At 55.7% G+C, this 118,238-nt stretch overlaps 3 protein-coding genes and 1 long non-coding RNA gene across 13 annotated transcripts; 1 reads left to right on the top strand and 3 right to left on the bottom strand.

Annotated features, from left to right (window-relative positions):
* Nucleotides 1-16,144: 16,144 nt before the first annotated feature.
* Nucleotides 16,145-36,721, top strand: LOC119151965. 2 transcript variants are annotated; one of them, XR_005105633.1, is made up of 4 exons: nucleotides 16,145-21,316; nucleotides 22,458-22,608; nucleotides 28,723-30,023; nucleotides 36,610-36,721. It is a non-coding gene; the product is annotated as an uncharacterized LOC119151965 (long non-coding RNA). The 2 variants fall into 2 exon arrangements; XR_005105632.1 differs by having other exon boundaries at nucleotides 16,146-21,316; nucleotides 22,458-22,545.
* On the bottom strand, nucleotides 34,927-114,553 carry LOC119151961 (protocadherin gamma-A4-like). Of its 9 annotated transcripts, none has more exons than XM_037396370.1 (5): nucleotides 113,734-114,553; nucleotides 87,410-89,167; nucleotides 57,038-57,096; nucleotides 42,258-42,346; nucleotides 34,927-37,405 (listed from the first exon to the last, which is right to left on the bottom strand). In XM_037396370.1, the coding sequence occupies exons 1-5, from the start codon at nucleotides 114,427-114,429 to the stop codon at nucleotides 37,179-37,181; spliced, it is 2,829 nt and encodes a 942-aa protein (XP_037252267.1). In that variant the 5' UTR covers nucleotides 114,430-114,553; the 3' UTR covers nucleotides 34,927-37,178. The 9 variants fall into 9 exon arrangements, with proteins under 9 accessions (XP_037252267.1, XP_037252273.1, XP_037252271.1 ...); XM_037396376.1 differs by lacking the exons at nucleotides 87,410-89,167; nucleotides 113,734-114,553 and adding exons at nucleotides 78,498-79,460; nucleotides 102,209-102,405; XM_037396374.1 differs by lacking the exons at nucleotides 87,410-89,167; nucleotides 113,734-114,553 and adding an exon at nucleotides 84,244-86,415.
* LOC119152000 (protocadherin gamma-B2-like) lies at nucleotides 99,467-102,210 on the bottom strand. The gene has a single exon (XM_037396491.1). The coding sequence runs from the start codon at nucleotides 102,107-102,109 to the stop codon at nucleotides 99,467-99,469; it is 2,643 nt and encodes an 880-aa protein (XP_037252388.1). The 5' UTR covers nucleotides 102,110-102,210.
* Nucleotides 107,623-111,620, bottom strand: LOC119152307 (protocadherin gamma-A10-like). The gene is given in 3 exon segments (XM_037397423.1): nucleotides 107,623-110,311; nucleotides 110,313-110,392; nucleotides 110,394-111,620. Coding segments are annotated over 3 exon segments (3,033 nt in total). The 5' UTR covers nucleotides 110,658-111,620.
* Nucleotides 114,554-118,238: the final 3,685 nt, after the last annotated feature.

A 118,238-nucleotide genomic window follows, 5' to 3' on the forward strand; every position in this document is an offset into this window, starting at 1 on the left:
TGGGGATTTGAGGTAGACCTGATCATTTGGTATGTGCTTCAGGGTGGTACATTGTTTGGGCAACTGAGCATGAGCTGAACACTGGCATGTTCTTGTTTCTGCTTCAGATAGAGAGGCTGAATGAAGATCTTGAAGACACCAAGAGAGAAATGGCTTCAGACTCTTCTTCCCTGCCTGCAGCTTTGCTTCCAGGCACTGCAGGGAGCATCCAGCCACCACCACCCATCCACTACCAGAGACTGTTTCTGGAGACTTCCCACCAGTTCCTCTGCTCTTAAGTTGTTCTGGCATACCACCACCTCCATCTCCATGAGGAATGGGTATTCCCCCTCCTGCTCTTGGCTTCAGACTCAGGGGAGCCTATGCACCTCTGCTGCTTCCATGGGGATCATCTCCAAAGAAGATTCTCAGCCAGCCATACAATGGTGAAGGCCACACTGGACTAAGGTAGGACCTACATTTTTAAAGACCACCTTCCACCTTGTTCTTTCACCCCAGAAAATTTGTCCTTTCCCTTGCGTCTCATCTCACATCACCCTGAGTTTCATGCCTGAGGAGTTTCATGGCCCTGCTTTCTGTACTTTATAGAAAAGCCAGTTTTCTGTGGAAGGGAGGTGATTTCTTCTTTGCCTCTGCATGCAGAGAGGGCAGGGCAGAACACACAGGGCCCTGAAATCCTCCGGAAACAGTGCAGGAGTCCAGCTTGCAGCATGCTGGCACATGTTTTCCTCTGCCACCTTTAACAGCTCTGGTTGGATGGTCTTCATCACTGACCTAAGGTGTCTCTCCTATGTAAGCTGGCAGTCCTTAGTAAGATCTCCTGAAGACCTGGAGGCCCTTCTGGATGGTGAGGGGAGGGAGGGATCTCCTGGCTAAGCCACAGCTGCATGATGCCTGCATCTCGGTGTGACTCAGGAGCAGCCTGAGAGGCAGAGCCAGGTCAGCTGTAGGCAGCGTTTGTGGTCGTAGCAAGATACTGCACGGTGTGGTGTGACACTCGCTGTTCTACTGTCTCCGCCTTACATCCTCTTGAGTATGGATACTGTGCTTTGCGCTTGCTTTCTGTACCATCCCTCTCATTTCTGCTTGATTACCTGTCCCAACAGTTGTGTTAAGGGTAGGCTGCCTGGCGAAGATGCCTGCTGGGCACCACGTACAGCCAGTTACTGCTTTTCTCGCTGGTATTCCTTCCTCCCACTTGCTCCTTCATTACCAGGTAGATGTTGGGGCTCTTGCCCCTCGTCTCTGAGTGCTCTCTGTAACATCTCTCTCCCTCTTAAACACTTACGGAAATATTTCCTCACCTTTTCAGTCGAGGCAGGAGAGCAGCAGGACCCAGGTGCTGTGTGTGTGCATCTCCTGAGGAAAGGGAGTGCTTCTGCCCCCACAGTCTCTGCCCTTTGCTCTGCCCAAAGCTCCAGGCCCTGCCCTTTGGAGAGGATTTGCCCTTGCCCTGAGGGCAGGGTTTGGGACTGTGTTATGTGCCAGCCCTTAGGGCAAGCCCTGCGCCTGTGCAACACAGGGGATGTATGAATTGGAAGGCTTGAAAGGCAATGTACACAGGCATCCCCAACCTTATATGCCTTAAAAAAGTGAAAGGGGAGAAATGTCTCATAGCTTTGAGTTTTTCTTCTTGGTCGGGGAAGAAAACTGCGTGGTTGTCAGAAGGAATCCATTGTCCCCAAAGTGTGTGGCTCTTGCCTGGTGTTTTGCCCCAGGGCCACCCCAACTCTTCTGGCTGCCAAAGGGCACGGCCCAGGACCTGCCTCAGTGGTGACATCAACTGCTGGGACAGCAAGATTTCCCTTGAAGGCCATTTTATGCTGCTTTTTTATCAGCAGCTCCTTGCTTTGCTGCTGGTACTGTAAGCATCTGCATTGTGTGCCCCTTCTTCTGATTTTGAAGTTGAAGGCTGTTTTTCTGAGCGTCCTGATTTATTTTGTAACTAAGTTTCATAGTTCAAGCTGCCTGTAGGACTTAGAGCCAGGCAGTCAGAATTAACCTGTGTGAAGGAAAACATACAAGTGTTTCCTGGAGGTCGGTGTTGCTGTGCTCTAACCTGCAGGTGTGTAGGATAGGAAAGGTGGCACTCAGTGTTTCTGCAGCAGAGTAGGGAGATGCTTGTCCCGATAGTGGTGATATTTATATTTTAGACAGGTTATAACCCTCCATCTCTCAGCTATTCGGGTCGCGGTGCAGACCTGCTTTTGGACACCAGGTGGCACATGGATCTCTTGGTTTTGAATGGAGGCTTTGTGTCCCTGCTGCAGCCTGTTTACAGCCCTGTTTCAGAGACTGTCAAGAGTGAACTTCAGCCCCGGGTGTGGATTTTGGGGGGAGCAGAGCCCGTGGCTGTGCTCTCAGATGGGTCTGGGTGTGCCAGTGCAATGCAGAGCCCGTCAGAGCCAGGTTTCTGGCACAACTGTCGCCAGCAGCAGAGGAGCAAAGTTTGCTCCCTGCTGCACATCCGTGCCTATCCTGCGTGAGCTTCCATGCTGGCCCAGCAACTCCCCTGGCACCAAGAGTGTGGCCAGCTTGCTACCCAGAGCTGTGGCCAGGGTGGCACTGACCTTTCTCTGCATTGACTCCAGCAGCAGAACAGCCCTCTCACCCAGAGACCCCCGCCTTGGGAGCAATTCTCTTTCTTTCTGGTTTTATGTGACTCTGCATGCTGCAGTCCCGCAGAGCTGAGCTGTGCCTGGGGCAATGCTTGCCCTGGCATTGTTGGTAAGACAGTGCAGCCTGGGTGCTTCAGCCTCAGGTATGCTGCTCCATGTAACTTGTTCAAGAGTGTGCATTCATTTTCTGTATTGGGTTGTTCTCCATGTTGAACAGCCTGCGGGTAAAGTTCCTTCCGTATCTACCTGTTTTATTTCCTGGTAGGTGTAATCCAGAGAGGCAGGAGGTGGTAATATTGAGAGACCTTCAAAGATCTCCCACTCAAAACACCCAGTCATGGACAGGGACACTTTGCACTAGACCAGGCTACTCAAAGCCCTGTCCAAAGTGGCCCTGAGCCCTTCCAGGGACGGGGCATCCACAGCTTCTCTGGGCAGCTTGTTTCAGTGTCCCACCACCCTCATCATAACACATTTCTTCTTTGTGTTCAATCTAAAACCACCCTCTTTGAGTTTAAAACCCTTGCCTCCTGTCCTGTCATGACAGGCCCTGGTAAAAAGTCTCTCTCCATCTTTCTTATAAGCTCTCTTTATATATTGAAAGGTTGCACTAAGGTCTTCTCAGAGCCTTCTCTTCTTCAGGCTGAACACCTCCAACTCCCTCAGCCTCTTTTCACAGAAGAGCTGTTCCAGCCCTTTGGACATTTCCGTGGCCTCCCCTGGACCCACTCTAACAGGTCTGTGTCCATCTAGTGCCGAGGATGCCAGAACTGGAGGCAGTGCTCCAGGGGCGAGTCTCATGAGTGTGGAGCAGAGGGGGAGAATCCCCTCCCTCGACCTGCTAGCCATGCTGCTGGTGATGCAGCCCAAGACACACTTGGCTTTCAGAGCTGTGAGTGCACATTGCTGGCTCATGTCCCATTTGTCACCTACCAGTATCCCCAAGTCCTCCACAGGGCTGCTCTAGTCCATTCATCCCCCAGTCTATTGATACTGGGGATTGTACTGACCCAGGAGCAGGACCTTGCACTTACTCTTGTTGAACTCATGAGGTTTGCACAGCCTGCTCCTCCAGCCTGTGCAGGCCCCTCTGGATGGCATCGTTTCCCTCAAGCGAGTCAGCTGCAGCACTCAGCAAGCCTGTAGATGAGACCAATCTGCAGGTGCGCTCAATCCCACTGTCTTATGTTTCTGATGTAGATATTAAATAGTATAGATCTCAGTATGGACTCCTGAGGGACACCACACATTACTGATTTCCATATGGACATTGAGCTATTTAATGTGACTCCTTGGGTGCAGCCATCCAGCCAATTCCTTATCCATCTAATAAGATCCAGAGCTTTGCTGGAAATGTATGACTCCTTAGCTCCAGAAGGCCAGATCCAGAAGCTATTTAGCTCCTAACACATGGAAACATAAGATAGCATTAACAGACAGTGGGACTTCATACGCCCAGCTGGGGGTCAGGGCCATGAACACGTTGTGTGGACCCAAATCAAAGTTTTGCTTGAGAATGAAACTTTGAGGTTTTCTGAAAATGTTGCCCAGCACTGTGGACTAGCTTGAAAAATGTCTGTTGCTGGTTTTCTGGGCCCTCCAGGTGCTCACAAATGCATTTAAAGCGTCCCCTCATGCTCCTCACGTGTCCTCAGATTTCCAGGATGCTGGGAGGTATCGTTTCCTCTTTTTCACAGATGTTTTGCTGCGGGGAGCCTCGGCACAAGTGTCTCCTCTAGGTAATACATCCTTCCTTCCTTTTCCAGCCCAGTGTCCCCATCTCCATCACCTCTCTCTGGTGAGGCAGAGGCAACTGTAGCCTCCGTCTTCCTGGAGCATTCATGCCTGTTGTGCCAATGTTGGCTGAGAAGTGGCAGTGAACAGGGACAGAAACTTCTCTCTTCCTCTGTTGCTCAGGAATATTCTCAGACAAAATGGAGGCATCTGTCCACAGACCTGAGAGCTGTTAAATCCTGATTCAGAAGTGTCTGCTGAGGAGAACGAGGTTGGAGAGCTCACCAGGTATCCTTCCAGAGTCACAGTACGGTTCAGATTCAAAGGGTCCTCTGGAGGTCTTGACTCCATCAGTCCTGCTCTGCGTAAGGCCAACCTGAAAGTTAGATTGCTCAGGGTCTTTTGCAGTCAAGTTTGAGTCTTTTCAAGGACAGAAATTGCCCAGCTCTAGATGTAACTGCACTCCCTTCTCTGGTGTTTAACCACCCTTGTGAAAATAGTGTCCTTATATCAAGTCAGAATTTCCCTTGCTGGAGCTGGTGGCTGTTATCTCTTAACCTTCTCCCTGCTTTTGCTTTCTTGTTTCTCCTGGAGTGGTGTTGGGGAACACACACTAACAGCATCAGTGTACTTTGATGGGGCTCTGAGAGCAGTGCTGGTGGGAAACTGAACATTCGTTTCCTTTTTAAAGGAGGCAGAACCTGTTTGGGGAGCTTTCTCCCTAGATCTTCTAAGTGTTTCATCTCTGAAGAATATGTGAGGTACCTGCTACCTGTACCATGCCCTAGGAGAGGGGTCTGAGCCTGTTCCTCGAGTTTCTAGAAACTGAAGTTGCTTCTCATCACATGTGCAATCTGTAAGTGCAGGTATGGTGTTGGCTGGTCTAGGAGGTGTTTGTGCCTTCCTAGCATTTCCCACCATGTGTAGCAGAGCCTAGAGAGAAGAACGACTGCAACAAGCTCACATACTTTCTGTAGCAGAGCTGTGTGTTTTAGCAGTTGATGTTTTCATCTCCAGCAGGTGATTGTGTTGCCTATATGTCTTGGACTGACCTTTCATTACACTTTAGGGCAAACAGTGCTTTTCCTGCCATTGCAGTGCCATTCCCAGGGCACCTGGCCTGGTTCAGCTGCAGCAGGTGTCCTGGTGTGGATGTTTTGCCAGGTGAAGGTGGTGTTTCTAACATAGGATGTCTAGAAAAGTAAGTAGGAGTGAGACTGGGCTGTGACCCTGGGCTGCCTCCTTGGGAGTGAGGAGCTGCTGCTGTCCCCATCATTGCTGGCATTGCTGGTGCCTTTGCCTGGCCACAGTCAGCTGCCAGCGCTTGCTTCTCAGGGTGCTATGGGTGACGGGTGCACCCAGCTCTGGTGTGCAGCTTCTGCTGGTCCCAGGTTCCTGCTACCGTGAGAAGCACAAGGGATGTTACCAGTGGGCTGCGTGCAAGTGTGTGCGTGCTTACTGGGAGATACTGGGAGCTGGACTGTGCCTGTAGTGCCCGCTATGCTCATCCATCATGTTTGCACTGGGACATCAGCGCTGGGCAGTGATTTTATTTGCAATTTGAGCTTCAAGAGGCCCCTGAGTGAACCCCAGGTTAGGGCTAGGGGTGCTCTAGGTGTTTTTTGGCCTCATGTGTGTGTTGGAGTTTTCTGGCTTTGAAAACTGGGGGGTTTCTCTGTGTTCCCCTTGCTGTGTGTTGGCGTTTCCAGTTCCCTTGCAGTGTTGTTTCCATCCGCCAGATGTGCGCAGTTGAGCCATGTTGGCTCCGTTCCTGGGGATGAGGTCAGGGGCTCGGGATTGGGTGAAGGGATCAGCTGATTTCCTGACGAGGGTTGACGCAGCCCTGCATCCTCCCCTGCATCCCCCCCTCCCCGTCCCCCCGCTCCCCCCCCCCCCCCTCCCCTTGACCTGCTTTTGCAGACAAAGAGGGGAAGTGCCGCCTGCGTGCGCATCCTGCCCAGCACCACTGCCAGCCCCAGCCCCCCCCTCCCTCCGTCCCTGCTCCGAACCTGGAAAAAACAGCTCAGCTCCCATTTCAAGGAGCTTTTGTCCTGTCAGACAGCCTTCTTTGGGAGATTTGTCTTTCTTTTTTTCTCTGTGACAAGACCATAATTGGGAGGGGGTTTCCATCTGCTGCTGGGGGGAATGGAGGGGTTGCAGGGAGAAATCACCTGCCCTGGCACATAAAGGCAGCACTTGCCCCCTGGCTGGCATAACCAGCCTTTTGGGTGCTTAGTTATTAGGCAGTTTGAGGGCAGGAGCAGGGATTAGCAGTGTTCTGTGCCATTAAATTAAATGGGGATCTCTGGAGCACCATGCAAGCCCCCTGTCTACATCCCTCTGTTGTGGGGCTCCCCACATCTCTCCAGTGCACCCCATTCCTGCTCTCAGCCCATTGCTTTTGTGCTGGTGTAGTGCTTTTCTGTTCCTGTTCCTACCGCCCAAACCCCCATCCATCCCAGCTGACAGTGCAGGCTCAGGTGGCTGCCCAGCAGTGCCAGTGCACCCCAGGCCTCACCGAGCCCATCTCCATTGCTCCTGCCCCATGGCACTGACTTACGAGGCTGGTGTCCACCCTGATGTCTCACTTGTGCTTTCCCAGCACTCCCAAACTGAGTCACCCAGGGTGTGCTGGGGATACATCCATGTTCATAGCCCCAAAGCTGTGTTGTGCAATTTTTTCAGTCCTTATTGCTACAGGATGAAGTGTTGGGGCACATCATCTTTTGATGCCCCTTTTATGCAGCAACACTGCAAAAACACCCACTCATCAGTGCACCATGATGCTGATCCCCCTGTCCTGCTGGCCAGCTCTGACCTGCCAAGCTCCTACTATGCCAGAGCCAGCCTCACTTGTCTCCTGCCATGCGGGGGGACATGCCTATAGTTTTTGCAGCTGCAGAACTGACAGTAATAAAAGCATCCCAGGTGTCGCGTGCTCTGTCTGTACCCAGGTGTGCTGCTGCAGCAGGAGCATCACCACAGAGCTTTGACTCTGGGTCAGCCTCACCCTGATCGCATGAAAAGGACTGCTTTCTCCCAGAAAAGTCCCTAAAAGGAATTTCTGTAGGTAGCTGTGCAGCCACTGGGTTTTCCTGTGTGCAGCTTTGGGGCATGTAAGTGCTAGTACCCCAAAACCAGCACTTGTAAAGCTCTGTCCTTACAGGCTGGGTGTGTACAATTACAGTGCTGAAATGTGTGTTGGGCACCCTGCTCCTGGCTGAATTTAATCCTTCGGTGTTAGGTTTTTACCTGTGGTCACTTGTATAAGTGCTTTCTCTCTGTCTGTCTTTTCCTTTCATTTTTTTAAAACTCCTTGCTTTTCTTCCTCATCCTCCTCTGCGTTTAAATCACCACAAAGGACTTGGGATCCTGGATCTATTTGTGGTTTTTATCTCACACCTGAGTGATGCCTTTTGGGTCTTTTTGAATTGATCTTGGGAAAACTTTCTGCAAGATTTGCTTGAGAATTTAAGCCTCGGATTCAGATGGATTTGGCCCTATGCTGACATACTCCTGGCTTGGAAGTTGCATGCTCAGGGAGTAGCTTGCAAGGTATCCTTGTGCTGGTTTTGCATGTACCCTTTCATCCCTAAACCTTTCCTAGGGACAAAATCCAGTCACCCCATTTCAAGTGGGTGTTGGTTCTCCCCTTATGTCCATCCTCAGCCCTGTCTCCCATCCCTGGGTCTTGGCATTCCCACGAGAGGTAATGCCAAGCTTCGGGCACTCACCCTGGTGTGGAACTTAATACAGATGAAATCTGTTGGCTTTTCTCAAACCTGGAAAAATATGTGAATGTGCAGAGCAGTGGCATTAGTTGCTGGGAGTTGTACGTGTGAAACACACTGGTTTTAATACAAAATACTATCCTTTTCCTAAGGATTGCAAGTATAACAAAGTGAAGAAAAGCAGAACAAAAAAGGGGTGGTGGGAAGAGGTGACAAGGCTGCTGAAGTTTTTTAAGCCAATATTTTGGCTATAATGACAATTTAAATGACTCAGTAAGGACTGTTTGGAGTCTTTTTCTGCCTGGAGCCTTTGGGGCTAGAGAGCTGCTCCCCCCCACCCCCCACCCCCGCCATCCCTGAGCAGCTCACACAGCAGCAGAGGGTGCTCATGCACTGCTGTGCAAATCCTTCTTCTCCCTCAGCCATCTTAGGCAAAGTGTTTTCCTTTTCCACAGTCTCCATTTTATGTTTCTGACGCAGAAAATAAAGAAGTCAACAAAGAGGGGGAGGATGGGGGGGAGCAGGATGTGCTGAGGTAAAGCTTGGAAGTGGCTTTTTCTGTGTCAGGGCAGGATGTGGGGCTGGGGCTGGGGGTGGCAGCAAGCCTTGAATTTTACCCAGGGGGATGCAGAGCAAGGGGCTCTTAGGGGAGATGCCAGATTTGGGGGTGGGGGGGTGGGGTGGGGGGGTGTCGAGAGAGATGGCATTCCAGATTAAATTCTGCTTGGAGTCCCCCCCACCTACCCCTGCCAGCTTCCAAGGCTAGTTCGTGCCTTCTCTCCTTCTGTCCCTCACTGTCACAGGATGCTCTGGCAGCAATATTGCTTTTTTTTAACACACATCTCCATAGGATTCTGAGCAGACCCCACAGACTGCCTGGAAGGGGGATGGAGCAAAGCTGCTCTTGTCCAGGCTCCCTAGATGAGAGGGACTTTCCTGTTTTCATTGTTCAGGACACTGAGATCTATTCTTACTCTTTTTTTTCCTTCCTGCCTTTGCACTTTGGGGTTGGGTTGTTGCCCCAGGTTCATTACCAACAAATACTGGCAGCGGCACCTTTCCCAGCTGTGTGGAGAGTCCCAGGAGAGCTGCCAGCATGTGATATTGAGTAACTGTTGTCAGCATCTCTATTTGTAGTAACCATTTTTATGTTATTCATCACTGCATCCTTCATGTGGTGCAGTGGAGCGCTTAGGGGTGAGCAGGCATTTCTCAATCCAGGATATGAAGCAAGTTGGCAGTCGAAACTGCAGGAGGTTTGTCCAACAGCAGACTTCACCAAACCAAACAAAGATGCTGCAGGGTCAGAGATACTCTCACACATCTGTAGTCCACTCCTGGTCACTGCCTCTTTGCAGGCTCTTGCTCTGCAGTGAGCATAGCACATCTCTGCCTTCCATGAGAGGTGGTTGGCAGGAGATAGCTTTGTGAACCGTCTGTAGGGCTCCTGGGTTTGTCTGTGGGTTATTTTCAGACTAAGGAGTGCAGTTTAAGGGTTTTCTTTTGTGGCATCTGTCATTCCAGTACCTGAGAACCAAACTGCTAGGTCCTCACCCTTACAGGTATGTGCACAGAGACAGTATCTGGTGTAAGTGCGTCCATTAACTTCAAACCAGCTGAAGATGCCAGCTTCAGAACCTGCCGGAGGTGCGGATTAAATACTTTGCAATTTGGTCCAAGTCAATCAGCAAACTTGAACATAAATCCCTGGGAAAGCTGACTTGTTTAAAATCTGTTTAGATGAGTCTGCACAAGCAGCTCACCCGTCAGTGACAGTGTGGTGGGGGATATCCCTGCAGTCCTGCTCAGTCACTCCTTGTTACAGAGATCTGTTCTTTCCACACAGGTGAGTCCTGGTTGCTCTTGTGCTAATCAAGTCCTAGGCCCAGTTTATTCTCAAACTCTTACATCCTCTTTTGTCGCTTTCCTAGAATTGTGGTTTTGCAGCTTACTGGCACTTGTGGTTTGCTTTTACCCAACTGCTCCCTGCTTTTTTTCTTTTCTTCCCACAGCCATGCACAAGGATGCTTCTCAGAAAGATAATAAACGTCATAAGAGCCACTGTGGTTTCTAGGGATAGTTAGATGAGTATCTTTTCCTTTAAATATCCTAAGCTAAAGCGCCCTTTGTTTGTGATCTTGTGCGTGCCTGCATATACAAAAATAGGTCAGTGATTCTGTGCCGACAGCAGCCGTGCTGTCTGCTCGCTGGCCCAGGGCGCCAGTGCGTCTGCAGGAGGCATGGAGGAGCAACACAGCCATAGGTCAGCTCTGAGGGAGGGATGCTCATCCTCCCCTGCCTTGTTACTGGGCAGCATGCTGCTTCAGGGACTGGCGAGCAGGGTGGGAGACAGTGCTGGGGGCGCTACAGGCTCCTGCAGCCCCCTTGCCCAAGGTGTCACAGGGGGAGCACCCGGGAGAGATGGTCAGGGTTGGGTTTCTGTGCTGCTTCCCCCCCACCCCCCTCATGGTTGGGGTACAGCAGGAAGGGGTGTCTTGGCTCTTGCAGTCGCCCTGGGAGAGGCACAGACCCCCCTGCTTGTTCCAGCCAGCAGTGAAGCAATGAATTTTTAGACGTCTAATCAGTGGGATGCCTCAGTCATCCCTAGTGTGGTGTGGGGCTGGCAGAGGTAGCTGGAGTCACAGAACAGGGTGCAAACCCTTTCTGTGATCCTCTGTGTGAGTCCCAGGAGTGTTGGTGAGACTGTTCATACTCCCAGAGAAGGGGGTGTCTATGACAGCCTGGCTCCAGTGCAGTGCAGGGGAGGGGGCCATTAACAAAGGGTAAAAAAGTCTAGGGACTCTGATGTTGGACATCTTTCAGTCACTCTTCCAGCACCAAACCTGCATCTGAAGCTTCTGATCTCCAATGCTTCTCCTCATGCTGCTCCATAAATCCTTTGGTGTTCAGTGTCTTGCATTGAGCTTTGATGTGCAGGTGGATACTGTGGGTATTGTCAGGCCCGAAATCTCTGCATTAATTTAAGGCAATAGATGTCTTTAGCGAGGTTATTTCACTCTTTGTGGGCGACTTGCCTGTGTCCGTATCTGTCAACATCAGGGAGAGCAGAGCTCTGATCTTTCCATACCCCTTTGTAATGACATTTGTTGCATGGAGCAGCCAGAGCTTTGGTCCTTATTAGGAGGGCAGTGCTGGTCAGCTATTGCGTGAAGACAAGCTGGTGGTTACCCAAGGGATAGCTCCTTCAATAGCTCACAGCTTACCTGGATTTGCTGTACTCAGAAAAGAAAGACCAGGAGGGTGAGAGAAGAAAACCTCCAAAGAAAAAAGGGGAAGGAGCTGCATTTGTGGAGGTTGGACAGTCCTCTGTCAGTAGGACTAAGTCAGAAACCACTACTTTTTAGGAACAGTCCCCTGATGAGCACCAAAGCTTGACCTGTGCTGCTTCCCGGGCCCTGGCAGATGTTTCCTTGGAGTATCTCTGCTCGCCTTATGAAAAGATCAAGACCACAGTCCTGGAGCTGGACAAGACTGCTGAGTGCTAGCATGGTGCAGGTGAGATTCTGCCCTGCACTTTTGTTGTAAGGATGGGAGAGGCATATAGCTGGGGAGCTATTTGTACTGTGCATCCCTTGAACTTCACCCTGGTGCACGTCTAGGCAGCTCTGACTGCTGGTTTGTGCACTTCTTTTGCAGAACTTGTTCAACTGGTGAAGCTCAGAAAAATGCAGGTCTGGCAGAGTATGAGCAGTTTGGGTTTCTTGGAAGCGACTGTTCCTCTAGTCAGATAAAGAGAGATCATATTAGCATCTTCCCCTAACACAAAAATTGCATTTTTCACCTTTTTTTTTCTTATGTGATGCCCCACTCCACCTCCCACTTCATGCTCCTTGCAGTGTCTCTGTGTTCCCCCTGTCTGGTGTTGCACAAAAAGTGACAAGATGGGCTAAGGTGCTAGTGGTAAACATCAGCTACAACAGTAAAAGTTCCTTTTTGGGGTGTGGGGAGGGCGAATAACTGGGAGAAAAGAGAGAAAAGGGAAAGGGAAAACTCCCCAGTGGCCACGTGGGATGAGAAACAGCAGGAGTTTCCCTGAATAAGCACTTTCTCCAGTGCATCAAGGAGTCCCCTAAATACTTGGACTCCAGCTCTTGCTCAGTCACTGTAGATCCTTAGGCTGAGAGTGTTGATTGGATTAGGTGCTTTGATTAGGTGCAGAAGTTGCAGTGCTAATTGCCCATTCAGCTTAGTGCTGCCCATCCTTGTGTGATGTTTAGTGGTTGCTTTAATGACCCCTGTCTCTTATTGTTGTCTGCTGAGGGCCCTAGTGTGAGGTTACAGCTCACGGCACAAAGCAAGGGCGGGAAAAGGAAGATCAGCTCTCCCATCAGTGGTAATTATTCTAATTGCTTCCCAGTGCAACACAGTGCTACAGACCCGGGCTGCAGAGCTGATTTAGGGAGAATAAGGGAGAGGCTTCATTGTTACACAGGTTACAGCACTGTGTGGGCTCAGGGTTAGTTTTAGGGCTGGTTTTGTAAGGAAAATAACACTGCAAAGTCTCTTCTGCACGGTCTGTCTGCAACACACCCTGTCTTACAGTAGGGACTTTATTTCTGTAGTCTCATTTTCTTCCTCATCCTGCTTCCTGATGTTTTTTAGCATCCTTATAACCAACCAGTGATTAATTTAAATTCTGTGCTTAATTTGTCCAAAAAAAAACCCAACCAAAAAAACCCCAAAAACTACCAGTATCTTTAACCTGCTTGGACAGCAGTAATTCTCTTTGGGCTGCTTAATCAGTACCAGCTTTATTACCTAAGTTTCCAAATAGACTGACTCTCCCTGTAGAGAAGGCAGCTTTATCATCTCACTTTGATGTGGGTGGAGTCTAGATAAGTAAATTTTGGACTTTGAAGGATTTTTATGATCCAAAAAATATCTGTCCTTACGTATATGTTCTAGAAAATACATGCTCCCTGTCTTTGTTCCCTGTGTACAAGCTTTCAAGTGTGTGGTTGCCTGGATCTACACCCCCACCCCACTTTTTTTAAAGGCCGGGGGGTGGGGTGGGTTTTCAATAGAAGCATTAAGAGCTTGCTATTTGTCTTCCCAAAATATCTTGAGAGGGTCTCAGCTGTCCTGTGTTTTTTTAAGACACAGAACTCTGGGTTGTCTACATAAAAGAAATTTGATGTTTGAAATGCAAAAGCATCTGGTAAAACTCCAAAAGAATAAGTCATTTTCCTCTGCCACGTTTCATTCCAAAAAAATTAAAATTTGGCCATGCAATGCCAGTAGGAAACTCCCATCACAATTTTTTTTTTTCCCTTTCTTCAGAGCAAGAAGCCTTCAAATTGCCAGATTTCAAAAGCCTCCTTTAGCAAACCATTACGTTTTCACAGTCCCATTTAGCCTTGCTGTGGGGTAACTGGCAAGAGAGCAAGGTGGGGAATGGGAAAAGCAGGACTCGATATCCGATGAGTCCTGCACTGAGGAAGACAGGCTCTCTAAGAGTTAAGATTGTGACCTCAAATGAGAGTACTGTCACTTGTCAGAAGTGGGAGAGTGGAAAATAAATCTGATCTTGCTCCTAACGCTGGAACCTTTATAAAGTTTGAGAAGTACAGGAAGAATTAAATACCTTCAGAAATGCCTGTTCCTGTAATTTTTTGACTTCTATTGATCAGAGTACCATTTTTACAGTTAAGATGCACTCAGGAGTTAGAAGGACCCTCTGCAGGAAGGATGGTGATTCTGCTATCGCTCAGCCCTTGCTGATGCTCTTTATGGAACAATCTCCTCCTGTGCCCAGCTGTGTGTAAACTGTCCAGTGCCTACAGCCTGAACTTAATCTTCTTCCTCCTCCTCAGCTCCTGGATAACTTTATAAGCCCATTCCTGGCCATGATAACATACACTCAGCCTGAGGTCTTCTAAAGAAGGTAGATTTAAATTAGATATTAGGAATAAATTCTTTCCTGGGAGGGCGGTGAGCCACTGACACAGGTTGTCCAGAGAACCTGCAGATGCCCCATCCCTGGCAGTGCTCAAGGCCAGGCTGGATGGGGCTTGGAGCAGCCTGGGCTGGTGGAAGGTGCCCCTTGCCCATGGCAGTGGGATTGGAACTAGATGGTCTTTAAGGTCCCTTCCAACACAAACCATTCTATGATTCTCCTTCCTGATAGCTTGCCCAAGGACAGGATGTGAATGCAAAACTGTTCCAGAGACAGAACCCACCTGTTCAGAAAATAATTCTGGTTGCTGTAACAAGTTGGGAAGCACCACAAGTAACAGACAGTTGTTTTTCAGTAACTGCCTTGTATTCAGTCATGTTGGAGTCCAAAAAACAGAAGGTCTCGCCTAACGAGCTGCTTCAGAGACATGCCTGTGCTCTTGCAGGACCCAGTGGCACAAATGTGCTCGGTGACAGTTCCTTGAGACTCAGTTGGTCAGTGCTCATCTCAGAAGCATCTATCTCTGTTTAAATACATATTTCTGCCTTATTCTCCTGCTTGTTGCTGTGCTGGACCATGACTCAGGTCAGCAGGAAACAAGGGCTTGATAGGTCTGAAATCTGCAGGACTGCAGGCATCGCTGTAATGCTTTCTGTATTTGATCTTACAGGTGAGAGCTGACAATGGCAAAGAAAAAGATTGCTGCCTGCCAGTCCTAGTGCCTGAACACATCCTGCACCTACTCACTTACCTGCTGCCTCTGGCACTAAGAATTTTTTTTTTTTTTTTTTTTGCATGATAGAGTGGGCCTGAGCATGATAGGCTGTGTAAGCTCAATGTCTTCAGCTAAAAGCAGGACCTAGTGTGCAGGTCTCTGGGATAGCTTGGGGACTCTGGAGGAGGTCTGTATAGAACTAGAGAAAGTAGCTTTCTGCAAGGTGAGTGCTTTTCTGTGGGTAGCTCAGGGAATTGGTGGGTACCCTCTGGGTTTATTTCTCAGCTACCTGTATGTGGGTGGCTGGGAAATACACCCAGAGGATTTTCAGCACCTGGAAATACCTGCTGGCCAGGCTTTCAATGCCTTCTGTATGGTTCCGTTTTCCTGAGCAGTTTTTCTCATGACCAGCTCCAAGACACAAAGTCCTGGGATCAGTAGTGATCTCAGCAAAGGCAAGATATTTGCTGTGGCTGAGGAACAGGGGTTTGGATCTCAGCTGCTCTGAGCAAAGACAGTTTTGGCTTGTTGCTGTGTCTGTGGCTGCAGAGCCTGAGGCTGCATCCCAAAGATGCCGTATTTGTGTTGTTATGGTGGAAGCCTTCTTCCTATTAGAGGTGTGGCTGTGCTGTACTGTGGAGGGTGACAAAGGAAAGAAATATCGATGAAGCAAGTGGATGTGATGCCTGGAAGGAAGGATACCTATTGTTTTGTCCTATGATAAAAGACTGGTGGTGCTGAGTCAGTGCCCAGGGAGGAAGGAAAGCAAGAGGCAGCGGCAGGATGTGGACTGCAGATGTATCCGTCCCTCAGAGGATGAAAGCTCTCTGCTGAACACCTGACTGCTGCCTCCTCACACCCCCAGTGCTCTGCTCTTTGCCTTACCTGGCCTAATATTTACATTCAGCTAATAAGCCTCCTAACATACAGTAACATCTCCAGTATAACTCAGTCCCATCCTTGTCCCAGGCTGCTGAGCCAACCCCACTGTGCTGCACTAGAGCTGGGCTGGCTGCTTCACCCTGTCTTTGCACCCTTCTCTGGGGCTGTTGGTCTTTAAAGAGCTTTAAACAATAGGTCCAAAGAAATCGTTAAAGCATGCAGATGTTTCCTGTTGTGTGTGTGTCCCATACCAAAATACTGTAAAAAACGGGGGAGAACCGTGGTGCTGGCTTGGTTTGTATTTATGCTGCTCAGCCCTCTCAGCTGCCTGTGTAACGCACATGAGTGTATGCATGAGTGAGCTTTGCCCTTGGTCTGAGCACACACACCATCCAGGAGCAGAAAGGACCATATTTCCTGGGAGATCCGCTGCTGAGGGAGCACTGAGATGTTGCCTGAAGCAGTTAATTACCAGTGTGCAGGGGAGATTTGCCTGGGTCTAAACAGGGGGGAGAGCCACGCTTCTGGCAGTGAGGTAAGAAGGATTGTCAAGGGGGTATGTCTGGAGTCCTGATGACAGTTGCAGGGTAGAAACTATGCTTCTGCTTAAAGCAAATATTTTAGGAATGTCCTTCTCTGTTTTCCTGTCTTCCTCCCCCCCCCCCAGTGTCTGCTGAGAACTTGAAGAAAAGCTTAAATGTGACAAAAGAACAGATTTTTTGAATGTGCAATGTAATATTCTGAACTTCCCAGCTGATACAGATGAGAATGACAAAACTGGGGGAAAAAATTATAATATCCTTTTGCTCTTAGGAAGAAAAATGTTTCAGAGTGGATGTGAGCTATGGCAGAAGGGACTCGTGGTCAGCAAAGTCTGCAGAGAGAGAGAGGGAGAGAGTAGAAGGGTCTGTTATGTGGGAAAAGGCCTTTCTGTTGTGGTGCAGACCACAGAGTGTTCCTCTGCAGCTGTGGGGGGTTCTTGCAGTGCTGCAGGGATGCTGTTTGTCGTCAGCAGGGGATCCCTGTCATTCTGAGTCTCCTTGACAACTTTGGCCAAAGGGATTGCTGCTCTGTTCAGTTGTCTAAAAGTGAGTTACCTGACTGTATTGCTGAGGTTTCTGGACTGATTCAAGGTTGGTGGTTTGCTGGGAGTTCTGTGTGCCTGCCAAGGGCACTCTGAGGTGCTGGGTGTTACAGTGTTGTGATGGGCTTTGAGCAGCTGGGGCTATACCATGAAATTGCTTTTGCAGGAGGTGCTTACAGATGTGTGCCATGAGGCTGCCATCTTGCCTGTGAGGTGGAGCATAAGCAAGATGATGCTTCTTTGCCAGCTGCATATTCCTTCATTTTGCCTTTGGCGTAGAAGGTATAAGTGTCACCCAAATGCTGAGCAGATTAGGCTGGGTTCATGTCAGCATCATGGTCTGGTGACAGTGGCATCTGTGCTACTGCTGAAACCTTTGAGTAGAGAGGAAGTACAGATGAGGCTGAATGTTGCGTACTCTGGTTTGTTGCTTATTCTGATGTTTTCTGCCTGATGTTTGGTTTATGGTCCTTGACTTCAGGGTTTCACAGCTTTGTTAAGGATGCCAAGACACAATATGAGAAGTTGCAAATGATGTACTCAGACACAGAGGACCTCTATACTGTACTGGGCCAGTACTTTCTGTTTGACCCCCAGAAACTGGCTGTTGATAGCATCTTCATAGAACTGAGTAACTTTAGAAACAGGTTTCTGGTGAGCAAGATGTCCTTTTCTCCTCTTAATTCTGAGGTGTTCCCTTCATTGCCCAGATGTGCCATTTTCTTACTCCTCTTCCAAAGAGGGTTGTTAACTGCTTTTGTGTGGTTTTTTTTCCCCTACCCAACCGTACTGCAGCCCCTAAGCAGCTGTTCCTCCTGTTCTGCAGTGAGCTGTCACAGAGAATCAGAAGCAGCATGATACAGATGATATGCCATGCAAAGCTCATGAAAGAGGAGGCAGAGAAGAAGCAGCAGGAGTGACAGCAGCGGGAAGAACTGGTAGACATGAATGCAGGCCTGAGATACAATTGGGTGTTTGGGACAGCAGACGGTTTGGACTAGATGCAAAGCTCTACTAATAATGTGTGTGGAGAGCTACAGGTGAAGAAAGAAATGCTCTGCAGCTGAATTCCCAGGGGTGGAGGCTTGGGACAACATGAGTGGGACAGGTAGACAGGGACAGGGACAACATGAGTGGGACAGGGGTGGAGGCTTAGGACAACGGGAGTGCAAATTACTCTCTTCTTTACTGAGGGGGTAAGTCCTGAGAGCAGCAATTAGCAGGTTTGCCTACAGAGCTTTAAACTTAGGTGTTGGACAAGTCATATCTTCAGTGATAGGCAAAGCCTACTAAGGTACAGAGAACATTGCCAAACCTAAGGGCCTTCTTAAGAGGCTTTTTGCCTATATAAAATGCAGCAAATTGCACAACACAGCAAAACCCTGTATGGCCATTCAGTGCTGTAGTCCTGCATTCTGTCTCCTCCCTTGTTTTCTTGGGATGCCTTGTTTTCGGTGTAGTGTCAGAGCTCTACTCCCCCTTCCCAAATGCAGGCGTCTGGTGTTAGGCTCCTCTATTGCAACCACATACATTTCAGATTTCTTTACAAATGTGTTTTCAAAGGGGGGAGGAGGAGAGGCCATAAACAGTCTTATGAGCTTTCCCAGTGCTGTAGCTGGAACCTGGGCGTCCCTAAAGCAGTGACACAGCCTCTGTGGGCTAGCCTAGCGATGACTGTGCGGACTCAGGTTGCTCATTCATCACCCCATCTGTACCCTTACCTCAAAGTGAGTGAATCCTACAATAGCAGGTACTCCTGCACCAAAGCTGTCCAGCTTTCTGGGAGAAGAGCGGACCTGGCATCCCTCCTGACGCTGCCCAATGAATGGCAAAACCATGTTCTGATGTTACTGTTGTCCACTTTCCTTTCTAGCTCCGTGCACGCTCAGGGACATGGATGTAGATCTAACCCTGTCACTTTGTAATAAAACAGCTATTTCCTTCACCTTTTTGCAATGTTACCTGTTACATTAAGATGTTAATGAGTTTAAGGTTGGAAGCTTCCTGAACCTGTAGCTGCTGTAGACACAGACCTGAAAGCTTACAGAAGTGACAAGTGACCTGTCTCAGCATTTGTGATTAGTCTGAATTCAGCCTTCTGTGTGGTCCAGGAGGTTAATGTGACTCTGCGAGTGCCCTGTACTGTCCCCACTGCATGGACTTTTTTCTCCCTTAGCCTGCTCCCCGCTACCAGATGCATTCTTCCCTTCCAACATACGGACTCAATTACTGTCCCTCTCTCTTGATTTCCTGCCTCTCTGGGTTTCCTGAAACACTCCCCCTCCTCCTGGCAGCTTGAACTCCCGCAGTGAGATGCTTTGCAAGCTCTCCTATTCCTCCCTCCCACTGCTTTGCTGCCTCTGACAAGGTGGTCCTGATCCAGAGCACACACAGATAAGGCTGCAGACCCACACTGTTGCTATAGCTGAGTCCCAGAACCCCAAGGGCTTGGCTTGCCACAGCAAAACTAGCCAGCCCGCTAAATGCATGCTCAGTGTCTAGTAGGGTTGTGTCCCAGCTCCTCCTGACAGAGGTCCCCACCCTGCTTCATCATCGTTCCTAGACTATCCTGTAGTTTTCAGCCAACTGCTTTATTTGCAAGACTTGGGGTTTTTTTTCCCGTTCCGTTCTGAGGCCATGGCTTCCTGAGCCTCTGCGCTTTGAAAGGAGCATCAAACTGCTCTGGGTTTCTCTTGGGTGCTGTTTGGCTTCCTTCCCGGAGATGTACTCCTGCAGAAAATGTATATGTTATGGCTTCTGCCTTTAAAAGCATGTGAAGAGAGGAGATGGAGCCCTGTCTTCTGTTAGTGGTTCTCTCAACCCCTGCCTGCTGCTCTGGGGGAGCCTCAGGCACTGCAGCATTGGGGTGCTGGAAATCTTAAGAAATCTGAGCTTGTTCAAGGGGCAGGGGGAGGTGGAAACAGTTAAATCGTGGAAATGGTTAAATCACACAAATTAACAAGTTAATGATTTCCATCCCCTTGCTGGCATGTTTCAGTTTTCAGAAGGGGGTCTGGCCAGCAGCTGTGCCAGCAATTGTAGCTCAAGAAGAGTATTTTCTTTCTGTGTCAGCTTTCATCCACAGCCCCTTTGGGTTCCCCTGGCTCCTGCAGATGCCAGGGTTTCCAGGGCTCCTGCTGCTGTGAGTCACTGTGTCTGTTTTCCCTCCTGTACCTGGTGATGGAGTTAGACGATGAGGCAGGATGGAAGTGGCACTGTTTGCCCCCTGCTTGCTTCCGGCCCCATCCTTCCCCCAGCAGAGGAGAGATGCTTTCCCAGGATACAAGTGACTCAGCAGCACTTGCAAATGGAAGGAAAGGCTGCACCTCTGAACCCAGGAGTGCAGGGGAGCAACTTAAGGTACAGCTTGGGGGAAGACCCAACAAATAAATACCTGTGGCTGTGCAGTCCTGTAATCAGCTTCAGATGTAGGAGCCTTATTGCATAATAAGGTTTATGTATTGTGAGAGAGAGATATTATATATTGTATAATAAGCTTTATTATAGCAAGCCTGGACACTGTGTTCCCTCATCTAAGGTCACTGAGCCCCAGCAACAGGCACGTGGGAATGGGTTGTTTCTGTGCTGTTGTGTGAGCTTCCCCTCAAGGGATAGTGTCCGTTCTCTCCTGGACCACTTCCCACGCGAGGAGCAGTAACTGCTTAGGGTCTCCGGAGTCTGAGAGCCCTGTTTGCCCAGCACCCACAGAGCCTTTTGTGTGAGACCTGACTAAACCCAGTACTGCTTTGCTTACCCACAGCAGGAATGCATTTGTTGAGCTCTGACATCAGGAGCATCACCTTAAATGTGTAACACCTCCCTAACTTCCTACTTACCTTCTCCAAATGCCCTTTCCTATTGCAAGCAGCAGTGGAAGCATGGAAAGGGAAAAGCCCAAACTTCTCAAATCAGGTAAAGTACCAAGGGTTTTTAGAAATCCTTGAGTACGCTAAAGCTGGAGGGGCAGTAACTGAAGCACAGAGGTGAGGCAGGGACCCTAACCATCAGTGTCACAGCACCCTTCCTCAGCCTTCCTGTCCCTTTGTCTGGCTTGGGCTGAGTTCAGTCTGATGTTCCCATTGGGCCACCACCCTGTCTCATCCTCAGAGACCCTTTGGAGCAGTGCAGACCCTCCACTTGGGCTTGGCACAAGTGGATGGGTAAGGGTAAGAAACTAGAAAGCCCTAAGAGATGCCAGTGGCTTACTGCTGTCACTCAAACCTGCTCTGGAAACTGAGAGCCCCCACAGGTGAATTTGGACTGGTTTGCTCCGAGGAGCATCTCTGCCAGCCAAAGTCCCAGTGCTGTGGCCCTCCTAGGAGCTCCCCAAGGCTCTGGTGACTTGTGGGGTGTATACCTGCACCCTCCGTCCTTACAGCCCCCTTCACTAGCCCCAAGCCCGGGCCTGGTAGCCAAGTTTCACGGCCCAGCTCCCCCCCGCTCGCCGGGCTGGGGCGCTGGTGTTGCCGGCAGGTGGCAGCCTGTGCGGGCGGCACGCGCAGCCTGTCGCAGAGGTTTAACGGGATTGCGCAGCTCCGGGTTTCTCCGGGAGCCGTTGTCACGGGAACGGCGACCTGCGGCGAGCCCGAGCGCCCGGCGTTAACCCCCTCGGTGCCGCGCCGCTGGGAGGCTGCGGTGAGTGCGCTGGGCCTGCGGCCCCCCCCTCCCCCCGCTCCGGCTCCGCAGAGGCAGCGGGAACGTGCAGTTTGTTGTGGGCTGGGGGGTTAATGGCGTTTTAAAATCTGCTTCTGTGATGAACGAGCACAGGGCTGTGCCGGGGGGGGGGGCAGGGACGGGGATGGGGTGCAGGGGAGCTCAGACTCCTGCCTGGGTGTCCTGGCCCTCTCGTTTTCAAGCTTGGGAGAATCCCACACCGACAGGGGACGATAGGCAAGGATGGGTGCGGTGTCCCAGATTCCCAGCTTGGGAGGCGGGGGTGGAATGTCCTACCAGTGCCCGATCCCAGCACATCTCATCCTGTGCTGTGGCTCGGGCACCTCCTCTGGGTCTGTGGCTGGACAGGAGAGGGCATCAAAAATGCACTGCCACGGGGGGGGGGCGGGGGGGGGTGTGGCAGCACATGTGTCACCCCTGCACATGGCTCCCTGAGGGGGGTGACACCCCTGTTGCTAAGGAGGGTGAGCAGCTGAGGCCAGGCTAATCTCCTTAGTGGCCTGAGCACCATCACGGGAGTGAAAGGGAGATTAGAGGGCAGGGTGGCATTAGCAGCCTGGGGGGATGCTCATTGGAGAGGTGCAAGGAGACAACTGAGCCATTGAGCCAAGCAGAGAAGGAGAAGACCCTGGGGGAGATCAGCGGAGGAGCTGGAGAAGCCTCCATTAGCAGCAAAAAACCCAACAGCTGGGATCTCTAAAGAAGCAAAAGGCTTTAGACAGCATGCCCAAAAAATCCTGGCGGAGCCAGCCCCCACCCTCCTCCCCAAGAGAAACGTGTTGCCAGGCAGTCTGGGTCCTAATCCGTTCCCTTCCATTCAGAGCGGGGGAGGTGGATGCCTTCCCACCCCCATCATACCCATGGGGCACACAAACATTCTCTCAAAGCATATACAGAGTGAAGATCTGCTGGATTTTACCCCATACCTGAAACATGGAGGAACAGGACATGGAATATTTATTGTCTCTTTCCCTGATCCATCTGTGGCAGAGCAGGGTGTGAGGCTGCTGCTCACAGAGCCACTGTGAAGGAGTCCAGATGCAGGGCTCCGTTCCCTGTTCCTGCCACATCAGTGTCACAGGGTCCTGTGTTTTCTTTGCAGGTGGCTAGTGGGGCTGGAGCGATGGATGTTTTACAGGAAGCTTTGCAGTCCAGCAGCCTGTCCCACTGGAGCTGGGGAGTGTGGCAGGGTAGGTGCTGCTCACCAGGCTGGGCCACTTCTGCACCTCTTCCCACAGGGAGCTCTGCGGCTGGTAAGGGAAGGAGAAAGATGGTGCCTACTACTTGTACTTGGTGTTTGTTCCTTCCTCTCAGCTGTCAAGGAAACCATGGCATGGTTCACATACCCAGCTGGTATTGCTGCAGTTGCTGACATGTTACGTTCTTTTAATCCATATTCAAAATAGCTTTTCCAGTCCTCCATTTGTGCTGGCTTACACAGCACCTTTTGCTGTGCACTCCCACCTGCCATCGTCTGTTCTTCTGCCCAGGGATGTGGACCAGGATGCCAGACTTTTCCTTAGAATTATAGTCATATAATGGTTTGGGTTGGAAGGGACCTTTAAAGGCGCGTCTAATCCAAACCCCCTGCAATAAGCAGGGATATCTTCAAATAGGTTAAGTTGCTCAGAGCCCTGTCTGACCTGACCTTCAGTGTTTCCAGGGATGGGGCATCTACCACCTGTCTGGACAACCTGCTCCATGTTTCACCACCCTCATCATAAAAAACTTCTATCTAGTCTGAATCTACCTTCTTTTAGTTTAAAAACCATTACCCCTTGTCCTGTTGCTACAGACCCTACTAAAGTCTTCTTCCAGGCTGAGGAAGCAGACTCATACCTTTTACATCGATGAGTGTCATCAAGACGGGACTGTTACACTTCTGCGAGAAAGGCTTCCAAAGAGCTTGAAAGAATCGAGGTGGTTGGGGGATATATGGAGATACCCCCAGTGCCAGCAGCTATAAGAAAAGATAGAAAGAAGGGACTTGTGCCATGTTAGGCACAAGTAGAGAGATCAGGAGGGTTTGGAAAAGGAGACAGCTTGGAAACAGGTTCAGGAATGACAGGGTTTGAGGCAAGCAGTGTGAAGAAATGTTAGAGCAGCTTATGCACTGTTGAAAGTGGTCCCTGTATGGGAGATTCTGTGCAGAGGGGATGTGATATACTCACGGTGGAAAAGAAAGCAAAGAAAAACAGGACTCAAAGCGGGAGTGAGGACACATGGTGCTAGATCTGTGCCACAGAAGTGGCCGTGAGCCAGTGACCAGACTAGAAGAGTGGGGGAGGAAGATCTCTCAGCCAAGCATTTGGAAAAAGGAAACGAGAGTAGAGATGTAAAAGAGACAAAACTACAACTTTTCTGTTTCACATATAGGAGGAGGAAGGTCAGAAGTGTGGAGAGAAACCTCCAACTCCGTTCCAGCAGCCTACGGTAGCAGTGGGATGTTTGTTCATCTTTTACATGCAGAGAAGGGCAGGGACTTAAAGTACTTTAACAGACTCTTCTGCCTTTTGGCTTCAGTAGGGTCCAAGGCTAATGCGTGGTTAGCGTAGCCTTGCTGCCCCTTGCTTGGTGTCTGCGTGGCAGACATGTCTTGGTGCTGTTGGACACACAGGGTGCCCACGGTCCTCCACAGGTAATGGGACCATGGCTGTGAGCGGCTGCAGCCCAAAACCTGTAGGTACGTATGACCTATGTGCAGCACCATGCATGCTCCCGTACACCACCTCGGCTGTTGATGACAACATGTCCTGTGTCCCATTGACATCCCCCTGATTTGGTTTCACCCCTCTGGCCCTTTCCCAGAGGACCACTGTGTGCTCTGATCGTAGGAAGCTCTCCTGCTGTAATCAAAACCCTAAGAGGACTCTCGCTGCCTTTGCAGCTATTTCAGACCCAGCTTCCCTTGGAGGGGGAGGATTTCCCTTTCCACACCTGCAAAAACAAGCAGCCCTGGCTCAGTGCCTACAGGGTGTAAGGGCCAAGAGGGCTGCCCTTATGCCACGCTCACAGGGGTAGGAGCTGGGGAGCGGGGTCTATTTACCAGGCACATGAGCCTGAACTCTGCCTGTTACTGTGGGATTTCCTTGCCCTACCCTCTGGGTCTTCCCCCTTTTTGCTCTTTTCAGAAGCTGATTTCAGTGCAGTGTGGTGTCTGTGTGGTCCTGTTGTGATTTAACCCCAGTGGGCAGCTAAACACGACGAGCCACTAAATGGCTGAACACACCTGCCTGCTGGTGGAAAGTGGTGAACTAATTCCTTATTTTGCTTTGCTTGCACACTCAGCTGTTGCTTTACCTGTTAAACTGCCTTTGTCTCAACCCTTACCCTTCTAGTTCTGCCCCCCTTCCTGCTGGGGGGAGTGAGCAAGCAGCTGTGGAGGGGGCTGAGCTGCCCACTGGGGTTAACCCACACCAGGTCCCAAGCCTGTGCTGGTTTTGGCATTGCCACGGCGTGCCCTGAGTATGTGCGTTTGTGGAGGGTCCTGCTGGAGCTGGTGCTTCTCCAAGTCCTCCTCCCCATGAACCTCCTGTCTGATGCTTTGTGGTCCCCAGGAGCTCTCCCAATGGGACATATTGTCTTTCTCCATCACCAGTTGTCAGGCCATTTCTCCATCCCTCGTCACGGCTGCCAAGGAAGACAGGAGCTCAGCATGTGAGCCTTGTCAGCTCTGAGCTCTGACTCCTGTCCTGCCCTGGCAGCTGTGTCTATTCAGCCTTGAGCAGCTCCATCCCTAGACTGTAAAGGAATGGGAAAAGCCACTGGGCTTCTGCTTAATAGCTTAAAGGACCCGTTGTGGGGGAGCGAGGTCAGCAAAAGGGGAGTGCTGCAGCCAGCTCATTGAGGAAGGCGTGCGGACCACAGCAGGGCACGTACACAATAGCTCAGTGTCCTTCTCCAGTCTGGCTCAGTGCTTGTCCTACCCTCAGAGCTTCAGCCACATGATTCAGAATTGGTTTGTGGTTGGAGTAATTCAACTAGTGTCCTTTTCTGTCACCTCGATGTCATATGTATGCCATCTGCTCCCCACCACACAGCAAGTTAAGGCAGAAAATGAATCACAAATTACACTGCTGACCAGGCATCTAAAGGAAAGAGAGCAAGGGCTGAGCCAGGCTGGATGCAAGGGGACTCTTCTTTCTCAGACAGGATGAAGCTGTGGTGCACAGAGCATACATGTTACCCCTTGTCCCATTGCTCAGGCTGTTGCCTGGTTTGTGGGACAGAAGATGATGATCACCTTTAGCCCAGGTAGTGCTAACCCAAACTGAGCCAGGAAAGCAGGGCAGGCTGAAGCTTTTGCCAGTCGGTGCAATCATGCCAGGGCAAAAAATCTGTGTATCATGGGAGGAGGCAGTAATTTCTGAGTCTTCCTCAAATGTTTTGCCAGTTTTCTGTAAAGCCACTGCAATCTCAAATCAGATCTGCTGGGAATGACCAGAAGTAGTATATTTGGGCATGGGTTTCCAGCCCAAAGATCCCTTGGTCAAGCCAGAAGTCCTCATTGCTCAAAATACTATTAATGTTCAGTAGCTCTGGAGTTTTCCATTTGTCCTGCTGCTGATGACGATGGCATAAGAAGCCATTTGATAAAGCCCACCTTGATTTCCAAAGGGGTCTCTTGCAGTCTCTTAAGGAAGCTAAGCTCCTGTGGGATGAGAGGGGAGATTCCTACCAAACTGCTAACCCATTATTTTAACAGGCTAAAAGGCAGGGGGAAAGGTACATCAGGAAAACTGTGAGTAATAGGAGTATTTCTGACAATATTTCGGTAGTCAAAAACAAAAGACTAACTGTGAAGGGGCTGCAGAGGGACCTTACTGGGTGCTTGGTGGCTTATAGCATCTTGAAGCGGCTGTCTTACCCTGTGTGCCTTTTCCTTTTAACATCCATGGGGATTCTCTGAGCTGTCTGTTACTACTTGGAGTGAAACATGGGATGTGTGGGGTGTCCGTGGCTGAAGTTAAAACCCAAAAGCTCCCTCTGAGATCTAGAAGTCCCTGGGAAAGGAAGGAGAAGAGGGAAAAGCAACCACTGCAGTGGCTTTTTTTGTTTTAAATGTGCTGCGCTGCCTGCAGTTCTGGCTCCCCTGCCTGAGGAGGGCCACCATGAGCTAGGTAAGGTTGCAGAGGGAGGGAGCAAGGGTAACCGGATAGACATGGAGCTGCTTAATTCAGAAAAGGAACATGGAGGAGGCATATGAAATTATACACTGGAGATGTTTGTGTCTCTTCTGTGAGAGCTTGAATGAAGCTGGGAGGGGCAGGCTTAAATGCCAAGCTGTAGTTTCACAGCCCTCCTCTTTACAGGATGTTACAGATGCTTATGGTTTATATGGGTTAAAAAAAGCAGCTGAATACATTTATGGAAGAAAAAGGTGGGAGGATGTGAGAAAATTCACTGGTTGAAAAAGATGAGAGAGTGTCAGCGGGGGCATGAGGGAGTTCTTGGAGCAGAGGTGGAGGGAGGGAGCAGTCTCCTGGGTTCATGCTGTGCTGCGAAGGGGTTTGGTCTGGGCGAGAGCCGGGCTGCGGGAGGAGCGTGGCTCTGCCCAGAGGAGTGAGAAACTGCTGCTGCGGGTTGGGGCTCGGGGGAGGGCTTGGGGGATGTGGGAGAGCCTGGGTGCAGGGCGAGCGCCTGGGGAGAAGGGGCTGCTGGATCAAAGGAGGGTTTGCAGAGAACAGAGGACAAGCGGTGCATTGAGTACAGACTCCTGCTTTCTTTCAGCTCTCTCTAGCTACACTACAGTCCAGCTGGCAGCTGGGGGGACATCTCTCACCCCCCCCTGCTTTCTGCTGTAGCCCCGAGGGGATCAGTGCACAAAGCCTGGCAGCTCTGAATGCTCCCTGTGTTGTCTGAGCAAACCAAATGCTTCATCCCCACTCACTGCAGGACAGAGATGGGAGGGCAGTTCTCATGCAACCCAGCAGCAGCAACCTGAGACTACCCGTAGGCGCTGACCCACCAGCAGCACCCACACAGTGTCCACACATCAGGGTCCAGCACCAAAAAATGCCCGCCCTGCCAGCAGACCTGGAAGGGGAAGGGAGATGGTCGATGTCTGGGTTTGGAGTCAGTCCCTTCCCGGCCAGGCTCTGTGCGTGATCTGTCTGCATCAGACCCGCTGTGCACAGGGCAGAAGTGCTGCCCTAGCTGTCTTCTGTGCACAGCCCACGTTTCTCTTCCTTTTCTGGTTTGTGCGGGTGGAGGAAATACCCAGAAGTGATGTCTCCTGCCTGCTGCACTGCTGGTCAAAGGGACTCTGTGTGGGGCTGTGTCTGGGGAGTGGGGCAGGGAGAGGCAGATGCAACAAGGAGAGGTGAGGGGCAGTTTTGGGGGTGAGAGAGTGAGAGAGGGGTGCTGGGTTTGTGCTGGCTATTTAGCAGGGTTTGCAAAAGTCTTGTAAATCCTGTGCAGGAGCCTACAACTTCTCTCCTTTGCACAGTTTCCTTTGTCTGCCCTTGGTATTTCAGGAGCTAGGGTGACAACATGAAAGGTTTTCAGTCCTGAAAGAGTTAATTTCTCAAGCCTGCAGTGTCTGGGCGGTAATTCAGCTGCTACTTTATATTCCTGAGCAGGTCTCCTCCCTTCTGCTGTCCCCTCCCAATCGTAAAAATACATTTTGTGAGACACTGAAGGCAGGAGCTTGTGCAGGCAGTGCTGCGTGGCTGTGCCGGTGCCTGCCTGTGGCTGTGCCGGTGGTGGTGCTCAGCCGGCCACGCTCATCCTGTGCCCTCTTCCACTGAGTGCCCTAGTGCCGGCCGGTGCTCTGCAGCTGCTCTAATTCAGGGATGGTGTCTTGAGTGTAACGTCATGAGCTGGATGAGCTTGGGCTTTAAGCTATAAAGGCTTCTTAAGGGTAGTTGCTCCCTGAGCCTTGTTACTGGGACACCAGTGTTTGGCTGCATCTGGAAGGCAATGCCGGGCGTAAAGGTATAAGGCCAAAGTGCAGAGCATGGGGGGATTTGGGGGGCTCAAGTTCTCTGCCAGCACAACCCCACAAGAGCCTGGCAGGCAGTATCCTCCCTTACACTGCCGCTGTCCTCTCCCACGGGCTGTGCAGGGGCCTCCTAAGGAGGGGTGTCCTGAGGTCTGGAGTCCCAGCCGGGTCATGGTGTTGCCTGTCAGGAGCTACGCCTGCTCTCTCAGGAAGGGGGGAAGACAGGTGGTTGCCTGAACCCTTAATGTGGTGCATTTTGCAGCCCGTGACCTCATGGTGGGAACTTCTCGATTCCCCAGTATCCTGAGGTCAGGTAGCTCCTCCAGCTCAGCCAGCTGTGGCCACTGCCACAGAAGAAGGTGGTCTGTACCAGAGGTGGCCTGAAGGTGCTTCTCCCCTGTTTTTAACGATGCCTTGTTTTCAGAACCAAGCAAAACCAGCAAAGCCTGCGAAATGACAAGAGATGGAGGCATCATTGAGGAGACGGTGGTGATCATCAGCTGCTCGAGCTAGACATTGCCCCTGGATAAAGGCAGAGCACTGCTGGACCTGCGAGAGCTTTCAGTAAGTAAAGTTTCATTCTGGGATCTGTGCATGGCTATGAAGGATAATTTATTTTCCTTCTTGCTCTTGGGGCTGTTTGTGCCATTTTGTGTTGTTTTAGCTGTCCTGTCTGATCTTTAGTCTGTCCCTGGAGACAACTGAAGGGTCAAAGGCTTCAATCAAAGGGAACAACATCATCTGCAGTTCTCGTGCTGGAGCACACTGGGCAGAAAGGCAGGGACAGAGTAAAACCACAGCCCTCCCTGCACGTGGATCAGTGCTGGGGTACCAAAGCAGGGACCCAGGGTCTTGTCTTGCAGGGTGCTGGCTCTTGGTGCAATAGTTTACAGTGGGGATGGTTCTGCCCCAGCTCATGCATTCTAGGCATTGAGTTGTTTTCTTGTTCTAATTTAAAATATTTGTAATGTTGAAGTCATGGAGTGATCCATAACAGCCCAGCATCATCTGGGACCAGCATGCAGCTTGGCTGCTGTCACTTCCCTGCAGGAGGAGGAGGCCAACTGATCCCAGCCCAGGTACGAGCTGGGGTACCAGGAGTGTAGAGAAAGAAACAGAGTGGCTGGGAATGCTCTTGGAGAGAAGGCAGGTTGGCATTCTCTGGTCTGTGAGAGCCACCCAGGGAGGGGCGAGCCAGCACTGGCAGTGCAGCAGGGTCTGGGGACCTTTCAGTATGGCTGGGGTGACCCAGCACAGGGCTTCCTGTGAGAGCTTGTGCCTGCCTGAGCACTACTGGGAGCACTGTCCCTCCTGGGGTCACACCAAGGCTTTGCAGCTTTTAGTTTTAGTGCACTTTTATGTTCAATAATAATACAATTCTACTTTTTGTAGCACTTCAGGAGTTCCTGGGGCCTGTTATCACATCACAGGTTGGAAGCACTAATACAAAGCTGGGCTTGCTTAAGAGAGTGTGTTCTCCTGTGCCAGGTCAGCCCGGCAGCCCTGTGTGGCACGTGGCACGGCCACCAGTCCCATCATGGCAGCAGCTGCGCACGGCAGAGCTCTTTGTGCAGGGCACAATGCCTGCTCACTGCTTCAGATGCACTTCGTGTCTATTATCTCGCTGCTATCCCAGGTGCTCGGCTCCAGCATGCAAACTCGGTGGTGCATGAATCGGAGAGAATAACAGCGAGCAAGCGGCTGCAGATGGGCCCTGGGGAAGAGGTAGGTGCATGCCTGCATACATGAGGTTTGTGCCTGAAAGAGAAAAACACTGATTGTAGAGGGGAGAAGAGTTGCCCCAGTTCAGCATTGAGCAGCTGGTTGGGCAGGATGGTGCTGGTTGTGGTCCAGGGACTCCCCACACTCAAACCTGGCTAACCAGGAGCCCATTAGAACCAGGAAGGGATGAGGAAGTAAAAAAGGGCAGGTAGGATAATTAAGCCAACGGTCACTCTGCCTGGGGCATCAGACTGCTCATTGAGGGGCCAAGAGCTGTGCCACCCCCATGTCAGGGTGATGGCGGGCTCTGCCAGTCCGGTAAGTGCAGGTAGGAGTTGCCTTTGTACAGCCAAATGCCTGTGGCAGCATTTAGCAGCCCTGGAAAGCTGCAGGATTGAAAGAGAAATTGGGATGCATGAGCTGCACCTGGGCCAGCCTGACGCCTTACCTGAGAGCTTTTATTTTCCTGTCACAGTTCCCTTAATATAAAGACTTTTTTCATGTCTTTGCAGTTGTGGGCAAGTTGTGCTCTGGTAGCACTGTGTTATCATGACAGTTTGTAAGTACAAAAGATGGAGAAATAAACACTCTTTTTGGTATGAAAACATGGTCTTGCTTCCATATCATAACTCTGCTGGTGCAGAGACAAACCTGGAGCCTTGTGGTGCTGAGCCACAGGGTCCTCATCCAGGCTGGGGTGGGCAGCTGGAGCAGCACTGCGGTTGCCTGCAGTGGGCTGGGTGCTGCCACCACTTCCCAGGAGGTGGCTGGAAGTCCTGTTCTCACCACAGCAAATCCACATTGGCAAACCTGGTCTGAGAGCCCAGGCGTGGAGTGGGCTCGGGGGTGGAGGTGTCCCCCCTGCCCAAATGTCACCCAGCCTGAAAGCCAGGTAGTTGGGGGATCTGGCAAGGACAGGAGCCCCTCTCACTGTCCAAATACTGTGATGGATATTTCCCAGGGATAAAACAGTAAGCAGAGCCCTGGTCACACCACTTGAGCCTTTCTTGTCCCCAAAGGTGTACATACATGTGTGTCAGCTCTGTTACAGCAGTGTCTGTCCAGGTGACCCCCATGGAGGGGTCCTCCTGCCCTTGCTGTCATGTGAGTAGCACCAGCCAGGCCACCAGCTGAATTTAGAGGTCAACCGAGCCAGAAATCGGCCAGCCTGCGTTCCCCGCTGCTCTGCTGGGAGGAAGGACAGTTTCTCCCAGATGGCCACCTTGGAGGGACAAATGCTTTGCCACGTGCTGGTAGCCCTGTTTTGGTGGTACAGGAGGAATTCATCCTTGCAACTGGATCTGTGCATGGGGCTGGAGCCAAGGGTGAAAGCCTGCATCCCTTGTGCATGGACAGCCAAGCCCTGGCTGTGTTCCTCATCCTGGGGCCAAGTGCGTGTTGCAGCAGTTTAGAGTCCTGCTGGCATCTCATGGTAGGTACCCCATGGGCATCTGAATCCCTCTGTGGTCAGCTCCATCCCCCCTGCCCTAGGCAGCACTGCCTTTACCTTCTGCCTGTGCTAGGGAGCAGCCTCTGCTCCACTCCCTGGTGCCGTGGTTTAGAAAGATGGTGGTGGGACATCACCAAGGGGGTCCTGTGTATCCCCTGGAGCTGCTCCAGCCTCTCCTGCTACAGCAAGCTGCCACCAGTACCTCCTCCCCCTCCTCAGTCCTCCTCCCTGCCTTCCCCATCCCCCCCATGGGCATGGTCTTGGGAGGACATGGCCATCAACCAGTTCTGTGTGTCAAAATGTCTCTGCCTCTTACCCAGCCCCTTTTCCTCTTCAAGGTGTCCCTGTTGCTGCAGCAGGTGTGGGATGGGGCCAGCCACCAGCACTGACTCCATGGAGCTTTCAGGAGCTGGTCCCCACAGGCATGGACACACAGGGGACTGCTGGGATAATTTAAAAATGAGGGCAGAGACCTGATTATTGCCCTAGTTTGTGTCAAATTTCAGGGGTTTTGGTTTGGGGTTTTTTTTTAGCATACTTTTATAAGCTCATCAATGACAAGTTGCTAACTGGGGAGTGGGAGGCCTGTATTATTGTCCTGTGAAAATGGGAAAAAAAGAGGCAGGATAAAATAATTGTCTAAAATTGGCACTTGGCCCAACCAGAGAGACCAGGGGGATGCAGGAAAGCCAGGCTGGGGTGGCCTCAGAGAAGCCATGGGGCTGATACTTAGGGGGTGGGCACATCCCAAAGCTCTGCAGGGGTCAGCAGAGACCTCATGAGCTTCAGCAGGGAGAAGTGCTGCATCGCCCTGGGGTGCTGCAGCGGTGGGGGAGGATAGCTGGTTTCTGACAACATGAGGCACCCACCAGCATCACGTAGAGCAGTGGGCTCCAGATTTTTTGATTGCACACACACACACACACACCCCGCTACATTTATTGGTGTATAAATAACCTGCATGTACTGCTGGGCTAATATGTACACTGTAAACCACAAACTAAAACAGAAATTTAAAAATAATAGGGTAGAGATTAAAACCCCACTATTTTAAAAGGGGGGGTGGTAGTCCCGGGGTATTTTATTTATTAACAGTACAAAAAGTATTTTCTTCCTGCACCCCGGTGGACTATCATGCATTCTGCTTTGGGAACCATGGGATCAGAGGGAGCCAACCCAGCCTCTTTCCCCATCTGGCACCCACAGGCCCCTTCCCCATGGTCACCTTTTCCCCGCCCTCCGGATGCTGCCCTACACAAAGCAGCTTTGTCTGCCTCTTTCTCTTCACCTCCTCCTGTCTGGCAGCCCTCCTTCCCACCCTGGCACCTGTCCCATCTCCTTCTGCAGTGCAAGGACCCTCCTTCTCTATTTATCTCTGGGGAGGGGGGTCCAAGCCCTATTGTTGCCCCATTGCAGCTCGCAGGGACACCCCTGGCTGTGCCCTGTCCAGAGGCGAGGGGGAGGATGGCAGGAACTCCACCCCACCAGCCCTGGCACCTCTCCACACCCTGGGGACCTGTCACACAGCTGCCACTGGGGTGAGCAGTGGGCACTGCTCCCCAAAGCCCTGTGACGCCAGGGTGGCACAGGGGGGCCCTTTCCCTCTTCCGTGGCATGGCTTTACCAACTGCTTTCCCTTCCCTGTGTCAGCAGGGCTGTGTTGCTTGGGGTTCACCCAGGAAGGCTCCGCCAAACCCCCATGTGTTGTGAGCCCTGTGGGAGAGGAGGGGAAGTCCCCAGGATGAGTTTCTGTTTCCCAGCCTGAAACCAGCAGTGGCTTCCAAACCTTGGCCAGCAGGATGTGCCTGGCACCATGCCACCCATGTCTTTGTCCCCTGCAAGGAGGACATGCCCCAACACGGCCGTCCCCAGTCCCATTCCTGCTCCCAGCCCCCCCAGCAAAGCCCTGGGTGGTTTGGCTTAGCATTGCTGCCCGTTCATGGGGAGAGGGTGCCAAAAATACCCCTCCCCATGCTGGGCCAGCCACACTGTGGCACGACAGTGGTGCCCACAGCATCCCCCCCTGTCTGCCCAGTTTGCCTTCATCCCGCCTGGCATCCCTTTCCTTCCCCTGCCTCCCCCTCCCTGCTCTCCTCAGCTCCATGACTTCAGGCCTTGGCCACAGCTACTGTGAGCTCCACGGGGCCGAGCTCTTCCAGCCCCCAGCCCCCAGCCCGGCTGGGGCAAGGGCTCTGCCCCGGGGGAGGACAGACCGACCGAGCAGGCTCCAAACAGCTCATGCCATTGCATTGCCGAGGCCACCGCCAGGTCACACAGGCTGCGCAAAGGGCGAAACCCCACCACATCCTCTTTTGCCTGGTCTCCTGCAGCCCCGACACTGGCTGAGGGCTGGCCCTGCTCCTTATCACGATGGATGAGCTCTTGGCAGCCCCCGAGCCCCCCGCAGGGCCGGCAAAGGGCAGGCATCCTCCCCCACTCCCCCCCCCCCCCCCACACCCCCCGCAGTCACCCGTCACCCCCCCGCAGTCACAAGGTTTCAGCCAGCAAAAGGCAATTTTTTATTCCATCTTTGCACGCTGGGCTTAAGCTGTTAAAAAAAGTAATAGAATAAATCAAAGTGTCAGGAAGTGGATTTATGGAGCAGGAAGGGACAGGATGGTGAAACACCTCTCGCTCCCACTCGGGAGTGTGAGGCTGGGAGAGGAGCCGGCTGTATCGGGAGGAAAAATCCCAGGGGGCTGTCACGGCAAGGGGCTGGTGGGGAGCGTGGTGCCATGGGCTGCGGGAAGGGCTTTCTCAGCACATCACCTCGTCCCCCCCGGGCTGTGTGTCTGTCTGTCTCCCAGGGCTGCCCTGCCCCCACTTCCTCCACCCCACCCCCCCTCACATCTGGGCAGCAGCAGCAGCTCATTTTCCCTCTGCAGTTGCGACACTCCGAGCCACGGGATGTTTCTCCCCAGCCTGTCCTGGTCCCCCGCCGCAGGGAGGGGTCGGGGCTTGTCCTGGCTGGGGTCCCCGGGCACAGTATCTGACACATCTCCCTATCTGCTCCTCCCCCAGCACCGAAAAGGGAGCCCAGGCACCACAAAAGGCGAATCACCTCAGGGTTGGAGAAGGGAGAGTGGATCGCGGCTGGTAATGGGGAAGGGTGACTGGATCCCTGCCGGTGATGGGGAAGGGCAATTCAGTCCCCCAGGACTGGGGAAGGGGATGTAGCCGTGGCCACCACAGTCCCCTCGGTGGGGTGTACAAGGGTCTGCCCTGCCCTTCCCCAGAAATGCAGCTGGGAGCCCACTGGTGCCACCCACAGCCACTGCACCCTCTGCCCAAAGGCCTGGGGGACCCAAGGATGGGGGTACCCCAAGAGCATCCCCACTGCTGCAGCTAGGCTGGGGCTGAACCACCCCCCTGCCACCAGCCTCAGCACAGCAGCAGCACCAGGATGGGCAGGCCCCATCCGTGCCTTCCTCTTCCCATTGGAATAAATACCATTTATTCAGAAGAAACCATTTTATTATTTTTTCCCAAAGAAAAAAAGCAATATAAATATTAGAGTATAAAACTTGCGTGTAACACATCGACATTGGTCTATATGGGTATAAGAAGGATATAAGCATATATATAATATATAAGTATAATTCAATATTAGACACATTGAAAGGGCAAACGTGTTTCATTTCACGTACACTTGGAGCACAGACCACATGGAAAGAAGATACAGAGAAAATTGAAAATACTGGTGTCCACAAGTTAGTTACCAAGATTAAAAATAACACGCCACTAAGTACACGACACTCACTACGCTACCTCAGATTGCAGATTAAAAAGAAATATAAAGACTATGATTCAGCTACAGCATTTCTAGAGGGGGGCAGGTGGCAGCTGCGGGGGACAGGGTGGGAACCGCTCCCAGTGCAGCCAGCGCCAGAGGTGGCTGGATCCAGATGAAACACGGCAGATGCTCCTGCTGCCCAGGGTTTGGGGAGGGGGCAGTGATGGGGTGACTGCTGCCATGCTGGGGCCTAGCTGAGAGGGCTGGATCTGCTCGGGTGAGTTATGTGTTAGTGATTAAAAAAGGAAAAAACAACACACATCCCCTGGGAAATCCTGCATGGCCCCTTCCTGGCCACCCCACAGCCCCTCTCCTCGTTCTGGCTACACACAGCTCCAACTCCGACTCCTCGATGGGGCTCAGACCTGTTTTGGTTGGGAAGCCAGCCTGGTGCAAGGGTGGTGGGTGTGTGGAAAAACTATTCCTCATCCTTCAATTCCATCCGCGCGGACAGCCCAAAGCCAGCAGGAGCATCACCTCTTCCAGGCTGGCCCAGTGTGGTCCCATGTGACACCCCCTCCTTGTTCCCCAGCTCCCAGGCTTTGCAGCATCACCCCGCGCACCCACCCACACACCCCCCAGCTCTTGAATCCCTTCTCCAGGTCTGGTCCCCAGACACAATCAAACCAAACATCACTTACTCAATCACCAATTCTGCACCAAAGCCACACATGGGCAGCTCCGTGGATCTCACCTCTTTGGGTAAGACCCCAAATAACCCCCTTATTTGGAGTCTACACCCCAAATAACCCCTTTATTTGGGGGTCTACACCCCAAATAAGAAGTAATGAGTTTCCCCATCCTGCTTGACTAATCCCCACCCACCCCACCCCCCACCCAAGGCAGCCCCAGCACAGAGGCTTGGGCAGCTGCCAGCGCATTCACACCACGCTGCATGGGCATGCGAGGACTGCTCTGGGTCCTAACTGCGCTAGTGCAGGTGTGAGGTGAAAGACGTGCATGCAGACACAGTGTGCAGAAACGTGAAGTATTGTCCCCTGGTCCCCTTGGCGGGGACTTGGCTAGATGGTTGCCTGGCAGCAGGGGAGCAAGATTCTCTTAGCTTTAATTCCAGAAGAACATTGACTGTACATATAAATATTTACTGCAAAGAAGGGATGAGATGTGTCTGCTCTTCGGAGACCCCTAGAACCACTGGGGCAGCTGTCGCACACCTTGGCATGCTCCTCATTGAATTCCTTACCTCTCAGACATCAGATGGTTTTTTTTGTCTCATATATCAGGCCATCGGTAGTTACACATTTGAAAGAAAAAAAAAATTAGGATGCAGCTTTGCCATATTCCCTTTGACTCATGCAACATAACACTTTTTTTTTTTTTTTCAGGTAACAGGTAAGCAGGAACTGAAGCACTCCCTACAACTTCTCAGCAACAAATCCATCGCTAACATTAACTGGGGGTGAATTTTACTAATGGAAAGTTTAAGAGCAAAGATCTGGAGCATGGGCTCTAACCTAGGAACTTCCTTTTCCTTTCCAATAAATGATTGAAGGTCTATAAATTAAAAGATCCACGTTAAAATTATTTACACTGGGCAAAGCCGTGCACAATCCTTGTGCCTTTCTCAGACTATCTGGGAGCAAACTGGATCCACAGACGTGGCAGAAGGCCTTCCACCCTTGCATATTCTAATTCCCGAGGGGTTGTATAAAATATTAGCAAGTATTCACAGGGCACTTGTTTGCATTCGGTTTAGCTTCTGGATTGGTTTTCATCATGAGATCTAACAGCAGCAAGACGCTGCTCCTAGCTCTGATGATGATGAGATACATTCGCAGCGTTTCCTACTTCTTGAATCACAAAAAAAGTTCACATTCGTCCTCCGGCCTGGGCTGTGGTTTGAGGGAGTGCTGGAGCCGGCTGCCCTGTAGCTCTAAGGTCTCCTTCTTCTTCTCTACTTCTTCTCCTTCTTCCCAGATTTCTTCTTGTTGCCTCCTGAGGAGGCAGCGCTTTTGGCATCACGCTTGCCAGCAGCGTTGGTGAGAGTGGCAGTGCTGCCGGGGATGTAGACATTCTGCCGGTAATCGGGGACGTGCTGCAGGGTGAACTGGGGACCATAGCGGGCGCTCAGCCCCATGGTGCCCGTCCCGCCACCCAGGGTCGAGTTGCCGTCAGCAGCTTCTGTGGGGGATGCCAGAGGGGGGGGGCAAAGAGAAGGGCAGGTTGTTAATGCTGGCCAGAGCCCCCCCCCAAGCCCCAGCAGCCCCAAAAGGCTCTCACTGGGTGTCAAACACAGACCTCGGTGCCACCAACCTTCACCCCCACCCCTCATTACCCTTAAATGCTAATTCTCCACAGGACAGCTGCAACCTATATGCTGGGGAGCAGGGCACAGCCAGCACCAAAATCCCTTGTCTTCATGTCAAATTCTTGCTAAAGGTTTGGGACTGGGGCTGGAGGCTGGCCGGGGTAGGGCAACCTCTCCTCTGCCCTTGGCAGCAATGGGGCTGCCTGTCCCTCCCTGCCTGCCTGATACTGTCTGCTCTGCCCCCCTCCCAGCTTCTGTCTCCACAGAACCTCCCCCCCCGCCCCCACCACCACCCCCCGCGAAAGCAGCCCATTATAAATATTTTGTACAGCCATAACCATTAAAAATGCATTAAGGGAAATCCAATATTTTTCTTCCGCTGCATTTAAAACCCTGCCTACAGTATTTCTCCAGCCAGGTTTATTCAGGGAGCTGAGCACATGAGATGAGAAAGAAAATTCCTCCTGTGCAGTACCGCAAAATGGCTCTAGGAAGCCAAGCACAAAGCAAATCGTTGCTGAAGCACATCTGATGGTTCAGATCTGGGAACTGGGGGCGGGGAAGGCAAATTCATTCCTGTCACTCTGCAAAGCCCCAGCATGGAGACAGCAAGCGCAGGGGCGGGGAAGGGCGCAGGGCCCCCCCGGGATGTCGTGGAACTGCTGGATTGTAAAGACCAGATGGAGGAAAGGGGGACGCATGGAGACAGGGGGAGAAATGAGCATGGGGGGATGGCATAGCATGAGCGATGCTGTTGCCATGAGCTGCTACACAACCTGCTCCAGTGGGATCCTTCCACAGCCCTGCTCAGAAATGATTTGCTAAACCCCTGCCTCTGCCTTGGATACTGTGGGTCCCGTCTCAGCCTTTTAACTGCTTCATGCACGTGGCTGTGGACGTGCTCTCCTAGGAGGCTGGAGAGACCCATCAAGGGCACCTGGAGGGCCCAGGGCAGCATCCAGGGCAGCTACTCCCAGCTTTTACAAGCAGACAGACAGAAAAACAACGAGTAGAGATTGTGGGCTGGTCCCCTTGTGTTTCTCCTCTCTCCACACCAGACCTGTGAATGCCTCTGTGTTACCTTTGCTTCTCCCTAAACAGATGGAGGTGGCTAAGCCAGCCAGAAAGCTGGACAAAAAGCTGGGCCACATCCCACCAGCCCCCTGGAGGACTGCTGTGTACACATCCCCTCGCAGAGGTCAGAAGTATGAAGCAACTGCAGTTTGAAAAGTTACAGCTGCTCTGCTGGAGCAGGCAAAGGAAAACACAGTGAGTCCAAAAACAGGCATGATATTGTACACCGAAGCTGGGGGACATGCAGGATGGTGTACAAACACAGCAAACCAGTGTGGGGAAATGCCATTTTGCTTTCTGCTGTGGAAGCATTCACCGGCAGATTTTTTCTACAGTCCCCATTAAATGGGTCCCAGACCTGGCAAGGCTTTGGGAACCTTGGGCTGGAGGAGGGCTGGAGGAGATGTGCATATACAGTGAGTGGTATTTATCACTAATCCTTGCTTGCCTGATCAGCAGCTTTTTTCATTAACAACCAACTGAACCCTACACCATCAGGGTGTAACAAATGTGGGCAGGATGGCTGGAGATGTGCTGTCAGGCCAGGCTGCAGCGAGGGACTGGCTCACAGGGGGACTACAGCCTCTGGAAGCAGGAGAGAATTTTTTTCCCCTGGGCTCTCACAGCTGAAGATAGCCCATTTGGGGTCCTGGTCGGCTTGGGAACCTTCTTCTCTCCCCTGGGTGCTACTGTCCTGCTTCCCCCCGGACCAGCCCAGATGCACCAAGGCTCTGAGCAGTGAGGGGGCTGTAGGCTGCCAGCACCATCCAGGACAACTGGTCCCCATGAACTAGTTTGCAGTCACAGTACAGATTTCATGGGGGAGAAAAAGCCGCCCGCGAAGTTCCCAGCCTGCCAGTTGGTCCCGGGTAAGAGTAAAGGGCTGTTTCTAGGTAACATTGACATTAAGGCTGAAAAGAAGAGAGAACAGGGACAATAGAGGTTTATAAATGGGCACTGAGCTGCTCTTGCCAAGCAGGGCATTTCAGCTCTTGTTGCTGGAAAGGTCACACTAAGCCTTTACCAGCAGCCAGCCATTATTCCAAACCATCCTGAGGAGGAAAACAAGAATTTGAGTTTTGGCAAAAATAACCAGATAGCAGCTCCATTGCCCTTCTGGGCAGAGGGGAGGAGAGGCTGGTCAGAGGAAGCCCTGGAGCACATGATGCTGCAGCTGTTGGTGGGTCTTTCAGGACAGCCCAATATAGCACATCTGCCCCTGCCTGCACGCAGCAGAGCTGGGGAGAAAGACCTCCTTGGACTGCCTTTCCGTCTGCTCTCCCACCATCTCATGGCACCCCTATAAATTCCTGCTGGAAGCCAGAGTATTTTAAGGATAGGATGTCTGTCTGCCCTTTAGTGTCTGGTGTCCTGAAGCATCTGTGTCCCTTCGTCCATCTTAGCAGCTGACTCTGTCCCTTCAGATGGCTCATAACACCAGCTTTCCATGTTGTTCCTAGCTGCAATGGAGGAAGAGCCATAGGAAGGGAGCCTGGGAAGGGAGACAGAAGCCCTACAGCAGGGTCGCAGCCCTGTGGGGGAACCAGCCCCCCAGGCACAATGGCTTGGGAGGCTGATTTAACCATTAAGCAAGTGATTTAATCCTCAGAGCAATTGGACTGCGCAGGATTGTTGTGTCAGGGCCAGCTGTGCCTCTTGCTGAAGTGAAGGGTAACCTCTGGCACAGGGTAAGGATGCATGCAGGGCATTGCCAGCCACTTCTGGGGGAATCCCAGCTCATCGAGCAGAGCAGCAGCAGAGGAGTTTCTGCCTGGTGGGTGGTCTCTGTTTGGTGCGTGGGCTTGACGTGGTGCAGTGCAACTCAGCATCTACAGCTCTGTGCAGGGGCAGCTTGCATTCAGAGGAGTGGGTGAGCAAAGAGCACACAGTGGCATCACCTGTCACTGTCCCACCTGCCAGCCCGGAGTTCAAACAGAGCTCAGCAGGTGATAGTAAGAGATAATGATCATTTAAATAGCCAGGAACAATTACCCAAGGATAGGCAGCAAAAAGCTTAGTGAGTGGGCAATTAGCACTGCCCCTAATCAAAGCCTGCTCCAATCACCACTATTAGCTTAATAAGCGAGAGCAGAAAAGGGGTATAGAGACCAGAGGAGGCATGAAAACACAGCGCTGGTGGAAAAAGCTTGTGCTCTCCATCCATCCCATCAATGACGGGCATGGGTAAGAAAAGGATGGAGTACTGAGGGCTACGCTCTCCCTCGGGCTGCCCCCGGGGAAGCCCTTATCTAGGGGAGGGATCTGATTGAAATTAACTCCCTGGGTGGACTGAAGCCGTGGAAGAGTTTAGAACACTTTGGGACTTGTGGATCGGGGGGAGGTCTGCTGCAACAGGGCCCGGGACTACGTGGATCCTGGAAGTGACTCACTCGGCTCTCGGAGCTGGGGACCGCTGGAGCAGCAGTCAGAAAAACAGCTTTAGTTGTGAGCGAGGAAACAGGATCTGGAGGCCCTGGGTGATGATAACCACATGCAGCCCCGGAGGCTGTTTTTCCATGGCCGTTTTTCAGAGCAGAGGCACATTTTCACATTGTTTCTTTCCCTTGAGTGTAAACAACTTGCTTGCCTAAGACCTTCGTCCCCTTCCCTGGCCATGGAAGCTGTGTCTCCAGGCTGCCCCGTGTCCGCAGAGCAGCGAAGTTCAGCTGCAGCAGCTTTCCAAGAAAGCAACATCAGAGCCACCCCTCCCCCCTTCAGATTCCTTCTCTCTCAACAGCTCAAAGGAAACATCCTAAGCATTTTGCACAAGGTTTTATAGCTGTGCTGTTGCTTCTATTTTTAACACAAGGAAGAAAAGACTTGGAGGTATTTATAAATAAAGGCTATATGAAAAACCAGCCTCTCCAGCTGTAGTGCTGCTCAGAGTGATAATTGTACTTTTATATAAAGCCATGGAGACTGTGGGTGCATGGGAACACCCCTCCCTGCCCACTGCTTCCACATGGCACAGCCATAAACCAGAACAAACTAATCCAAAATAACCTCAACCCAAACTCCCGTGACTACAGCTGCAAAGAGCCAGCAGCAGCCTGTGGGATGAGGCTCGGTGAGCCCACGGCCTGGCAGAGGAATACGGTGTGAGCAGGGGGCACGTGCCTGCACCTCTGGACACAAGGGTTGTTGGGGATACAGAGTCGGGCATTTACCGTATTCCTGGCCCAGGCTCTAGCCACAGGCAAATCTTCTACGCTTCCTAACTCTTCCCCTTACAGCAACTCGCAATACAGCAGACATTTCATTTACTGTGACCTTCTGGAACAAAGTACTTTATAAAACATCATCTCAAAACTGGCTCTTTCATATAACATAACTGCATCACAAGCTGGATAATGTTCTTTCCAGTACATAGATAATATAGTGTGGGTGGAAGAGGTGCCCCGGCCTACAGCATGCCCGATACTGATGGCTATCTGGTATCTCCTCTGCCTGAACCCTTGCTGATCTCTCTCCTCTACACAGTAATACAGACAGCAGTGCTTTTCCACCAGCGTCTATTGAAGAAGGACTTTTGAAGCCACCTCAGTTAACCCAGACACATCAATCCCACCAGCATCTTATCTAACAGCATGCATCTGAGATGTCCATGTGAGAGCAAGTGCCATGGTTTTCCCACATGCAATGAAGACCAACCGTTTGCTGAAGCCAGGATCATGGCTTGGAGCATCTCCGTGTCAAACTGGTTGTTTGGCCAGGCTCCGCCTTCCTCTCCATTCTGGGAGCTATGGGAAAAGAAAAGAAACAGCAAGTTACTGCAGCTTGCTCGGGAGGAGTGGGCTTGTCAAAGCACAGGAGAAGCCAAGGCTGTGGGCTCACCCGCTGGCGAAGAGGAGTTTGAAGGCTTTAAATCCTTCTATTAAATAGCAGTCAAGAGCCAAGACACTTTCAGAGGTCTCCATCCCTCACCAGGGATCTATTGAAGAATAACCACTAATACCAAAAGCACTTGGGAGCTCAGTGGTACTTCCAGCAACACCTACCTAACTCTTGCTGACTTCAGAGATGGCCAGCACCTCATCACCTCAAAATTCCACCAATATAATGCAATGCCTTCCCACCAGTATAATGTAATACCACAAAAAATGCTGGTCCTAAAGCCCCAGAGGCGCATACACCTTGGTATGACCAGGTTGTCTGTTCCTTCTGCAGGCCATGTGACTGGATGCACGTTTCAACCTATCTGAGGCTACAACTCTGTTCTGCATCTTCATATGTAAGATGGAGGGTGAGAAAACCCCATGGCATGGTGGGCTTTGGGATTAGCATGGAGCCAGCTGCCTAATACTACAAAACTTGCTCTGACGGGAGTGCAAGAGCAGCTGCCAGCTCTGCAGAGCTGGCAGCAAACAGTCTTGGGGAGGCTGGAGCAACAGAGGGAGGAGAGAAGGGAGGTGGGCACCTGCCTTGGTTCCCTGGCACTGGTTGGGGGGGGGGGGCGGGGGGGGGGCGGCTGAGCCCCAGAGATCTGCCTGGGAAACCTCTGGGGATGCTATCACACTTCAGTCAAGGAGGTTTCATGACCGAGGTTACAATCAGCAGTCTGTGTGCAGTCTAACAAAGCCCTGCTTTCATGTTTGCCAGGTGCCAGCTGTGCTTGGCCACTGCTCACTGGTGGTGGCACTTCCCCTCCGGAGGGGCCAGCACTGTGCTCCCAGAGCCCCACCAGAGCCTCCCCACTTCCAGCACAGACCTAAACATCTCACCAGCTTCCTGGGTCCTCCTCTGCTCTGACTCTAAGTGACCACATCACTGAGACAACTGGGTGTCTCTCCTTCCCCAGCCAAGTGCTCTGCTCACCTGCTGGGATGCCAGGATCTGCCCCCTTGGTTGTGCACTGGCTTGCCTGGGACAAAGGCTGCCCTGCTCTTGCAGCTGGGAGCTCTCCAGAAGTGAGGTGGGTGGTGGGGTTGAAAGTCCTTCCCCTTGGATAGAGCTGAGCCCGTTTCCCAGGCAAGTGTTCAAACCACCAGGCTGCAAGGCACTGAAGTGGCCTCCTCCTCCTCTACCGCTGTGGTCCCAGCCCTTACACCCAGGAGCTGCCAGACCCCAAAGCCCTGCTTAGACCACAGAGCCCTGCTCAGACATGCTCAAGCAGCCAAGATCTCCACAAGCTCTGGGGTCTCCTGCCGGCAGCTCTGTGCTCGAATGCTTGGCTCCCCGCAGGTTGCAAATGCCAGCGCAGGCAGTGCCGGTACCAATTCAGTGCTGCGTGCTGGGCAGCAGATGGGCCCTTCACCACCATGCCGAGCACCCCGCCGCCCAAGTGCCCCTGCTGGCTGCACCCGCTGCAGCCGTCACACACAGGACAGGCTCAATACGGCCATTTCGGAAATGGGATGGACCCACAGGCACGTCTTTGAAGGTTTTGTCTGCCACACTAACCTTGTTGCATGGGCAGCTACTGTCCCAGCTGCATCAAAGCTCTGCAAAGAAGGAAGCCCTGAATGCACAACAGCTTCAACCATCCTCCCTGCGCAAATGTCCTGCACACAAGAAGCGAAACTGCAGATGCACAGGATGCGTAAGAGTGCCTGTGAGCTCTGATCAGGCCCTGCTCAGTCACACAGCTTGGTATGGGACCAGTGAAGGGTCTATATGGGCAAACTCCCTTTGAAACACAAGATTGGCGTGTAAGGATTCATGTATGGACACTCCCAGGTACTCTGTGGAAAATCTGGTCTTAAGCAACTTGTGCAAAGACATGCAGGACCTGTGCCAAGATGACACAGCCATCCATCCCTTCCCCTGCCTGACCCATCCCCAGCCAGGCACAGGGCACTGCCCTCACACTGGTTTGTCTGTGGAGGATGCAAGCAATCACTAATGTAGCAGAGGCTGCCCTGGCATGACACTGCCAACAGCACTGCTTCTAAAATACCTGCTGTCTGCTGCAACCCACGGCATCCCAAAAACTATTTATATCACGCCTCCGCACATGTGTGGTGGCAGTTTCAAGGCCAGAAGCGAGGCTTGCCTGCCCTGCAAATCGCTTTCAGTGTTTGCATGATGATTGCGCTGAGCCTCCTTGGATGTGGGTACTGCTGCCCTGCACTCGGTGCTGTGCCAACAAACAGCATGCAGGCAAGTCCAGGCCATGAGGACACGGTGGGGACAGCCCTGGGGCTTCGGTGACCTGTTAATGTCACAAGTAGGGCTGGGAATAGAGCCCTGGGCTAGATCAGATAAAGGACTTAGGAACATAAACTCCACTGCAGATCACAACCCATTCAGCCACCAGTTAACCCCAGCAGCTCCTGCCGGACCAGCTGGCGCACCCCAGCTGGCAGCTCAGGTTCCCAGGTTTTTCAGGGCTGCAGGAAAGCTGCCCAGGAACACCCTGGTGCCTCCCGGCCGCTGATTCTGCCTCTGGGGGCTTCACCAGCACAGTGATGGGATCCAAGGATGGGGAAAAGAAAAGCACAAGGTAGTGCCAAATCCATTATTTTAATTTTTTATTTATTTTGATATTCCAGTGGTCTGAACTCTGTTTTGAAATTAGAAGTCTAGGTTCAACTCCCTGTTTGATAAGGCAGTGCTGGCATAACATTTTCCACCTCCCAAAAGACTCTTTCCTCCCCTCCCACCTCTCTCCTTCAGGCAATGGGCTGCACTGGACAGAAGCTCCTCCTGCCCCCTGTCAAAGCCGTGCCTCTGTGCCCCAGGACAGCAGGAATGCATGTAAGGAAAGGCTAACGCTGTGGTCAGGGCATTCACCTGGGAGGTAGCACCAGGACCCCGAACCTCACAGAGCTCCCAGTCAGGTGGTCCTCACTCTCCACCCCAATGGCCCTTGGCCCCATGGCTGCATGCAGGCACAGACAGGAGAGCTGGCCACCACTGAGCACCAGACTTGAGCAGGGTTGAGTTGGAAAGGGGAAGGGAAGAAGGGCAGTGGTTAGTCCCTGCAGCCTGGGAAGGTGTTGAATGACACAGTCCAACCCCTCTGGTGCACTGCACGAGAGGAGCGGCTGTACAAGAAACATGTGGATCTTGTTCAGGTTGTTTTGAGTTTGTTTTAGAGCTGTGTGCCCCCAGGGAAGGTGACCGTGAACCACCAGCAAGCAGAGTGGGGTTCATCCCCAGAGGATGGGGAGACAGGCAGCATGTTGGACCCCTTTCCTTCCTTCTGGTCTTAGAGAGGGAGTGATCTCACGTGGTGGGCTTCACTAGCCCCTGCGTTATGGCTATACTCCAGTGTCAGGGGACAGCCAAAGCACTACAACCCCTTAATGCCCTGTGGGATCACAAAATCACAGACTGATTCAGTTGGAGAGGAACATGAAGTACCCAGCCTGAGGAAGGTGGGAAGGGCTCTGGTCCCACCTCCCACTCAAAGCAGAGCCAAGTTTTCAGCCAGACCCAACTTGATGCTCAGGTCCTGAGCAGCCACATTTTGAGTATGAGATTTCTCCACCTCTCTGGCCTCCTGTTCCAGTGTTTGACCACCCCTGAGTGAAAAATATTTCCTAACATCTACTTCAAATTGGTCTTGTTGCAACATGTGCCCGTTGCCCCTCATCCTTTCATTGTGCACCTCTGAAGACAGCAAGAGACCCTTCTCCCACCTCTTATGCCCCCAAGCTGAAGAAACTCTCTCAGCCTCTCCTTCCCTGCCTCAGGCTCCAGACCTCTGATCATTTTGGTGGTTCCCATATGGCCATGTCTGTTTTGCAGCAGGGAGCTCAACACTGGACACAGTGCTCTAGGTGCGGTCCTGTAGGTGCTGAATTGAGGGTAATCATCTCTTATCTTAACTTGCTAGCTACAATCTTACCCGTAAAACCCAGTCAGTCTCCATCACAGCAAGGGTGGACTGGTGACTTGTGTTCAACCTGACAGCCACTAGGTCGTTTTCTGCAAACTTACTGACCCAGATTACCCAAAGTCTGCATAAACACCCCCAAAGCTGTGTGCTTGCTCCTCATAAGGCCACACAGAAAAGCTATTTTAGAAATGCCTTGAAGTTGCAAAATACACTATTGATCTCACATTAAGCAGGAAATTCAAATGCCTCAATTACTTGCAGTGCAATCATCCAGAATTCACAGGCACAGAAAAAACCAAGTGCTGTAATCTTAAAAACGCCCAAAAATATCTTCTCACATTGGAAAAAGGCACACAGCTGATGACCAGATCTGGCCACGTTCCACGGCTACAGGATGGAGCTGTGAATCACCAATTCAACAGAAAGCAGCCTGCCCTCCCTGCAGCCCCTGCCCGTGGCAGGCAGACCTTGGAGCCCCCCTTGCAGCACTGCTCCCTACTTTGCCACAGCCTTGGGTGCTTCTGCGGGCAGGCTGCCCAGAACGGGAGGGCTGGTTCCTATGGAAATGACTCCAAGGACTTGATGTTTTTAATACAAATGCCGTTGTCTCAATAGGGGTTTTTTTCTAAAACCCATCCCCCATAGGATACTTTTTTTTCCTTCTCTCTCTCTCTCTCTCTCTGTTCAATTCCACTCCACACTTCAAAGCTCAGAAAAAAGCTGGCTTTCATTTTCGGGAACGTTTCCAGCACAGCTAGGACTGGAGGGAAGGAAGCAAGCCCACATTTGAGACAAACCCAGGGATGCAGCATCTTAGAGGGCTCAGGGCATGAGAGACACAGAGCACTGAATGGAGGCTGTGCCAGCAGAGGCAGGTACTGCCAGTGCGTGATCTGCAAACGCCTTCATTAAACCTGGCTACGTGGAAATCAGGGAATGCTGAAACATAAGGCCTGCCCCACAGCCTTGGCACAGCCCCACAGCAAGCTGCATTGCAAGGCTGCCCCATTCCCGAGGGCTTCCACAGGCATCCACCCAAGCAGTGCAGGGTGGACCTGGCTGCTTTGCTGACCAACTATTTTTCGGTACCCCCGGCCACCACAGCCCTTTTTAACTTGCACTTTGAGCTCCGAATTATTAATTTCCTTGCAGGGTTGCTATGGAGATCGTCACTATGGCAGCCAAAGGCCTTGCAAACATTTATTTGCACAACTGCCTGGTGGATTCCTGAAAAATTGTTTTCCTCACTCTGCAGCTGGAAACATGAGCCATAGCCGTGCCACAACAAACTGGAAAAGTTTATTCATGCCAGAGCAGTGCTGTCAGAGCCCCAGGGGCTGGAGAGGACAGCCCAGCACTCTTGGGGTGCCTGGCAGGGCTGCAGGCAGTGTTTGGCCTGGGGGTTTTCCTGGGATACCCTCAGCATCCTCCCTCCTCTTCCATTTGAGGCTTTCTGGATCCTATAGCAGTGGCCCCCCACCAGCACAGCTCCCACCCCCAGTCCCCAGCTGCCCCCAAACTTCCCCACTCAGGGGAGGGGGATGTGGCTAGGGTTTGTTTCTCCTCCCAGCCTCCTCCCCTTTTGCTCCCATTTGCTCCCCAGCTCCAGCTGCTGCTCCCACCATCCAGTCACCAGCCCCAGCAGCCTGCCTGGGGCAGCACTCTGCCCTCCCCTCCCCACCCAGTTCCCAGGGCCAGGGGGTATCTTCAAGCCCATTCCTCCATTCCCAGACAGCCCTTGGTTCCCCCAGGCTGCCCCTCCTGCCTAAACCCCCCTGCACTGCTGTTTCCTCTCTCCCAGCTTCCTCCGAGCCCTCCCCACTCCCCCTGCTGCCTCCCACACACAGCTCCAGGCTGAGATAGCAGCAGAAATAAAATCTCAGCCTGCACGTTTCCAGGCTGGCAAAGTGACAAGAGAGAATGAATCCATCCCTGCTGGTGCTGAGCCTCCACTGAGCTCAAGGTGTGCTGGGGACACAGCCCCACGGCTGGGGATGCAGCCCCAGGGTTAGCATCCCTCTGTCCTACTGCCCACATCAGCTTCCCACAGCCATGGCCCACAGCCCACCACCCTCCTGCCTCCCCCAGCCTCCAAAAAAATGGAACCAACTTGAAAACTGCCACAGTTCCCTGCCCTTCTCCGCTTCTTAAGAGAGGATGCTGCTGGCCCTTCCCCCATGCTCCCCCGGCTCTGCACATTCCCTGCCGCTTCTGTAATGCAATTACAGGGGCTGGAGAGGGCCTGGATGAGGCTCAGCTTTAAGATCATGACTTTGCAAAGATGGGATTGAAAATGTTAGCAGGCAAGCAGGGGGAAGATTTGCAGCCTCCCAAAGCATTCCTTAATTCCAGCCAGCACAGCAGCTGAGCTGCTGCTCTGCCAGGCGAAGGTAGCACAAAAGGGCACGCTATCTCTAAAAGGGGGACCAGGTGCAGCATCCCCCCTCCCGGATATTCTTCTAGCCCTCCTGAATGAGATGGAGATGCTGAGACCAGCAATTACTTCACCCAGCCCATCCTGCTACCATCCATGCCTCAAACCCACCAGGAAGGATATTTTGAGAAATTATTTGGAAAGGTTATCGGGCCTATTTGTCAGATCCCTGCACTTCTGCAGCAAGCCATGGCATGTGCTCAGCTGCACAGGAAGCAGATGGAGAGAGAAAAATTAAACTAATACACACAGCACCTGCTAAATTACCTAAAATAGCATTTCTATACATAACACTGTGATGCTGAAACTCCTGATATTGGGGGTGGGGTGTGGGGGGGTGGGGTGTCCAGAATGAGAAACGTGTCCCATTGCTAGGACATCTCCCCTCTTAAAAGACTCTCCATCTTTTGTCCCACTTGGCAGGATCTGGATGGCTCAGACTTCAAGGGCTGCAACAAATGCAGATAAGGGGATTATTGGCCCAGGATGGTCAATAAGGGAAGGAAACGTTCAGCTGAAGAGAGCTATGTGATCTAGAAAGAAGCTCAAATGCGGAGTCTGCTGAGATTTGGGCTGTTAATAGACAATATAAAGGTTGAACCCTGCAAGCAGGAGTGCTCACATGGCAGCATGCACAGCACAGGGGACCACCTCTGTAGTCTCCCAGCTGTGGAAAAGGAGGTGGGTTGGGACCAGGGCACATCACTACAAAACCTTCAGCTTCCAGTCCCAGGATCGGCTCAGCTCTGCAGAAGGAGGGGAAAGGAGAGCAGTTATCTGGGGACAACTCCTGCTCCCAGTGTCAAAACAGCTCCTGCCTGTCCCAGCACCCCAAATCCACTCCAGATTTGTGCCATGGGGCTGCAGCCCATGCTGAGAGCAAAGCCAGACTCTGAGCAGCCTTGTAATGTTCTAAAGCAGCATTTTCTCTGCAGCATTTGATACGACACCACAGTCACAGAACCATAGAATCATTTAGATTGGAAAAGACCTTTAAGATCACCAAGTCCAACTGTTAACTGCCCAGTCCACCACTAAACCATGTCTCTAAGTGCTACACCTACACATCTTTTAAATACCTCCAGGGATGGTGACTCCACCACCTCCCTGGGCAGCCTCTTTCAATGCTTGACCACCCTTTCTGTGAAGAAATTTTTCCCAATACCCAACCTAAACCTCCCCTGGCTCAATTTGAGGCCGTTTCCTCTTGTCCTATCATTTGTTACTTGGGAAAAGAGACTGACACCCACCTTGCTACAGCCTCCTTTCAGGTAGGTGTAGAGAGCGATAAGGTCTCCCCGAGCCTTCTCCTCTCCAGGCTAAACACCCCCAGTTCCCTCAGCTGCTCCGTGTAATTCTTGTGCTACAGACCTTTCCCCAGCTCTGTTGCTCTTCTCTGGCCATGCACCAGCACCTCAAAGCCATGAGCCTCTGAGTGGTCTTCAATCCTTCATGTTTCACGACTCAGGGCAACACCAAACCTGACAGGTGTTACCATCTGGCCCTTGCTGGGCTTCTGTGGTTCCCTCTGAGGTGTTTGCTGAGCAAAAGACACACACAGGCTGGGGTCTGGCATGGCCTGCATCACTGGGCATGAAAAAACACCTCAAATATTCCCCAGAAATGCAGCTTCTCTCCCAGGCTCCCCAGGACCTGGCACCAGCTGATGATGTGAGCTCTGCAGCCCCAGAGGCTTTGGCAGGTGGAAACCCCTCCCTTCAGAGCAGAGACCCTTCACTAGCACAACTCCTTCACTCCAGGGTCTGCAGCCCACATTAAAGTGCAGTGGCTCTCAGTCTTAGGAGAGCATTGTGTCACTTAGATTATGGCTGTTCCTGCAAAGTGATAACCTCAAAGGCATTCCCAAAGGCTGCTGTGATTTTTCAGGCTCCACTCACACCTCCTCAAGTCCCTGGAAGGCAGCTGAGAGCAGCTCCACGCTCTGCATGCTGCAGGGGCTATGGAGGAGTCACTCAATACTCAAGCATCTGAACAGGCAGACAAATGCAAACCAGTCAGAAGAAGCAGCAATTTTAGCTCAAAGACTGTTTGCACCTCTTTTGATTCATCTGCAAAACATATGGAACATCACCTGGTAAAGTGAATACCATGTTGGCTTCAAACCCTGAGTACATTTGGGATGGAAATCTGAGGATAACAATTATTTCCTAAACTCCCCAGGGTGGCAGTTATTTCTGATGCTACTCTTGCTCCTGTCAATGAGAAGCTAAGGATGGGAAGCCCAGAAGTGCCAGTGATCACTCCCAGGGCTCCTGGCCTTCCCTACACCACAGTGACACCAGCTGAGGTCCACGTCCTACTAGCTGCATGCTCTCCGGGTGACATTGCCCTAACAACTGTCTCCTTTTCCCTTTTTCAGCCTGTTTTCTCCACACTTCCCATTCACTCATTTGATTACCCCCAGCTTCTGGAAACTGTTGAGTGGTTTCAACCAGCTCCGACAGCCAGGTGGAAGTTTCTGATATTCTTAAACTACTTGCATGAAAATCAACCAAGAAAGACCCTCACTGGTGTCTCGCACTAGGGAAAGGCTCAGTTGCCAGTCATGCCCGTCCCACCAGCTTGCTTGTCACTGCCCATCATCACACGGGTGGCTGGACACAGCAAAGCTGCTTTTTCTGCTGCTGGTTCGGAGCTGGGCACAGCCTGGGATGCTGTGTGGGGTGACAGTGGTGCTGGGGCAGGGAGAGAGGAAGCAGGAGACTGGAGATGCGGTGGGGAACAGAAAAGAAGAGCACAGGGAGACCCTCACCACATGGTGCACAGGAGGGCAGCAGGAGCAGATACTGTGGTGGGAAACACCAGGGACCTGCACAGGCTGGAGGAGTGGGCCGACATGAACCTCATGAAGTTCAACAAGGGCAAGTGCAAGGTCCTGCACCTGTGTTGGTGCAATCTTCTGTTTCAATACAGACTGGGGGATGAATGGGCTGAGAGCAGCCCTGTGGAGGACTTGGGGATACTGGTAGGTGACAAATGGGACATGAGCCAGCAATGTGCACTCACAGCTCCGAAAGCCAAGTGTGTCCTGGGCTGCATCACCAGCAGCATGGCCAGCAGGTCGAGGGAGGGGATTCTCCCCCTCTGCTCCACTCTCATGAGACTCGCCCCTGGAGCACTGCGTCCAGCTCTGGGGTCCTCAGCACAAGACAGACACAGACCTGGCAGAGTGGGTCCAGGGGAGGCCACAGAAATGGTCCAAGGGCTGGAAAAGCTCTGCCACAGAGGGAAGCTGAGGGAGTTGGAGTTGTTCACCCTGGAGAACAGAAGGCTACAGGGGACATCAGTGCAGCCTTTCCATATATAAAGGCAGCTTATAAGAGAGATGGAGAGAGACTTTTTATCAGGGCCTGTCATGACAGGACATGAGGCAAGGGTTTTAAACTGAGAGTAGGTTAGATTAGATATTAGGGAGAAATTCTTTAAAATGAGGGCAGTGAGGCACTGGCACAGGCTGCCCAGAGCAGCTGTGGGTGCCCCGTCCCTGGCAGTGCTCAGGGCCAGGCTGGACAGGGCTTTGAGCGACCTGACCTAGTGAAGGATGTCCTTGCCCATGGCAGGGGGCATTGGACTGGATGCTCTTTAAAGGTCCCTTCCAATCCAAACCATTCTGTGAATTTATGATTCTCTGAAAAGGAGGGTCACAGCCACAGGGACCTGACTCTGCAACCCAGTTGTGACACTGGAAGGGAGGGAGCAGACTGCTTCAGGCTGCAGCTTGCCCAGCACCTCTGCCCAGCAAGTGCCTGTTTTCACACATTTTCAATGGAAGAGCAAACGGAAGGTAAATCTGTCAGTGTTTACCTATACATCCCCACTGCTGCACCTGTGCATGTGCTTTATAGCACTCACTACTTTGTCCACTGTAACATTACACAAACTTGCAATGTAAATTCCTAGGGGGTTACAACACACACAGACATCCCTCTATGGCTGCTGGGTTAGCAAGTGGTTCATTGGGCTGGGTTTTTTTCGGAAGGACATGGTAAAGCCTGCGTCTGTGGCCAGTTGTCTTTTTGCTGTGTATTCACCCCCATGCTGGGTAAGCCCATGAACATCCACATCCACATCGCTGTCTCTGGCCCCAGCTACTGTGTGCTCTGGGATGTGCCACCCAGACATGCACACATGGGGTCCCCTCAGCAGGAGCATGTCCTGGTACACTGGGGTGCTTCTGTCATACAGGACCTCCTGACCAACCCAAACACACATTAGAAGCCTCCCTGAGCTGCAGCACCCTTTGGCAGCATCTGCATGCTCTGAGCACCAAGATGCTCCTGAGAGCTGTAAGGACTATTTCCTGGGACAACTCTTCTCCCCTCCCTGCCCCCCACCACATGCAGGCAGGCTGTTGTTTAGTCCTGCAAGCCCAGCTCTTGGAGCTCTTGTCTGAAAAAAACCCAAAGAATTAAAAAACCAGCCTTTCCTTCATAGCTCTCCTCTGGGCACTGCTGCAGTAGTTCCACTGTCAGCCCCAAACCCCTTCTGCGGCCAGGGTCACGGGGCAGCTGTGATGCTGTTTAATGGGTAAGTGAAGCAAACATCACTATTGGCTCTGTTTGGCCTTGACGGGGGAGGCTGGCTCAAAACAGCATTGTAAAGCATTAACACAGAGAGATTTAGAATTGGAAAAAATAAATGGAGGAGTTGTGTGAAATGGCATTCTGTATCTTGTTTGAATGCTTTGCTCCTTCCTTCCCTGCAGTGGCTGGGGATTCCCAGACTGCTCCCCACCTCCTCCTGTGTCTCTTGCCTGGGATCACCTTCTAGCCTGCCCACACAAACCGAGACTGTCCACACTCCTCCCACAAGCTGCCAAGGACATAGTGGCTCTTCCCAGCCCAGGATGTCCCACCCTCTCATGCCCACCTGTGAGCAACACAGACGCCTTCCCACTCCTCCAGAAAGGGAATCCTGATTTAAGCCCCACGTTTTCCTCACTAAACCATCACAGAGAGATCAATGCAAAGAGCTATGGGGTCAGGCAAGTACCACGAACGTGCAGGGCACAAGTCTGGTCTCTGTTCCTTTGGCAGCTAGTGAAAAAGCAACAAGATGGTTCCCTTGTACCGGTCCCAGTCCCTGCATTCTCCCCCCATATGCCATACACTCCCAGGAAATCCCCCAGGAATGTCCTGCAATGCTGCCAGACCGTACACCTACTTCACTTTGGACAATTCATTGCTGTAATCTCCACTACAGCCACTGATCTGATTCATCAGGGAATGGCATCTGCTGCCTGGTGTCATTCTGTATTGCTATTTAATTTGGGTCAGACAAATGCATTTAAGAGCACATTCTTTTTTTTTTTCTTTTCAGCTAAGAGGTGGCCTGTGTTCCCCAGGCACCAAGCAAAGCCCATCAGAGAGAGAGCTCATGGTGCTGGACAGGCTTCCCTGCCAGCAGCAGACACAGCTGTATATAAGCTAACATTGGAGAGAGGAACAGCGGGCAGGGCTCTGGCAGCTGCCCTTGCACGCTCTTTAATACCTGTAATACCAACCAGTGCCTGGGGAATTCACACACCAGGTATCAAAACACTGGGAAGAGCATGGGAGAGCACAACAGGGAGCAGACTGCTCTCCCGGATTTCTCTGTTTGATCATCAGAGAGACATCAGGGCTGGGCACTAAACATATGATAGCACTTTCTATTTCCATCCTTTAGTACTGTAACACAGGTTTAGAATAAAAACATCTCCTTGGTTCAACTTAAAACAGGATAAAAGAAACATGGAAAAAAAATCAGCAATAGCTGTTTCACTGCTAATGTGAAATCTGCACACAGGCATGTGGGGAAAACCAGCAGGAATTAAAATCCACTGAGTTATTTCAGTACCAGCCTGTGCTTGGGCAAAGTCCCTCTCCAAACCCAGGGGCCAGCCCGTGCTGCGGGAACCCCTGCCCCAACAGGCACTGACACAAGCCGCTACCATGGGCACCCAAGTCACAGATCACCACGGGTAACATCATGGCTCAGCACCAGAACCAACATGCCATGCTAGTTCAGCTCCCCATGAACAAGAGTCTGAGGCTGCCGTTCCTCCTGCCCTCTCTCTTCCCACCCCACATGCTGCTGCTCCCATTTAGGGACTGGGAAGGGGCTGGAGCTTGTAAAGAGCTTCAGGCAGAGGCTGGGGGGAGGGTCACTGTCCCATGACCTGAGAAAAGGTCCCTCTTGTTGAGTTAAGTAGGTCTGCGCTGCATCAGCTCTGTGCCTTGAAGAGCTCCAGCATGATGCTAGAAGAGGGAACAAGAAAGCTTGCTCTGATGGGGCTCATTTACTCACTTCTCATAACAAAACTATTACAGCAGCTCTGGTGCACTTCTGTATTAACAGGGCCTTGTTAATTGTCATTTGAACTAGAGCGTAAATGGTTAGAAAGATTTTTCTTGATTAAAATGTTGTCAGTGATGGGGAATCCAACAGACCTCTGAGAAAACTGCTCCAGTGATAGCCTTGTTTTAAAGTCTGGTTTCTAGTAGGAATGCTTTATCTACTCTACATCATACCCTCACTCCATTTTAGCTATGTCAGCTAGAAAAGCCTAGTAACAAAGTTTAATTGCTGCAACAAGTTGGATATAGGAGCCTTTTAATTTTCTGATAAGTTAATTTATCAAGCCAGACCCAGGGAAATACTCAAACACAACCAGCTGCTGCAGATGTTTAACTACAAGCTTCAACACTGAAATCCAGGACCTGGTGCTCCCTGTAGCACCATGTAAACCTCCACAGGAGCTGCGCGAGTGGCCACCAGGAATGACAAAGCAGAGGCATGAGCTCCTCTCTTTTCTGCAAAGATATGGTGCCAGACCCAGCCAGCCAAGGAAGCGCATAATCTAAATTTACTCCTGATTGCTCCAAGGGTATAATCCTTGGTTATGCCCCAAAAGATATAATCTTTTCACATATAAATTCTCACTTATCAATTCTCCCATATAAATGGAGCCATTACCCTCATACACAGTAACCTCTGGTTGGGGTATTCACAGAGTAAGGTGGACTCCCAGTTTAAGTCCTTTCTTACCCTGATGGCACTCAAGGAAGCTGACCCTCTGAAGAGGATCCCTGCCCCTGCTTATGAACCAGAAGGGAAGACGGGAGAGGTGAAGGGCACCTGCTCAACATTTTCTTGTCAATGCTTTCTCACTGTGGACCAAGAAAAGCAAACTTTGTTGGGCCAGAGCAAGAGAGCGCAAAGTCAAGAGAGGGGTACTCCCTTGGGAGGCAGGTCTCTGCTCTGCTGACAGGGCTTCTTATCTTTCAGCCATCACATGCAAACTGGCAAAAACTCAGCCATGATTTTGACAGCAAGACCAGACCTTAGGAGACAGCCTTCCTGTAAGTGTCCTGACCCATGAGGTTTAATTTCTTCTTTCTTAGCCTCCCTCTGCCCAGTTGTCCAGTTCCAGTAGGAAGCGTGCAGAAGGCTCCTCACCTGGATGAACCATCCCATGTTAGTGATGGCACTTCCCAAGGAATGCAATGAAGGTTCCAAACTCTCCAACAAACAGATCCAGGCGTGCCAACCCGGATTCAGCCAGACTAGCCCACAGGAGAAAGCACAAACAGTGGCCTTTCATGAGGGATCTGCTCCTGCTGAGTTAGATGTGGCTGGGGACACATTTCTCTAGAGGGGCCTTTGGGGACCTGGGGCTCATCCACTCAACTTCTGGCTGCCACAGGGGCTTACACAGCAGTTTGGCAATAGGTGTTCAAGCCACAGCAGGCAACACACTTCAGCAGCACAGAGCCTGAGGCTCCATGGTTGGTAAAGGGACTCACACAGTGATTTCCAGCGGCCTCCGTACAGGAGGAATCAAGATTTTGGACTCAGAATCTAATCTAAATGCTCAAAATCCACTTTAAAGAAGCATCCTTTCCCTGTGAAGCATGTTTTCCATTCCTTTAACCACTTCACAACTTCACCTGGAGTTCCCTCCAGCTCCTGACTGTCTCCTTGCACTGTAGATACCAAACCAGACAAACCACGGCAAACAACAGCTGACACCACCACCAAACAGGACTGATGCAGAAGCAGCCCGACTTCACTCTTTGGCTGGACAGTTCTACCAATGACAGGGAACACCCATCCGCAGAGCTGCCAGTCAAGGAATTCCCAGCACTGGAAGTGGTATGCAAAGGAAAGGAACCTTCACCGGACACATACATGAAGAAAAGAGGCACTTACCCACTTGTTCCAGGTCTCTGGGTCTGAGAGAAGCGCCAGTCTGTGTTTGGCTGAGCTTGCTGCAGAGAAAATAGAAGAGTTTTAATACCTCTATTCTTGCCTTTGAAAATGGAAGTGAACTGATCCTGGATTATTTCAGTCTGGAGTATCAGTGTGATCTTTCCAAGTAAAGCAAATCAATTAGAACAGAAAGAAAGCTCCCCTTCCCCCTTTCTGGAGTATTTCTGAACCAGCATGAATACTAAAAAGCATGACAAAAACTATTCAGCGAATAATCTTCCAAAGCAGCTCAGGAAACCAGGCTGTGAAAGAAATGAAGCATGAAATAAACTGATAAGAGCATCAATTCAGCAGGAGCAATGGTACCAAAGTAATGAGCTTGGAGGAGGGCAGGGGTGGGGGTGGCAGAATTAATTGATACTGAGAAAGATGCTTTTAATGCCAGAAGGTAAAATGGTAACAGACCTTCCTAATCTGTTTTTCTTCTGTCCTTAAAAAAGCCTGCCTGAGATCTTGATTTCACACACTGTATTTGAATGACATTTCCTAGATGATGTGGCCTTAGAGCATTACAGTATTTTTCTGTCCACAGAGAAAAGAATGAACTTCCGACAGCAAAAGAAAAAAGCATTATTTGTTTAGGAGGCACAATAAACTTCAGACACAGCAGCACACTTTGTAACTTCATTAGTAAGCCCTCGTATCGCTTTCTGCCCGTGTTATTTTACCATCAGACAATGGACATTCTGTAAATAGGGAAGGACACAAGCAGGCTTGCATATTCCTATTTGAATCACGCCTTTGTGAAGAGCACTAAATAGCAGAGCTGTTTTCTGTCTGGAAAACATACTTCCGAAAATCGTAATCTTCTTAATTAACTCCAGAATGATAACATACTACCTGGAAAGGACAACATTTCTCTCAATCATGTTAGGAATGAGCAATTCATAGTCCATACAGTGGAACATCAATTTTACAGGATTATTCTGCTTGTACATGCAATTACTAAGGAAAAGTGAAGACGGATACAGCTGACCTAGATTTTTAGTTAGTAGATGTGATTTCACTAATTCTTTCACAGCTTTGATGACTCTCATGAAAGAATATATCAGAATAAATTACTCCCCTAAAATAGAGTCCCCACTGGTACCCATGCTGCATGCAAATTAAGCTGTTAAAATACTTGCCCTCCAGATTTCAGATACACATTTTTGCACACCAGCACTGACACACAGTCCTGCACTAGATAAGCCCTTCCCAATCTGTATTTTGAATTCCTGTTGTAAATACCAGTTTCAAATTTAGGGCAGGCATTTATAACACAAAATTACCTTTTATATCCCAAAATTATAAAATCTACAGCTAAACACAGTCACCTACATCCATATTTAGACATCTGAATACAAGTGGCTAAAGTTTTCAAAGCTCACCGCTGCCTAGGTCTCTGCAAGACCAAGGGCATGTAAGGTCACCAGGATCTTTGCAAAAAATGTCACTATGTCCAGTGCTGAATACTGAATTCAGCCCCTCCCTCAGAAAGACTAAGCTGGAAAATGATCCCTTGCTGAGGCACGATCAATAATTACTAACACTGGGAGTTAGGGAATGAGAAATTTCTACAATGCACCTCTAAAACAGAGCAAAAGAAAACACTGACAAACTTTGCTTTCAGATAACCTCCTCCTCTGTCACGGTTCATATGCCATGCAGAATAAAGGGGTTAAACAGAGTCAAGAAGTTAAAACACCCAGAAAACATGTTCCTGACCATGTTAAGAATCACTTTAAAAAGAAAAGAGTATGAACGGGTCTAAGGGAAAACTCTCCACTTCTACAAACACACAGCCTTTGACTTTACAGTACTACCCAGCCCCTTCCCCCACCTCCATCAAGCCAAGCCAAAGCTTTCACCTGCCACCTCCCAGGAGGTGATGGTGACACACATTCCCTGAAGTCACCTTCTTAGGTGGAAGGACAGACAGAGAACAGCCAGCTGGCCTTGATATTACGGACTGTTGCACTTAGCAGACAGGACAGTAAGAAACACCCATCTCTTACCCCATCGCAGGGACTCGCTAAGGTGCTGGTCACCTGCTCATAGGCAGCCACCGTCTCCGCAGTGCTAGAATGGCTGAAAGGTTTTACAAAGAGGAAATCACTCTGGTCAGACATGGGTGAGAAACAAGAGGTGTAATTCTGTGCCTGGGAGGTCAAGCCCGCTCCTCCCACATCCAGGTATTTGATGAAGCCATCTGGCTTCATCTGCCCACGGAAATGGGAGGCAGGCTTGCGGCCAGTCCCTCGGCAGCAATCCGCAAAGGTCCAGCTGGCAGTGCCAGTTTTGAGACACCGGGCAGCCACCACAGCAAACATCACACAGGACACAAGGGAGATGGACACCAAGGAGATGATGAGGTAAAGCGTTAGGTTGGTATCCTTGGGAGAAGATTTGGGGAGGTCCAGGGACTTGGCGAAGTCCTGCACACCATTTTCCTCTGGAGAAATTATTATTACCACAGAGGCCGAGAGGGACGGTGTCCCATTGTCCCTCACTTCAACAACCAGCCTGTGGGGATCTTCTGACTCCCTGAGAGCCTGTGCAACCCTTATCTCTCCAGAGCGGCGTTCCACTTGGAAAGGCAAAGCCTCAGCGGCTTCCTGCAGCTGGTAGGACAGCCAAGCATTATGACCACTATCAGCATCAACAGCTACAATTTTGGTGACCAGATAGCCAGGTTCTGCCAAGGCCGGGATGGTTTGGTGGAAGGCAGAGCCCTGGGGGACGGAAGGGTAGACAATGGTGGGGGCATTGTCATTCTCATCCAGGACGAACACATGGACCACAGCAGTGCTACTCAACATGGGAGACCCAGCATCCTTCACCTCCACGGGCAACTGGAACACCTTGTCCTGCTCGTAGTCCAGAGCTCGCACAGTGTAGATGGTGCCGTTGTCCTGGTCTATTCGGAAGTAGGTTGAGATGGGTACATCCTGCACTCCATTGTCCAAGATGGAGTAAGACAGCTTGGCATTGCTACCCTCATCAGGATCAGATGCTGACACTGAAAAGACAGAAGTTCCAGGAAGGGAGTTTTCCTGAACATGAGCTGTATCAAAAGGACTGGAGAAATTTGGTGCATTATCATTCACATCAGCAATTTGGAGGTAAAATGTTTTTTGTGTGGCCCTCTGTGGGGTCCCTGAATCCACAGCCCTCACTGTGATGTTGTATCCACTGGCCTTCTCCCGATCAAGGGGACCATTTGTGACCAGCGAGAAATGCTCTTTAAAAGACGACACCAGTTTAAACGGGAGCTCTTTTGCTATCTGCAGATGGACCTGCCCATTGTCACCGGAATCGCTGTCCTTCACACCAATGAGGGCAATTACAGTGCCTGGGGTTGCATCCTCCTGCACTGGGCTGGAGAGAGAAGTCAGCACGATCTCTGGGCTGTTATCATTGATATCGATTAATTCCACTCGCAGGTGACAGTGTCCTTCCATGGCTGGGGATCCCTTGTCCCTGGCTCGAACCGCAATCTCATAAGCACTGGATTCCTCATAATCCAGTGGGGCTGTGGTTCGGATCTCCCCTGTCCGGGGATCTAAGGAGAACACCTTGGTGAATTGACCAGGTGCATTATTGCTAGTTTTGAAAGAATATTCCACATCCCCATTGGGACCTTCATCCAGGTCGGTGACATTCAACTTGGTGACCAAAGTGCCCACTGGCACATTCTCCTCCAGATGTACCTTGGATACAGGTGGGTCACAGACAGGAGGGTTGTCATTTGCATCCAGGACATGGATGGTAACCTTGGCAGTGCCAGATTTCACTGGATTCCCTCCATCCAGGGCTGTCAGAGTTAGATGATGCACAGCCACTTTCTCTCTATCCAGTGGTTTTTCAAGTATGATCTCGGGCATTTTAACACCATCTCCTCTCACATTGATGCTCAGGGCAAAATGTTTGCTGGGACTGAGCTCGTAGGTGGAGATGGAGTTGGAGCCCATATCCGGGTCTTCTGCTACCTCCAAGGGTAGCCGAGTCCCAGGGTTGGCTACCTCAGTGATCTCCAAGACCACCTCCGGCTTGGGGAACTGGGGCGCGTTGTCGTTCACGTCGAGGACATCCACCTCAACACGGTGGAGCTGGAGGGGATTCTCCATGACGAGCTGGAGGTGCAGGGAGCACATGGGACTCTGCCCGCACAGTGCCTCCCGGTCCAGCCTGCTGTCCAGGAGCAGCACCCCGGCTGCCAGGTCCACCTGGAAGGGCTGTTGCCCACCCTCGCTCACCAGGCGCAGGTTGCGGGCAGCCAGGCTCCGCGCCTCCACCCCGAGGTCCTTGGCCAAGTCGCCCACAGAGGAGCCCGGCTCTCTGTCCTCGGGCACGGAGTAGCGGAGCTGGGCGCTGCTGGGAGCCGGCAGGCAGGAGAGGGCTGCGAACAGCAGCTGCCATGGCAGACTCCGTCCCCCGAGCATCCCGTGCCGGGTATGAGAGCGGGGTAGCGCGGAGCGGAGCGGCGGTGGCTCCGCACAGCCTCCCCCGCCTCCCCGCCCCCGGCAGCCGCCGCCGCGCCGGAGCCCCGCGCCCCGGGGGGGTCCGAGCGGGTTGTGCAGGAAGAAGCTGCCGCCGGAGCCGAGCTGGGAGGGATGGAGGGGGCGCGGGGGGGGGAGGGGGGCGATCGCAGCCCGGCCGGCTGAGCCGCTTCTCGGCACGCAAAGACACACAAAGTCGGCGAGCAGAGGGGATGGACCGAGTGACAGTTTTACGTCTCTCCACAGCCCCCTCCTCCTCCTCCTCCCCCTCCTCCTTTCTCTCTCCCTCCTCCTCCGCCGCCGCCGCCTTCCCAAAATACGCACGGCGTAGCCTCACCCCACCCCCCCCGCCCTGCCGCCGCCACTCCACCCCCGCAGCGCCAGGGGGGCGCCGGGAACTCCCGGCCGTGGGAACCCCCGCCCCGCCCGGCTGCAGAGAGCGGGCACCGGCGGGCACCCCCTCCCCAAACCCGGCCGAGGGTGCCGCGCCCCAGCCCGCGGTTGCGGTCAGCCTGGGGGCCACGCTCCCGAGCTCACCTCGCTGCACAGGGTGGGATCCGGGTTGGCACCGCCTGGACCCGCGGAGGGTCTCACAAACATGAACTCGCTGATGTCCGAGACCGGAGAAAAGCAGGAGCGGTAACGCGGAGCAGGTGGTGCCGTGGCTGTCACCTGGACGCCCATCACCGTGTCCCCTTGCTTAGGTTCATAGTTCAAGTGCCCAAAAATGTGGCTAGGAGGGGGCTGAAGCGTGTTCACACTCTCCACGCAGCAGCCCTGGCTGGCAGGTGCAGAGCCCCGATGGAGGCACCGCACGCCCAGCACTGCCAGTCCCACGAGTGAGACAGCAGAGATGAGCACTAGGGACGCGATCAGATAAAGCGTAATTGTGGCCAAGCCCCCACCATCAGTGGCCCGAGTCTCGGCGCCCTGCAAGGCTTCTGGCCCCTTCTCCTCCACCAGTACCACCAGTGTGACAGCTGTGGAAAGCGGGGGTTCCCCGGCATCCCGGATCACCACCAGCAGTTCATGCGCAGAGGCATCTGTCTCCTGCAAAGCCCGGGTGATCCGGATCTCCCCAGAGCGCAGTGCCACACTGAAAAGCCCCAGGTCTGTGGCTTCCACGAGATGGTAGGAGAGCCAGGCATTGCGCCCCGAGTCCGCATCTATCCCCACCACCTTGGTGATGAGAGCAAAAGGGGCAGTGGAGGGGGAGATTCGGAACTGGGTAGTGGAGTCCTCCCCGGCCCTGGGGAAATGCACCCGTGGGGCATTATCATTCTGATCAACTATAAAAACGTGAACCAGTGTCCTGTTCCTCAGGGCTGGGGAGCCACCATCAGAGACCTCCACGTGGAACTGGACATAGGTGGTTTGTTCATAGTCAAAGGGGAGTTTGGCAGAGACCTGGCCACTTGTGGGATGTATGGAGAGGTAGCGAGTCGGATCCAGGCCTGGATCTGTCCCACCAGCTCGCAGGATGGAGTAGGAAAGGCGGGAATTCTGCTCTGAGTCAGGGTCAGCAGCGGAGACTGTAACCAGCACACTGCCCACCGGGTTGTTTTCTGCCACCAGCACTTCGTAGGATGCTTGTTCAAACTGAGGCGCATTGTCATTGACATCTGCCAGCGTGATTGGCAAGATGGTGTGGCGGGAGAGTGGAGGACTGCCCAGGTCCGAGGCAGAGACGGTGACATTGTAGTAGGCAACATGCTCCCGGTCCAAACGGGTGCTGGTCAGCAGTGAGTACTGGTGCTCATAGTCCTTACGCAGCTGGAAGGGAAGATCTGGAGACACATGACACTGGACCTTGCCCTGCTCACCAGAGTCCCTGTCTCTGACGTGTATCACAGCCACCACTGTGCCCAGGGGTGCATCCTCACTCAGGGAGCTGGAGAAAGAGGTAAGAATGACCTCAGGGGCATTGTCATTCACATCAGTGATTTCCACCACCACACTGCAGTGCTCCTCCATCGTTGGCGACCCCATGTCCTTGGCCTCCACTTCGATCTCATACACTGTTGCCTCCTCAAAGTCCAGGTTGCCCTGGACACGAATCTCCCCAGTTTGCTCATCGATGGCAAAGATCTGGCGTAAGGCAGCTGAGTTGTGGCTGCTGAGGGAGTAGCGGATGTCCCCATTGGGCCCTTCGTCCACATCAGTGGCATTTAATTTCACCACAAGGGTGCCCAGTGGCGAGTTCTCCACTAAACGGGCTCCGTATGATGGTCTGTCAAAGACCGGGTGGTTGTCATTGGCATCCAGGACATGAATAGTGATGTGTATCTTGCTGGACTGAGGGGGAGAGCCCCCGTCTTCCGCAGTCAGGACCAGGTGGTGGAAAGCTCTGAGTTCCCGGTCCAGGGCTCTCTCCAGCACCAGTTCAGGGAACTTCCCCCCATCTGTGCGTGCCTTCACATTGAGGTTGAAGTTCTCATTGGCACTCAGGTGATAGGTCTGCAAGGTGTTGGTGCCCACATCGGGGTCCTGGGCAGGCTGGATGGGGAACCGGGCACCCAGAGATGCCAGCTCATAGATGCGCAACGAAACCTCGTCACTGGGGAACTCCGGGGGGTTGTCATTGACATCCAGAATCTCCACCTCAATGCGGTAGAACTCCACTGGGTTCTCGATGGCAAGTTTCAGGTGGAGGAAGCAGCGGGGATTCTGGCCGCAGAGCTGCTCCCGGTCTATCCGCTCACTGACCATTATAATGCCAGTGTTAACATTGACCGAGAAGTACTGAGAATCCGAATCAGACAGTACCTGCAGGTTAGCTGCTGCCAGTTTCGCCACATCGGTGCCCAGGTCCTTCGCAATATTGCCCACGAAGGCACCCCGGGTGAGCTCCTCCGGGATGCTGTACCGGATCTGAGCAGAGGAGCTGTGCAAAAACAGACAGAACGAGAAGACACGCGGCAGCCCCAGGGACCGGTCCGCCTTCCCTACCCTCGGCATCCTTGCCGGGTGGGCGGCCGAGGAGCGATGCCCTCCGCGCCCGCGCTCAGCGCTCGCCGCTCCCATTCATTGTTTGGGGCGGACGCGGTTCGAGGAGGGCGGGGGACGCCGGTGCTCCGCACAGCCGCCTCGCCATTGGCTCCGACCGCCGCGCCGCTCCTCCAATCGCCGCGCTCCTTTCTCAGGACAGCAACACCGGCGCCAATCGCAACCCGCGGGCTGTTGCCGCGCGGCGCGAACCTGCGCGGCGCTTCCCCGACCCCGCAACGAGCCGAGCCGAGCCGGGCCGGGCCGGGCAGCAACGGCGGACCCGGGGGCCATGCGCGGTCCTGCCGCCCCGCCCAGGCACCGCCTTCCCCAGCCCCAAGGCTCTCACCTGGCCGGGCTCCCGCAGCGTACCGGTAGTGGAGAGGAAAGCCCTGGTTTCTCTCGGTAGGGTCGCGGGGGGTGGACAGGGCCGCAGGAAGGTGAAATCACTCCGGTCGGAGCCGGGGGAGAAGCAGGTGCTGTAGCACTGAGACTGGGAGTCGGTGGGTCGCAGGGTGACCTCCATGTACTTGAGGGTGCCGTCGGAGCTGAGCTGGAGCTTGGGGCTGGAGTGCTTGAAGAAGTCCCGGTTGGGCGACTCGCTGAGCCAGCAGCAGCAGCAGGGCGAGCCAGCAGCACGGCCTCTGCGCCGCAGGCAGCGGGCGGCCAGGAGAGTGATGGTGGCAAGTGCCACGGTGCTAACAGCTGCCAGTGCGATGATCAGGTAGAGGGTCAGGTCTGGCTTCTCCTTGGCACCAGCCAGGAAATCCCGAGGCTTGTAGTTATCCTCCGGAGCCATGTCCTCCAGGGCCACAGTGATGATGACAGTGGTGGACAGTGGTGGGTCGCCATTGTCCATCACCTGGACAATGAGCTGCTGCACAGCAGCATCGGTGTCCTGGAGGGCACGTGCTGTCCGCACCTCCCCAGTGTACAGCGACACATGGAACAAGGAGGGGTCAGTGGACTGCGGCAGCAGTCGGTATGAAAGCCAGGCATTGTGCCCAGCATCTGCATCCACTGCTGTCACCTTGGTGACCAGGTAGCCCAATGGGGCCGACAGCGGAACCCTCTGGGGTGCGGGGACATCACTGTCACTGGCTGGGTGCAGGATAGTGGGGGAGTGGTCATTCTGGTCCAGCACAAAGATGTAGACAGTAACATTGGCATGGAGCGGGGGGGACCCTGAGTCCCGCACAGCCACAGAGACTGGCAGAACCTGCAGCAGCTCAAAGTCAAAGGTGCGCTGAGCATACAGGTTGCCATTCTCAGGATTGATGTGGACAAAGGAAGAGATGGGGGTACCCTGCACTTGGCCACTCTCTATGGAGTAAACAAGCCGAGAATTATCCCCATCGTCAGGGTCCGAGGCAGAGACAGTGCACAGCAGGGAGCCAGGCAGGTTGTTCTCCTGGAGGAAGGCATCATAGGAGGGCTGCAAGAAGCGTGGGGGGTTGTCATTCACATCAGATATGTTGAGGAGCAACATGAGTGTTGTGGTGAGGGCAGGAGACCCACCATCCTGGGCAATCAGCTCCACTGCATACTGTGAGGTGGACTCACGGTCCAGGCTGTCCCGGGTGACCAGGGAGAAGTGGTTCTGAAGGGACCTGATGGCAAAAGGCACATCGGGGGCAATCTCCAAACTCACATCCCCATTGGCCCCTGAGTCTTGGTCCCGTACATTGAAGAGCCCCACAACGGTCTCTGGTGGGGTATCTTCTGGCACCGGGTTCAGCAGGGAGGTGAGCAGCACCTCAGGGGAGTTGTCATTGGTATCCTCCACTTCCACCTGCAGTGTGCAGTGTCCCTCCATCTCCGGGACCCCTCTGTCATGGGCTCGCACATAGATCTCATAGAAAGGTGATTCCTCGAAGTCCAGGGCCCCACTCACCCGGACCTCACCACTGTGGGGATCCAGGGTAAAGAGCCTCCGGACAGAGTCAGAGGTGTGAACCCCAAAGGAGTACTGTGTCTCCCCATTGGGGCCCTCATCAGGGTCAGATGCATTGAGCTGGACGAGCAGGGCCCCCACGGGTATGTTTTCCGGGACTTGCACCTTGTACATGGCACGATCAAAGGTGGGTGCATTGTCGTTGACATCCAGGACCACGACTGTGATCTGCGCTGTGCCCGAGCGAGCTGGGCTTCCCCCATCCACGGCCGTCAGCACCAGCTGCAGTTCTGGCTGCTCTTCCCGGTCCAGGGCACGCTCCAGCACCAGCTCTGGGAAGAGTTTGCCATCCTGCTGCTGCTTGACATCCAGGGAAAAGTGGGAGTTGGGGCTTAGCCGGTAGGAGCCCACAGCATTGGTGCCCACATCAGAGTCCTGCGCACTCTCCAGGGGGAAGCGTGCAGCCACTGTGGCAGACTCAGCAACGCGCAGCATGCGGTGAGCAGTGGGGAAGCTCGGGGAGTTGTCATTCAGGTCCAGGATTTCCACTTCCAGGCGGAAGAGCTGCAGGGGGTTCTCTGTCACCACCTGCACCGACAGCACGCAGCTGGCAGCCGCTCCGCACAGCCGCTCCCGGTCCAGCTGCTGGCTCACCACCAGCGCACCGCTGTCCAGGTGCACGGCGAAGTGGCGCAGGTTCTCCTCTGAGCCCAGGCGCAGCCTGCGACCTGGCAGCTCCTCCACCTTCAAGCCCAGGTCCCAGGCCACGTTCCCCACCACGGTTCCCACCTCCGACTCCTCAACCACCGAGTAGTGGATCTGCCCGGAGACCCAGCCCCAGCCGCAGAGCAAAAACAAACTCAGTACTTGCCATTTCCAGGCGGGTCGCTGGAGGCTGCCGCTTTCCATGTCCATGCGCGTCCGGCCCAGGACACAGCAGGCGCCGGAAAGATGCAAAAAAAAATCCCCAGGTCTCTCTTCCACGGCTTGGAAAACAGCTCTGGGGCTCCGGCAGGCTGCGGCTCCGGCTGTCAGCCTCCCAGCAGAGGGGGTGGGCTGGGGGAGGGGAACTGAATCACAGCCCCAGCGCGGAGGTGGAAGTGGGGGGGGAGAAGTAGATCCCCCCCACCCCCACCCCGGCTTCAGATCAGCGCCCAATTGGCCGAGAGCTCCGGCCCCTCTCGCCCAGCACTGGCGCCCTGGAGGTTTGGGAAGCAGGGGCCCGAGCCGGCATCAGCCAGGCTGCCACCCCCGGCCTCCCCTCCACCAGCCTGAGTCACTTGCTCCGACAGCTCACTTCACGTTCGCAGGGAAACTGCACATCCTGGCAGCCTGGAAGCTAGGTACAAGCCCTCCCTGTGTGCTCCCCCTTCCACAATGGTGGCTTCACACTGCACCCACAGACAAAGGGCAGCTGTCATGAACACAGGCCAAAAGGCCTTTTCATGCCCAATAAAAAGGTGCTTGTTAGAGCCCTGAGGTGCCAGGGGCTCTTCTCAAACCCCTTTTCTCCTCCCCACAAACTAATGCTCTGGCCACTGCCTGTACCCTGTAATTGCCTCTGTAAGTGAAACATCACTGCCACCAGCACACCATCAGCCCAGAGACCTTGCACTGAGGCAGGGACACCCACCCCTGCCAGCACCCCATGGGTGTCCGAGGTAGTAGGTGAGGAGGCAGAGATGGGTGAGCCATTCAAAGGCGGAATGCACTTGCTCCCCACACACACCCAGCTGGACACCCCTTCCTCACCTTGGGACAAGGAAGAGATCAACCTCCACAGTACCCCAGTCACTGCAAATGCAGGGAGCCAGCCAACAAGCCCACTTGACCACCGCCAGATCACAGCATCAGGTCAGGACATCAGACTGAGATGAGGCCTGAGCCGTCCACCTGACAGACACATATGATGAAATGCCACAGCAGACACAGCTTTGCAGCCAAGCAACCTCCCAGAGGGCAAAAGCAGGTGTCTCAGCCTCCCCAGGGAGGGAGCAGAGCAGTAACTCCCCCTCTCTCCCTTTCCCAGAAGATGGTGGCAAGCTGCAGGGTGTTTGCTCAGTTCACATCCCCACAGAAGCCTTGTGCAGTCATGCCCTCAGTTCATGTCAGCGGTGCACTCAAGACCACCCTGACCTCCCCTGGGTGCATGCAGACCCTGGGGGTTGGGGTCCGCAGTGGTGCAGCAGGCAGGGGACCCAGGTCCTGCCTGGGACCCTGCTCATCCCCACCACCTGGGCCCCAAGGGGATCTGGGGGAATAGGTGACCGAGGCTGGGGGCACCCACACCCAGCACGGTGGACAGTGACAGGGACACAAGCCTTCTGGGTGAGGATAAAGACGGCACAGCCGCTGCCGCCGAGGGGCCTCCCTCTCTTCTGCAGCCCCTCCCTGCCCATTCTGAGAATCACGGGGCGGGACCACCCTACTGCCACTCTGGGAGAGACACAGCAAGGGACCTCGCGACTGGTGCAGGACGGCGCCCGAGTCCCACCTACTGCCCGCTCGGCGGGCGGGGAGAAGGCCTTCTTAAAGGGCAAACGCAGCAAAAGGCTGGAAAAGCGGGTTCCCCAGTGTCCAGAGACCTGTTTGACCTGCTTGGACGTCCTAATTCCTTGAGGGCTGCCGACGGTGTCACCAGCAGGAGGCTGTCACAGTAACCTTGACTTTGGGATGTGCCCTGTCCCCATCCCTGGCAGGGTCCCAGACAGCACAACCGGGTGACAGACATTGCTGCTGGCAACACAGAGTGCTATGCCCCAGGAATGGATTTGGTGCTGCTGCAGTGTCCCAGTAGAAGCCCCCTGTGAAGCCCATATAGTCTGGGAGAATCTGCATAGTGTCCCAAGGTAGCTCAGTCACCAAGGGGCTGGAGTAAGGGATGGGCTTCACACAGGGGATCCTGCTGTTGCTTGGGTCTGCCAAAGCCCTGGATGGGAATGCTGGCAAGGCAGGAAGGGTATGGGGTGTTTAGGGTGGAGAAGGAGATATCCCTGTTCCAGAGGGCCAGAGCTCACCCTACAGAAAGGTTCCAATCCAGACAACCCAGGGAGCTGAAGGATCACTGGAGATCCTGCAGGGTAGGATCTCTCATGGCAGGGCATGCCACCTGCCACAGATGGGGCCAGCACCGTCCCCACTGCATCGGTTTTAGGGTCTGGCCATTACCCTGCAAAGCAAAGAGGTGTATAGCCCTTGCAGGCTTGACATGGTCTGTGGCATTGGGCTGGATCTTCTGTCACCACAAAGACTGAAAATCCAGAGCTCAGTGTCAGCCCAGATGGTTTCTCACTACCGGTGTCTTTCCAGTGTAGTACTGGGAAGTAGGGAGGAGCCATGGCTAGGGCTCAGGCTTACCACCTGTCTGTTATCACCTCTTTCCACCCCCATTCTCAAATAATTTACTGCCCCCACCCCCAGAGGCATCTTGCCAGGACCCTTTGGTGGAGGGGACACCTTTGTCCCCAGCTGTAGGACAACCCACACAATGCTGAGGAACACTTGCTCCTGCAGCTGCTGCAGCCATTTGCACCTGCCACAAACCAGAACTGCTGAGCCTGAGCAGCAATGCGGAGGGGGAGGGGGCGGGGGTAGGAAAGGGAGGGGAAGGCATAAAATAATTCTGAGAGGTTTCTGCCTCCGTCTATGATTCAGCCACAGAGAGCAGGCAGCACACGCAGCCCCACGCCCATGCACAGCTTCCACTGTACCTCACTTCCGTCTGCTCCGAGGAACAGGTTGCTCCTACTCACAGCATCCCAGGAGGGGACACATTACTGGCACCAACCACCTTGGAAACCCATCAGATTTACCCCCCCTTTCACTGGATCCACTCCCCAGCCTCAACTCTGAGGATCAAAGCGTTCCTGTAATTAAAAACTCTCAAGCTGCACAATTCCCACCGGGGAAGAAGCACAGAAGCTGCCTGCCATGCGTGAATGCCTTCCTTGCTGCAGTTTGTTCAGTCAGGACATGAGACATCATCCAGACACAGCGTATTACAAATCGTGTGGGGCTTTTAATAGGGTTGTTAAACCACCACCTCAGTGCAAGACTCACCATCCTGCTCAGAGCCACAGCCCAGCGCACCAGAGCCCTGCAAGCAACGGGTTGACTGCAATCCCACCCCACCCCAAAGTGAACATCACAAAATTTCTACAGAAACAAAACCAGAACCACCAGGAGTGAAACACAAAATGAGACACGGACTGGAGGAACTGCTCTGTGACCACAGTCTGTCAAACGAAGGAACCAGCATCGTCCTTCAGCTCTGCATACTACACTGTGGGAAGTGACACCCTGGTTCCCCCTCGCTGACAGCTGGTGGCTCCCAGCCCTGTTTGCACGGCCACCTCCTCAGCCCCCACCAGGGCACGATGCAGAGAGGCTATGTTCCCCTCCCAGTGCCCCCCTTGGCTCTCACTTTGCTAAGGGAAGGAAATACCATTAGCAGCAAACTTTCTGCCAAGGATTTGCAAGTGGTTGCAAGCTGACCTCAGTCTCCATCAGTTACTCACACAAGACATACCCAAAACTGCATCCGAAATATATATATGTTCGCTAACCTGAGCAAACTGACACACTTGATCCTGCACACCACAGTGCAAATGTCAATGATACTCAGGACGACTCATATGACTACAAAGAAGACCTGTTCAGCTACAGCTTAACCACTCTTTAGAGGCAAGGCGCAACTGGATATTCCCCCCAACCTCAACCTGCTACACCTATGGCACAAATGGACCATGTCTCTGCCTGGCACTGAGAAATGCCAAGGAAGGAGCTACATTACCTCAGCAGGCATGGGGAGCCGGCCGGTGGTGCCCACGATCTGGTGGTACAGCCCTGGCTCACCATTCCTTATGGTGCTCTGGCGGCTCCCCAGGGGGCTGGAAGTGAAGGGCTTTTTACACAGAAGATCACTCTGGCGAGAGTCTGTGGTGAGATAGACCTGGTGGTAGAAATTGGGTGGCATGAAGCCACCACGCACGGCGTCAATGTGGTGGAAGGGCCCTGGTGTCCTGTACAGGGTGCTCCTGGAACTGTTGAACAGCTCCTTTGACTGCCTCCACTTGTAGCACTTGAAGATGCCCACTGACAGCATGGTGATGAAGAAAGCTGCTGACACCAAAATCACAGCCAGGATGAGATAGAAAGTCAAGTGCCTCCTGGAATCATTGGCAGGTGCCACATCAGTGAGGTCAGTAAGCACCTCCTTGACCATCTCAGCCACAGAGATGGAGACAGTGGCACTGGCGGACAGCACAGGCTCCCCATGGTCTTTCAGCAGGATGACTAGTGTGTGCTGGGGAGCATCATCCTCCTGGAGTTGGCGTGCCGTGAAGATCTCCCCACTGTGCAGCCCAACTGAGAACAGGCTGGGGTCAGTGGCCTGCAACAGGGTATAGGAGATCCAGGCATTGTACCCTGCATCTGCATCCACTGCCACCACCTTGGTGACTATGTGCCCAGCAGGAGTGCCTGGTGCCACCACATCAGTATAGGTGGCAGTGGTGTTGGGGTGAGGGTGCAGCACAGTTGGGGCATTATCATTGAGGTCAGTGACAAACACACTGACTGAGACATTAGTGGCCAGAGGCGGAGAGCCGCCATCCTGGACCTGCACCATCATGCTGAACTCCACCTGGTCCTCATGGTCCAGGGAGGTAAGCAGGTAGAGGGTGCCATTTTCTCGGTGGATGGAGAAGAGGTGGCCTACACTGGGGTCACCCTGCAAGAGGGTATAGGAGAGATGGGCATTGCGCCCAAGGTCTGGGTCTGTGGCACTCACATTAAGGATGGGGATACCAGGCATGTTGTTCTCCAGCACATACACATCATAAGAGTCCTGAGAAGACTTGGGCGCATTGTCATTGATGTCTGACACCTGCACCAGGATCTGTTTTACGGCAGACAAGGGTGGTGAGCCTGAGTCCCTGGCGGTGATAGTGATGTTATACTCTGATGCCTTTTCCCGGTCCAGAGCCGCTTTTGTTTTCAATGTGTAATAATTTTTGAGGGAGGAGCTGAGCATGAACGGGATCCCAGGGGAAATGAAGCAGTTCACCAGACCGTTGCCATGGGAGTCCAAATCTGTAACACTCAGCAGAGCTACGACCGTCCCTGGGGCTGCATCTTCAGGCACAGGGCTGTACACAGAAGTCACTGTCACCTCTGGAGCATTGTCATTCACATCCACGACTTCCACCAGCACTTTGCAATGAGCCATGCCAGGAGCAGCACCCTTGTCTTTAGCCTGTAAGTAAATCTCATACAGCTTCATTTCCTCATAGTCCAGCTGTCCCTTGACCTTCAAGTCCCCCGTGGCTGAATCCAGAGCAAAGAGTTCTCGTACCTTGGCAGGTGTGTGGCTGCTGAAGGAATAGACAATGTCTCCATTGGGCCCATCATCCAGATCATACGCGCTGATCCTGGTGACCAGGGTACCATCGGGCATGTTCTCCCTCACACTTGCCTTGTAGGTGGACTGATTGAAGACCGGGGCATTATCGTTGGCGTCCACAACGTCAATGTGGATCTGCACGTGGGCTGACCGTGGCGGGCTGCCTCCATCCAGCGCAGTCAAGACCAAGTGCAGCTCCCGTTGCTCCTCCCTGTCCAGCTCCTTCTCTAGCACCAGCTCCGCGTACTTGCTGCCATCCACCCTCGTCTGCACGTCGAGCGCAAAGTGCGGGTTAGCGCTGAGCTGGTAGGTCTGCAAAGAGTTAACTCCCACATCGGGGTCTTGCGCGCTCTCTAGCGGGAAGCGCGCTCCGGCTGCCACCGACTCACTGATTTCCAGCCTCGCCTGGCTGCTGGGAAAAACCGGGTCGTTGTCATTGATGTCCTGGATCTCCACGGCGCCGCTGTACAGCTCCAGCGGGTTTTCCACCAAGATCTCAAAGCTGAGGGCGCAGGGGGAGTGCGCGCCGCAGAGCTCCTCCCGGTCTATCCGCTCGCTCACCAGCAGCGCGCCGCTCGTCAGATCCACCCCGAAGTACTTCTTGTTGCCCCCGGACACCACCCGCAGCCGGCGTCCCGGCAGCCGCCCGAGGTCCAGCGCCAGGTCGGCTACCACGTTCCCCACCGTGGAGCCTCTCCGCGCCTCCTCGGGAATCGCATAGCGAATCGCGGCGGCAACCCAGTCGGAAACGCCGAACAAAAGCAAGAGGCTCAGTACCTGCCCCGTCGTCACCCCGCGGCTCCTCGCAGCAACGCCGTTCATCGCACAGGACGGCCGCGCCCTCCGCTTCGCCCCCCCGCCCCGGCTAGAAACCCCCAGCTCGCCCCGTCATGCCGCTGCCCAGCGCGCCCCGGGAAGCGCCGGGCATTGCTCTGAGGGCTCGGCCGTGACTCGCTCCCAGGCTCTCTGAGACCGTCTGCGCCTCATCCCGGCTCCGAGCGGGGCCGGGCCGCCAGATCCCCCCACTCCATCATTGGCCGACAGCGGCACACAGAGTCCCGGCCCATAACTGCACGGAGCGCAGGGCTGCCGCAGCCCCGCCGGGAGGGAGCGGCGGCCCCGGCCCGCGGGGCTCAAGCCGGTTGACCCTGAAGGGAGAGCACAGCCCTGCGAGAAACCCAGCTAATGGCAGCCGGGCGGGGAGAGCGCTGCCTAGATCGGGCACAGGGGCTGCGCGCGCGGGCAGGAAGGTGTAAGAGCTGGCGGAGAGGAGGACGCCAGAAAGGGTGATACGGCAACGGGTGGGGTGTCCCCCGGGAAAACATCGCTGGAAAGAGACAGCGGGAGCAAGCAGGGGAAGTGGAGCGGGCGGGACGAGGGGTGGGGAGGGTCGGCCGGGGCACGCAGGGCGCCGGGGAGAGCCAGCCCAGCCCCGGCACGCGACGCGCCAAGTCCGAGTGTCCCTCGGGATGTCGGTCCTCCCACCGAAGTGCTTGGCCAGCCTCTTCCTGGTATCCCACGTCGTCGCAGCGTCGCGCTTCTGCGTGCCACCACGGCAGCGTCACCGGCAAAACGAGACGGATGTCGTGCTGCCGAGTTAGGAGCAACCCCTCCGGCCGCAGTCACCCCCTGCCGCAGGGCCCCCAGTAGCATCGCCCCTCCAGCTCCCAATGCCACCACTGTCCCACCAGGCATCTTCCCCGACAAATCGTAGAAATCTCGGGTTAAGACGCCCTCCTGCTCTCGCCACCTCCCAGCTTGCTCCCCAGCACCTGTTTCCACCAGCCAGACGCAGGGAAATCACAGTCTGCGACGTGCCGATTCACCGGGAGCAGTTCCTGTTCCCGTGCTGGTCACGGCACCGGCAGCGCCTGGGTGAGAAACAGCCAATTCTCGGGCTGCCTGCCTGCGTTTGGGGCTGTCATGGCCAACAACTCCTGATACCTTGGATTTTCCAACGTTTCGAGCGTTCATGTGGATAAAACTACCTCAATTTGGGCATTCGTTGTCTGTCACCTGCACAACTGATCAGCTGTCACGGTAAGGGGCCCAGGATGCTTGGTAAGGGAGCACCAGGAGCTCTGTCAAAACCCGCCTGTGGCCAAGAAACACAGAGTCCAGGTGGCTTCCCACAGCCGAGATTGATAAGGAAGGGACGGTGATCTCTGGGAAATAAACCGGACTAGAGATCAGTGCCCACGTGTTCACTCGCTTACCGAGAGACAGGAGAAGGCTCCCCGCGCCCTGCAGACCTGGCTCGGAAACCTGGCTGGTTATCAGCTATTGCTCGTCGTGGCGGAGCGTCTTGTGGAAGGGATGCAAATCATCTGCACCAATGTGGGAGACATGACACCCACCAAAGTGACAGGGACCTTGACTCTGGTTACGTGTCCTTGCCCTGCACGGGCCCCTTAACTGCTATGAGCAACACGGGATCCACTCAGAGAGGCAGTATTTCTGCGCTTATATGAAGAATCAATAATATCAAATAGATCGGTGCAGCCTTTCCTCTCTTACATGCTCAGCTATTTCCTTTCCTACCAAATAATCGTTGCTGAAGGATAAACTAATTGTATCAGCTCCACTTACCATTCTCATCACCAGTCCACGGAATGTGATAAAAGTACAGGTTTCACACCGATAAAATCCAACGTTAGTCATCTAATGCTGTACTTAAATAGAATTTCGTTCTGGAGCAATTTAAAGACTAAGAAGGAAAACTATATGCTTTAGCCACTGCAGCTGCATCATGCACGTAAGTACACGATATGCTTCTATCCATTTTGGAGCGCTTCTGTAACAGACAGTATCTGCAGGCTCACAGTGCTGACAGCAAACTTCTTTTCTCATAGGACCTTATGCAACAAAATCCCAATTACCTTTCTCTTTTACATATAATCCGAAAAGAAGAAAATCCATAGCTCTCTTCGAGACAAATTTTGAAACAGTATTCAGCCACTTATTTTCTTTGAAATAAGCTCTGAATCTTTTTTCCAACCACTGCCCATTTTGTATCTTTCCCTGTTTACTCAGCAATTTGTCTAACGTGCGTATCACAATTCTTAAGGAGTTTCTCTTTGTATGAATGTGCACACAACCCCTATTCAGAGTACCTCGACCGCTTAGTCCCAGCAGCAGCGGAGAGCTGAGTACAACAAAGAGACCTCTGGAAAGGCATGGAAGACTGAACATTTCCCTTCCCGTATTTCGACTGATCTGGAGACATTACGTCTCCACCACTTTGATGGGAAGCCCGAATACGGAAGGTGATGCTCTGGAGCTCCTGAAAGCACCATTTGGCGGGAGAGGAGTGGAAATGTGCGAAAGTTAACGGCAAAGATGCCTTTCCCCTGCACCAGGAATTCCTTCGGGGAGGGGTTCAAGCCAAATCCCAGCCAGAGCCGCTCACTCCGGCATTATGCCCGGGCTCCAGAGAAGTCGCTGGCAGTAGTGGACCCAAAGCATTTTCCGCTGGGCGCCAGGCTCGGAGCTACAGTGAGGCACCAGCCCCGGCTCCCCAGACGGAGGGGGATGTTATTCCCGGGTGTAAATAAATAACTTCCTTTTGAGGCGTTCAGAATATGAAAAGAAGTAAGCAAGCAGGGGAAACAGCAGTACAGAGCTGCTGCCCTGAACAGGCCCGGACAGATCACACATTGTTATCACAGGAACGGGCTCAAATCGGGCTGAGACGATCAAACTGGACCAAGATGAAAGGGTTATCTCAACTTCGGACCCCAGGTCACCGTTGCCCAGACTCTACTCCGTGTCCACCCCACCACCCCAGCTCAGTGAAACTCGCACCTAGAGCAGGACAGACAGCAATACTGACAGCATTGCGTCGCTCCTCGGGGAACAACCGACAATTTACGGATGAGACTGAGCAGGTCAAAAGGAAGAGCCATAGTCACACACACACACCAGCACACAGCCACGCCCCCGAGCGATTCAGCAATACGCCCGGATGTAACGCTGAGCTTTGCCGGTTACCCACTGATCTCTGAGGGCAGGACAGGGGAAGGAGAATAATCACACAAGCCCACAGAAAGGGACCCTAGGACGGAAGCTCACCTGTGCAGACCTCTCGGCGCTATGAGAGTCCATCCTGGAATCAGTGTCAGAGCCGCGTTCACCAGCTAGGAGACGGTCAGACACGGCTACTGCCCCTGGTCTCAGAAACGTGAAGTCCTTCTGACCCGACTCGGAGGCTAAACACACCTCGTAGGAGTAGGGCAGGGGCAGCGTGCTGCTGCAGTAGTTATACGGAGCTTTTGAGCCCAGGCTTGAATACAGTTCTTTATCAGAAGTTAGAAAAACGGGAGGGCTCCTCGATCGTCGGCATTTAAAGAACAGTATCAAAATTACTGTGGAAACGAATAACAAAGACACGACAGCGAGCGCCGCTACAAGAATGAGGTTTAGGTCAGACACCAGCTCAGACACAGCTTCTCCATCGCTCAGCTCCGGCAGCGCCTCCTGCAAGCTCTCGGCCAGCACCACGTGCAGCGTGGCCGTGGCCGACAGCGCCGGCTGCCCGTGGTCCTTCACCACGGCCACCAGCCGCTGCTTGGCCGCGTCCCTCTCCGACACGGCCCGCGCCGTGCGCACCTCGCCGCTGTGCAGCCCCACGCGGAACAGCGCCGGCTCCGGCGCCTGCACCAGCTCGTACGACAGCCACGCGTTGCGCCCCGCGTCCGCGTCCACCGCCACCACCTTGGCCACCAGGTACCCGGCCTCGGCCGAGCGCGGCACCACCTCGAACGGCCCCGCGCCCGCCGCCGCCTCCGCCCCCGCGCCCGCCGCCGCCGCCGCCGGCCACAGCACGCGCGGCGCGTTGTCGTTGCGGTCCAGCACGAAGACGCGCACCGTCGCCGTGGAGCTCCGCGCCGGCGCCCCGCCGTCCTGCGCCCGCACCGCCACCGCGAACTCGCGGCACTGCTCGTAGTCGAAGGAGCGCTGCGCGTACACCGCGCCGCTCCGCGCCTCCACCGACACGTACGGCGCCGCGCCCGCGCTGCCGCCCGCCAGCCAGTAGCTCACGCGCCCGTTGGCGCCCGCGTCCGCGTCCCGCGCGCGCACGCGCAGCACCGGCGCGCCCGCCGCGTTGTTCTCCGCCACGTAGGCGCTGTAGGCGGCCTCCTCGAACACCGGCGCGTTGTCGTTCACGTCCGACACCTCCAGCACCAGCGCCGTGCGGCTGGACAGCGCCGGGCTGCCGCCGTCCCTGGCCACCACCGTCACCCGGTGCTCGGCCGCCTGCTCCCGGTCCAGCGCGCTCGCCGTCACCACCTTGTACGAGCCGCCCGACGACGCCACGATCGACAGCGGCGCCTCGCCCGACAGCTCGCACGACACCTGACCGTTCTCCCTGGAGTCCCGGTCCCGCACTTTCACCACGGCTACCACCGTGCCGGCCGGCGCGTCCTCGGGCACCGGGCTCAACAGAGATGTTAGCGTCACCTCGGGCGCGTTGTCGTTCACGTCCAGCACCTCCACCTCCACTTCGCAGTGCGCTACCAGCCCCCCACCGTCCCTCGCCTCCACCAGCAGCGTGTAGCTTCGCGTGTCCTCGAAGTCGAGCGGCTCCTGCAGCACGAGCCGCCCGCTCTCCGCGTCTAACACGAACTTCGCAAGCACCTTGGCCGGCAGCTTCCCGAAGCTGTAGGAGATTTGGGCGTTGGTGCCGGCGTCGGCGTCCGAGGCGGAGACATTCAGTACCGCCGATCCCGGCGGCGCGTCCTCGCGCAGGCTCGCGTAGTACCGGTCGTGCGCGAACACGGGGGGGTTGTCGTTGGCATCGGTGACGTTGATGCAGAGCTGGGCGGTGCCACTCCGGGGCGGTTCTCCGCCGTCCAGCGCCGTCAGCACCAGCCGCAGGCTCTGCTCACGCTCTCGGTCCAGTGCGCTGCGCAGCACCAGCTCCGCGAACTTGCTGCCGTCCTTGCTCTCCTTCACCTCCACCGCGAAGTACTCGTTGGCCTCCAGCTCGTAGCCCTGCAGCGAGTTGCTGCCCACGTCCGCGTCCTCGGCCATGCCCACGGCAAAGCGGGCGCCGGGGGGAGTGAGCTCGTTGATCTCCAGCTGGAAACTATCTTGCAAGAAGCGCGGCGCGTTGTCGTTGACGTCGTGGATGGCGACGTCGACGTGGAAGACGTTGAGCGGGTTCTGCACCAGCGCCTCGAAGCTGACGGCGCAGGACGGCGACTCGCCGCACATCTGCTCCCGGTCCAGCCTCTCGCTCACGTACAGGTTCCCGTTCTCCCCGCTCACGCTGAAGTATTGCTTCTCGGCGCTGAGCCGCAGCTTGCGTGCCGGCAGCTCGGCCGGGCTCAGCCCCAGGTCCCGCGCCAGCGGCCCCACCAGCGAGCCTCTGCCCAGCTCCTCGGGGATGGCGTAGCGGATCCGCTCCGGCGCCGCCCGGCAGCACAAGCACAGCAGCACGGCGGGCAGCAGCGCTCGCCCGGCCGCTCGCCGCCGGCTCGGCCCCGGCCTGCCCGCCATTCTCGCCAGCGCTCGCCGCGCTCCTCCCTCCTGCCGCTGCCCTCCCTCCCTTGCAGCCCCGCTCCGCCACGAGCGCGGGGGCCGCCGGAGGGCAGCGATCTCGGTGCCGGCTCCCCGCGCCGCCTCTCGCCGCTGCTGCCCGTGCCGCTGCCGCTCTGGCCGGCGCCGTGCAAGCCAGCAGCCCGCGGGGGCAGGACGCTGCGGCTGCGGCTGTGGCTCCAGCGCCGCTCCGCGTCGGCCAACAGCGGCACCCGGAGGCGCCACGACGCCACCGCAGCCGGCTGATGGCCGCGCTCCGCGGCGCACACCCGCTCTCGGGGGCGCTCCCAGCAGCTGCCGGGAGTCGGCGCCACCGGCTACCGGAACGCGCGATTCAGCTTTTCAGTGCGGCGAGTTTCTCACAGCCGCGGCAAGGCGACTCAAGCAGCGCTGCTCAGCCGCGGCACGGCAGTCTGGCTCGGGAACGTGTTGCCGAGCGGCGGAGGAGCGCTCAGGCTCCGCGCAGCAGAGCACAGGTGAGTACAGGTGAGTACAAGCAGGTGCACTGTACAGCGCATTTCCGATATATTCCAACAGCTTCTACTTTTGCTGCGGGTGGGATTTCCCAGATCTTTTATTTCATTTCTACGAGCTCTGAGAACTAACAGCCACAAGTGACTTTCGAGGAGAAGCTGTTGTAGACAGGAAGCGCCAGACCCCGCCTTTTGATTTGAGGAGATTCTTGTTCATATTCCTTTTATTTTACATACCTCTGAGTGTGACTGAGACCGAGGGAAAACGGTAACCCTTATTCCTTGCAACAGCACTATTATTACATGCTCAGAGTTTTACATATCACGGACATCACTACTTCTTGCTCTCGGGAAGACAGACCTGTTAAAGCACTTTTTTCAGGATTGTTTCTCTCAGCGAACGGGGTAAGTAAGTAGATCTAAGATGGACGGGCAGCAAACAGGTAGACATGCGCCCAGGATACTTCAGTTACCAGTCCGCTATTCCAGGAATTGTGAGGAGGAGTGGTATAGTCCTCCGCGGTGTTGCCCCAGGTGCATGTGACATGTCAGCTAACTTTCCCGGGACAGCCAGAGACTTGTAGAATAAAAAGGCGGCAAAAGAAGTCCAAGAAGAAAAAGTCAGAAGGACAACACTAGAGAAGGCAGTTTACCCATGACACAAACACAGGGACGTGTGCTTTGCACCGATCATACACGTATCACTCCAGGCGTGGGATGGTCTGAAAATGAAAAGGATGAAACCCTCTTGAGTGCGACATCTATGAAAAAGTACTTGATCCTCCTCAGTTCCTGTTTGTACGATAACACCACCTCTCAGCAACAATCAGGAAATCACGGAATGCAAGCCCGTCTTCAACAAGTCTTGGTTCATGACCACGGAGAAAGCAGGGCATAGTACGACCAGCTGAATCATTCCAAGCACTACACAGACCACGGGCTGAGAAACTACAGGTACATCAGATTTTGCTAAGACTCCTATTGCTCCAAACAAGACCTGACTCTGTGGATGACTACTGTGCTCATTCTTGAGATCCTGGTGATAAGTCAATTCCTGGTTATGCCACTCTTGCCACTTCCTAAAAAGGTACAAAGACATGGGCTGCAGGACTCAGTTTCTCCTTCACAAGTTTTTTCCACTGCAGTAGTTACTAACAAACGATCGTTGAGCCACAACATTGCTGTAAGAATAGGCTCTTCCTTGCCAACAAGACCATGCTCACAAAGTAGCCACCGCACTGTGCTTCAGATGCAGAGGCACATACAGGAGGGTCACCTTCCCACACTAAGCAAGTATTGACGCAGAATCTCGCCATTCCTCAACTTTTGTTGCATTGCACTACTACTGCTCACATGCATTTCAAATAACTAATGGTACATGAAAACTCTGTGTTGTAAGACAATCGTGATAAATAAAGGAACGAATTATAGACTTTAGAAAAACCTTCAGCTAATAAGCCGTTCATAATGAAAATACCTGTGCATGTCTAATAGTCCAATCCTATGAATAACGTTGGCGAGCAAGAATTTAGCATTATATCGGCATTAGGCACATTAAGACCCTGTCACTACATCCTCAGCTACACCACTACCTCTAACTACACGGCTCTGTAAAAGACACAAAGACGAACAGTAAAGCAGGTGAAGAGTGCCCAGAGGAGAGTAACGATCCCTCGGAGATTAGCCCCTCTTTGGCAGAAGAGGCTACAGGGTTGCTGCGTCAACAGGTATCTTGTGGAAAACGAGGTCATTCTCACAAAATCGTTCTAGGTACAGGAAGACTCTGGATGTGCTCACCGGCTGGGAGTAAGGGTAACGAGCCCAAAAGGAGAAAACAACCTTTCCAACCCGTAACGCTAGTAAGAATGCATGCTTCTCTGTTCCTCACACACTGTTTGCGTCGACTTTAAACACTTAGTATCGGAAAATCAAGCGCTGCTACACAAGGGAAAACCGTAAGAAACAAGCTGTAAGGCGACATCAAAAGCACAAATGAACAACCCCTCACTGCAAGAGCGTCTTGACATTTCTTGAAAGTGCCATGCTGTCTGTAACACACCCCGACAGAAATCGAGACAATACTATTTCCTAACACTTCCCCCATAGACTGAAGACCTAAGAGGCTTATAGAGTCTATAAGCACAACATTCAGTCTGGGAACATCTAGTTCTTCAACTCCACTCCATCGTTGGAAGAGCACAGCGGTAACTCACAACCAACATGAACCAACCAGCTCTTGCATATGCACGCGTATTTTAGAATTTAACACTTACCAACAAGTAATTTGCGCTCCTCCTCGACCCTCTTTCTAAATCCGGAGCATGGAGCTCACTTTTGACCCAGTCAAGGAAATTCCGACAAATAACAAGGAATTATTATCCCAGGAATGCCTGGGAATGGTCTCCTGATTAAGGAAGGCGTTTTCCACCTCCAATGTGGAAAACACACCCCATTCTGGTACACAAAATCGGCATTGCTATCACTACTGGCTGAGGAACATGCTCTGTGAGGGACTTTCACACAAGAGACAAGTACAAGACACGCCACAGCACACAGTCGCTATACGTTCATTTTCAACAATCGCTTACATCCATCCTAAATAAATGACTGTTAAATGAAAGAGATGTGTAACAAGGGAAGAGAGATAATCAAGTGAACCAAAATAAAAGACTTCAGATAAACACCTTAACTAAAACGTCGTTCACGATAAATACAATTGTGCATTTGTAATACACCTGTAAGTAAAATGTCTCACAGGCTGGTAAGAAACACAAAAAATTAATAGAACCTTTCAAATAACTACAGGTTTCAAAAGGCATACTACCTGTTCGTAACACACGGCTTTCAACAATACTAAATAATAGAAGATCAAAATATCATGCCAAGCAGATAATGGTACGAAACAAGCAATAAGGATTCATAAAAAGTACAAACTAGTAACCAGCCATAAAATTTATGCACGGGGCAGTTGACGTTCTGTTTACAGACAACCTAAAGCTACAAAACCGCATGTGCTATAGGTAAGATACGTGACCCTGCTAATAACGCAAAGTACTATTTCATAATAATGCAATACCTCCGTTCAGAAGAGCTGGTACTAAAAGGAAAACTGGTATTCTACATGTCGAGAGACAAACTGAGAAACGACCTGGCCCAAAATAAGGACAATATATCCAACAGCAGCCTCCTATACCACGGTGAGGCTGAAAAATAGTCCCACGTCCACCTCCCAGGAGCAAGAGGAACGACCACACAGCACAATGCTGAAGGAAACTTTGCCTCCTCCTAACCAAACCTCCCCACGCAGGACATGAAGACAGGAGAGAAAGGCCAAAGGAGCAGCAGAGAGATGAACGGCGAAGACGGTCCGGCCAAGAGGCACTCACCATGGGCGCGGCGGGGTCGTCGCCGAGCAGCGGCGCGGGCTCGTCGGGCGGCGGCCGGGCCGGGAGGGTGTCGCAGCAGCTGCCGGCCGACAAGCGGAGCTGGCTCTTGCGCGAGCCGGCGGTGAGCGACACCTCGTGCGAGTAGGAGTGCAGGAAGGCGCGGACGCCGTCGATGCCCACGAAGTGCGAGGCCGGGACGCCGCGCGCGGCGCCGCTGCCCGCCGCCAGCAGCTGCGAGCGGCGCCAGCGCCGCAGGCGCAGCGCCAGCAGCAGCAGCAGGAAGGCGAGGAAGAGGCAGGACACGGCCGCCACGGCCACCACCAGCCAGCGCGTCAGGCTGCCGGCCGGCTCGCCCGGCGCCGCCGCCGCGCTGCCCAGCTCCGAGAGCAGCTCGGCCACGCTCTCGGCCAGCACCACGGTCAGCGTGGCCGTGGCCGACAGCGCCGGCCGCCCGTGGTCCTTCACCACCACCACCAGGCTCTGCCGCGCCGCGTCGCGGGCCAGCGGGAAGCGCGCCGTGCGCACCTCGCCGCTGTGCAGCCCCACGCGGAACAGCCCCGGCTCCGTCGCCTTGGCCAGCTCGTACGACAGCCACGCGTTCTGCCCCGCGTCCGCGTCCACCGCCACCACCTTGGCCACCAGCGCCCCGGGCTCCGCCGAGCGCGGCGCCAGCTCCACGCCCGCCCAGCCCGCGCCCGGCGCCGCCGGCGGGTACAGCACCTGCGGCGCGTTGTCGTTCTCGTCCACGATCACGAGCCGCACCGACACGTTGCTGCTCAGCGCCGGCGCGCCGCCGTCCTCCGCCCGCACCCACAGCCCCACCTCGCGCACCTCCTCGTAGTCGAAGGAGCGCAGCGCGTACAGCGCGCCCGTCTCCGCCTGCACCGACACGTAGGACGAGAGCGGCGCGCCGCGCACCCGCCCCTCCGACAGCCGGTACCGCACGCGCGCGTTCTGACCCCAGTCCGCGTCCGCCGCCCGCACCGTCAGCACCAGCGCGCCCGCCGCGTTGTTCTCGGGCAGCCGGGCGCTGTAGCGCGCCTCCGCGAACACCGGCGCGTTGTCGTTCACGTCCAGCACCCGCAGCGCCAGCACCGCGCCGCTCCACAGCGACGGCGACCCGCCGTCCGCCGCCCGCACCGTCACGTTGTACTCCGCCACCTCCTCCCGGTCCAGCTCCCTCGCCGTCACCACGCGGTAGTAGCCCTCAAACGACTTCTCCAGCCGGAACGGCAGCCCCTCGCCGATGCTGCACCGCACCTCGCCGTTCGCCCCCGAGTCCCGGTCCTGCACGTGCAGCAGGGCCACCACCGTCCCCGACGGCGCGTCCTCGGAGATCGCGCTCAGCGCCGACCGCACAGAAATCTCGGGCGCGTTGTCGTTCACGTCTGTCACGCTGATCGCGACTTTGGCTGTGTCGGACAGACCTCCGCCATCCCGTGCCTGCACCTCCAGTTCGTACGATTCGGCTTCCTCGAAGTCCAGGCTCCGTACCACCGTGATCGATCCCATCTCAGTGTCCAGGTGGAAAATCTTTGACGCTCTCTCCGAGATTTTCTTCACTGAGTATTTCACGTGCCCGTTCAGCCCCTCGTCGGCGTCGGAGGCCGTGACGGTGAGGAGGATGGAGCCCACGGGCACGTCCTCCGGCACACGCACCGTGTACTCGGCCTGGCTGAACTGGGGCGCGTTGTCGTTCGCGTCCAGCACGGCCACGCGGATCCGCGCCGTGCCCGTCCGTGCCGGCTCGCCGCCGTCGCTCGCCCTCAGCACCAACTCGTGGAACGTCGCCTCCTCCCGGTCCAGCGCCTTGGCCAGCACCAGCTCGGGGCGCTGGTCCCCGCCGGGGCCCGCCTGCACGGCCAGCGAGAAGTGCTCGTCGCCGCTCAGCTCGTAGCTCTGCAGCGAATTCGCTCCCGCGTCCGGGTCGTGAGCCTCGGCCAGGGGAAACCGCGACCCCGGCGCTGTCGTCTCGCTCATTCTCTCTTCCACCTCAATTTCCTTGAAGCTGGGCGCGTTGTCGTTAATGTCCGTGATCTCCACGTCGACGCCGTAAACCTTCATTTCCCCGTCCACTATCACCTCACAGCGCAGCACGCATTGCTGCAGACCCTCGCAGAGCTGCTCTCTGTCTATCCTCTCCGCCGTCACCAAGTGTCCCGTCTTCCCGTGCAGGGCGAAATGCTGCGCCTTACCTTCGCAGACAAGGCGCACGCCGCGGTCGGGGAGCGCGGGCAGCTGCAGCGCCAGGTCCTTGGCCACGTCGCCCACAAACGAGCCCTTCGGCATCTCCTCGGGAACCGAGTAGCGCAGCTGCCCCCACGCCACCTCCCACGCCGCCAGCAGGACGCACCAGAGCAGGGCTCGCTCCCGCCGGCCCCAGCGCCTCCCCGCCGCGCACATCTCTGTCGCGACACCGCCGGCAGATCCCCGCCACCGCCCGCCGAAAGGGGCACGGGAACAGGCACAGGCAGGGGCACGGGCACGGCTCGCCGCTTCGGGCCCCTCCGCCTGGCTGCAGCGCGGCTCCGCACCGCGGGGACGCTCGCAGACCGCCCGGCCGCCGAGCCAGCCAGCAAGCGAGCGAGAGAGCGAGCCGGGCCGCAGCGGGCGGGGCTGCCTGCAGCGCTCCGGCCTTCCTCTCGCTCCTCCTCGGTCAACAGCGGCGCCCGCAGCCTCCTCCCGGCACTGCAGGCACCGAGCGCTGCCGAGCGCGGCCCGCCCGGCCTCCCCACGGGCAGCTCGCCGGGACGCGGCACTCGCCGCGGAGGCAGCGGGTCCCGTCCAGCGGGGATCTCCGCCGTCGCCTTCTCTCCCGCCCGCCCCTGCCTGGCTCCCCGAGACCATCCCGGCCAGGGAGACAGAGCGCGCCTCCCGCGGCTCGCGTGATGCTTCCGCACGGCAATGATGACTGCCTAACGGCCGTGGATACACAAGAATGTACATTTTTCTCGTAATACGATGCTCAGACTTTTAGTCCAAAAGCACAACCCCCACCACTGGCTTCTGTATGCCGTCACGCTGGAACGACCGGTACAAGGACAGCAAGAGCAAACAGGCTCTGCAACACAAAACACGACGTCCAGAGCGTCCCCCGGGAGCCAGAGGGATCAGGCTCATTCACCCAGCCGCCAGGAACACGCCCCAGATTAAACGCTCCGCCACCGCTGACGGCCATTAGGCGGTTAAAGGCTAAAGGGGGTGGCGGCCAGCAACACAGAACCTCAGTGCCCCACCCCCGCCCAGCCAGCCCCTGACGAGGGGCGTTACTCGGGCACCTGCACGGGCTCTGGGATTTCTCCCAGCAAGACACAGGATAGCTTATGTACATTCACATTTATCCAAAACATTCGATAATTCGATACTGATAATTCTATAATCGGTTTCAACGACCGCGCAGCGGCTTTCATCTTCTCAAAAATCACGCTGTAAGAGCTTGACGCGTGGCAGGAAAACACTCGTCTAGTTCGTGAATCTTCCCGGCCGTGGGACACAGCTTTCCCACCGAATGCTGTAGGAAGCGGCAGAAGACAAGGACGGCTGCAAACCCTAAGCCACGCGGACGAAGTGCAAGTGTGCAAATGCACTTCGTTCGACTGCCCAAGCGCTGTCGTTTTGCGTACCTCATTGTAGTCTTAGGTATGTTCTCAGGATGGGAAGACAGGCTCTGAAACACAAGAGGCGACTTTTTCCCCTCCCTTTTTTTTTGCCGTTCTACCCCTGCACTTGTCTCAGACAGAGAGACAGAACAGGGCCAGTAAGGAAGAGGGAACTACCACCCAGGAAAAAGGAGAAATAATAGCGCACAGAACTCGGGAAAATCACGCCCTGATGAAATTTATCTGCCCCCCGAATGCAGCCGTTCCTGCAGCCTTCTCCAGAAGATGGGAGGGCACCTGGTTAAAGGAGGAAACTGCTCACTGGCGGGGAACAAGCGCCGGGGTAACTGCCCCGGTCACGGCGCCACGCGCACCTTCCTGTGGGAAAGAGCATCAAGGGGCAGGCGGAGAGCCCGTGCGTGCCTCCGTTCCCTGGCGGGGACACGGCTCAGCGCTGCACCTGCACCGCCCCCGCGGGAAGCCCCGGGGAAGAGCGGTCGGCGGCTCGGAAAGGCTCGAGGGGAGGAGCGCGAGCGCGCGGGCTTACCGACCTGCGGTGCGTCGGCGTCCGCGGGCGGCTCTCCCGCGCCGGCGCTGCTGCTCGGGCTCGGCTTCCCGCAGGGCTCCCCGCCGAGCAGCTCCTCCGCGGGCAGGCTGGGCAGCGGCGGCGGCAGCCAAGCGCCCTCGGCGACGGCGCGGCCCGGCGCCACGCACAGGTTGTAGGAGTAGGGCAAGGTGCCCTCGCAGAAGTCGGCCGGGAAGGCGGCGCCGGCCACGGAGAAGCGCTGCGCGCCCAGGCAGCGCAGGACGGCGGGCGGCCCGGCGCCGCGCACCCGCGCCACCACGGCCAGCGCCACGCTCAGCAGGAACAGCGCGGACAGCAGCGCCAGCGCCAGCACCAGGTAGAACTGCAGCTCCGCCGGCGCGTCGGCGCCCGCCGCCCGCTCGCTCAGCTCCGGCAGCGCCTCCTGCAAGCTCTCGGCCAGCACCACGTGCAGCGTGGCCGTGGCCGACAGCGCCGGCTGCCCGTGGTCCTTCACCACGGCCACCAGCCGCTGCTTGGCCGCGTCCCTCTCCGACACGGCCCGCGCCGTGCGCACCTCGCCGCTGTGCAGCCCCACGCGGAACAGCGCCGGCTCCGGCGCCTGCACCAGCTCGTACGACAGCCACGCGTTGCGCCCCGCATCCGCGTCCACCGCCACCACCTTGGCCACCAGGTACCCGGCCTCGGCCGAGCGCGGCACCACCTCGAACGGCCCCGCGCCCGCCCCCGCCTCCGCCCCCGCGCCCGCCGCCGCCGCCGCCGGCCACAGCACGCGCGGCGCATTGTCGTTGCGGTCCAGCACGAAGACGCGCACCGTCGCCGTGGAGCTCCGCGCCGGCGCCCCGCCGTCCTGCGCCCGCACCGCCACCGCGAACTCGCGGCACTGCTCGTAGTCGAAGGAGCGCTGCGCGTACACCGCGCCGCTCCGCGCCTCCACCGACACGTACGGCGCCGCGCCCGCGCTGCCGCCCGCCAGCCAGTAGCTCACGCGCCCGTTGGCGCCCGCGTCCGCGTCCCGCGCGCGCACGCGCAGCACCGGCGCGCCCGCCGCGTTGTTCTCCGCCACGTAGGCGCTGTAGGCGGCCTCCTCGAACACCGGCGCGTTGTCGTTCACGTCCGACACCTCCAGCACCAGCGCCGTGCGGCTGGACAGCGCCGGGCTGCCGCCGTCCCTGGCCACCACCGTCACCCGGTGCTCGGCCGCCTGCTCCCGGTCCAGCGCGCTCGCCGTCACCACCTTGTACGAGCCGCCCGACGACGCCACGATCGACAGCGGCGCCTCGCCCGACAGCTCGCACGACACCTGACCGTTCTCCCCGGAGTCCCTGTCCCGTACTTTCACCACGGCCACCACCGTGCCGGCCGGCGCGTCCTCGGGCACCGGGCTCGACACCGACAGCACCGTGATTTCGGGCGCGTTGTCGTTCTCATCGGTGACCTCTAGCTGCACCTCGCAGTGCGCCGTCAGCCCGCCGCCGTCCCTCGCCTCCAGGCCGAAGCTGTATTTACTCCTCTCCTCGAAATCGAGTGGCCCCGCAGTCCTGACCTCGCCGCTCTCGCTGTCCACGCTGAACAACGCGCGGACGCCGTCGGGGACGTTGCCGAAGGAGTAGGAGACCCGCGCGTTGGAGCCCGCGTCCGCATCCGTGGCCCGCACCCGCAGCACCGGCGACCCCGGCGGCAGATTCTCCCGCACTCGCGCCTCGTAGACGCTTTTACTGAACACGGGCGGGTTGTCGTTGGCGTCCGTCACGTTGACGCGAACCTGCACGGTCCCGGACCTGGCGGGGTCCCCGCCATCGACCGCCGTCAGCACCAGCTCGAAGGAGCTCTGCTTCTCACGGTCCAACGCGCGTTCCAGCACTAATTCCGGTTGCGTCTTTCCACCCGGGCTCTCCTTGACGGCCAGGCTGAAGGACGGGTTGCTGCTGAGCTGGTAAGTCAGCTGCGAGTTGCTGCCCATGTCTGCATCCTCGGCCATCTCCAGCAGAAAACGAGCTCCTGGAGAAGTGAACTCTGCGATGTCGAGGTGGAGAGCAGCCTTGCTGAAGTTCGGCGCGTTGTCGTTGACGTCGTGGATGGCGACGTCGACGTGGAAGACGTTGAGCGGGTTCTGCACCAGCGCCTCGAAGCTGACGGCGCAGGACGGCGACTCGCCGCACATCTGCTCCCGGTCCAGCCTCTCGCTCACGTACAGGTTCCCGTTCTCCCCGCTCACGCTGAAGTATTGCTTCTCGGCGCTGAGCCGCAGCTTGCGTGCCGGCAGCTCGGCCGGGCTCAGCCCCAGGTCCCGCGCCAGCGGCCCCACCAGCGAGCCTCTGCCCAGCTCCTCGGGGATGGCGTAGCGGATCCGCTCCGGCGCCGCCCGGCAGCACAAGCACAGCAGCACGGCGGGCAGCAGCGCTCGCCCGGCCGCTCGCCGCCGGCTCGGCCCCGGCCTGCCCGCCATTCTCGCCAGCGCTCGCCGCGCTCCTCCCTCCTGCCGCTGCCCTCCCTCCCTTGCAGCCCCGCTCCGCCACGAGCGCGGGGGCCGCCGGAGGACAGCGATCTCGGCGCCTGCTCGGACGCCGCTGCTCCCCGCGCCGCCTCTCGCCGCTGCTGCCCGTGCCGCTGCCGCTCTGCCCGGCGCCGTGCGAGCCAGCAGCCCGTGGGGGCAGGACGCTGCGGCGGCTGCGGCTGCGGCTGTGGCTCCAGCGCCGCTCCGCGTCGGCCAACAGCGGCACCCGGAGGCGCCACGACGCCACCGCAGCCGGCTGATGGCCGCGCTCCGCGGGGCGCGGGGGCTGCATCGGCCCCGGGGTCGTTCAACGCTCAGGTACACTGCCAGGGGCTTTCGGTCACCTCCCGCATCGCAGAGAGTGCTCAGCACCCGATACGCGCCAGAGAACAACAGAAGGAACTCAACCTCTCCTGGTGAAATCGGCAGCAACGAGAAGAGGAACACACGGTTTGATAGCTGCGGAAGTCTTCTTCTCCGTTCTGCTTTCCTTACCTGGCACGAGTACCATCAAGGACAAAGTCGTGTTGGAGTACTCAATAAGGCATCAGAAACAGAATGAAGCAAAATCCTCTGCAGTCCTACCATGCCAGAACTTCAAAGGCTCTGCTTTGTTCCAGTGTTACTTCTTTTCTTAACGCGAAGAACAATTACCCCGAGAAACATATCACCCTAAAGGCCACGTGTATGATAAGCGTGCAGAATAACCCTTACTAGTTTCATTTTAATTCACAGAAGTTCCTGCTATTGCATCTCCATACTTGAGGGGCTGAGCAGGGGAAAGTGCAAAGCCACACTGAATCTTTCATGGATCCAAAGAATGGTTTGGGATGGAAGGGACCTTTCAAGTTCACCTAGCCCAGCCCTGTGCCATGGACAGGGACCTCCTTCACTAGGTCAGGTTGCTCAAAGCCGCGTCTAACCTGACCAAGAACCCTTCCAAGCACGGCACATCCGCAACATATTTGGAAAACCTGTTCCAACGTCTCATCACCCTCATCACAGAACGTTTCTTCTTTCTGTCTCATCAGAAACAACCATCTTTCAGTACAAAACCATTGCCTCTTGCCCTGTCACAAAGCCCCTGGTAAAAAGTTTTTCTCAGTATTTATTATAAGCCCCATTTATACATTGAAAAGGCACGATAAGGTCTCCCAAGAGCCTTCTTTTCTATAGGCTGCAGAACCTCAACTCCTTCAGACCTTTTCGTAACACCAAAGATAAATGGCCAAAAGAAAAGAGGCATCGTCATCTAACAGAGCCTGGGTCATCAGATGTTCTAGCTCATTGACAATTAATTTGACATTTTCTGGAACTGGAACGCAGTACTGCAGCTGGGATCTCATGAAAGCAGAGTAGGGCGGGAAAACCACCTCCCTCGGACTGCTGGCCATACTATTTCTTATGCAGCCCACAATGTGATTGGCTTTCTGGACTTGGAGCGAACATTGCCAGCTTCTGTCCCATTTGTCACGCACCAGTACCCCAATGTTGTTCTCAATCCTCCCATCCCCCAGACTGTATTGAAACTGGGGATTGCCCAGACACAGTTGCAGCACCTTGCGCTTGGCTTTGATGAACTTCTAGCCTGCAAAGGTGTCTCCGGATTCCGTCCCTTCCCTTGAGTAAGTCAACTCACCTTCAAGTCATCTCCAAATATGCTGTCACTGCTCCAAATTGCACTATGAACATATAAAATAGTACTCATCCAGGTACAGACTGTTGAGGGACACCACATGGTACTGGCTTCAAATTGGACATTGAGCCATTGACTAGAACTCTTGGGACGGGGCCATTCAGCCAGTGATCTAACAGTCCCATATTTCTCCAGTTTAGCAGGCACCGTATTTTGGGGGACTGTATAGAGGATACCCTGCACAGTCTTCCAACGATGCACATATTCTCCCACAGGCCCCAGGTGTGCTCAGGGAAATTTGCTTGGGCTGGGTTGGAACTCTGCACTTTGAGGACTGCAGTAGGGATGGTCTTTCTCTCTCTCACTAAAGACAAATGCGCCTCTGGGAGCATATGTATGCCTAGGAAAGCCTTCCTCTTTACAGCTCTCAGCATCAAAGGGGTGTATGCGATCTGAGCCTGCACTCAGGGAATTGCAAGGGACCTGACCTTCCCTATGTCATCAGGCACACTGAGGTCGAGCTCATGACAACAAGCAAGGCAAGAGTCAGAAACATGCAGATATGAATGCATCACAGGGAATAGCATTTCTTAGGCCACAATGTCTGAGAAGCTGGAACCCCAGCTGCACACATGGTACACCATCAGGCACACAGTTGTGTTAACTATGACAAGCAAGGAAATGACCATCTGTTCTTCCACAGCCTCATACACACAGCTCCCCTCTCTTCTCTACCACCATACACAACTGGTTGATTTGATTCTGGCCTTCTCAGAGTTGGAAAAGACACACTGTGCTAATAAAATGCGCTACAATCTCACCAAGGGGGGAATTACATTTCCTCGACACAAGTCTGAGAACAAACTAAAGGATCGTAAAGCACACCATTGAAAATTGGCAAAATAAAAGAAGAGAAGCCACCTAACAATAAGGGTCATCACACTGTCCGCTGGGGTGGAATCTCCTCCCCTCTTTTAGCACATGCACTCTTCTATAGAGATGTGACTTCCACTAGGGTCATGTTTAAAGAGATTCCTCCCAACAATAACAGAACACAAAGATACTCTGACATCTCCTGCCTTTCACACTCGCTGTAGCATGGACAAGAGGCACTAACACGTGACACATTGCTAAACAAAGCTCTGCTGATAATGGCAAGTAAACCTACATGCACAGGAAAACAAGAAAAGAAAAACCCATAAATCAACAGAGCAAGGCAAGGAAGCATCAGAAGACGAAGTGTTGTCAGAGAAGCTCACCGGGAAGTCTTCTTGGTCTTCACTGCAGGCATTGAAATTCCTCCCTGACAGCACCTGGAAGTCACACAGATCTCAATCTGCCAGTGTGGCCCTGAAGTCTCACCCTGGACTGCATAGTAGTACGGGGCGTCATTTTAAGAAATAGTCATCAGCTCCCAGAAACCTTTTTTTCTACTGTGTGGCCTGTTCATCTCCCACAAATATGAAGCAATATGTGTAAACACCTTATCATCGGCCTCTTTCTCATGCTCATTCTCCTGGGCTACTACAGCAGACTCTCTTTTAGCTTCTGCTTGCTTTTCCTCACAGGCAAAAGTCTGTCTTTGGTGGCTGAAGGAAGTATTTGCTGCAAAATTCCACGCACAGTTTCAAATGCAAAAGCACTCTGCAGAAAGCGGGGAAATGAACCACGACCTTCCAGAACACAAAGGCCTGAAAGACAGTGTCATTACAACTATGAAGAACTCCACATCGTAGTGTTACAGGGGCAGACAGATGGGCAATGCAGTTTCACAGAGGAATTGAAGCCGTTCTTCCCGTGCATCATGGTCCAACACAAACAGTTCCTGCGCAAATTGCTAGAGGACAGACTTTGGCTTTCAGGACAGGACAACCAGGACCACTGCCTGAATGGCACAGGCCTTGGCAAAAGGCACAAAATCAGACCGTTGCTCAGCCAGAACCATGCTGACCCACCTGTTTCCTTGGCTCCAAGTCTCCCTCTCACCCTCCTGGCTCTGTGCCCATAGCCTTCAGTTGCACCACGGACAGTAACCAGTGTTTTGGCCACGTGTCAGCCACAGGCAAAAGAGCATGTCATTTGGTGGCATCTTAGGGAAACAGAAGGGCATCAAAGTCTTTGCCTTGGCAGCTGTACACCTTCAGGGTATGGATGGGAAGTGCTTTGCCAGCCCAACAACTAGAAGAGACCTTCAAATGTTGTAAGGGTCACCAGGCGCAATGAGGCCCAGCTTTAGGCCTGGACAACCAACAAGGAAAGAACGAGACATCTGCTGCAGAGAACGAATCACAGCTTCACAGTTCAGCCCCTGCCAACTGCAGAAGCTATGCAAGAAGAGTATCTAGTTGGTAATAAGCACGTGAGTGGCTCACACCAAAGACCACAGCCACATTTCCTCAATGGAATGTCTTTGCAGAGTAGAAGAGGGAAAATGCATGGAACCACAGCTGTGGGCTCCCTGTAACAACCAGGACAAACTAAACTTTTACAGCACCATTACATCTTCCAGACATTTCAGATGTCAGGCACAGTAACCTTTTTCACCTGCCCGGTCTCTGGACAGGCAGAACTTTTCACCCTGCCCAAACATTACACAACGGGAAGGCTACCTCTGCAGACAGACACCACTGAAAGAAAAGCTGCACACCAACTTCTCCTTACTGAAGAACAAGGATCACAACACAGATGCATGCAAAGGGATTTCTCCGCACATCACACTGCTTCTGAGAAATTTCTCAAGTGCATAAGCGATATGCAGCTCCGATAGAGACCCAGTCATCCAAGGATCACCTCAAAGATACAACAGTCCTACTACAGCACATGGGCACCTTGGAAGATAGACGATTCCCAAACCATGACATAAAGTGCATATCAATGCTCACTAATTGCCATGTACAACACACATCACTGAACAGGAAGAATAAATTGATGAACGTAGTGAAGCCTGGGAACTAACAAAACATGTGTCTTGTTTGTGACAACCAAAAGCATTTCCTCCAGTAACATTTTATGGAAACACAGCTATGATTGTCTTCCTCTTTACAGCAGTGACCATCAAAGCCAGGTACGTGACAGTCAGAGAAATGTAGCAGATTTATCTTGCACACATTATCAGAGATGATGACCCACCTCCAGATCATCACAATGAGCAAGGCAAGAAATTAACCCGTGCTGAACTGAAGGGATCATGGCATTCTCTTCTTAGAGCACGGCACTTAGGGTCAGGAATTAATTCAGGTATTTCGTAGGGAATGAATACTCAGTTGGCTCCTCCCAAATCTCTTGTAATGGCCCTTGCCATAAGCACATAATTAAGCCATTTGTTAAAAACACTTTGACAATGGGCGAACACACAGGAAGGAACTCCCAGGGCTCGCAATGCAGCTGGAATAACATTCCTTTGGCCAAACGACATGTCTTGTGCCCTTCTACAGCTGCTCACAGACAGCTCCCAGGACGCTCGTCAACAGCCCCTCACAAGTCGCGTGGTGTTCTTGGACCCACCTAATGTGCCAGCACCTCTTACCAAACCGCCAGTCCCCCAGGCCACTTCTCTGTGACATGCGCCATTATCACGCCTGGGAGCATTCCAAGAAGGGAGGCGTATTCTTTGCAAGGCTCACCAGCAGAGCCTGGGGGTGGATACCGAGCAAAGCAGGAGTCCCGAGCGCTCCCTCAAGGCCATGCACTCCCACACACCCCCGCGCCTGTCCTGCTGCGGTCGTGCCTACGCCTCCTCCCCCCGCCAGCCCCGCGAGAGAGCGCCAGGGACCCTCACCGCCCCTGCCTGCCACCGCAGCCGGAGCGCCGGATGAGCCAGCCAGGCACGGACCCGCGGGAACGAGAGGCAGGAGCGCACCGAGGCCCTGTGCCCGCCACTGCGCCGGCCTTGCCTGCGTGCGCAGAGGGAAGGCAAGGGGCAGCGAGAAACTCCAGAGCGGCAGGAAGGAAAGGCAGCCAAGCGCGGGCAGAGGCACTCACCGGGGGCGCGGCGGGGTCGTCGCCGAGCAGCGGCGCGGGCTCGTCGGGCGGCGGCCGGGCCGGGAGGGTGTCGCAGCAGCTGCCGGCCGACAAGCGGAGCTGGCTCTTGCGCGAGTCGGCGGTGAGCGACACCTCGTGCGAGTAGGAGTGCAGGAAGGCGCGGACGCCGTCGATGCCCACGAAGTGCGAGGCCGGGACGCCGCGCGCGGCGCCGCTGCCCGCCGCCAGCAGCTGCGAGCGGCGCCAGCGCCGCAGGCGCAGCGCCAGCAGCAGCAGCAGGAAGGCGAGGAAGAGGCAGGACACGGCCGCCACGGCCACCACCAGCCAGCGCGTCAGGCTGCCGGCCGGCTCGCCCGGCGCCGCCGCCGCGCTGCCCAGCTCCGAGAGCAGCTCGGCCACGCTCTCGGCCAGCACCACGGTCAGCGTGGCCGTGGCCGACAGCGCCGGCCGCCCGTGGTCCTTCACCACCACCACCAGGCTCTGCCGCGCCGCGTCGCGGGCCAGCGGGAAGCGCGCCGTGCGCACCTCGCCGCTGTGCAGCCCCACGCGGAACAGCCCCGGCTCCGTCGCCTTGGCCAGCTCGTACGACAGCCACGCGTTCTGCCCCGCGTCCGCGTCCACCGCCACCACCTTGGCCACCAGCGCCCGGGCTCCGCCGAGCGCGGCGCCAGCTCCACGCCCGCCCAGCCCGCGCCCGGCGCCGCCGGCGGGTACAGCACCTGCGGCGCGTTGTCGTTCTCGTCCACGATCACGAGCCGCACCGACACGTTGCTGCTCAGCGCCGGCGCGCCGCCGTCCTCCGCCCGCACCCACAGCCCCACCTCGCGCACCTCCTCGTAGTCGAAGGAGCGCAGCGCGTACAGCGCGCCCGTCTCCGCCTGCACCGACACGTAGGACGAGAGCGGCGCGCCGCGCACCCGCCCCTCCGACAGCCGGTACCGCACGCGCGCGTTCTGACCCCAGTCCGCGTCCGCCGCCCGCACCGTCAGCACCAGCGCGCCCGCCGCGTTGTTCTCGGGCAGACGGGCGCTGTAGCGCGCCTCCGCGAACACCGGCGCGTTGTCGTTCACGTCCAGCACCCGCAGCGCCAGCACCGCGCCGCTCCACAGCGACGGCGACCCGCCGTCCGCCGCCCGCACCGTCACGTTGTACTCCGCCACCTCCTCCCGGTCCAGCTCCCTCGCCGTCACCACGCGGTAGTAGCCCTCAAACGACTTCTCCAGCCGGAACGGCAGCCCCTCGCCGATGCTGCACCGCACCTCACCGTTCGCCCCCGAGTCCCGGTCCTGCACGTGCAGCAGGGCCACCACAGTCCCCGACGGCGCGTCTTCGGAGATCACGCTCAGCGCCGACCGCACAGAAATCTCGGGCGCGTTGTCGTTCACGTCTGTCACGCTGATCGCGACTTTGGCTGTGTCGGACAGACCTCCGCCATCCCGTGCCTGCACCTCCAGTTCGTACGACTCGGCTTCCTCGAAGTCCAGGCTACGCAGCACCGTGACCGCTCCCGTATCGGAGTTCAAATCGAAAATCTTCGAGGATTTCAATGAAGCTGTTTGATACGAATACTTCACGTGCCCGTTCAACCCCTCGTCGGCGTCGGCGGCCGTGACGGTGAGGAGGACGGAGCCCACGGGCACGTCCTCCGGCACACGCACCGTGTACTCGGCCTGGCTGAACTGGGGCGCGTTGTCGTTCGCGTCCAGCACGGCCACGCGGATCCGCGCCGTGCCCGTCCGTGCCGGCTCGCCGCCGTCGCTCGCCCTCAGCACCAGCTCGTGGAACTCCGCCTCCTCCCGGTCCAGCGCCTTGGCCAGCACTAGCTCGGGGCGCTGGTCCCCGCCGGGGCCCGCCTGCACGGCCAGCGAGAAGTGCTCGTCGCCGCTCAGCTCGTAGCTCTGCAGCGAATTCGCTCCCGCGTCCGGGTCGTGAGCCCTGGCCAGGGGAAACCGCGACCCCGGCGCTGTCGTCTCGCTCATTCTCTCTTCCACCTCAATTTCCTTGAAGCTGGGCGCGTTGTCGTTAATGTCCGTGATCTCCACGTCGACGCCGTAAACCTTCATTTCCCCGTCCACTATCACCTCACAGCGCAGCACGCATTGCTGCAGACCCTCGCAGAGCTGCTCTCTGTCTATCCTCTCCGCCGTCACCAAGTGTCCCGTCTTCCTGTGCAGGGCGAAATACTGCGCCTTACCTTCGCAGACAAGGCTCACACCGAGTTCGGGGAGCGCGGGCAGCTGCAGCGCCAGGTCCTTGGCCACGTCGCCCACGAACGAGCCCTTCGGCATCTCCTCGGGCACCGAGTAGCGCAGCTGCCCCCACGCCGCCTCCCACGCCGCCAGCAGGACGCACCAGAGCAGGGCTCGCTCCCGCCGGCCCCAGCGCCTCCCCGCCGCGCACATCTCCGCCGCGGCACCGCCGGGAGATCCCCGCCGCCTCACGCCGACACGGGCACGGCTCGCCGCTTCGGGCCCCTCCGCCTGGCTGCAGCGCGGCTCCGCACCGCGGGGACGCTCGCAGACCGCCCGGCCGCCGAGCCAGCCAGCGAGCGAGCGAGAGAGCGAGCCGGGCCGCAGCGGGCGGGGCTGCCTGCAGCGCTCCGGCCTTCCTCTCGCTCCTCCTCGGTCAACAGCGGCGCCCGCAGCCTCCTCCCGGCACTGCAGGCACCGAGCGCTGCCGAGCGCGGCCCGCCCGGCCTCCCCACGGGCAGCTCGCCGGGACGCGGCACTCGCCGCGGAGGCAGCGGGTCCCGTCCAGCGGGGATCTCCGCCGTCGCCTTCTCTCCCGCCCGCCCCTGCCTGGCTCCCCGAGACCATCCCGGCCAGGGAGACAGAGCGCGCCTCCCGCGGCTCGCCTGATGCTACCGCACGGCAATGATGACTGCCTAACCGCCATGGATGCAGCGGATCGTTGCGGAAAAAGTAATTTTTCTCGTAATACGACGCTCAGACCAGTAGTCCAAAACCACAAACCCCTGCCCACCACCACCACTGGCTTCTGTAGCCGTCACGCTGAACGACCGGTACAAGGACAGCAAGAGCAAACAGGCTCTGCAACACAAAACACGACGTCCAGAGCGTCCCCCGGGAGCCAGAGGGATCAGGCTCATTCACCCAGCCGCCAGGAACACGCCCCAGATTAAACGCTCCGCCACCGCTGACGGTCATTAGGCGGTTAAAGGCTAAAGGGGGTGGCGGCCAGCAACACAGAACCTCAGCGCCCCACCCCCGCCCAGCCAGCCCCTGACGAGGGGCGTTGCTCGGGCACCTGCACGGGCTCTGGGATTTCTCCCCGCATGACCTAGGATAGCTTATGTACATTCACATTTATCCAGGTCATTCAATAATTCGATACTGATAATTCTATAATCGGTTTCAACGACCGCGCAGCGGCTTTCATCTTCTCAAAAATCACGCTGTAAGAGCTTGACGCGTGGCAGGAAAACACTCGTCTAGTTCGTGAATCTTCCCGGCCGTGGGACACCTTTCCCACCGAATGCTGTAGGAAGCGGCAGAAGACAAGGACGGCTGTAAACCCTAAGCCACGCGGACGATGCGCAAATGTGCAAAGGCACTTTATTCGAGTGCGCAAATGGTGTCGTTTTGCGTACCTCATTGTAGTCTTAGGTATGTTCTCAGGATGGGAAGACAGGCTCTGAAACACAAGAGGCGACTTTTTTCGCTTTCTTTTTTTTTGCCGTTCTACACCTGCACTTGTCTCAGACAGACAGACAGACAGAACAGGGCCAGTAAGGAGGAGGGAAATACCACCCAGGAAAAAGAGAGGAGAAATAATAGCGCACAGAACTCGGGAAAATCACGCCCTGATGAAATTTATCTGCCCCCCGAATGCAGCCGTTCCTGCAGACTTCTCCAGAAGATGGGAGGGCACCTGGTTAAAGGAGGAAACTGCTCACTGGCGGGGAACAAGCGCAGGGGTAACTGCCCCGGTCACGGCGCCACGCGCACCTTCCTGTGGGAAAGAGCATCAAGGGGCAGGCGGAGAGCCCGTGCGTGCCTCCGTTCCCTGGCGGGGACACGGCTCAGCGCTGCACCTGCACCGCCCCCGCGGGAAGCCCCGGGGAAGAGCGGTCGGCGGCTCGGAAAGGCTCGAGGGGAGGAGCGCGAGCGCGCGGGCTTACCGACCTGCGGTGCGTCGGCGTCCGCGGGCGGCTCTCCCGCGCCGGCGCTGCTGCTCGGGCTCGGCTTCCCGCAGGGCTCCCCGCCGAGCAGCTCCTCCGCGGGCAGGCTGGGCAGCGGCGGCGGCAGCCAAGCGCCCTCGGCGACGGCGCGGCCCGGCGCCACGCACAGGTTGTAGGAGTAGGGCAAGGTGCCCTCGCAGAAGTCGGCCGGGAAGGCGGCGCCGGCCACGGAGAAGCGCTGCGCGCCCAGGCAGCGCAGGACGGCGGGCGGCCCGGCGCCGCGCACCCGCGCCACCACGGCCAGCGCCACGCTCAGCAGGAACAGCGCGGACAGCAGCGCCAGCGCCAGCACCAGGTAGAACTGCAGCTCCGCCGGCGCGTCGGCGCCCGCCGCCCGCTCGCTCAGCTCCGGCAGCGCCTCCTGCAAGCTCTCGGCCAGCACCACGTGCAGCGTGGCCGTGGCCGACAGCGCCGGCTGCCCGTGGTCCTTCACCACGGCCACCAGCCGCTGCTTGGCCGCGTCCCTCTCCGACACGGCCCGCGCCGTGCGCACCTCGCCGCTGTGCAGCCCCACGCGGAACAGCGCCGGCTCCGGCGCCTGCACCAGCTCGTACGACAGCCACGCGTTGCGCCCCGCGTCCGCGTCCACCGCCACCACCTTGGCCACCAGGTACCCGGCTTCGGCCGAGCGCGGCACCACCTCGAACGGCCCCGCCCCCGCCTCCGCCCCCGCGCCCGCCGCCGCCGCCGCCGGCCACAGCACGCGCGGCGCGTTGTCGTTGCGGTCCAGCACGAAGACGCGCACCGTCGCCGTGGAGCTCCGCGCCGGCGCCCCGCCGTCCTGCGCCCGCACCGCCACCGCGAACTCGCGGCACTGCTCGTAGTCGAAGGAGCGCTGCGCGTACACCGCGCCGCTCCGCGCCTCCACCGACACGTACGGCGCCGCGCCCGCGCTGCCGCCCGCCAGCCAGTAGCTCACGCGCCCGTTGGCGCCCGCGTCCGCGTCCCGCGCGCGCACGCGCAGCACCGGCGCGCCCGCCGCGTTGTTCTCCGCCACGTAGGCGCTGTAGGCGGCCTCCTCGAACACCGGCGCGTTGTCGTTCACGTCCGACACCTCCAGCACCAGCGCCGTGCGGCTGGACAGCGCCGGGCTGCCGCCGTCCCTGGCCACCACCGTCACCCGGTGCTCGGCCGCCTGCTCCCGGTCCAGCGCGCTCGCCGTCACCACCTTGTACGAGCCGCCCGACGACGCCACGATCGACAGCGGCGCCTCGCCCGACAGCTCGCACGACACCTGACCGTTCTCCCCGGAGTCCGCGTCGTTCACGTTCAGCAGGGCCACCACCGTGCCGGCCGGCGCGTCCTCGGGCACCGGGCTCGACACCGACAGCACCGTGATTTCGGGCGCGTTGTCGTTCTCATCGGTGACCTCTAGCTGCACCTCGCAGTGCGCCGTCAGCCCGCCGCCGTCCCTCGCCTCCAGGCCGAAGCTGTATTTACTCCTCTCCTCGAAATCGAGTGGCCCCGCAGTCCTGACCTCGCCGCTCTCGCTGTCCACGCTGAACAACGCGCGGACGCCGTCGGGGACGTTGCCGAAGGAGTAGGAGACCCGCGCGTTGGAGCCCGCGTCCGCATCCGTGGCCCGCACCCGCAGCACCGGCGACCCCGGCGGCAGATTCTCCCGCACTCGTGCCTCGTAGACGCTTTTACTGAACACGGGCAGGTTGTCGTTGGCGTCCGTCACGTTGACGCGAACCTGCACGGTCCCGGACTTGGCGGGGTCCCCGCCATCCACCGCCGTCAGCACCAGCTCGAAGGAGCTCTGCTTCTCCCGGTCCAACGCGCGTTCCAGCACTAATTCTGGCTGCGTCTTTCCACCCGGGATCTCCTTGGCGGCCAGGCTGAAGGACGGGTTGCTGCTGAGCTGGTAAGTCAGCTGCGAGTTGCTGCCCACGTCCGCGTCTCGGGCCATCTCCAGCGGAAAACGAGCTCCTGGAAGCGTCCATTCACCGATGTCGAGGTGGAGAGCAGCCTTGCTGAAGTTCGGCGCGTTGTCGTTGACGTCGTGGATGGCGACGTCGACGTGGAAGACGTTGAGCGGGTTCTGCACCAGCGCCTCGAAGCTGACGGCGCAGGACGGCGACTCGCCGCACATCTGCTCCCGGTCCAGCCTCTCGCTCACGTACAAGTTCCCGTTCTCCTCGCTCACGCTGAAGTATCTCAGCTGCCTCTTAGCGGCAGACGCCACCCGCAGCTTGCGTGCCGGCAGCTCGGCCGGGCTCAGCCCCAGGTCCCGCGCCAGCGGCCCCACCAGCGAGCCTCTGCCCAGCTCCTCGGGGATGGCGTAGCGGATCCGCTCCGGCGCCGCCCGGCAGCACAAGCACAGCAGCACGGCGGGCAGCAGCGCTCGCCCGGCCGCTGGCCGCCGGCTCGGCCCCGGCCTGCCCGCCATTCTCGCCAGCGCTCGCCGCGCTCCTCCCTCCTGCCGCTGCCCTCCCTCCCTTGCAGCCCCGCTCCGCCACGAGCGCGGGGGCCGCCGGAGGACAGCGATCTCGGCGCCGGCTCGGACGCCGCTGCTCCCCGCGCCGCCTCTCGCCGCTGCTGCCCGTGCCGCTGCCGCTCTGGCCGGCGCCGTGCGAGCCAGCAGCCCGTGGGGGCAGGACGCTGCGGCGGCTGCGGCTGCGGCTGTGGCTCCAGCGCCGCTCCGCGTCGGCCAACAGCGGCACCCGGAGGCGCCACGACGCCACCGCAGCCGGCTGATGGCCGCGCTCCTCGGGGCGCGGGGGCTTCAGCGGCCCCGGGGGCGTTCAACGCTCAGGTACACTGCCAGGGGCTTTCGGTCACCTCCCCCATCGCAGAGAGTGCTCAGCACCCGATACGCGCGGCAGAGCAGAACACAAAGGAACTCAGCCGCTCTTGGTGAAATCGGCGGCATCGAGAAGAGCAACACACGGTTTGATAGCTGCAGAAGACTTCATTCTCTGTTCTGCTTTCCTTGCCTGGGACGAGTACCATCAAGGAAAAATTGGTGTTGGAGTACTCAGTGAGGCATCAGAAACCGAATGAAGCAAAATCCTCTGCAGTCCTCTCATGCCAGTACTGCATGGGGAAACTTTTGTTCTCTTGTTAATTCTTTATCTGTTGTAAATTCTTCCATTGGGGGAAGAAAATTTATTCCGGGAAACGTATCACCCCAAAGGCCACGTGTATAGCTCTGTGCTAAGAGAGCAGAATAACCCTTACTAATTTCATTTTGATTCACAGAAGTTCCTGCTCAAGCATCTCCATACTTGAGGGGCTGACCAGGGAAGTGCAAAGCCACACCGAGTCTTTCATGCATCCAAAGAATGGTTTGGGATGGAAGGGACCTTTCAAGTTCACCTAGCCCAGTCCTGTGCCATGGACAGGGACCTCCTTCACTAGGTCAGGTTGCTCAAAATCCCGTCTAACCTGTCTGTAAACCCTTCCAAGCATGGCACATCTACAACATATTTTGAAAACCTGTTCCAGTGTCTCACCACCCTATTTATAGAACGTTTCTTCTTTCTGTCTAATCAGAAACATCCGTCTTTCAGTACAAAACCATTGCCTTTTGCCCTTTCACAACAGCCCCTCGTAAAAAGTCTCTCTCCATCTATATTATAAGCCCCATTTATACATTGAAAAGGTACAGTAAGGTCTCCCAAGAGCCTTCTTTTCTATAGGCTGCAGAATCTCTAACTCCTTTAGCCCTTCCTCAACAGCAGAGATAAATGGCCAAAAGAGGCACGGTCATCTTACAGAGCCTGGGTCATCACATGTTCTAGCCCTTAGACCATTCATTTGACTTTCTCTGGACTCTATGTAACTGGCCCGTATCTGTTGTGACTGTGGGCCCCAGAGTTGAGCGCAGTCCTGCACCTGGGGTCTCATGAAAGCAGAGTAGAGGGGGAGAACCACCTCCCTCAGCCTGCTGGCCACGCTACTTCTTATGCAGCCCAGGATGTGTGATTGGCTTTCTGGGCACAAAGCCCACATTGCCAGCTCATGTCCCATTTGTCACCCACCAGTACCCCAGTGTTGTTCTCAATCCTCCCATCCCTCAGTCTGTATTGAAACTGGGGATTGCCCAGACTCAGTTGCAGCACGTTGCACTTGGCTTTGCTGAACTTCTAGTCTGCAAAGCTGTCTCCGGATTCCATCCCTTCCCTTGAGTAAGTCAACTCACCTTCAAGTCGTCTCCAAATATGCTGTCACTGATCCAAATTGCACTATGAACTTTATAAAATAGTACTCATCCAGGTACAGACTGTTGAGGGACACCACATGTTACTGGCTTCCACTTGGACATTGAGCCATTGACTTGAACTCTTGAGACATGGCCATTCAGCCAGTGATCTAACAGTCCCATATTTCTCCAGTTTAGCAGGCACCGTATTTTGGGGGACTGTATGGAGGATACCCTGCACATCATCTCCTATTATCACTGGGTGTTCAAACCTTGCTTCGGCTGGATTACCACTCTGCACTTTGAGGACTGCAGTAGGGATGGTCTTCCTCTTTCTCACTACAGACAAGTGTGCCTCTGGGAGCACACGTATGCCTAGGAAAGTCTTCCTCTTTGCAGCTCTCAACATCAAAGGGGTGTATGCGATCTGAGCCTGCACTCTGGGAATTGCAAGGGACCTGACCTTCCCTATGTCATCAGGCACACGGAGGTCAAATTCTAGCTCGTGACAACAAGCGAAGCAAGAGTCAGAATCATGCAGGAATGAAAGCATCACAGGGAATAGTATTTCTTAGGCCACACTGTCTGAGAAGCAGGAACCCCAGTTGCACACATGGTACACCGTCAGGCACACAGTTGTGTTAACTATAACAAGGAAAGAAAATGACTATCTGTTCTTCTACAATCTCACACACACAGCTCCCCTCTCTTCTCTCCAACGGTACACAACTGGTTGATTTGCTTCTGGCCTTCTCAGAGTTGGAAAAGACACACCATGCTAATACAATGCACTACAATCACACCAAGAGGGCAGTTATGTTTCCTCGCCCCAAGTCTGAGAACAAACAGAAGGATTGTAAAGCACACCACTGAAAAAAGGACAAAATAAAAGAGGAACATCCCTCCAACAGAGTCAGGGTCATCACGCTGTCTGCTGAGGTGGAATCTCCTCCCCTCTTTTAGCACACACGCTCTTCCATAGAGATGTGGCTTCCTCTAAGGTCATGTTTAAAGAGATTCCTCCCAACAATAACAGAACACAAAGATACTCTGACATCTCCTGCCTTTCACACTCGCTGTAGCATGGACAACAGGCACTAACACATGACACATTGCTAAACCAAGCTCTGCTGATAATGACAAGTAAACCTACATGCACAGGAAACCAAGAAAAAAAACCCCATAAATCAACAAAGCAAGGCAAGGAAGCATCAGAAGACGAAGTGTTGTCAGAGAAACTCACCTGGAAATCTTCTTGGTCTTCACTGCAGGCATTGAAATTCCTCCCTGACAGCACCTGGAAGTCACACAGATCTCAGTCTGCCAGTGTGGCCCTGAAGTCTCACCCTGGACTGCATAGTACTAGGGGGGTCATTTTAAGAAATAGTCATCAGCTCCCAGAAACCTTTTTTTCTACTGTGTGGCCTGTTCATCTCCCACAAATATGAAGCAATAAGTGTAAACACCTTGTCATCGGTCTCTTTCTCATGCTCATTCTCCTGGGCTACTACAGCAGACTCTCTTTTAGCTTCTGCTTGCTTTTCCTCACAGGCAAAAGTCTGTCTTTGGTGACTGAAGGAAGTATTTGCTGCAAAATGCCACGCACAGTTTCAAATGCAAAAGCACTCTGCAGAAAGGGGGGAAATGAACCACGACCTTCCAGGACACAAAGGCCTGAAAGACAGTGTCATTACAACTATGAAGAAACTCCACATCACAATGTTACAGGGGCAGACAGATGGGTAATGCAGTTTCACAGAGGAATTGAAGCCGTTCTTCCCGTGCATCATTGTCCAACACAAACAGTTCCTGCGCAAACTGCTAGAGGACAGACATTCCCTTTCAGGACAGGGCAACCAGGACCACTGCCTGAATGGCACAGGCCTTGGCAAAAGGCACAAAATCAGACCGTTGCTCAGACAGGACCACGCTGACCCACCTGTTTCCCTGGCTCCAAGCCTCCCTCCCACCCTCCTGGCTCTGCGCTCACAGCCTACAGCTGCACCATGGACAGTAACCAGTGTTTTGGCCACGTGTCAGCCACAGGCTAAAAAGTATGTCATTTGGTGGCACCTTAGGGAAACAGAAGGGCATCAAAGTCTTTGCCTTGGCACCTGTACACCTTCATGGTATGGATGGGAAGTGCTTTGCCAGCCCAACAACTAGAAGAGACCTTTAAATGTTGTAAGGGTCACCAGGCGCAATGAGACCCAGCTTTAGGCCTGGACAACCAACAAGGAAAGAACGAGACATCTGCTGCAGAGAACGAATCACAGCTTCACAGTTCAGCCCCTGCCAACTGCAGAAGCTATGCAAGAAGAGTATCTAGTTGGTAATAAGCACGTGAGTGGCTCACACCAAAGACCACAGCCACATTTCCTCAATGGAATGTCTTTGCAGAGTAGAAGAGGGAAAATGCATGGAACCACAGCTGTGGGCTCCCTGTAACAACCAGGACAAACTGAAATTTTACAGCAGTTATATGTTTCAGACATTTCAGATGTCAGGCACAGTAACCTTTTTCACCTGCCCGGTCTCTGGACAGGCAGAACTTTTCACCCTGCCCAAACATTACACAACGGGAAGGCTACCTCTGCAGACAGACACCACTGAAAGAAAAGTTGCACACCAACTTCTCCTTACTGAAGAACAAGGATCACAACACAGATGCATGCAAAGGGATTTCTCCGCTCATCACACTGCTTCTGAGAAATTTCTCAAGTGCATAAGCGATATGCAGCTCCGATAGAGACCCAGTCATCCAAGGATCACCTCAAAGATACAACAGTCCTACTACAGCACAGGGGCAGCTTGGAAGATAGATGAGTCCCAAACCACGACATAAAGTGCACGTCAATGCTCAATAACTGCCATGTACAGCACACATCACTCAAACAGGAAGAATAAATTGATGAATGCAGAGAAGCCTGGGAACTAACAAAACATGTGTCTTGTTTGTGACAACCAAAAGCATTTCCTCCAGTAACATTTTATGGAAACACAGCTATGATTGTCTTCCTCTTTACAGCAGTGACCATCAAAGCCAGGTACGTGAGAGTCAGAGAAACGTAGCAGATCTGATCTTGCACACATTATCAGAGATGATGACCCACCTCCAGATCATCACAATGAGCAAGGCAAGAAGTTAACCCGTGCTGAATTGAAGGGATCATGGCATTCTCTTCTTAGAGCACGGCACTTAGGGTCAGGAACTAATTCAGGTATTTAGTAGGGAATGAACACTCAGGTGGCTCCTTCCAAATCACTTGTAATGGCCCTTGCCATAAGCACATAATTAAGCCATTTGTTAAAGACACCGTGAAAACCTGTGAACACACAGGAAGGACCTCCCAGGGCTCGCAATGCAGATGGAAAAACATTCCTTTGGCCAAACAACATGTCTTGTGCCCTTCTACAGCCCCTCAAGGATAGCTCCCAGGACGCTCGTCAACAGCCCCTCACAAGTCGCGTGGTGTTCTTGGACCCACCTAATGTACCAGCACCTCTCACCAAAGGGCCAGTCCCCCAGGCCATTTCTCTGTGACATAAACCATTATCAGGCCTGGAAGCATTCCAAGAAGGGAGGCGCCTTCTCTGCAAGGTTCTCTAGAGGAGCCTCGGGGTGGAAGCCGAGCAAAGCAGGAGTCCCGAGCGCTCCCTCAAGGCCATGCACTCCCACACACCCCCGCGCCTGTCCTGCTGCGGTCGTGCCTACGCCTCCTCCCCTCGCCAGCCCCGCAAGGGAGCGCCAGGGACCCTCACCGCCCCTGCCTGCCACCGCAGCCGGAGCGCCGGATGAGCCAGCCAGGCACGGACCCGCGGGAACGAGAGGCAGGAGCGCACCGAGGCCCTGTGCCCGCAGCTGCCGCGGCCTTGCCTGCGTGCGCAGAGGGAAGGCAAGGGGCAGCGAGAAACTCCAGAGCGGCAGGAAGGAAAGGCAGCCAAGCGCGGGCAGAGGCACTCACCGGGGGCGCGGCGGGGTCGTCGCCGAGCAGCGGCGCGGGCTCGTCGGGCGGCGGCCGGGCCGGGAGGGTGTCGCAGCAGCTGCCGGCCGACAAGCGGAGCTGGCTCTTGCGCGAGTCGGCGGTGAGCGACACCTCGTGCGAGTAGGAGTGCAGGAAGGCGCGGACGCCGTCGATGCCCACGAAGTGCGAGGCCGGGACGCCGCGCGCGGCGCCGCTGCCCGCCGCCAGCAGCTGCGAGCGGCGCCAGCGCCGCAGGCGCAGCGCCAGCAGCAGCAGCAGGAAGGCGAGGAAGAGGCAGGACACGGCCGCCACGGCCACCACCAGCCAGCGCGTCAGGCTGCCGGCCGGCTCGCCCGGCGCCGCCGCCGCGCTGCCCAGCTCCGAGAGCAGCTCGGCCACGCTCTCGGCCAGCACCACGGTCAGCGTGGCCGTGGCCGACAGCGCCGGCCGCCCGTGGTCCTTCACCACCACCACCAGGCTCTGCCGCGCCGCGTCGCGGGCCAGCGGGAAGCGCGCCGTGCGCACCTCGCCGCTGTGCAGCCCCACGCGGAACAGCCCCGGCTCCGTCGCCTTGGCCAGCTCGTACGACAGCCACGCGTTCTGCCCCGCGTCCGCGTCCACCGCCACCACCTTGGCCACCAGCGCCCCGGGCTCCGCCGAGCGCGGCGCCAGCTCCACGCCCGCCCAGCCCGCGCCCGGCGCCGCCGGCGGGTACAGCACCTGCGGCGCGTTGTCGTTCTCGTCCACGATCACGAGCCGCACCGACACGTTGCTGCTCAGCGCCGGCGCGCCGCCGTCCTCCGCCCGCACCCACAGCCCCACCTCGCGCACCTCCTCGTAGTCGAAGGAGCGCAGCGCGTACAGCGCGCCCGTCTCCGCCTGCACCGACACGTAGGACGAGAGCGGCGCGCCGCGCACCCGCCCCTCCGACAGCCGGTACCGCACGCGCGCGTTCTGACCCCAGTCCGCGTCCGCCGCCCGCACCGTCAGCACCAGCGCGCCCGCCGCGTTGTTCTCGGGCAGACGGGCGCTGTAGCGCGCCTCCGCGAACACCGGCGCGTTGTCGTTCACGTCCAGCACCCGCAGCGCCAGCACCGCGCCGCTCCACAGCGACGGCGACCCGCCGTCCGCCGCCCGCACCGTCACGTTGTACTCCGCCACCTCCTCCCGGTCCAGCTCCCTCGCCGTCACCACGCGGTAGTAGCCCTCAAACGACTTCTCCAGCCGGAACGGCAGCCCCTCGCCGATGCTGCACCGCACCTCGCCGTTCGCCCCCGAGTCCCGGTCCTGCACGTGCAGCAGGGCCACCACCGTCCCCGACGGCGCGTCCTCGGAGATCGCGCTCAGCGCCGACGATACTGTCAGTTCGGGCGCGTTGTCGTTTACGTCTGTCACGCTGATCGCGACTTTGGCCGTGTCGAAAAGGGCCCCACCATCATGCGCCTGCACCTCCAGTTCGTACGACTCGGCTTCCTCGAAGTCCAGGCTCCGTACCACCGTGATCGATCCCATCTCAGTGTCCAGGTGGAAAATCTTTGACGCTCTCTCCGAGATTTTCTTCACTGAGTATTTCACGTGCCCGTTCAGCCCCTCGTCGGCGTCGGCGGCCGTGACGGTGATGAGGACGGAGCCCACGGGCACGTCCTCCGGCACACGCACCGTGTACTCGGCCTGGCTGAACTGGGGCGCGTTGTCGTTCGCGTCCAGCACGGCCACGCGGATCCGCGCCGTGCCCGTCCGTGCCGGCTCGCCGCCGTCGCTCGCCCTCAGCACCAGCTCGTGGAACGCCGCCTCCTCCCGGTCCAGCGCCTTGGCCAGCACCAGCTCGGGGCGCTGGTCCCCGCCGGGGCCCGCCTGCACGGCCAGCGAGAAGTGCTCGTCGCCGCTCAGCTCGTAGCTCTGCAGGGAATTCGCTCCCGTGTCCGGGTCGTGAGCCTCGGCCAGGGGAAACCGCGACCCCGGCGCTGTCGTCTCGCTCATTCGAAGTTCTTTTTCTGCCTCTCGGAAGCGGGGCGCGTTGTCGTTAATGTCCGTGATCTCCACGTCGACGCCGTAAACCTTCATTTCCCCGTCCACTATCACCTCACAGCGCAGCACGCATTGCTGCAGACCCTCGCAGAGCTGCTCTCTGTCTATCCTCTCCGCCGTCACCAAATGTCCCGTCTTCCCGTGCAGGGCGAAATACTGCGCCCTGCCTCTGTCTATGATGCGCACGCTGCGGTCGGGGAGCACGGGCAGCTGCAGCGCCAGGTCCTTGGCCACGTCGGCCACGAACGAGCCCTTCGGCATCTCCTCGGGCACCGAGTAGCGCAGCTGCCCCCACGCCGCCTCCCACGCCGCCAGCAGGACGCACCAGAGCAGGGCTCGCTCCCGCCGGCCCCAGCGCCTCCCCGCCGCGCACATCTCCGCCGCGGCACGGCAGGCAGACCCCGCCGCTGCCCGACGACACGGGCACGGGTACGGGAACGTCTCGCCGCTCCGATCCCCTCCGCCTCGGTGCAGCGCGGCTACACACCGCGGGGACGCTCGCAGACCGCCCGGCCGCCGAGCCAGCCAGCGAGCGAGAGAGCGAGCGAGCCGGGCGGCAGCGGGCGGGGCTGCCTGCAGCGCTCCGGCCTTCCTCTCGCTCCTCCTCGGTCAACAGCGGCGCCCGCAGCCTCCTCCCGGCACTGCAGGCACCGAGCGCTGCCGAGCGCGGCCCGCCCGGCCTCCCCACGGGCAGCTCGCCGGGACGCGGCACTCGCCGCGGAGGCAGCGGGTCCCGTCCAGCGGGGATCTCCGCCGTCGCCTTCTCTCCCGCCCGCCCCTGCCTGGCTCCCCGAGACCATCCCGGCCAGGGAGACAGAGCGCGCCTCCCGCGGCTCGCCTGATGCTTCCGCACGGCAATGATGACTGCCTAACCGCCATGGATGCAGCGGATCGTTGCAGCAAAAAGTAATTTTTCTCGTAATACGACGCTCAGACCAGTAGTCCAAAACCACAAACCCCTGCCCACCACCACCACTGGCTTCTGCAGCCGTCACGCTGGAACGACCGGTACAAGGACAGCAAAAGCAAACAGGCTCTGCAACACAAAACACGACGTCCAGAGCGTCCCCCGGGAGCCAGAGGGATCAGGCTCATTCACCCAGCCGCCAGGAACACGCCCCAGATTAAACGCTCCGCCACCGCTGACGGTCATTAGGCGGTTAAAGGCTAAAGGGGGTGGCGGCCATCAACACAGAACCTCAGCGCCCCACCCCCGCCCAGCCAGCCCCTGACGAGGGGGGCTGCTCGGGCACCTGCACGGGCTCTGGGATTTCTCCCCGCAAGACGCAGGATAGCTTATGTACATTCACATTTATCCAAGACATTCGATAATTCGATACTGATAATTCTATAATCGGTTTCAACGACCGCGCAGCGGCTTTCATCTTCTCAAAAATCACGCTGTAAGAGCTTGACGCGTGGCAGGAAAACACTCGTCTAGTTCGTGAATCTTCCCGGCCGTGGGACACAGCTTTCCCACCGAATGCTGTAGGAAGCGGCAGAAGACAAGGACGGCTGCAAACCCTAAGCCACGCGGACGAAGTGCAAGTGTGCAAATGCACTTCGTTCGACTGCCCAAGCGCTGTCGTTTTGCGTACCTCATTGTAGTCTTAGGTATGTTCTCAGGATGGGAAGACAGGCTCTGAAACACAAGAGGCGACTTTTTCCCCTCCCTTTTTTTTTGCCGTTCTACCCCTGCACTTGTCTCAGACAGAGAGACAGAACAGGGCCAGTAAGGAAGAGGGAACTACCACCCAGGAAAAAGGAGAAATAATAGCGCACAGAACTCGGGAAAATCACGCCCTGATGAAATTTATCTGCCCCCCGAATGCAGCCGTTCCTGCAGACTTCTCCAGAAGATGGGAGGGTACCTGGTGGAAGGAGGAAACTGCTCACTGGCGGGGAACAAGCGCCGGGGTAACTGCCCCGGTCACGGCGCCACGCGCACCTTCCTGTGGGAAAGAGCATCAAGGGGCAGGCGGAGAGCCCGTGCGTGCCTCCGTTCCCTGGCGGCGACACGGCCCAGCGCTGCACCTGCACCGCCCCCGCGGGAAGCCCCGGGGAAGAGCGGTCGGCGGCTCGGAAAGGCTCGAGGGGAGGAGCGCGAGCGCGCGGGCTTACCGACCTGCGGTGCGTCGGCGTCCGCGGGCGGCTCTCCCGCGCCGGCGCTGCTGCTCGGGCTCGGCTTCCCGCAGGGCTCCCCGCCGAGCAGCTCCTCCGCGGGCAGGCTGGGCAGCGGCGGCGGCAGCCAAGCGCCCTCGGCGACGGCGCGGCCCGGCGCCACGCACAGGTTGTAGGAGTAGGGCAAGGTGCCCTCGCAGAAGTCGGCCGGGAAGGCGGCGCCGGCCACGGAGAAGCGCTGCGCGCCCAGGCAGCGCAGGACGGCGGGCGGCCCGGCGCCGCGCACCCGCGCCACCACGGCCAGCGCCACGCTCAGCAGGAACAGCGCGGACAGCAGCGCCAGCGCCAGCACCAGGTAGAACTGCAGCTCCGCCGGCGCGTCGGCGCCCGCCGCCCGCTCGCTCAGCTCCGGCAGCGCCTCCTGCAAGCTCTCGGCCAGCACCACGTGCAGCGTGGCCGTGGCCGACAGCGCCGGCTGCCCGTGGTCCTTCACCACGGCCACCAGCCGCTGCTTGGCCGCGTCCCTCTCCGACACGGCCCGCGCCGTGCGCACCTCGCCGCTGTGCAGCCCCACGCGGAACAGCGCCGGCTCCGGCGCCTGCACCAGCTCGTACGACAGCCACGCGTTGCGCCCCGCGTCCGCGTCCACCGCCACCACCTTGGCCACCAGGTACCCGGCTTCGGCCGAGCGCGGCACCACCTCGAACGGCCCCGCGCCCGCCGCCGCCCCCGCCCCCGCGCCCGCCGCCGGCCACAGCACGCGCGGCGCGTTGTCGTTGCGGTCCAGCACGAAGACGCGCACCGTCGCCGTGGAGCTCCGCGCCGGCGCCCCGCCGTCCTGCGCCCGCACCGCCACCGCGAACTCGCGGCACTGCTCGTAGTCGAAGGAGTGCTGCGCGTACACCGCGCCGCTCCGCGCCTCCACCGACACGTACGGCGCCGCGCCCGCGCTGCCGCCCGCCAGCCAGTAGCTCACGCGCCCGTTGGCGCCCGCGTCCGCGTCCCGCGCGCGCACGCGCAGCACCGGCGCGCCCGCCGCGTTGTTCTCCGCCACGTAGGCGCTGTAGGCGGCCTCCTCGAACACCGGCGCGTTGTCGTTCACGTCCGACACCTCCAGCACCAGCGCCGTGCGGCTGGACAGCGCCGGGCTTGCCGCCGTCCCTGGCCACCACCGTCACCCGGTGCTCGGCCGCCTGCTCCCGGTCCAGCGCGCTCGCCGTCACCACCTTGTACGAGCCGCCCGACGACGCCACGATCGACAGCGGCGCCTCGCCCGACAGCTCGCACGACACCTGACCGTTCTCCCCGGAGTCCGCGTCGTTCACGTTCAGCAGGGCCACCACCGTGCCGGCCGGCGCGTCCTCGGGCACCGGGCTCGACACCGACAGCACCGTGATTTCGGGTGCGTTGTCGTTCACGTCCAGCACCTCCACCTCCACCTTGCAGTGCGCCGTCAGCCCGCCACCGTCCCTCGCCTCCACCAGCAGCGTGTAGCTTCGTGTGTCCTCGAAGTCGAGCGGCTCCTGCAGCACGAGCCGCCCGCTCTCCTCGTCCAACAAGAACTTTGCAAGCACCTTGGCCAGCACCTTCCCGAAACTGTAGGAGATTTGGGCATTGGTGCCGGCGTCGGCGTCGGTGGCGGAGACATTCAGTACCGCCGATCCCGGCGGCGCATCCTCGCGCAGGCTCACGTGGTATCGGTCTTGCGCGAACACGGGGGGGGTTGTCGTTGGCGTCCGTCACGTTGACGCGAACCTGCACGGTCCCGGACCTGGCGGGGTCCCCGCCATCCACTGCCGTCAGCACCAGCTCGAAGGAGCTCTGCTTCTCATGGTCCAACGCGCGCTCCAGCACTAATTCCGGCTGCTTGCTTCCATCCGGGCTCTCCTTGACGGCCAGGCTGAAGGACGGGTCGCTGCTGAGCTGGTAAGTCAGCTGCGAGTTGCTGCCCACGTCCGCATCCTCGGCCATCTCCAGCAGAAAACGAGCTCCTGGAGAAGTGAACTCTGCGATGTCGAGGTGGAGAGCAGCCTTGCTGAAGGCCGGCGCGTTGTCGTTGACGTCGTGGATGGCGACGTCGACGTGGAAGACGTTGAGCGGGTTCTGCACCAGCGCCTCGAAGCTGACGGCGCAGGACGGCGACTCGCCGCACATCTGCTCCCGGTCCAGCCTCTCGCTCACGTACAGGTTCCCGTTCTCCTCGCTCACGCTGAAGTATCTCAGCTGCCTCTTAGCGGCAGACGCCACCCGCAGCTTGCGTGCCGGCAGCTCTGCCGGGCTCAGCCCCAGGTCCCGCGCCAGCGGCCCCACCAGCGAGCCTCTGCCCAGCTCCTCGGGGATGGCGTAGCGGATCCGCTCCGGCGCCGCCCGGCAGCACAAGCACAGCAGCACGGCGGGCAGCAGCGCTCGCCCGGCCGCTGGCCGCCGGCTCGGCCCCGGCCTGCCCGCCATTCTCGCCAGCGCTCGCCGCGCTCCTCCCTCCTGCCGCTGCCCTCCCTCCCTTGCAGCCCCGCTCCTCCACGAGCGCGGGGGCCGCCGGAGGGCAGCGATCTCGGCGCCGGCTCGGACGCCGCTGCTCCCCGCGCCGCCTCTCGCCGCTGCTGCCCGTGCCGCTGCCGCTCTGGCCGGCGCCGTGCGAGCCAGCAGCCCGTGGGGGCAGGACGCTGCGGCGGCTGCGGCTGCGGCTGTGGCTCCATCGCCGCTCCGCGTCGGCCAACAGCGGCACCCGGAGGCGCCGCGATGCCAGCGCAGCCGGCTGATGGCCGCGCTCCGCGGGGCGCGGGGGCTTCAGCGGCCCCGGGGCGTTCAACGCTCAGGTACACTGCCAGGGGCTTTCGGTCACCTCCCGCATCGCAGAGAGTGCTCAGCACCCGATACGCGCGGCAGAGCAGAACACAAAGGAACTCAGCCGCTCTTGGTGAAATCAGCGTCAACGAGAAGAGCAACACACGGTTTGATAGCTGCAGAAGACTTCATTCTCTGTTCTGCTTTCCTTACCTGGGACGAGTACCATCAAGGACAAACTCGTGTTGGAGTACTCAATGAGGCATCAGAAACGGAATGAAGCAAAACCCTCTGCAGTCCTGTCGTGGTAGACTTGCAAGGTGTCTCCTTTGTTCCAATGTTAATTTTTCTCATAGGAAGAAGAACAATTACCCCGAGGAACATATCACCAGCAAGGCCACGTGTATAGCTTTATGCTAAGGGAACAGAATAACCCTTACTGGTTACATTTTCATTCACAGAAGTTCCTGCTCTTGCATCTCCATACTTGAGGGGCTGAGCAGGGGAAAGTGCAAAGCCACACCGAGTCTTTCATGGATCCAAAGAACGGTTTTGTATGGAAGGGATCTTTAAAGTTCACCTAGCCCAGCCCTGTGCCATGGACAGGGACTTCCTTCAATAGGTCAGGTTGTTCAAAGCTCCATCTAACCTGACTATGAACCCTTCCAAGCATGGCACATCCACACCTTCTCTGTGGCAACCTGTTCCAGCATCTCACCACCCTCATCGTAGAATGTTTCTTCTTTCTGTCTCATCAGAAACAACCATCTTTCAGTACAAAACCATTGTCTCCTGCCCTGTCACAGCAGCCCCTGGTAAAAAGTCTCTCTTCATCTTTATTATAAGCCCCATTTATACATTGAAAAGGCACAATAGGTCTCGCAAGAGCCTTCTCTTCTCCAGGCTGCCGAACCTCAACTCCTTCAGCCCTTCCTCATAGCAGGGATAAATGGCCAAAAGAAAAGAGGTGCAGTCATCTAACAGAGGCTCGGTCATCACATGTTCCAGCCTTTTGACCGTTTAGGTGGTCCTTCTCTGGACCATGTCTGTTTGGAGTGTGAGCCCCAGAGCTGAGCGTAGTCCTGCAGCTGGGTTCTCATTTAAGCAGAGTAGAGGAGGAGAACCACCTTACTCAGCCTGCTGGCCAAGCTACTTCTGCAGCCCAGGATGTGTGAGTGGCTTTTTGGCACCAAGCCCACATTGCCAGCTTATGTCCCATTTGTCACTGTCCTGGTTTCAGCTGGGATGGAGTTAACTTTCTTCTTAGTAGCTAGTACAGTGCTGTGTTCTGGCTGTGATGTGAGAACTATGTTGATAATGCACTGATGTTTTCAGTTATTGCTGGGTAATATTTATTCTACGTCAAGAATTTTTCAGTTTCTTGGGCCTTGTCAGCCAGAGTGCTGGAGGGGCACAAGAGGCTGGGAAGGGACACAGCCATGTCGGCTGACCTGAACCAGCCATAGAGGTATTCCATCCCATGGGACATCATGCTTGGTATAGAAACTTGGAGAGGGAGTTAGCTGGGGGTTGGGGTGGGTAGGTGGGGATCGTTGCTCAGGGACTGGCTGGGCATCAGTCAGCAGGCACTGAGCAGTTGTACTTGCATCTCTTGTTTTCATTTCTCCTTTTTCCTTTGGATTTTATCCTTTTCCCCACCTTCTCATGATGACTGCTGTTATTAATATTATTGTTATTCTTTTTCATAGTTTCTGGGTAATGTTTATGCTACGTCAAATATTTTTCAGTTTCTTGGGACTTGCTAGCCAGAGTGCTGGAGGGGCACAAGAGAGTGGCAAGGGACACAGCAAGGTCAGATGACCTGAACCAGCCAAAGAGGTATTCCATCCCATGGGATGTCATGCTTTATATAGAAACTTTGAGGGGTAGGTGCAAGGGGGATCGTTGCTCAGGGACTGGCTGGGCATCAGTCAGTGGGTGTTGAGCAGTTGTACTGTGCATCACTTGCTTTCCTTTCTCCCTTTTCCTTTGGATTTTATCCTTATCCACATCTCATTATAACTGCTGTTATTGTTATTGTTGTTTATGTTGATATGGTTGTCATTTTTCTTAACTTTCAATAATTCTCTTTAAATTATTAAATTGTTCTTATCTCAGTCCTTGAGATTTACATTCCTTTCAGATTCTCCTCCCCACTCCTCGGGGGGTGGGGGAGCGAGCAAACATCTGTATGGTTACCGGCTGGGGTATAGCCATAGCAGTTACCCACCAGTACCCCAAACTTGTTCTCAACCCATCCATCCCCCAGTCTGTATTGAAACTGAGGATTGCCCAGACCTATTTGCAGCACCTTGCACTTGGTGTTGCTGAACTTCTAGCCTTTCATGGCCTCTTTGAATGGCATCCCTTCCCTTGAGTGAGTCAACTCAGCGTGGAGTCATCTCCAAACATGCTGTAGCTGCACCCAATCCCATTGTCTATGAACACACAAAAGAGTACTGGTCCAATACAGGCCGCTGAGGAACAGAACATGTTACTGTTTTCCACTCGGACATTGAGCCACTAACTAGAACTCTTGGGACAGGGCCATCGTGGAAGTAATCTAACAGTCCCATATTTCTCCAGTTAAACAGCCAATGTATTTTGGGGGGCTGTATGGAGGATACCCTGCACATGTTCTCCCACAGGCCCCAGGTGTGCTAATGGAAATCTTGCTCGTGCTGGGTCATTACTCTGCACTTTGAGGACTGCAGTAGGGATGGTCTTCCTCTTTCTCACTACAGACAAGTGCGCCTCTGGGAGCACACATATGCCTAGGAAAGTCTTCCTCTTTACAGTTCTCAACATCAAAGGGGTGTATGCGATCTGAGCCTGCACTCTGGGAATTGCAAGGGACCTGACCTTCCCTATGTCATCAGGCACACTGAGGTCAAACTCTAGCTCGTGACAACAAGCAAGGAAAGAGTCAGAAACATGCAGGAATGAAAGCATCACAGGGAATAGCATTTCTTAGGCCACACTGTCTGAGAAGCAGGAACCCCAATTGCACACATGGTACACCATCAGGCACACAGTTGTGTTAACTATGGCAAGGAAAGAAAATGACTATCTGTTCTTCTACAATCTCACACACGCAGCTCCCCTCTCTTCTCTCCAACGGTGCACAACTGGTGGGTTTGCTTCTGGCCTTCTCAGAGCTGAAAAAGACATACCGTGCTAATACAATGCGCTACAAACTCACCAAGGGGGGAGTTACGTTTCCTCGCCACAAGTCCGAGAACAAACAAAAGGATCGTAAAGCACGCCATTGAAAATTGGCCAAAATAAAAGAAGAGAAGCCACCTAACAATAAGGGTCATCACACTGTCTGCTGAGGAGGAATCTCCTCCCCTCTTTTAACACAGGCGCTCTTCCACAGAGATGTGGCTTCCACTAGGGTCATGTTAAAGAGATTCCTCCCAACAATAACAGAACACAAAGATACTCTGACATCTCCTGCCTTTCACACGCACTGT

Source organism: Falco rusticolus, chromosome 8 (genome assembly GCF_015220075.1).
Source record: "Falco rusticolus isolate bFalRus1 chromosome 8, bFalRus1.pri, whole genome shotgun sequence".
Classification (NCBI taxonomy): Eukaryota; Metazoa; Chordata; class Aves; order Falconiformes; family Falconidae; genus Falco; species Falco rusticolus.

Bases quoted from the DNA above. Each gene is read 5' to 3' on its own strand.
- LOC119151961 (XM_037396369.1), bottom strand. From the start codon at position 64,602: ATGGGAGCGGCGAGCGCTGAGCGCGGGCGCGGAGGGCATCGCTCCTCG. The intron at 57,097-62,115 runs GTGAGCTCGGGA...TTTTCTCTGCAG, and splicing joins ATCCCACCCTGTGCAGCGAG to CAAGCTCAGCCAAACACAGA. The intron at 42,347-57,037 runs GTAAGTGCCTCT...CTTTTCCCATAG, and splicing joins CAGAGACCTGGAACAAGTGG to CTCCCAGAATGGAGAGGAAG.
- LOC119152000 (XM_037396491.1), bottom strand. From the start codon at position 102,109: ATGGCGGGCAGGCCGGGGCCGAGCCGGCGGCCAGCGGCCGGGCGAGCG.